General features: G+C 46.1%; 1 protein-coding gene across 1 annotated transcript; it reads left to right on the top strand.

Moving 5' to 3' along the window:
• The first annotated feature begins 47,634 nt into the window (after positions 1 to 47,634).
• LOC144259184 (ephrin type-B receptor 5) lies at positions 47,635 to 142,215 on the top strand. Its single transcript, XM_077807363.1, has 16 exons — positions 47,635 to 47,731; positions 67,402 to 67,466; positions 68,308 to 69,004; positions 110,670 to 110,825; positions 113,415 to 113,753; positions 129,575 to 129,699; positions 130,975 to 131,137; positions 132,081 to 132,195; positions 135,091 to 135,146; positions 135,261 to 135,380; positions 136,698 to 136,945; positions 137,993 to 138,208; positions 139,370 to 139,519; positions 139,665 to 139,858; positions 141,168 to 141,323; positions 142,107 to 142,215. Exons 1-16 carry the CDS (start codon positions 47,635 to 47,637, stop codon positions 142,213 to 142,215), a joined length of 3,006 nt encoding a protein of 1,001 aa, XP_077663489.1.
• The last annotated feature ends 1,964 nt before the right edge of the window (positions 142,216 to 144,179 follow it).

Raw genomic sequence — 144,179 nt, 5'->3', positions numbered from 1 at the left:
TAAATTGGCAACACTGCATGTAACTACTTCACAAAACTGGGGGGGGGGAGTTGTTGGGGAAATTTAGGGGGGTAAACACCCCCATAGGGAGGGTGTAGGGAAATCCCTGTATGTGGTGAGTGGGCAGCAGGGGCTCTAAGCACCTGGGCCATCCTGCATAGCTCTGTAACTTATCAGACTCTGGTCAGTATACGGCTGCTCAGAACACCACAGGCAGCAGTGAATGAAACTGGCCAGCGAGGTAGAGTTCTCTGCAGCTACTCCACTCTCCCAGGAGAAATAGGCTAGTGCATTTTTAATAACCTGACTCCCAGCGGTAGGTTGTGCTCCATGAACAACAAGCTTTCACAAGCCACCAACACTTGCCACTGTCCACAAACATCACATGACTCCTCCTTGGTTTATTCACCTTCTTCATCTTTTCAGAAAATAACCTCTGGCAATGATAGAAGCTCAACTGGTCTGTAACAGGGCTATGACTGATGCTGTGTCAGACCATGGGGAGAAGCACCAGGGGGTGCTCTATGTTAAAACAGTACTAAAAGTATTCCCAACCATTCCTCCAGTGTCTTTCATCCTGAAGGATCCCATAGCACTTTACATATAGAGATCATTTATCCACCACCGATATGTGACCACCTCTGGGGTGGAAGATAGCAGCCATTCTACACCAATGCCATTAAACAAAGGTGCTATAGGAAGGGAAATGTAATTAGAGACAGGTTGTAATTACTACATTGGAATTTAGCCAGCACCCAAGAATAACATCTCTACACTTGAGAATAATGTCAGTGGATCTTTAAAAGCCACAAGTGGTCAGGACCTTAGCTTTGGATCTCATTTGAAACAAAGCAATTTGAAGCAGCAGAACCATCCCATTCTGCATGACACTGGACCATGGAGTGACTCAGAGGAAAGAGTGTTCTTTGTAGTCACCCACATCACTGCCTACAGCACAGCATCCTCATCACCACACTGGAGCACCGGGCTCAGTACTGACTTTGAGCAGACAACACCCTCTACTGAATCATCCCCACATTCAATGTAGCACAGTGAACCCTGACATGACACTGGGGCACTAGTTAAAGACCATTTGCAATCAAATAAAACACCAGGGCATCCTTTGCAACATTAGAGACATGATGGCCAATTTCCAGTTCTTTTCTCCACAAGTCCAATTGGATAAGATATTTATTTCTTGCCTTCAACTGTTGTGAGGTATTATGCACTGTTAGATAGAGATCATTCAAATTGTCCAAAATTTGATTTTTCAGTGGAATTTTTGCAATTTTTGTGTGTGTGTGGCATTTTTCTGCCTATTCTTCTGTTAAACAGTTGGCATACTCCATCTAGAGGTGGCTGCATTTCAGTGGTGGGAATAACAATTCCTGTATATATAGATTTTTAAGTGCTTTTGCATCTTTGAATGCAAAGGCTATAATACTTGAAATAGCCTTCATCAACTACCAATAACAAATCTTCCACTGTTGTTTGTAGTGTTGATGTAGCCATGACAGTCCCAGGATATTAGAGAGACAAGTGGGGGTGAGATAATATCTTTTATTGGACCAACTGCTGTTGGTGAAAGAGACAAGCTTTTGAGCTACACAGAGCTGAACAGACCTGGAGATGAGCTTTGTGTAGCCAGTAAAAGATGTTACCTCACTCACCTTGTCTCTCTAATAACAAATCTGTCCACTGAGTGTCACTGCTGTGCTACAGAAATGCAAGGTGTTTTCTGGGCGGAACACATGTGGTTCTTGAAAGAAAAGATGTAATTCCATATTTTGTGCTACACTCACACACATACACATACACCTCAAATGAGAAGAATGTCACAATCCCCATGAAAGACCTGGAGAAGCACTAGAATCCCCATTAAATCAAACTTTTCCTCCATCATCTCCTCTCACCTAGGCCATTGCAGCTCCTTTCTCTCTTGTGTCCCTGAGTCTCAGCTCTCCAGACTCAGACAGATGCAGAAAGCTGCTGCCTGACTCTTCATACGTTCAAAAAAGGCAGGCTCAGCCCATTGCCAAATACCTGCACTGGCTCCCTGTCATTTAAGGATCCAGTTCAAAATTGCTGTCCCTCTCCCAACCCCTTACTTGACTTGTTCCAAGCTATTTCACAGATCCTCTCTTTCTTTATTCACCTCAGCTGTCTTCTCTGCTCTTCTGCTACTGGCCTCCTAGCTGTCTCTCCCTATCTTTGTTGGTAATAAATCCTTCTCCTCTACAGCTTTTGAACTATCTCTCGCAACTTTCTTATCCCTCAGTCTCGGTTCATATCTTCGCTGAAAATGTATCTTTCTATTCCTTGTCTCTGACTGTCTCTCCTCCTCTCCACTATTATCTATCTCCGTAAAGGGTTTTTGAATACAGTGTGCGTAAAAACTGTTCTACAGAATAAAATGTTCAGGAAGAGGGGGGCGTGCATATGTGTGTGCATGCTAACACATGCACGTGGACAGAGGAGTACCTTAGCACTCCCCACCTCTGGAGACCCAGGTTCAAATCACAACAAAGTGAGAAAGGGGTTAAACCACCACATCCACTTTGGAGGAGGATGGTTTCGTGGGAGCCCTGCCTATTCCATGGGAGTTTTCTATCTTCGCATATTGTGACCCCTGGTGTGTAATCAGCAGGCCTTCCATGACAGCTTAGGGTATGTCTACCCTGCAATCGGAGGTGTAACTGCAGCACTTGTAGACATGAGCTAACTTTGATCTAGATAGATCAAATAACAATAGCAGTGAAGCCTGGATGGTATGGGCAGCAGCATGGGCTACCTGCTGAATTGCACACCCAGACCCGTGCTTCCCTGGCTTCACTGATATTTTTATTCAAGACAGCTAGATCAAAGCTCACTATTTTTTATAGATTCCAAGGCCAAAAGGGACCCTTGTGATCATCTAGTCTGATGTCCTGTATAACACAGGTCAGAGAACTTCCCCAAAATAACAAGGAGTCCTTGTGGCCCCCTAGAGACTAACTAATTTATTTGGACATAAGCTTTCATGGGCTAAAACCCACTTCATCAGATGCATGGAGTGAAAAAGACAGTAAGCAGAATATATATTCTAGCACATGAAAAGATGGGAGTTGCCTTACCAAGTGGGGGGTCAGTGCTAACGAGCCAGTTTAATTAAGGTGGAAGTGGCCTATTCGCAACAGTTGACAAGAAGGGGTGAATACCAAGGGAGGGGAAATTACTTTTGTAGTGCTAATGAGGCCAATGCAATCAAGGTGGCCCATTTCCAATAGCTGACAAGAAGGTGTGAGTATCAGCAGAGAGAAAATTACTTTTTGTAGTGACCCATCCACTCCCAGTCTTTACTCAGGCCTAATTTGATGGTGTCCAGTATGCAAATTAATTTCAGTTCTGCAGTTTCTCATTGGAGTCTGTTTTTGAAAATTTTTTGTTGAAGAACTGCCACTTTTAAGTCTGTTATTGAGTGTCCAGGGAGACTGAAGTGTTCTCCTACTGGTTTTTGAATGTTACAATTCTTGATGTCTGATTTGTGTCCATTTATTCTTTTGCGCAAAGACTGTCCGGTTTGGCCAATGCACATGGTAGAGGGGCATTGCTGGCACATGATGGCATATATCTCATTCGTAGATATGCAGGTGAACAAGCCCCTGATGGTGTGGCTGATGTGGAATTAATTTGCAAACTTGACACCATCAAATTAGGCCTGAATAAAGACTGGGGGTGGATGGGTCACTACAAAAAGTAATTTTCCCTCTGCTGATACTCACACCTTCTTGTCAACTGTTAGAATGGGCCACCTTGATTGCATTGGCCTCATTAGCACTACAAAAGTAATTTTCCTTCCCTTGGTATTCACTCCTTCTTGTCAACTGATGCGAATAGGCCACTTCCACCTTAATTGAATTGGCTCGTTAGCACTGACCCCCCACTTGGTAAGGCAATGCTCATCTTTTCATGTGCTAGGACAGGGGTCGGCAACCTTTCAGAAGTGGTGTGCCAAGTCTTCATTTATTCACTTTAAGGTTTTGTGTGTCAGTAATACATTTTAATGTTTTCTAGAGGGTCTCTCTCTATAAGTCTATATATTATATAACTAAACTATTGTCGTATGTAAAGTAAACAAGGTTTTCAAAATGTTTAAGAAGCTTCATTTAAAATTAAATTAAAATGCTGACCTTACGCCGCCAGCCCGCTTAGCCCGCTGCCAGCCTGGGGTTCCATTCACCTAGGCCGGCAGTAGGCTGAGCAAGGCCTGCGGCCGGGACCCCGGCTGGCATGGGGCAGGCAGCCAGAACCCCAGACCGGCAGCAGGCTGAGCGGGGCCAGTGGCCGGGATGCCAGACCAGCAGTGAGCTGAGCGGGGCCGGTGGCCGGGACGCCAGTCTGGGATCCCGGCCCTGCCCACATAGAGTGGGTACCTACCTTCTCCCTGGTTCTAGCCCATTCTCTTTCTCTCTGAGTGCACTGACATAGGGCTGGGGGTGAAGGAGCAGGCTAGGGGTTGGGGTATCGGGTCTGGCCAGGAGCTAGAATGAGGGAGGGGGCTCAGGGTTGGGGCAGGAGGTTTGGGTGTGGAGTGCTTACCTGGGCAGCTCCCATTTGGTGCGAGGGGTGCAAGTGGGAATGTGTGGGGGATGCAGGAGCTCCCGTTTGGTGCTCAGGGTGGGGGTGGGAATGTGGGGGGTGCAAGAGTCAGGGCATGGGGTGTGGGGGGGGCTGGGTATGTGTGAGGGTGCAGGAGTCAGGGCAGAGGGCTGGGGGCACGTGAGGAGGGTGCAGAAGTCAGGGCATGGGGTGTGGGGGGTGCAGGAGTCAGGGAAGGGGGCTGGGGGAATGTGAGGGGGTGCAGGAGTCAGGGCTTGGGATGTGGGGGGGCTGGGTTTGGGGGGGGCTGGAGGCAGGGCTGGGGTCGTGGGGGGATGCAGGAGTCAGGGCAGGGGGCTGGGGGAATGTGAGGGGGTGCAGGAGTCAGGGCATGGGATGTGGGGGGGCTGGAGTCAGGCTGGGGTCATGGGGGATGCAGGGGTCAGGGCAGAGGGCTGTGTGGGGGGGTGCAGGGGTCAGGGCAGGGGGCTGGGAGCACCCCCGCGACCCTAGCCCACACCCCCAGCCCCCTGCCCAGAGCAGCTCACGGCAGAGGGCTGGAGGGGATATGCCCTGATTCCACTCCCCCGTCAGCAAGGCTCCGTCTCCGCCTCCTCCCCAGAGCAGCGAGCGCGCTGCAGCTCCGATTCTCCCCCTCCCTCACAAGGGCCATCAGCTGATGGGCGGCAGGGAGGGAAAGGAGGAGGGGCAGGAACCCAGCACGGTGGGGGAAGAGGCGGGGGATGGGGAACCTTGTCCGCCCTGCAGCAGCAGCCAGCAGGACCAAGCTTCTTCACCCTGCCCCCATGGGGGGGGGGGGGGGAAGAGAGGGCCAGGGCGGGCAGGATTTTTAATGGCACGCTGCTACCTGCCAGGGTCCCGGCCTGGGTTCAGCAGCAGGCTGAGCGGGGCTGGCAGCTGGGACCCGGCAGGCAGCAGCGTGCCATTAAAAATTGGCTTGTGTGCCATCTTTGGCACACGTGCCATAGGTTGCCGACCTCTGTGCTAAAATATATATTCTGTTTACTGTCTTTTTCACTCCATGCATCTGATGAAGTGGGTTGTAGCCCACGAAAGCTTATGCCCAAATAAATTTGTTAGTCTCTAAGGTGCCATAAAGACTCCTTGTTGTTTTTGCTGATACAGACTAACACGGCTAACCTGTCCCCGAAATAATTACTAGAGCAGATCTTTTAGAAAAACATCCAATCTTGATTTAAAAATTGTCAGTGATGGAGAATCCATCCATGACCCGTGGTAAATTGTTCCAATGATTACTTAGTCTCACCATTAAAAATGTATGCCTTGTTTCCGGTCTGAATTTGTCTAGCTTCAACTTCCAGCCATTGGATCATGTTATACCTTCTCTATTTGCTTGAGGAGCCCATTACTAATATTTATTCCCCATGTAGGCACTTACAGACTGTGATCAAATCACCCTTTAACCTTCTCTTTGTTAAACTAAATCGATTGAGCTCTGATTGCAGTGCAGATGTATCCTTAGCTAGAGAGACCCTGTGCTGTGAGATTAGGCAGCACAAGCTGCATTAGTCAGCCTAAGAGCCAAAGAGAACCATAGAATTTGTGTGTGTCCAGTAGCCTTAATAAAGAATCCCTTCATATTCATTGCCACAGTGTCCCAGCTCTTGTCTGCAGTGAGGGACATCACATGTGATTCCCTTCAGATGTATGCACCTCAACTACCCAGAAACATTGTGCTTGTTCCCTATAGAGCTTCCAAGGAGGAGCTGTGGTTTCCAGGCCTTTCTGAGAATTATTCACAAGTGGCAGAGGAAATCCACAGGGGCTGGGGGAAAGCAGCTTCTCCTCACCTCCAGGCAACTGCTGACTTGTTTGCTCATATACTAGTGTGTGAAAGAAAATGAAGCGCTTTGAAATACGAAGCAGTGGCCCGGAATCACCCTTCAGGTGAGTGACTGCACCAGGGTAGCTGGCAATGGTTACATGAGTCTAAGGCCAGCTTTATCCTAGTAGCTGTTTGCTGGTATAACTACACCAGTATACTATACCAGCAAAGGATTCCTTGTGTGGACACAGCTTAGATTGTTTTGCCAGCATAGTTTATTCCAGCCCCCCAAGCAAAATAAGATATATCGGCAAAGACTCAGCTTTCCTAAAACAGCTCTCGATCGGGTATCACCCCTCCTCATTCCCCTGACTGACACAGTTATGCTGGCAAAAGTCCATAGTATAGACCTGGCTTTAGTGGCTCCAGGTGTTCAGAGATCCAGCAGGACCAAGAGGTGCCAGATATGTAATCCTTAGGAGTGCAACATAATTTCATGGAGAGAACACTCAGGAGGTGAGTGAGATTAGAATGGGGATCTGAGTATTTGTCAGGGATAACAGGGCTGACTGACTGACAGATGGAGGGCGTTCTGGGCACTTGAAGGGGTTTGGCAGGTGGGATTGGATCGCCATATTTAATTTGCCATGAGGAGTGTTTGGAGGCAGGGCATTTTAAGGGGGAGGTTCACCAAATGATGTGGGGAGATGGCTGTTTGTTAGAGGGGACTCCATATTTCATAGACACTAGGAGGGTAAGTTCATTTGGAGGGAGGACTGGACAGTTTGATAGCTGGGAGGGGGAGGCTGGGTTGGGGAAATTTTGGGGATGTAGATGTGTTCATCAACAGGGAGGAGTTGGGGGCAAAGGGGGCTTGCAGATGGTTGAGCTACTGAGAGGGAATTTGGGGATCTTGAGGAATTTAGGAGGGTTAAGTAACAAGGAGGGGGCTTAGGCACTTGGGGGAGGGGACCACATGGATAAATGTATGTATCATCAAGTTTACTCTGTACAGGACACACATTCATCTCTCCACTTCTCAGGGCTGCATGTTTCTTCTGTTCCTGAGCTGAGCTAGGGAGCCAGATCTGTAGGACTCACAGAAGTTATTCCCTCTTTTCCCTCTGCAGCTGCAGCATCCCTGTGGTGTCTCATGTTCCTGGGAGCTTTGAATTAATCCACTACGTCTGGGCATTCAGGTAAAGAGCCAGCAGCTGTTATTGAACACGCCCAGACGGGCTGAAGGTCTGCACGGAATTGACTGAATACTTCCAAAAATGCCCCGTCCCAGCATGGAACCAGGCCTGCTGTAAAACCCGGCACGGATTCTACAGGCGGCAGCCTCTCTGCTTGGGTCTTCCTCAAATCCTGGTCCAGAGCTTAAATGACTGGTATTCCTCCTGGGCATTACTTATATGAGAAGTGGGGCTGGAATACTGTGCTGCTGAGTGTATTATAAATGCCTTGACTATATAGTTTGACCAATAGATAGATGGAACAATAGGACTGAATAAAACAGATAGGCAGACTGATGGAAAGTGGATAGCTATATAATATAGATGGACTTCAAGCTCCTATGGGCAGGGACCTGTCTAGCTAACCCTAGGGCTGTCCCCACACACCTTTGGGCATGGTACACATTATAAATAGCAATAATAAAGATAGACACATGCCTCTTTGCTGGGTGCTGATTTTTCCCTGTCTGGTTTGTGTTTGTTCCCTGCAGGATGGAGACCCATGTTGCAAAAGACACAACAGCAACCCTGGCACTCCGAGAAGAAGTTAATGAGTGCTGAGAGAGAACAAGGAGGTGAGTCAGTCCACAGCAGTGCTGAAGCAGGAACATCCCCCTCCCTACAGGGTTTGGCTAAAGCCCAGAAGAAGCCTCATTGCTGGTGGAAAATCTTGCAACTCAGGGTGCGATTAGAAAAGCAAAGCACATAACTGGACAGTATTGAGTGCCACCAGCTATAGATGCCGACTGGCCAGCGTAGAATGCTGCAGGCAAACTGCACAGTGCCTCTCTGGGAAGCAGGAACATTTCATCCTCCAGTACCATCACTGGCTTTGTATTCACCTTTTCATCCTCTCACTTCTTCTGTCTACCTACCGCCTTCCCAAGATATCATCTGTGATCTTCAATGGTTTTCATCCTCCCCAGGACTCCACTCTCTGTGCCAGGGGTCTCCCTTATGTATCAGAGAGAAAAAGAAGGCTTTGTCTACTTTAGCACTTTTGTCAGCAAAACTTTTGCCAGTCAGGGTGTGAAAAAAACACACACCCTGACCGACATAAGTTTCACTGATGAAAGTGCCGGTGTGGACAGAGCTGTGTCAGCGAAAGATGCTCTCCTGCTGATGTAGCTACTGCCGCTTGTTGGGGATGGTTTCATTATGCTGGTGGGAGAGCTCTCTCCCTTTGGCATAGAGCGGCTACACAGGAGACCTTACAGTGGTGCAGATGCAGCGGTACAGCTGTGCTGCTATAAGGTCTGTAGTGTAGATATAGCCTAACTAATCCCATGGGTATAATCAGTAGCAAAAATCAAGGCCAAAATATTTGAAATGCACTAGAAATATGTGATAACCAGTGTTGCTGACTCACAGCTATTTACCTGCTTTTGTGGGATTTTTCTCAGAACTGGATCAGGAAAATGTGCTAATTTAGATTTCTGGAGCCATGTTCTGAAAGGTGGTGAAGCACTGGAATGCGTTACCTAGGGAGGTGGTGGAATCTCCATCCTTAGAGATTTTTAAGGCCCGGCTTAACAAAGCCCTGGCTGGGATGATTTAGTTGGGGTTGGTCCTGCTTTGAGCAGGGGTTGGACTAAATGACCTCCTGTGGTCTCTTCCAACCCTAATCTTCTATGAGTCTACGATTCTGAAGCAGAACTCCCCACTGAAATCAATTAGGAATTCTGCTTTGAGACTGATGGCTAAATATGGCCCCCAGTGTGTAACAAATAGTTCCCTTCCTATTCTTTTCCCTACCTCCCACCCCATTCATTGGCTTCCTACCTACCCCCCTCTTCTACCTCTACACCCACATTCTTTTTTTCAGACTTGTTCTCTCTCTCTCTCATTCTTTCTCTCTCTTTCTCTGTGTGTGTCTTGTTCTCTCTGTCTCCCTCTCCCAACACACCTCCCCTTTCTCTTATGAAGCTCCATTCCCCTTGTCTGACTCACCCCTCCCTTCCTGGCCTCCTTTGCGTCTCTCTCATGGGTGGTTTTGTCTCTCTGGTTTGTGTGGTCTGCCCTGCACATTCCAGCTCTTTTCTCTTCAGGACCCAACATGTTCCACACAGAGAGGGGATTTATAAAATGGATTATGCTTTGCTATTCAGTCTTTTGTTTTCAGAACACACCTTTTTCTTTTGTTTTATGTATTAGGATGTCTGTGTGTCTCTGTACATATTTGTGTGTCTCTCTACTACGTGTGAGTCTGTGTGTCTATAGTATGAATGTGTATATGTAAATTGGTGTATCTGTTTCATTGTGCATGTTACACACAAATACATAGGGTCCGATCCTTCTGTTACATGTAAGACCTTTGCCACTGACCTCATTGTAAGCAGGATTAGGCCTATACACACTGGTCTGAGACTGAGTGTATTTGTGTATATGTTTCTGTCAGATACGTTTGTTTCTGTGTCATGGCTGTGAATGGGTGCAACACTCCATGTGCATGTCAGGGCTGTGCCTTGAGATGTGACAGTCTGACTTGGGGAAGAGGGGAGATTTCAGAAGGTGGAAAATATTTTAAAAGCCCCCTTGAACTGCACTCACAGCAGAATCCAGTGGAGGGAGAGAATTTAAACACCACCTTGAAATAAATCCCAACTAAGGGAGTCTCCACCCCCAGCCCACCAGCAAGAGAGATTTGAAACAGCAGGTCTGGATGTTGCATATGCGTGTATGTGTCTGTGACACAGGAACTTTGCCCAAACTTCTTCATTCAGAGCAGCCCCTCTTTCAGCCTTGGCTTTCACTGGAGGAGGAGGAGGATAGAGCGGGGAGGGGGACTGTTCCATTAGCTCAGCAGGGAGAAAGTATTCCCATACCCATCCAACAAAGCAGCTACTTCTTCTCTTCTCCACCCACAATGGAGTGGTAGAGTCTTGCTGCTCCTCTCTATGGGCCAGATGCTCCCCTTTGTAGTTAAAAGGGGCAGAAAAGGGAAAGACGTGAAAAAATTTACTACAGAACTGAGCTGAGTAAGGGCCTGGTGCTAAGAAGGGCTGAGTACCTAAAATTTCCACTGAAGTTAATAGCAGCTGCAAGAGCTCAGCAGGTGCTCTGCATCTCTCAGGATTAGGACCCTAATTAATATGTATCCATCTAGTCATAAGGAGGGGGGAAAAGGCTTGTAGTAATCAGGGGCTGTGGGGATTAAGAGGATCCCACTGAGGGGATTAAGAAACCGGCTATGCTTTTGGGAAAGGTGTAGACAACTGTGCACTGCTACACTTAAAGCATAATCTGCAGGAAGGGCCACTGTGTGTGGAAAAGTGCAGAAAACTTTTTAGAGTACCTTACAGTCAGACCTGTGGCCATGTCTGCAGATGGACCCTTTTTTAAATAGCCACTGAATCATATGTATTGTGGTGGGCTGGCTGAGTGTGTGTATGTTTATAGCAGTGCCTCGTTCTGGAGGGAATCATAACTGCTTAACTGTGTGTCATAGGCCTTACACTGCTAGCAGCAAAGGAAGATTCCCCTTCAATAGCTGTCACCTGGGCTTTAGGAGGAGGCACCTCCAAGTTCTACCCCTTTCCACTAACATAGGCCCAGTTTCTAATCTGCTGGGGGGTGCTCACCCTGGCTCCGCCCTGGCCCTGCCCCCACTCCACCCCTTTCCCCAGTGCCCCACCCCCGCCCTGCTCCTTCCCACTCCCGCTCTGCCCCGCCTCTTCCATGCCCAGTTCTGCCCCCTTCCCCTGGCACGCTGCGCCCTCACTTCTCCCCCTTCACCTCCCCTATGCCTCCTGATGCCACAAAACAGCTGTTTGTGGCAGGCGGGAGACGCTGGGAGGGTGGGGGAAATGCTGATTTGCAGGGCCCGCTGGCGGGCAGGAGGCCCTGGGGGAAGGGGAAGATTCTGATAGGGGGGCTGCCAGTGGGTGCCTCTGGAACTCATCATCTGGTCTCTGCCCCGCGAGCCTCCCTGGCTGCCCCGATGTGCAAATTAGGTCAGCTGAATGCCATCCAGCTTGTCTGCCTCTGAACAGCACCCAGGAACCATCTGTATGTGCTCATGCTTCATACCATCCAGTTCCTCACCCTTGTGCCACACCCCAACACCACGTGGTTGGACCTGTTGCCACTTAATGAGGGTGAAGAGCCCCACTGGGCCAGTCTGTATTACACTCTGGTCCCATGGTTCACAGGTGATATTAGCTGGTGGCTCCTTCATGAAGCCATAAGCACAGGTGTCTACCTGGCACAGTTTACAAACTCCCCAGACACCTGTCCTTTCTGCAGCAAGAGAGAGATCCTGGCACACATCTATATAGGTTGCATCAGGTTGCAGGCCCGATTCCAGCTCCTACAGAAGCTCTTATAGAAGTTCTGGCTGCACTTTTCTTGCACTTCCTGATCCTCACACTCCATCTGTGGCCTCACAAAGTTGCAGGATCTCCTCAACAGCCTCTTCCTGGCACTGGCCATGATGGCCATCCATCATGTTAGAAGGAGGAAGTTGGATGGGGTTGAAGGGGTTGCTCTGCAACTGTGAGGCCTATTTCTGCTCCTTCTTGTAGTCACATCTCCAGGCAGAGTTCATCTAGGTCATCTCCTCTGGCTCCCTGGGTGCCTTCGAGGAGCAGTGGGTGCTGTCTGGGGCTCCCTGCTTTTGAACCAATGATGCTCACTACCATCCCTGTTTTTTTCATTTGTTGTCCCCCAAATTTACTATACTTGAGCAGTGGGTTCAGTTGCTCCTCCTCTTTGGCTGGGGGAGGGATCTTTAGATGTAGCCTGGCTTGGGCCCTCCCTTTTCCCCAGGAACTCAATAGGTGTGGGGCCCATTTTTGTTCCCTGCAGTGTTCACTGGCTCCTTAGAAACCTTTGAGGAGCAGTGGGTGCTGTCCCCTTTTGGCTACTTGATTTTTGCCAAAGACCTTCACTGTCCCTGTTTTTCCATTTGTTGTCCCAAGTACTCAGTTGTGGCCTGGCTAAGGGGAGTGCCTTGCGCTGTGTCTTCCATTTTCCTGGTACCCACAACAGGCACCACAAAGTTTGGTGTGGCCATGGTGTAGAGCCCAAGGGGCTGGAAATTTCTTATCTCTCTCCCCCCCAGGGCAAATTCTGCTGGGAGCTGTGGGTCACTGCTGTCACTTTTCTGAACAACCTACTTTGCTTTGCCGGAGCAGCGTGTGCAGCTCTTGAGCTCCGCCCCCCTCTTGATCCCACACCTCTGCGGACTAGCCCCTGTCAGGGGAGGGGACAGTGTCCCGTGGAGGACCTCGCTTGCGCTGGGAGCCGGGCTCCCTCTGGGCGTTTCTGGGCAGGGCTGGGGCACCGAACTGGGTGGAGGTTTTGCAGTGAGCTGCAGCACTTCTCGGCGCCCAGCTCACGGGAGCACCTAGGCCTCGGTGACACGCGAGAGAGATGCTATGCCCAGGGCAGAGCTGTGCGGCAGGACCCAGCCTGCAGCAGCTCTGACTCCACCCCCCAGGCAGAGGGGAGCCCCAGCCCGGAGCGCTGAGTCCCGGGCACTGGAAGGACGAGGGGACCCCAGCCTGCCCTAGAGGCGCTGGGCGGAGCGTGAGTAGAAAGGAGACGGCCCCAGCGTAGAGCTCCGCCCCCGCCCCACCCCGCAGGGACAAGGGAGTCTGAGTGGGGGACTGGCCCCCGCGCGGAGCCCCGCCTCCGGCAGCTCGAGAAATGCTGCCGGTGGAGTGGAGAGGGAAGGAGCCGCGGCGGCTGCGATTGGGGATCTGGTGGGGGAAGCAGCGGCTGCAGCAGTAGCGGGAGCTGCTGCTCCGGGGCGGGGGGGTCCTGCAGCCATACAGAGCTCCCTGCGCATTGCACTGAACCTCGGGAGCTGAGCCGGGCCTCTGCAGGGGGAGAGGAGGAGCAGGGGGCTGAAGGGAGAGAGATCCCTTCTTGGGAGACAGGCAGCTCAAGGGAGAGCGATACTGGGAGAAATCCGAGCAAGGGAGACCTAGAGATCCCACCCTGGGGAAGAGCGAGAACAAGGGAGAGAAAGAGATCCCAAATCAAGGGAGAGCGAGAGATCGTAGTAAGTGGTAGAGCGAGAGAGATCCCAGCACGAGGGAAATTCCAAGAAGAGATTAGAAGAAGAAAGAGATCGGGAGAAAGGTCCCAGCAAGAGGGAGTGAGAGCCTAGCAAGAAAGAGACCCCCATGAGAGGAGTCTCCCAAGCAAGAGATCCTATGAAAAAATCAATCCCAGTAACAGAGAGAGGCAGGCAGAAAGCGATCAACAAGCCTGAGAAGACAAAGCACTAGTCAATGTACAGTAAGTAACAGTCCTGCACTGGCCCCAAGGAGATGGACTAGATGAAACCTACATTCTTTGTGTTTTAACTTTTCTGATGCTATGAGATTGGCATAATTCTAGCAGAAAAGATCCCTGAGAAAGCTTCCTGAATGACCCTAGAAAGATCAAAGTAAAGAGAAATATTATTAGGATCCCTGCAGAATCGACTGCAGAGAAAGAGAGAGGGAGAAAGAGATATCATCGTATACCAGCAGGAGAAGGGAGAACACAGGAGAGAGCGAGATCACAGAGTAAAGACTTTGTGATCCCATCAGAAGAGATCTGAGAGGGAGCCATCATCCAGGACATCCTCAGTTCTCTGTTGTGAGATCCTAGGGGAGAAACAGAAACAAACCAGGTACTTTTTCTGAGTGACATTCCAACTCCTTTTTTATGGGAAAGGGGTTTGTGCTGTTTAAAAACCTGTGTTAGTGGGGCTGGAAGCGGGTGTCCAGGCTTCCTTCTTCTGTCAGATGCTATATGGAAGCAGAGAGGGGAGAGATGAGCTGTATGAAATCAGGTCATGGTTTTGCTACTGCACAGCTGGGCTCATGGATATTACAAGCACGAGCAGATATTTCTCCCACATGCATGGCTTTCAGTTTGCTTGTTTCTGGCTATTTTTCCTCTCTGTAGCTCTTTCAAGAGCATCTGCTAAATGATGCCTTTTCTTTTCCTGAAACGGAGAAATATGTGGAGTAGGTTTACCCTTGGTGTAACTCTGCTGAGGTTGATGGAATTACAAAGGAATGCCTTTGGCCCTTGCGTGTAGGTTGTTTAATGTGCCTGCAGTGGGGCATGCAGGGTATATATGTGTTTGTGGGGGAAGGAGGGGCAGGGTAGGGGTTAAAATTAACCTACTTCCTGGGGATGGTGGAAATTAATATACTCAACTGACAAAATCTGTGTGAACGTGTGGGTTGTGACAGTTAACCTAACATTTACTCTATGGTCCCAGTGAGATGATCTAACTTCATTCAAAGTCTCACCTCCTATACCCCTGTCCCTTGGTTGAGGAGGAGCTCTCCTGCCCTCTCCCCCAGCTACGTGGACAGAAGATGAAAGATAGTGAGGGAAAGAGTGCCCCAAGAGGGGACTCCCTCAATAGCCCTATTACTCCTTAATTATTCTGCTGGGGGTGGGGAGGGAGAAACCAAATGCAAATAGCAAACTGGATTACTAAAGCAGAAGGCAGTGCTGATGGGGGAGTTGCCTCCAGCCATGTCTCCTGCTGCTGCTTAGCCTGGCACTGCCTCTTCTCCCCGTATCCAAGCAGGGTTGCCACCTCAGCTGGGAAGAAAGGGGGCGCTCCCTCCCTCCTACTGTAGTGGGGTCCTTATCAGAATCCTAGAAACTAGATCTGGAAAGCTCTGTTAGAACATAGCTAATCCATCTCCCTCTCCTCCCCCTCCCCCACTGCCACTGCAGGATTGTACCCTCCTATCTATTCTCCTGCTGAGGCTTCCCTTGGGGAAACTATTCCACAGTCTACTCAATCTTTGCTCTTACATGTTTCCTGAGCTCCCGCCTGAAAATATCACCCTGGCTTAAAATTCATCCCATAGTTTCAACCCCTTGCATCTCCCTAAACAATTCCTCTGTGTGTTGGCAGCCCTCAGATACCTGCAGGCAGTTATATCCCTGTCCCCGTTCCTCCACCACCCATACTCCTTTAGCCGGGTTAGATTTGTTAATCTCTCCTCACAAATCAATCCCTCTGTCCAGCCCCGTAATCATTTTGCTTACTGTTCTCTGAATTCCTTCCAGTTTGTCACCATCTTTCTGGCAATGGGGTGCCCAGGACTGTATGTGTGTGAGGTGCCTTAATACTGAGTAAAATATCATCTCCTCACTCTGAGCAGTGGAGCCTTATCAAGAGGGGCTGTTGCCTCTTTGCTCTGAGTGCTGGAGCAATGTAGGCCTGGTCTGCACCTAAAAGATAGGTTGAACTAGTTGTTCACTGAGAGACGTAGTTAAGCCAATTTAAGCCCCAGTATAGACCTGCTAAGTTGATGGAAGAATTTTTCCCTCAACCTAGCTACCACCTCCCGAGGGGGTGGATTAACTACAGTGATGGAAAAACTCCTTCTGTTGCTGTAGCAAGTGTCTATGCTGTGGCCCTACAGTGGCACAGCTGCAGCACCTCAGCTGTGCTGCTGTAGTGTAGAGAAGCCCAGAGAAAGGGACAGTAGTTTCCCTGCTGTATGCTGAGCTCCTCAGCTCTTCCAAACTGTTATTTTAGCGAGAACAGCTTGAGCTGGTGGAGGCTGTATTTGGCAAGGAGGGATCATTTCTCTCCTTTCTCCCAAGCCTGCTACAGTCTTCACCTCCCTGCCTTTTACTTGAACACATGCTGATGATAAGGTGTAAATATTTTGGGGGAAAGGCAGTTGGTGACCTCAAAGAGACACATGCTCACCCCCAGTGTGTGTCACTGTCCCGCAAGCTGCTGTATATGCCCATAACAAAGATACCTGCTCCTCAGGGCCGGATTAACCTTTTGTGGGCCTGACGCCAAACATATTTGTGGGCCCCCATGGAAGCAATGGAGCATGGTGATGGGGAGGTCAGTCCCCAGAGCGAGGGGCCAGCCAGAGGCAATGGGGCATGGCATGGCAGGGGCGGCCCTGCTCCGCCCAATGTGAGGGCACTATTTAGTTGCCAGACGCACAGTGGCCTGCCCGGCTGTGTGCTGCCAGCATGCCCCTTGCCCTCGGGGGCAGGCCCATGCCACACCACACAGCCTCCCCTGCCCAACACCCCCCCAACTCCCTTTGGCCAGAGCCCCCCTGGACCCACTATGCCCAGCTCTCCCCGCAGACCCTTCCACAAATGCACAGTGTCCTGCGCAACACCACCCCTGCCCACAGCCCCACCACAACTGCCCAGCACCCCCTACAGAACCCTCCCTAGTGCCCCAACACACAGCGATCATCCCCGCCCCTTCACAGCCCAGCACCCCCCCATACTCCCCATACTTCCCACAGCCCCACTCCCCTAAGCCCTGCCTCCTGGCTGCACTCAGTGGCCCTACTGGGAGGCAACTGTGTCTGCCGGGCTGAGCCGGCAGCACAGCCAGGGCTGGTCCCAGAGCGAGGAATCGCTCCGGCCCCTCGGGAGTGGCGCGATCAGCCAGGGGCCTGTTCTGGCCAGGGTCCCTCAAGATGCACTTGCCCAGCCAAGCTCTCCGCACTGTCTTCCCCTACCTGGCTGAGGCTGACCAGGCTTCTGCACCAGTCCCAGGCGCTCAGCTCCAGGGAGACAGGTGGGGCCCCACAGGTGGTGGGAAGCAGAGACTGCCCAGAGCCAGAGGTGCACTGGGATTGGGCCAGGGGACTGAGAGGAGCAGGGGATGGGGCCAGGGGGTGGAGAGGAGCCCTCGGCCAGCTGGCGGGCAGGTCAGGAGGAGCAAGTGGTGGGCGGGGGGAGCCAGCAGGGTCTTGGGGCGCAGTGCAAGTTGAGTAGGCCAGGGCCCCTCAGCATGGGCCCAGCTCCAGGGAGCCACTGTAAACCCATGAATGCTCATCTTCCTTATGCCCATCACGTATGTTCCCCTCCCCCCAAGACACACACATCTTCCCCTTCTCTGAGCAATGTGACTGACTCTTGCAGGTGCATCTCCTGCCCCTCTACATGTCTTCTCCCCTGAGATGCTCATCTTCATCATGCATGCTTCCATCTGCTCCTGTTGAGACATGCATCCCCTGTATATGCGCACTCCACCATTTTCCCTCTCCAACCCCTTGGGAGAGCAGGGGAATACACCCATAACACCCCTCCCTGCCCTTTTATTGTTTCAAAACAAAAACACTATTAATGACAGTTATGGTGGTGGAGTTAACTTTTGCTTCTCCTGACTGATTTTAAAGTTCCCCCAGCACAAATAGCTTGGCTATGTGCATATTTTATAATGAATATTTAACACAAACAATAACAAACACATGCAGAAGAAACAGAAATAAAATATATTACATATAATCAGTGTTGCAAAGTTAATGTTGCTTGAGGGAACCTTAACTTGTTTCATTGCTTGTCTTTTTGTGATTTTTAGCTGCTGCCTTACAGTGCAATTCTGCTTTGCAAAGCTTGTGTAGAAATGGCATCATGGGGCTCCATGTTTATCATCCATCAGCAATTCCAGAACAAATGGGCTCAGCTTACATGTAAACAGATTTTACAGAAAAACAAACAAAAAAAATATGCAAAGTGGAAAGCTCACCTAAAAGAAAACCTAGGAGGGAGTTGATGAATTTAACCTCTGTACTTTGTTCTTATTTATCTTTTCCTTGCCACTCACCCCATCTTTCTCTCTTTTTTCCTTCTCCTCCTGCTTAAATGTCATAGTACTATTGTATCTTACCATTATAAAAAAGAAAATCCTCTTGCTCTGTTTTGTCAGAAAGCTTTGTATCATCTTACAGCAATCACGTATTTTAAAGATTGGTTTGCTAACTGCCAGTCCCACAAACTCAGCTCATGTCTGAAAGTCAAGCCGGGCTTTTTCCAACTCTCACCTCATTACTACTAACAGAACTTTTGCACAGTTACATCTGTGTCACCCCAATGCCTTCATATTTGCTCTCATTAACACCTGTGCAATCTCGTGACCTTCAGTGACTGTGCACAGGTGTAACATTTTAGAGCTTAGTAAGCACATCATCTTTTCTTGTGCCTTATCCACAGAAGTCCAGCACCCTCTCTCTCTAGGGTGAACAGAAGTAAAAAACAGGAAAATCTCATTTTAATCACTAAAATCAGCCTCTCTGGCTCTGAATATGCATAAGGAACAGGTCTGCTGAGTCAGAGGCCATTTGCACAATATCACTTTTCAGAGTTGAAATGCACTATATGTTTATAATTTTTTTTAAAAAAATGCACCAGTGCTGTCTTCCCAGCTGCACACATACAGTGCTTACAACCAATGTTCCTGTGCCTTCACAAATTGTGTACTCTTTTAAATACACTCTTACTACATCTGCTCTTAAAGAAGCATGCACTTAATGGAGGCATTGGTGCTGTGTTTGCAGGAAATGCACCTATGCCTCTACGAAGTCAGCTGGGAGCCACTTGGAGACCTGGGGAAAAGACTCCTCTCTCCCAGATATACACCACCTGAGAGGTGCTTGAAGACAGAGGCGCCGACTTTCTAATGTACCGGGGGTTGCTCGACCCCCAGCTTTGTCCCAGGTCACACTCCCACTTCATCCCTGCCTCTTCCTGCCCCATTCCTCCCCCTCCCTGAGTGTGGCCCACCCTTACTCCTCCCCCTCAGCACCTCCTACATGCTGTGGAACAGCTGATCCACAGTAGGCGGGGGGGAGGGGCTGATCAGCGGGGATGCTGGAAGGTGGGTGACGCTGGGGGAGGGGGAGGAGCTGATGTGGGGGTTGCTGGTGGGTGCTCAGCACTCAACATTTTTTTCCTGTGGGAGCTCCAGCCCCAGAGCATCCATGGAATTGGCGCTTATGCTTGGAGACCAGCTCCTGAAACAAATAGCAGCTTGGTATCCAACCTCTTAGAATCTCCAGTTTCAAACTTCCAGGGCTCTAGGCTTTGGTGCATTCTGAGCTCAAAGCTCGACTGCAAAGGAAATTGGGATTGGATGTGACTGTGATCTAATGATTACTCATTCAGACACGCACAGCTCAGGGGGGAGAATAAGAGGGTTGGCCAGGGAGAAGGGGAAGATGCCTGATATTTTGGAAACAGTGCACTCTCTGAAAGCCATGTGCTTGTACATGGAACACTGACGGTTAAGTGGTGGGTTTACAATGGGCTGAAAATTCCAACTTGCTCAGACCTGTGTGTTCAAACAGACATAACCTGTGGAAACATGGACTAATTGCTAAGGAGGAGTACAAAAGAATAGCACAAGCGTGTAGAGACAAAATCAGAAAGGCTAAGGCAAAATATGAGTTACACCTAGCAGAGGACATAAAAGGCAAGAAGAAGAGGTTCTTTAAAGACATTAGGAGCAAAAGAAAGTGTATGTCTTCTTAGCAGGCAAGGAGAGCTAATAACTGATGACATCAAGAAGGCTGAAGTGTTTAATGCTTATTTTGCTTCAGTCTTCAATAAAAAAGTTAATAGTGACCAGATACTCAACACAATTAATTTTAACAACAAGGAAGAAGTAGTGCAAACCAAAATAGGGAAAGAACAGGTTAAAGAATATTTAGATAAGTTAGATGGCAGGGCCTGATGAAATTCATCCTAGGGCATTTATAGAATTAGCCAAAGCAATCTCAATCATTAGCAATTATCTTGGAGAATTCATGGTGGAAGGGTGAGGTCCCAGAGAACTGGGGAAGGACAAACATAGTACCTATTTTCAAAAAGGTGAACAAAGAGGACTTGGAGAATTATAGACCAGTCAGCCTAACTTGAATACCTGACAAGAAATGGAAGAAATTATTAAACAATTAGTTTGTAAACACCTAGATCAGAGGTGGGCAAACTACAGCCTGCGGTCCACATCCGGCCCATGGGACCATCCTGCCCGGACACTGAGCTCCCGGCCGGGGAGTCTAGCCCCTGGCCCCTCCCCTGCTACCCCCCCTCCTCTGTAGTGGTGCTGCCATGCGGGCAGCACAGCTTGCACCCGCCCACCTCCCAGGCTTTCCAAAAAACCTGTCCTGCTGCTCTGAGCTGCCTGGTAAGGGGGCGGGGTAGGGTAGGATAAGGGGCAGGAGGTCCTGGGGGGCAGTCAGGGGACAGGGGGCTGTTGGATGGGGCAGAGGTTTGGGGAGGGGGATGGTCAGGATACAGGGAGGGTTAGATAGGGGGTGGGGTCCCAGGGGGATGGGGGGTCCTGGGAGCGGGGGGTTGGATGGGGGGGTTCCTGGTGGGGCAGTTAGGGACGGGGGTCCTGGAAGGGGGGTGCTCAGAGGACAAGAAGTGGGGTGTGTTTGGATGGGTCGGGGGTCCCGGGAGCCCTGTCAGGGGGCGGGGGTGTGGGATAGGGGGCGGGGCAGTCATGGGACAGGGAGCAGAGAGATTGGATAGGGGGTGGGGTCTCGGGCAGATGGTTAGGGGCTGGGGGTCCCAGGTTGGGGCAGGCAGGGGACAAGGAGCAGGGGGGGTTGGATGGGTTGGGGGTCTGAGGGGGGCAGTCAGGGGGAAGGAAGTGTGAGGGGGCGGGGGCCAGGCTGTTTGGGGAGGCGCAGACTTCCCTACCCCGCCCTCCATACCGTTCCGCAACCCCGATGTGGCCCTTGGGCCAAAAAGTTTGCCCACCCCTGACCTAGATGATAATAGGGTTATAAGGAATAGCCAGGGTGGATTTGTCAAGAACAAATCATGCCAAACCAGCCTATTTTCCTTCTCTGACAGGGTTATTGGCCTAGTGCAGAGGTTCTCACACTGTGGTCCGTGGACCACTAGTAGTCCACGAACTCCACTCAGGTGGTCCGCAGATAGTTCTCTCTAAGGTGCGCGCCTGGGCGGTCAAACACGAGAGAATGAAGGGCCCCCTACCTAATTAGTGGAGCCGCGCAGGCTTGGCTTCAATTAAGTGCCTGGACCCTGGAGAAGATGCACCTGTAAGGTGAGGTAGTGGCCTTGGGGGGAATAGGTGGGAGGGGCAGTGGGGTGAGAAGAGGGGGTGGGGGGAATTTGGGACGTCTAGGGCTGCGATGGCCAGAGAAAGAGGTGACTTTCCCCAGCTCCAGGGCTGCGGCTGCCAGGGGGAGATGCCCCTTCTTCCCAGCCTCTGCTCTGTAGCTACTATGGTGGGGGAGAGACCCCCCGCTTCCCAGCCCAGCTCGGGGGGCTGCTGCGGTGGGGGAGAGAGGGAGAGACCCCGCCCCCCCTTCTCAGCCCCAGCTTGGGGGCTGCTGCGGCGGGGCAGAGAGGGTACATCCATCGCATTAGAAAGGTAAGACTAATGATATTAAAATATGAGTTGTGTGCTTTTATTTCTAGAACAAAAAAACATTAATTATTGTTAAGGTTTTTTTATATAGTGCTTTTATCCAAAGCACTTTACAATAGTTAGCTACCTGTACAATTAACATTTGGAAAGATCATTAAGTGGTCTGCTGAGACCCTCAGAAATTTTCAAGTGGTTTGCGAAAAAAAAAGTTTGAGAACCACTGGCCTAGTGTATGGGGGGAAGAAATAGATGTGAAATGTCTTGATTTTAGTTCTGACACAGTCCCACTTGACCAGGGGTCTCAAACTCAAATGACCACGAGGGCCACATGAGGATTAGTACATTGGCCCGAGGGCTGCATCACTGGCACCCTGCCCCCCCCCTGCCTCGGCCCCGCCCCACTCCACCCCTTCCATGAGGCCCCGCCTCTTCCCACCCCTTCCCTGCTCCCATTCCCAGGAGGGGTTTGGGGTGCGGCAGGTGGCTCAGGGCAGGAGTTTGGGGTGCAGGAGGGGTTTGGGGTGTGGTGGGGGTTGGGATGCAGGGTGTGGCGGGGGGCTCAGGGCAGGGAGATGGGCTGCAGGAGGGGTTTGGGGTGCGGCAGGGGGTTTGGCTGCAGGAGGGGGTCGGGGGGCAGGCTCTCGCCCGGCGCGCACCGGGGCAGGCAGGCTCCCTTGCGTGGGCAAGGTAGGCAGGCAGGGAGCCTGCCCTACCTCTGGTGTGTGCCGGGCCGGAGCCACTCTAGGTAAACGCAGGGGGCGAGGAGACCACAGGGAGCTGGCGGGCCGCAGGAAATAGCGGGCCGCGTGTTTGAGAGCCCTGCACTTGACAGTCTCCTAAGCAAACTAGGGAAATGTGGCCCAGATTAAATTACTGTAAGGTGGGTGCACAACTGGTTGAAAGATATACTCAAAAAGTAGTTATCGCTAGATATACCTTTCCAGTTTGACAGTGATCTAGTGGGGTTCCACAGGGGTCAGTCCTAGATGTGATACTAGTCAATATTTTCATTAATGACTTGGATAATGAAGTGGAGAGTATGCTTATAAAATTTGTGGATGACACCAAAATAGGGGTGGGTGGGGTGCGTTGCAAGCACTTTGGAGGACAGGATTAGAATTTAAATGACCTTGACAAATTGGAGAATTGGTATGTAATCAACAGGATGAAATTCAATAAAGACGAGTTCAAAGTGTACTTTGTGAGAAAAGAAAAACAAACGCAAAAGTACAAAATGGGGGAATAACTGTCTCGGTGGTATTACTGCCCCCTCCCACACTCAAACTCTGCTGCTGCTGGGCGGGGGGAGGCACGAAGCCCAGTAGGGAGCCTGCGGGCCCCGCCACCCCCAACCCCCCAGTACCAATGGGGGTCCCGGGCTGCGTGCTGCCGCCTGTGCCACCCCAGCACCAGCAGGGGTCCCAGGCGGCCCCACTCCCAACACCCGGGCTGCCCTCCCTCAGCCCCCGCCCCCAAGTTTTAGTCACGGGTATATAGTGAAAGTCAGGGACAAGTCACGGGCCGTGAATTTTTGGTTACTGCCCGTGACCTGTCCATGACTTTTACTAAAAATACTCGTGACTAAAACGTAGTCTTAAATATGAATCACCAATGTGATGTAGTTGTGAAAACTGCTATTATAATTCTGGGCTGTATTAACAGGAATGTTGTATGTATGACACAGGAGGTAATTGTCCCACTGTACTCGAGGTTGGTGAGGCCTCAACTAGAGCACTGTGACCATTTCTAGGTGTCACTCTTTAGGAAAGATGTGGATAAATTGGGGAGTCCAGAGGAGAGCTACAAAAACGATAAAAGGTTTAGAAAACCTGACCTATGAGGAAAGGTTAAAAAAATTGGGTATGTTTAGTCTTTTGAAAGGAAGACTGAGGGGGGACCTGATAACAGTTGTCAAATATGTTAATGACTGTTAAAAAGACGAGGGTGATCAGTTGTTCTCCAAGTCCACTAAAGGCAGGACAAGAAGTACTGGGCTTAATCTGCAGCAAGGGAGATTTAGGTTAGATATTAGGAAAAACTTCCTAACTATAAGGGCAGTTAAGATCTGGAACAGGCTTCCAAGGGAGGCTGTGGAATCCCTGTCCACAGCTGTCAGGGATGGTCTAAGTTCAGGGGGCTGGACTTGATGATTTCTTGAGGTCACTTCCAGCCCAACATTTCTATGGTTCTATGATTTTGCAGCTTGTCTTTTTTCCAAATTTGCCATGTATATGTGTCCTTTGCTGTGTCTGCAGTTTCCAGTTTTAGCCATTTTCTGCACTGACACCCTGAAAAGTAGTCAAAGTGGGTAAATTGCATAATTAAATCATGTGTGCTAGAGATGGGAAAAATCTTTAAATCTTTCCTCCTAACGCCTTGACTTTGAAGATGAGTTGTGGGACGCTGACCCTCCTCCCAGTTATTGTAACCTTTTCAAAGTCCCAATAGTGACCTGATCCTCTCTCCCAGATATCACCCTCCATCATGCCAAGCATGATCTACCTAGCTGCCCACCTCAGCTGCACCATGCAGGATACAGAAGGCTGCCTAGGGCCCTACATATCTGACTGTCTGCAGGGTTTGACAAACCCAAGACTGTCTAGAACTGGAAGCAAAGTTCCCCACAAGAAGGGCCTTTCTCACAGTATTTCTTTTGGGGTGGTGGAGGAAAGGCTTGCTGAAGGAGACCTGTTTTCATGAGATTCCTGGATATGTTTTGCAGACTCGATGTTCAGGAGAGCCTCCAAACTTTCGAATGGGTGTCAGAACCAACTTCCGAATGGTTAGGTTCACTTGCTACTCATGCTAAGGCTGATCCTGGGAACTGTAGAGTAAGACCCCTTCTTACCTCTTTCAGGGAAAAACAGTTAGGAAGAAATGATTCCTCTCTGGTGCAGTGGCACAGAGAAGGGCGGGTTTCTGGCTGTGACAAGGCAGGTCTGGGTTGGGACTCTTGCTGGAGTTGAATCCCAAAGGTCCCTCCACTCTTAGTTTGTGCTTCCTTTTCTGTAAGCTCTGCACTGTAGCACCTTAGGTGCTAGAAGTGATGGGGAATGTGAGCGTAGAACATGCACTAGCATTTTAATTGTCATGTCAACTATCCACCCTCCAAGCAGCTGTAGCTGGTAGAGTGGTCACAACACCAGCAGTTGAGCTGTGCCAGCCCTATCTGTGCCGTTGCTAGTATGAGTGCACCAGTGGGAAAATGGGCAGATGAATTCTAGCACGGACAAAGCCTCAGTGATCTTCTTTCCCCAACTGCTAGCTCTTAACTACTGCTTTAGATCAGAAACCAGCACAGGTGAGGCAGGCTGTGTTGGGGGTCAGGATGAGGAAGACGCTGCACGGGCTGCATTGCAAATCAACAGGCTGGTGGGAGCATCTAGTGGGTCAAGAGGTTGTGGCTCTCTCTCCCCCCTTGATGCAGGTGGTTTCAGTGGTCTCTGTGTGTGTTGGCTTGATTTGCATCTGGGGGTGGGAGAGTAAGGCAGATGCTAAAGATGCATGTGCAGTGAAGTACTAAAGATGGATGGCGCCTGTGGGTGAGGTGCTCCCTGGATGCTCAGGGCTAAGAGCTGCACTTCCAGACAGACTCTCAGTGTGGAAGGGCCCATTCTGTGCTGTGACAAGACTGAGGGATGGCTCAGGTTTAGTGACTCCGTTTCAAGCCTTCCTAATTTTTATTTTAAAAATCAGCTTGGCAAAGTGCTCATTCCTTAGTGAGAACAACCTCTGTGCTGGGTTTGGAGCTTTACACAAAAGCAAGTGGCCTCAGTTTTGGGAAAAAAATATCAGTTTGGGGCAAAGGTAGTGTGTTGCCCCACTTGCCAGGCTGAAGCTGGCTAGGCCCAAACTTTCAAAGGTGGCAACTGGTTTGGGATTATCTCTCTTTGTGGGTATCCCCCGTTGAGACTGAGGATCTGGCTTTTGAGAGGTGCTGAGCACCCACAAGTCCACTTGAAATCAATGAGAGCTACAGGTATTCAGAACTCAGAAAACCAGGCCTCTGTGTATCTTCAGCACCCAAAGATGGTGGCTACTCTTTTGGATGTTTTATCCTAACAGGATTTTGTTAATTTGTCCTCTTTTAATAAATAATCATAATAACAATAAAATGTTGGAGAGTGAAAAAGGCAAACCAACTTTTGGAAAGAGGCCAAGAATGGAAAATTATCAAAAATGGGCTTCTTGTCCTTTATTAAAGTGTTCACCATTGGGCAACCCTAACATATGTAATTAGCTGCTGAAAGGGTTAAAAAAAAATGGAGAGCTGCTCTTGTCCCTGACCTGCTTTGCCAACTGAGGATATAAACTAGTCCTTAAAAACGTTGTGCCTAAAAGTGATACAGGCAGCTTTTGGGAGGGAGGCAGTGGGGGAGTGCTGGGAGATTTAGGAATATCAGATGATTTCTGTTACCCTTTTTAAACTTTTTCCTTGGATACCCAGCTCCTGGGATTAGGGTAAATTTATCAGTCTCTTCTACTGTCTTCCTTCCCTCCCTGCTTCTGAGCCACCCTGATGGGATCAGATACTCTGTCTCTGTATGGCACTAGCAAGACTGCACCTAGAATAATTGTGTTTAATTGTGTGTGCCTCTGTGCCTGGAAGACATTGATGAATTGGGAGTTCAGAGAAGGGTAACAGAAGTGATTAAGGGGCTCTAGGGAATTCATAAGGCGCTATTCAAAGAACTACAGGTACTGGTGAAATGATGAGTAAAGAGGAGCTGCTCTGGAGTTGAAGGTTGTAAATGCTGGAGAGGGAGAGGAATTGTTTAGAGGACCCAAAGGGGTGTAGCCAAAATAAATAGAAACAGGATGAAATTGTCAAAGGTGGAGAATTTCAGCTGGGATATTGAGCATCTTTCCCGTGAGGGCCTGTGAGAATGTGGAATGGTCTCCCAAGGGAAGGGATGGAAGCCCCATTGCTTGGGCCATTTGAAAGTAGGACTAGATAAACCCCTAAAAAATATGCAGGGAACAATCCTGCATTTGGCTGGGAAGGGAAGATAAGCAAGATGTCAACGAACTAAAGAGGTCTTTTCCCCCCTTCCAGTTCCTTTCATTCTAATAAGAATCTCAGCAGCATCTGGGGTGAGGGGCTCCCATCCTTGTAGAAAACCCATCCTAATGTTATACCAATAAAATAAAAACCAGCAGGATCTTATTAAAGGGGAAAAGGCAAAATGCCACATTTATTGTGAATACAGAAAGAATCATAGTAAGCAGTTAGTTATAGCTATAACATTCCATTCAATCTCATATTTATTCACACATTCATTCATACACACACGCGCGCACACACACACACACACACACACAGGTTCTGCAAGGTTGTTATCATAGTTACCAGCCTTAGAGTTGCTCATGCCAAGCCACTGGCCAGGTGGCCTGGACGTGAGTAGGGAGCAGGGCCTTGTCAGATGCTCATCTGATGCTCCTGGAAGTTGGTTTGCAGAATCAGACCCCAAAGTTCTCACTTTCTAGAGTCCATTTTTATAGGAATTTCTTCCTATGTCAGTCTATGGGAATTACTTCATCATGCTGTTGCTGAATCAATCAGCAGATAGCACATTCCTGACAGCTCCGTGCTGCCAGATGTTATCTTGTTCTTTGGTTCTCCCATTCTTGAGGCTGTTGGGTGGATTCCAGTCTGCCCTCCGGGGGTCCTCTGGTTATTTCCACTTGACGCCTTCTTCAGCCGATGGACACTGGATTCTTAGGCTGGCACCTCCCTGATCATTCAGTTATTATCCACTCCAAGCATCCATCCACATACATCCTCTATCTCTATTTTAATCACAATTATTAACAAAGCGAGATGAATACAACAAAAGGGCAGGGAGTCTCTGGGTGCTGTTTCTGTTGTTACAGAGTATTGCTTTGAGTCTTTCTCTGTGTGAGTAGCTGTTGTTACAAAGAAATGCTTTGAGAACAGACTCTGTCTTAGAATGTACTAACACAATTAGCAGCTTGCAAGTTTCACACATAGAGGGAGAGAAACAGTACTAAAAACCAAGAGACCTCTTAATTAGTAATACCCTGGAATTTAAACTATGGGGAATCAAACTCATTTGTGATTTTAATACAGAACTTCTTTAATATGATCCAACACTGACAGGTTCAGGATCCACTGAGTAATAGCAGAGAGTGGTACATAGCGGGAGGTGGTGGGTGAGCTCTGTGCCCTGCTTTCATTTTAGGTGTAATCTCTTGTTGCCAAATGTGGCTGTGACAAGATGAACGGGTCCCCAACATCCATTGTGAAATATAGATGAGCCTATGAGACATGCAGGAGGAAGGATGGGCTTTGAGATTTATACATTATTACTTTCATCTCCGGCACAACAAATAATCCAAAAACATGTCAGAAAGAGATGTTACAATCCTGAAATATTTATTCAACACACATACATGCCACCCTCTGAGGCTAGCTATCCTCTCCCTAAATATTAATGGTACATAACATTGTCCTGATGTTGGACATAACGAGCTAGAAGTGCAGGACAGGGAGGAGGAAGAGGAGGAGGAGGAGGAAAGGATCAAAACCTGTCAGTGCTCTACTTGACTCCATAAGCTGTTGTGTGTAATATGTCCTTTGAATCCCTGCTCAGTGCTTCTCGAGGAAGGAGACCGCTTCCACAAGGTCTCTGCCAATGTTCCACTGGCAAATCTAGGTCATCCTCATACCCAATCACTCCTTCCCTATTCTATCCACCCGTCCTCTCTGCCTCCTTGCTCCACACCCCACTCCACCCTCCCCCTGATGCTGCCCTTCCAGGCTCATCTCGTGGTACTGGGATGAAGGCAAATTAATGTTACTGATTTGAATATTCTTCTGGAGCAGAGCAGGGGCCCAAGAAACCCCTGGTACTTGTTGCTCAGTTTAACCATTTGACACACCAAGGAAGAGAATATTGGTCCTGAGGTCCTCTTCCCTCCCTCTCCCACCACTGCAGCTCCATACAGATGTCCTGTGTCCCTTGCTGATCCTCTTTTTCTCTCCTTTCCTAATCTCAAGGTGCCTTTCACAAACCCTGATCACTGAAAGCATCCTCACTGAATCCTCTCCTGCTGCTGATTCTCCCCATCCAGTGGTGTCTTAGCTCTCTTTCCAGTCCTGATCCTTCCCCTGTCTCTTCCCTGATGTGACACAACCAACTCCCTGACCTACAGTTGTTATGATAATACCTCAGCCTAATGCACCCCTTGATCTTTGCCAGGTCTCTACCTGATATTTGCCACCACACAAATCTGCCTAAGCCCTTCCTAGTTCCCCTCCCCTGCATGCTCTGCCTCCTTAGTTTCTGTCTCCAATGTAATTCCTACCATGTGTTTTGGTTGGGAGGGTTGGGGAAAGAGACTACTTACAACCCAGCAGTCCCAGTATGGTTAAAATGGGGCTCACTCTTGCTGCACAGATTAGGTTGAACCATATTTTAAAAAAAATCCTGACCCATGTTACAGCCATGCACAGTTGATTTTAAGTGTAATGAGGATCTTTAGAAGTAGCCAGTTTCCAGGTCATAGCAGTTTGCGCTTGCTATTTTCTTCTGCAGATCCAAACACACAACATAAAGCTGGATGAGCAGTGTAATAATTTACATTTTACAGAAACGGAGGGAGGTAGAATTAATAGTAGAGGTGGAGCTAGAACCCTGGTTTATAAGCCAAGTTGCTATGCATGGTGCCACAGTGGCTTTTGCAGAGTAAGCTCGCATTAAGGTACTTCACAGAGCATATCGACAGGTACCAAAATTAGCTCTGCAGTGCAGGAGAGCAGCCACTCCTTCAGATGCTGCAAAATAACAGGGAGATTTTGACCAAGGACACTGGGCAAAGCCTCATGTACAGTGGTCCAGCTGTTCCAGCAACAGAAGAAAAGGCCCAGTGTGGTGTTCTCCCAGGCTTTCTTCTTGCACCTCAGCAGGCAGAGAATATAACACACAAAGCAAAGCAAAGTCTCTGCTTTGGCCATAGCCTGCTCCTCCAATGGCAGGAGCTGCTTCTCCAAGGACTCCTCCAACCTCTGACCACCAGAGGTTTTATGTTTTCCCAGAATGATGGCTTGGCCTTACAGTCCCCAGCCCTGGAATTTTACTCTGCCCAATGGGAGAGCTGCATGGGTAATCAGGTTATGCACTGTGCCGTACCCCCACTCGATTGCTATGGGATCTTTAGTGTTCACAGACAGTCCAGGAAATATTACCAACCTGCAGCTCCCCCGGGCCCCACCAGTGCTAGGAAGAGATTTACTGATCATGCTCTATCTAGCATCTGAGTGAGTGGGAGTGTGAGGAACTAGGAAACAGGAGCAGCAAACAGAAGTTTTGAGAGGGAATTTAGAGAGGGATTGTGAGATCCTGATACACCTAACATTCTCTAAACTTAGGCCAATAAACACCCCTCTTCCCAAACCCCTCCAAATACCAACCCCCCCCCCCAAAAAAAAAAAAAAAAGAATAACAACCCCTCCAAAGGCTGCAGGAGATAAAAGAATGCAGGCAGAAGTCCAGCAGCAGATTGGGGGTCTATCCAGTTTTATTGCACTGAATGCAGCATGTATGATTATCTACCCTGTAGCCACGGGGTGTATGTGTGGATTCGGTGCAAGGAGCACATGGTCCTCAGAGACTGAGTACAGGCTCTGGAGCCCAGAGTGGCTGAACTAGAGGAGGTAAGGAGATAGAGAGGGACATAGATGAGACTTTTGGGGGCACAGTAGAGTGGTCCCATCTCCAGTCTGACAGCCCCTGTGCTGTTGAGGAGGATGAAAGTCTCTGGGAAGGAGAATATCAAACTTCAGTGAAGGGAAACAGTCCTATAGTTGAGACTAAGGGTAGTCAATAGGTAGACCGTGGGCCAAATCTGGATCGCCAGATGCTTTTGAATCAACCCCAAAATTGTTTTATTTACTTATTATTATTGTTATTTTTTAATTATTATTTTCTCTGGAGTCTGGAACTTGACTATACCTTGACCAAGAAATTTGGACCTTGATAAAAAATAATTGACTACCTCTGAATGAGACCCTCCTTCCAGATGATGACCTGGTATTCTCTTGTACTGAGAATACCTCTCCCTGGGAGGGAATGTCAATTATTAGGAAGAGACAGGTAATAGTAATGGGGGAGTTGATCATTAGAATCATAGATAGTTGGGTTTGTGATGACCCAGAGAACAACCTGGTGAATTGCCTGCCAGGTGCAAAGGTTGCAGATCTCTTGAGTCATCAAGACAGATTTATGGGCAGTACTGGGGAGGAGCTGGTGGTTCTGGTACATGTAGGTACCAACAACATAGGGAAAGGTACAAGAGAGAGGTTCTAGAGGTCAGATTTAGGTTTGTAGGTAAGACATTAAAGCCCAGGACCGGCATGGTAGCATTCTCTGAAATCCTTCCAGTTCCATGTGCAGGGCCAGTTAGACAGGCAGAACTTCAGGGTCTCACTGCGTGGATGAGATGATGGTGTAGTGAAAAGGGCTTTAGGTTTATTAGGAATTAGGAAACCTTTTTGAGCAGGACGAGCTTATACCTGAAGAATAGGCTCCACCTAAATCAAAACAGAACCAGACTGCTGGTATGTCAAATTACAGAAGAATATAAGATGGCAATACTGGGTCAGATCAATAGTCCGTCTAGCCCAATATCTTGTCTCCAAACAGTGGCTCCTTTTCAGGCTCAGGTTAGCCACCCTGGGCTAGGGACACTCAGAGCATGGGGTTGCATCGCTTACCATCTTGGCTAATAGCCATTGATGGACTTATCCTCCAGGAATTTTTTCCACATCAGTCATGAATTTTGTAGACCTGTATCACATCCCCTCTTAGTTGACTCGTTTTCAAGCTGAAAAGTCCCAATTTTTAATCTCTCCTCATATGGAAGCAGCAATTAAAATGGTTGTAGAGGAGTTTTAAAGTAAGGGCTGGAAAAAGGGGTAAGCAGTAAGGTGGCAAAGTTTACAGATGATACAAAATTACTCCAGACAGTCAAGTCCAAATCAGACTGCGAAGATTTATAAAGGGATTTCACAGAACTGGGTGAGTGGGCAACAAAATGGCAGATGAAATTCGATGTTGATAAATGCAAAGTAATGCATACTGGAAAATATAATCCCAGCTGTACATAAAACATGATGGGGGTCTAAATTAGCTGCTGCCATTCAAGAAAGAGATCTTGGAGTCATTGTGGATAGTTTTCTGTCCACTCGAAGTGTAGTGGCAGTTAAAAAAACGAACAGAATGTTAGGAACCATTGAGGAAGGGATAGATAATAATATCATAATGCCACTACATAAATCCATGGCACATCCATACCTTGAATATTGCATGCAGTCTCAAAATAGATATATTAGAAATGGAAAAGGTACAGAGAAGAGCAACAAAAATGTTAAAGGGTATGGAACAGCCTCCATATGAGGAGAGATTTAAAAGACTGGGACTTTTCAGGTTGGAAAAGAGACAGCTAAGGGGGGATATGATAGAGGTCTATAAAATCATGAATGGTGTGAAGAAAGTTAATAAGGAAGTGTTATTTATCCCTTCATATCATAGGCACCAACACAGTGTGTACTCTGGGGCTGGAGCACCCTGGGGAAAAAATGGTGGGTGCTGAGCATCTACCGGAAGCCCCCTCTATCAGTTTCCCCCCCTGCCTGCTGGCGGATCCTGCAGATCAACACCTCCCCATCCTGCCCGCCGCAATCAACTGTTTTGCGGCATTCAAGAGGCTCTAGGGGGAGGGGGAAGTGGGGAGGAGCGAGGATACGGCGCGCTTGGGAGTGGGGGCAGAACTGGATGGGAAGAGGTGGGGTAGGGCCTTGGGGGAAGGGGTGGAGTGGGGGCGGGGTCTGGGGCAGAGGTGGGAGTTGAGCACCCCCCTGGCACTTTGGAAAGTCGGTGCCTATGCTTCACATAACACAAGATTCAGGGGTCACCCAATGAAATTAATAGGCAGCAGGTTTAAAATTAAAACCTTCACACAATGCACAGTCAACCCGTGGAACTCATTGCCAGGGGTGTTGTAAAGGCCAAAACTATAACTGTGTTAAAAAAAGAATTAGGTAAGTTCATGGAGGACAAGTCCATCCATGGCTATTAGCCGGGATAGTGAGGAATACAACCCCATGCTCTGTTACTGCCAGATGCTGGGATTGGACAACAGGGGATATGGATCACTTGATAATTGCCCTGTTCTGTCCTTTCCCTTTGAAGCATCTGGCATTGGCCACTGTTGGGAGACAGTATATTGGGCTAGATGGACCATTGGTCTGATCCCTATGTTTGTTCTCATGTTCTTAAGCTGCTGCTGATTGTAGAGAAGAGACAGGACCAAAATTCCCCACCAGCTGGAGCCCCTGCTAATAGGCATCAATCATAGCAGGGTGCTTGCTACACAGTAGAGCTGCATTCTGGACAAAAGGTTCCTCTCCCTCCCTGCTCCTCTCTCACTGGTTCATATTTTTGTGTATATATTCCCACACCAAATACTTCAACTTACAATTAACGGCTGCTCAGTGCATTGCCTGTCAATGGGATCCACAGCATAGAGGGAAATCAGCAAAGGTGATGTTCCTTGTTCTCAGTTCCTTATTCAAAGACTGGAGCAGGGCTGGGGGAAGGCCAGAGGAGCTGGGGAGCTTCAGCCTGGAAACCCCCCAGATTGCAGGCCTTGTTAAAGGCCAAAGAAAGGTACTGGGGTTGCAAAGGCAGCAGGTCCAAACCTCCCTTGCTGATGATGAGTGGCACTTACACTGCAGTCTGCCCCAGGGAATGGGGGCTAGTTGATGACTGGCAGTGGCCATAGACTGAGGTGAGGTGGGGATAGAGGGTGGGGGTTCCCCCGGTAGGGGAGACTCAGATCTGTGGGGGTACTGCCAGGGGGCAGCACCTCGGCCTGAAAGGGGCACTGGGGTCCAGGAGGGACTCGGGCCCAGCAGCAAGCGGGACACCGGCCTGCAGAGGGCACTCCAGAGGCTGGAAAAGCTAATTCCCTGGACGACCAGCAAGAGGCGCCGCAGGGGTGTGTCCCGCCCCATTACATGGGACATGAGCTTTTTACTTCTGACCTCCATTGCCTGAACATTGTATGGGGAAATAATTTATCTTTCTTCTATCTTTTATGCAAGAAGGTTATGTATTTTCTTTCCTTGATAAAAAAACATCTCCTTGGTATTTTCAAACTTGTTTATGTGATGGTTTTGGGGCACTGACTGCCACAGAAGTGACTGAAAATGACATTGTTAATCTAAATGTTGTTCTTGCTCCTGGTGCAGGAAAGGGAACCAATTTGCAAAGAATTCTAAACACCACAAAGGTGAATTGGTTTTTTTTCACCCAAAAGGAGATAATGTTCTATGGATTATGACTGTCAGGAATATTTAACACACAAATGCTCTTAAGGTTGTTTTGTACACTCAGTGAGCCACTTCAGGAAAGCTTTAGTGTTCTGTCCCTGAGGCAGTAAATTCACCACTTTTTCCTCCAAAATGTTAAACACCCTTCTCTGCAGATATATCCTTTCCTAATCACACACTCAAAGGTTGAAAGCATCAAGTTCATTTCCAAGTGGATAAAATTGCATTTCAAGGGCCTTTACATGGTTGTATCAAGGGAAGTTTCCCTAGACATAATAGATTGAAATTGATCAGGAGAATCAGTAGCTAGAGCTATTATCCACTCTTGCTAGCAAAGAAGATGAATGTGATGGGGTAGCCACAAAATTTTTCCTTTGGGCACTCTCCATTTTATTTCTCATGTGAGAATTCGAAAGATATAATTTCTCCAGCCTTTCTATTTTTAGGGCAGCTTTTACAAGACATCTGAAGGGGGACACGCAATGACAAAAAATGGGTTTGTTCTGGTTTTTGATTCTGTATGATGTATAAAAAAGGCCTAAACATCTTTTTTAGGAGTGTTTATTTTTGGCCTGTTTTAATATTGGAAATGTATGACTTGTTTTCCTTGGAATACTCTATGGAGTACTCATGAATTGACAGGATTATTGCTTCAAAAACTGTCAAGCAAGTGAAACCCAGTTGCGAGAGGAAGAGATTTTTATTCAGACTGTTTAGAAGATTGTGTGTGTTTGCACGTGCACTCTATACATATTTAACTCAAATGCCTAGTGAGCTCTTGGAAGAAAATGTCTGTTAAAAGATTAGCAACCATACCCCTTCTTATTTATTATTTATATTACTGTAGCACTTAGAGGCCAGGGCCCCATTGTACAAGGAACTGTACAAGCAAAAAGACAGTCCCTTCCCTGAAAAGCTTCCAGTCTAAGGACATTTACACTACAGCTGCTACAGAGACACTGCTATGGTGCTGTAACTGTGCCGCTGTAGCACTGTAGTGTAGACGCTTTCTACATCTATGGAAGGGGTTTTCCCATTGATGTAGTTAATCTATCTGTCAAAGAGGTGGTAGCTAGGTCAATGGAAGAATTCTTTCCTTGACCTGGCCACATCCACACCAGCGGTTAGATTGACCAAACTACAGTGTTCAGGGTGTGACATTTTTCACAGTCCTGAGCAAGGTAACTAGGCCAGTCTAATTTTTAAGTGTAGACCGGGCCTAAGTGTAAGTCTGTAGACAACAGATGGATGAAACAAACAGGGGGAGCACAAGGAAAGAATGAGATCATACTGGTCAGCATGATAAATGGGGGTCAAAGCCCTTTACAGCTTGAGTTTATCTTGTTGAGTTGAGATATCACAACAGAGAAGAGTTTGAGGACAGTGAGGTGTCCTTATGGATAGTTACAGGAATATCCTCTCATGCATGAGGGGCAGCATGGGAGAAAGCACAGAAGGGGGTTGGTTGATGGACATTTTTTTTTAAAAAGGGCATCCCTGGGTTCAGCCAAAGGAGGGAAGACAAGGTCAACGCTCCTAACGTTTCTGAGGTAAAAAATAAGCAGGAAATAAACCTCTTATTTTTTTCATATAAAGGAAAGAATTCAAACCAACCTTTCATGCTGCCATTGGATGTCATAAAGAAGCCCATAAGGGCACAAGTCCAACTGTTTTCCTTTCCTTTATTTTCCGTTAAGAAAGATAAACAATTAAAAAGACTGCAGGAAGCCTACTATAAATTACAGTGTGAAAAGAGAACTCCCTTTAAGTTCAGTGTAATTAAATCCCACATTAGGCACCTTAGAAATATTTAACAAAGATATAATCTCTCGAGATCAAATCGTTAAACAATTCATGAATCATTAAAACATCCACCAGCCCAGCACTTGCATAGTCCCAGTACTAGCTCCACACCTTCCTTGGAGTCAAGTATCAGGGGTAGCTGTGTTAGTCTGTATCCACAGAAACAACAAGGAGTCCAGTAGCAACTTAAAGACTAACAGATATATTTGAGCATAAGCTTTTGTGGGTAAAAACCTCACTTCTTCAGATGCATGGAGTGAAAGTTACAGATGCAGACATAAATATACTGACACATGAAGAGAAGGGAGTTACCTCACAAGTGGAGAACCAGTGCTGACAGGGCCATTTCGATCAGGGTGGATGTAGTCCACTCCCAACAATAGATGAGGAGGTGTCAATTCCAGGAGAGGCAAAGCTGCTTCTGTAATGAGCCAGCCGCTCCCAGGCCCTGTTCAAGCCCAAATTAATGGTGTTAAATTTGCAAATGAATTTTAGTTCTGTTGTTTCTCTTTGAAGTCTGTTTCTGAAGTTTTTTTTTTGTTCAAGTACAGTTACTTTCAAATCTGTTATAGAATGTCCAGGAAGATTGAAGTGTTCTCCCACTGGCTTTGGTGTGTTACCATTCCTGATGTCTGATTTGTGTTCATTTATTCTTTTATGTAGGGACTGTCCAGTTTGGCCAATGTACATGGCAAAGGGGCATTGCTGGCACATAATGGCATATATAACATTAGTAGACGTGCTGGTGAATGAGCCTCTGATGGTGTGGCTGATGTGATTGGGTCCTCTGGTGTCACTGGAGTAGATATGGGCACGTAGTAGGCAACGAGGTTTGCTACAGGGATTGGTTCCTGGGTTAGTGTTTCTGTGGTGTGGTGTGTAATTGCTGGTGAGTATTTGCTTCAGATTGGGGGGCTGACTGTAGGCGAGGACTGGCCTGTCTCCCAAGGTGTGTGAGAATGAGGGATCGTTTTCCAGGATAGGTTGTAGATTGTTGATTATGTGCTGGAGAGGTTTTAGCTGGGGGCTGTACGTGATGGCCAGTGGTGTTCTGTTATTTTCCTTGTTGGGCCTGTCCTGTAATAGGTGATTTCTGGGTGCCCGTCTCGCTCTGTCCATCTGTTTCCTCACTTCCCCAGGTGGGTATTGTAGCTTTAAGAATGCTTGATAAAGATCTTGTAGGTTTTTGTCTCTGTCTGAGGGATTGGAGCAAATTCGGTTGCATCTTAGGGCTTGGCTGTAGACAATGGATCGTGTGATGTGTCCTGGATGGAAGCTGGAGGTATGTAAGTAAGTATAAGCGGTCAGTAGGTTTCCGGTATAGGGTGGTGTTTATGAGACCATCACTTATTTGCACTGTAGTGTCCAGGAAGTGGATCTCTCTTGTGGACAGGTCCAGGCTGAGGTTGATGGTGGGGTGGAAATTGTTGAAATCCAGGTGGAATTCTTCAAGAGCCTCCAGCCTGTGGGTCCATCTGGTGAAGATGTCATCAATGTAGCGCAAGTAGAGGGAGGGGCGCTAGAGGACGAGAACTGAGGAAACGTTGCTCTAATTCAACCATAAAGATTTTGGCATACTGGGGGGCCGTGCGGGTACCCATAGCAGTACTACTGACTTGAAGGTATAAGTTTTCCCCAAATCTGAAATGGTTGTGGGTTAGGACAAAGTCACAAAGCTCAGCCACTAGGTGTGCCGTGGCCTCATCAGGGATACTGTTCTTGACAGCTTGTAGTCCATCCTCATGTGGAATAGTAGTATAAAGAGCTTCTGCATCCATGGTGGCCAGGATGGTGTTTTTGGGAAGATCACCAATGCACTGTAGTTTCCTCAGAAAGTCGGTGGTGTCTTGAAGATAGCTAGGAGTGCTGGTAGTGTAGGGTCTGAGAAGAGAGTCCAAATAGCCATATAATCCTGCTGTAAGAGTGCCGATGCCTGAGATGATGGGGCGTCCAGGCTTTCCAGGTTTATGGATCTTGGGTAGCAGATAGAATATCCCTGTTCGGGGCTCTGGGGGTGTGTCTGTATAGATTTGTTCCTGTGCTGTAGCAGGGAGTTTCTTGAGCAGATGGTATAGTTTCTTACGGTACTCCTCAGTGGGGTCAGAGGAGAGTGGCCTGTAGAATGTGGTGTTGGAGAGTTGCCTGGCAGCCTCCTGTTCATAATCCGACCTGTTCATTTCGACTACAGCACCTCCTTTGTCAGCCCCTTTGATTATAATGTCAGAGTTGTTTCTGAGGCTGTGGATGGCATTGTGTTCTGTACAGCTGAGGTTCTGGGGCAAGTGATGCTGTTTGTTCACAATTTCAGCCTGTGCACACCTGCAGAAGCACTCTATGTAGAGGTGTAGTCTGTCATTTCGACTGTCAGGAGGAGTCCACGTTGAATTCTTCTTCTTGTAATGTTCGTAGGAGGGTTCCTGTGGGTCAGTGCACTGTTCAGTGATGTGTTGAAAATATTCCTTAAGTTGGAGGTGACGAAAGTAGGCTTCCAGATCAACACAGAATTGTATCATGTTCGTGGGGGTGGTGGGGCAGAAAGAGTCCCCAAGATAGGACAGACTCTTCCTCCGGGCTAAGTGTGTGGTTGGATAGATTAACAATATCATTAAGTGAGTTGAGGGTACCACGGTTGTAGCCCCCTGTGGCATGTAGGAGTTTAGATAGTTTACTGTCCTTTTTCCTCTGTAGAAAAGTGAAGTGTGTGTTGTAAATGGCTTGTCTCGTTTTTGTAAAGTCCAGCCACGTGGAAGTTTGTGTGGAAGCTTGGTTTGTATGAGAGTCTCCAGTTTTGAGAGCTCATTGTTGATCTTCTCCTGTATGCTGTACAGGATGCTAATCATGTGGTTCCTCAGTTTCTTTGAGAGTGTGTGGGTGTTACCTTCCTTGGAGTCATTCAAAATAGCTCTAAGTAGTAATAGAGGGTAAAATACCATCAACACAACAAAGTTATTTCATTGAATTAAATGCTCCCTCCCATACATTGCTATAGACACCTGAATGATGTATCAGGGAAAATCACATTAAGTAATATTAAGACCATGCCCAATTCAATGGACTGTAATTCTCCTGCCATTCACCACCTGCTCTAGGTACACAGTGATAAAATTAGTCCTCATATGGATCTTTATGATCTGTGCATGAAAAGCACTATATAACCGTATTAGTACGGTAGGTAGAATTTGTTATTCGTATTGATAGGCAGAGTAGGTAGCATTAGGTTTTATTATTATGTATGTGTTCAGAGAACTGTACAGACGTTGGTTAATTAATCCTCATAAGATCTCTGGGAGGCAAATGGATATTATCTTACTGAGACACAGAGGTATAGTGACTGGCCAAAGGCCATACAGTATGTCAGTGGCAGCGACAGGTACTACAATACAGGAAGTTGGAAAAGCACTGTCCTTCATCTGACTTATGACATCAGCATGAGTCCCAGTTTAGCATCAGAGGGGTGAGATACTCACTCCCATGTTCACTCCTCTGTGACTTAAACCTGATGTATCAATGAACAGAACAGAGGTACTGGTACAAGAGCGTGTTGAATCTCCTGCAGTCAGGCTCCCACCTACCTCTTTGGATGCACCTTACTGATAAATAATATTAGGTTGTTAACGCTCACAGTACAGAATGGGGAAGAAGAGGAAGGAGAATTCCAAAAGAAATTTTTAAAGGGCTCCTTCCACCCTGAAGAGTGTTTGAGGAAACAAGGGCAGCCAAGTCAACTGGGTTTTAATGATTGGTGGTAGGGGAGGAGAAAATGTAACACAAGCTTGGCCTTGTACTGATGGATTGAGTGCTGCATAGGGAAGCTGGGAACAGCATTGTTTCCACTGCAGGCCAGGAGCAGAGTGGGCAGGTAAAGCTGGCTGGGGGAGAGTAGGGCAGCTCTGTGAAGGACTGAGGTGACTTGGGGAAGATCCCTTGGGGGTAACAAGGAGACTGGGGAGAGTAGAGGATTTGGTCCATGCCCTTCCTACTGTCAGCGTCTGAGATCCCTCTGCAATGTAGTCTGCTCTAGAGTCCCTTCTTGGAGCTGTGGGGATTGTTACCTTTACAGCCCCTTAGCACTTGAGGTCAGATTCTTCAGGTACTAGCTGTCCCAGAACCTAGTCAATGCTGTTCCTTGTTGACTGTTCCTCCGGGGGGTGTGGGGGGAGGGATAGCTCAGTGGTTTGAGCATTGGCCTGCTAAACCCACAGTTGTGAGTTCAATCCTTGAGGGGGCCATTTAGGGATCTGGGGCAAAAATTGGGGATTGGTCCTGCTTTGAGCAGGGGTTTGGACTAGATGACCTCTTGAGGTCCCTTCCAACCCTGATATTCTATGTTCTATGATCTATGACTGACAGGTGGAGTTTTCCCCAACAGCGCTCCCCAGACCCTCAGCCCTTCCCACCTCCTCTGCCCCCCAGGGAGTGACTGGAGAGACCCAGACTGGTACTTGATATTGGGCCTTCTACTTTGAAATCCAGGGCTGTGGTGCCACCTTCTGTGACCCAGCCCCTGTCAGGCTAGGGGGAGTGAGAGAGGGGGACTGGGGAATCAAACTCAAGTCTCCTGGAGGACACTACTCAGTGGGGGCACCAGGCTCAGCTGCCACAATGCAAGGGGCACCAGGGACTGGTAATCCCTCCTCCCCTCTCTACCCTGCTCAGTTAAATCCTCAGAAAACCCAGAACTTAAAGGAATGGCCACATAGACACCTGGTAAAGGTAATCCTGTCTGACCCCCAGCTCCTCTCCAAGATGCTTTTACGGTAGCTGAACAGGCTGTGTACCTTCTCCCCTCCTTATGCCCCCCTAGTCCCTTCCTGCTCCCCTTACGGAGTCCCTGTGCACAGAAGGGATATACAGAGTGACCCAAATGCAGGGTAGGTATTATGTGGCTTTGGTTTTTGAATGGAAATTTTTGAGTTTTCCTTTCCCTCCTCACATTGCGGATGAGCTGCTCAAGCACAGGTCACATTGGGGTCGAATGGTAGTACTGTGCCCAAATTCCTCCTCCAATCCCCAGTTTTGTCCACACTCCCCAAATAGCTTAATGTTTCTGGTCAGCACTGAAAGAGTTAATGCATATATTTTAAATTGACATCATGAGGCTTCTGAGTTAATGTCCCACTGAGGTGAATGGAGCAGTTTGCATTTTTCTGTGAATTATGGCTTCAGGCTGTCTACAGACTACACTGCAGCAAGGATGCATCTGGAAATTTATCTTTTAAATCAAAAGGCTTTATTTTAATAAAAGCTTAGATTCAGGGGAAACTGATGAGGCTGGCAGAGAAGTGCTAGTGTACATTTCCCTGTCACTATCCTTATCAATCCACCTCTTAGCCACAAGCACACACAACAGACCACACCTGGTCTGGAGAAGTCCCACACAGATTTGGCATGTGCATAGCTACATATACGTGGCCTCAAATAAGCCATGCAACAATGAGTGCGATGCAGGTGGGCAGAATTCAGATGAATAACTGGCACACACCTGAGCGCTTATTCCAGCTCCGGTAGAAACACTAGTGCCACTGATAGTGGGGCGGGGGGTGGAGGGGCTCTGGAATCAATGTGAGCTTGCTCAGCACTGCTTGTGCTCCCCACCTACTAGCATGTGGTGGTGTTGGGAATGCTTGAACTCGTCTGTGCACTGAGTGGAGAAGCTGCTGCAATGACATTGACTGCATGAAGTGGTGTGTTGCACTGCTTGCCACTGAGATGATGTAAAACCAGGGTGGGCAAACTTTTGGGCCCAAGGGCCACATCTGGGTGGGGAAATTGCATGCAGGGCCATGAATATAGGGCTGGGGCAGAGGGTTGGGGTGCAGGAGGGAGTGTGGGGTATGGGAAGGGCTGCAGTGTTCAGGAAGGGGCTCAGGGCAAGGGGTTGGGGCAGAGGAGGGGTGTGTGGTGTATGAGGGGGCTCAGCACGGGGTTGGGGTGCAGAGTGTGAGAGGGGGCTCAGGGCAGAGGTGCGGGGAGGCTCAGGGCAGGGGGTTGGGGTGCAGGAGGAGTGTGGCAGGGGTCTCAGGGCAGAGGTTTGGGTGCAGGAGGAGTGCAGGGTGCAGGAGGAGGCTCAGGGCAGGGGGTTGGGGTGCAGGGTGCAGCAGGGGGCTCAGGGCAGGGTTTTGGGGTGCAGGAGTGGTGCAGCAGTTTCTGTGGCCCTGGAGGAGTGGGCGCAGAGGACTCCGCGTGCAGCCCTCACCTCTGGGTATCTCCCCTGCAGCTCCCATTGGCCAAGGCTCCACGTTCCCTTCGGTGCACGGAGGCCTCTTCCTCTCCCCACCCCCACCCCCCCACCAACGAGGCTGCAGGGATGTGGTGCCAGCCGCTCCCGAGAGCAATGCGGCACCTGCGGTGCCACGGGGGTGGCAATCCCGCGGGCTGGATCCAAAGCCATGACGGGCCAGATTCGGCCCACGGGCTATAGTTTGCCCACCCCTAATGTACAATATTCACACACCAAGCTGCTTTGTGACAGAATTCACAGTAACAGCTGTGTTAGTCTGTATTTGCAAAAAGAAAAGGAGTACTTGTGGCACCTTGTGTATGCATCCGATGAAGTGAGCTGTAGCTCACAAAAGATTAAATAAATTGGTTAGTCTCTAAGGTGCCACAAGTACTCCTTTTCTTTTTGTGACAGAACTATTTTAGCATAACCATGCACAATGCCTGCTATATCTCACTACAGAAACATGACTAAACATCACCCAGGCATCTTTAAGAAAGAGCTTGCCTTCCCAGCTGATTGGAAGCTTGTTTCTGAATAGATCAATAAAGTTGCAGGAAACCATCATGATATTTGGTCTCTTTTATTGAGATCTTGAATATCTGAGTGTAAGCCTGGTGAGGCATCCAGATTTCACATTGATGATACCAAAATAAATACTTGCAATGGTAATACTAATAATAAATAACAGAGATGTTGCAGGCTCTGGGTGATCCCAGCAATAGTTTCTTTCAGTGCTTAGTTGCTTAGCATAGGCAATATCTGAGTCGTTTGAGCATCCTTTATGGGTTTCGCAAAAAGAAAAGGAGTACTTGTGGCACCTTAGAGACTAACCAATTTATTTGAGCATAAGCTTTCATGAGCTACAGCTCACTTCATCGGATGCATACTGTGGAAACTGCAGAAGACATTATATGCACAGAGACCATGAAACAATACCTCCTCCCACGCCACTCTCCTGCTGGTAATAGCTTATCTAAAGTGATCACTCTCCTTACAATGTGTATGATAATCAAGTTGGGCCATTTCCAGCCCAAATCCAGGTTATCATACACAGTGTAAGGAGAGTGATCACTTTAGATAAGCTATTACCAGCAGGAGAGTGGGGTGGGAGGAGGTATTGTTTCATGGTCTCTGTGTATATAATGTCTTCTGCAGTTTCCACAGTATGCATCTGATGAAGTGAGCTGTAGCTCACGAAAGCTTATGCTCAAATAAATTGGTTAGTCTCTAAGGTGCCACAAGTACTCCTTTTCTTTTTGCGAATACAGACTAACACGGCTGTTACTCTGAAACCTGTCTTTATGGGTTTGCACTGGACTCCTTTCTGGTTGCTCTACTGGACAGAATCATTAAAGCAACTCTTCCCTACAGAAGTTTGAGGAGACTGAAGAGCCATTTCTCTTTTTGGACACTGTCTAATTCCCAGCACCATCTGGGAACTAGAGGTCATTCAGGAGTTAGGGAGCTATGAGCATTGGGGCAATACAAGAAGCTTGTTAGAGGAGTTAATGCAAGAGTGATTGACAGTGGGAACAGCCCATTATGAGTGGTTGGGAGAGAGGGAAGCGGAGCAGGGAGGCACTGAGGGATTCCACATTGGGAGGTTCTCATTTGGGCTGGCAGAGTGGGAAGGATAGGTGAATTAGAGAATTAGATCTGAACTGAATATCCTTGTGGGAGTGGTAAGAAGGAGCTGCATGGGTGACCAGGACGGGTGTCTGTCTGTAGTAGCGAAGGGGTGGGTGAGAAGCTGGGCTAGATTGAGGTTGCTGAGAAGTAACAGGTAGGGTGACCAGATGTCCCAATTTTATGGGGACAGTTCTGATATTTGGGGCTTTGTCTTATTTAGGTACCTATTATCCCCCACCTCCTGTCCTTATTTTTCACACTTGCTGTCTGGTCACCCTAGTAACAGGAGGGTTCAGTACTGGAAGAGGTGTGTGCAGGACACTTAGGATGGAAGAACCAGGAGATGGTCAGGTCTGAGTTTCCAGCAGGAGTGGGAGGAAAGGGCAGGAGACTAAATTTGGGATTAGGGCCTCAGTACTCCTCAATTTCTGAAGGAAATGCTTCCTCCTGCCATCCCATATATATACATGGCCCCCAGCCATAACATCTTCCATTGTCCTTATTTTTGGGCCAGCATGTTGGCTGGGGGAAGAGATAGCATCTGAAATGTGCAGATATTTACATTTTTGCTGCTGTCTAAATCAAAACCAGCTTTTGGGATTAGCCACAATTTATTTAAGGGGGGAAAAAGAATTTTCCAACCTAATCCAGACTGACAAAGGGATGTGTGCTGCCAAGTAAAGAGCAATGCAAACTCACTGGGGCTAGGAATACTGAGGAAAGCAGTATAAACTAGGCAGATAATGTACCCCACAGATGGGTGGGGAAGGAGAGTGGCCATTTCCCCAGGCCAACAGTGGGTCTACTTCTATCAGTTTGTTTCAAATTCTGCCTTATTCCTGATAAGAATCTTCAGTCACATTTTGTCAATTTTCCCACTATTGCCTGTCTGACCCAACACTGAGACTGAGATCTGGTGGTTGGAACAAGGTCAGGATTCCTGGGTTATGTTCCCAGCTCTGCCACTGACTTGCTGCATGACACTGGGCAATTCACTTCACCCGTGGGCCAAAGTCAGGCCTGAGAGAAGTGGATAAAATTCCATTGGTTTCAGTGGATAGTTCTGCACTTAACGCCTGGGTTGAATTTGTCTTTGTTCCTCTGTTTACCTCCTTGTAAAACAGTGGTCATAATACTTACAATATCTTCCTTTCAGGGGTCTGCTAATATAGTAAAGTGCTTTTAGATCTTGGTATTAAAGACTGCATAGGAGAACAGAAGGTTATTATTTACAGCTCTCTACAGCGTATTCTCCCAGGCATTGCCAGTCAAGTTTTAAATGGCTCAAGCAATTGATCTTTTACCACTTCCCTTGGGGAGACTATTTCACCACAGTTTAATAGTTCTCACTGTTATGAAATATTTCCTGATTAGCCAGCCTGAAATATTCCCCTTTGCTCTGTTTCATCCCCTTGCTCTCTGGGACCCCTGCAATCAGCTTCTCTCCTTTCTCAGTGTTTACACCTTTATAAGACTTGGAGCCAATTACTGTATTCTCCTCACCCCCACTTCCCAACGCACACATTTTAGTCATTTGTCCCAGTTATATTTAATTAGTTCTGTTTATCTCTCCTCACAAATCAGTCCCCCTGAATCATGCTTCTTGTTTTTCTCTGAGCTCCCTTCAGTTTTCCTACATCTTCTTGATGTTTGGGGTGGCTCTAATCCAGGGGTGGGCAAACTATGGTCCACAGGCTGGATCTGGCCCGCGAGCCACACCACATGGCTCAGTCCTGCTCCAGCGCTCTGGCTGGGGTGCTGGGTTGGGGGCTGGACCACACAGCTTGGCCTCGCTCTGGTCAGGGCGCTGGGTTGGGGGCTGGACCACGCGGCTCGGCCCCGCTCCGGTGCTCTGGCCGGGGTGCTGGGTCAGGGCCGGAACATGTGTTTCGGCCCCACTCCGGCTGGGGTGCAGGGTCGGGGGCTGCACCACGTGGCTCCTGGAAGCTACGGCATGGCCCTGCTCTAGCTACTACGCGCAGGGGCGGTGCCTGCAGATGGGGCAGTGTGCAGAGCTGCCTGGCTGCGCCTCTGCATAGGAGCCGGAGAAGGGACATGCCACTGCTTCTGGGAGCCACTTGGAGTCTGCATCCCCTGAGCCTCTCCCCTGCCCCAGCCCTCGATTCCAGCCTGGAGCACCCTCCTGCACCCCAAACCTCTCATTCCCACCCCCACCCCAGAGCCCCAGCTGGAACCTGCACCCTTCCTGAACCCCTGCCCCAGCCCTGATCCCCCTCCCACCCTCCAAAACCCTCGGTCCCAGCCTAGAGCCCGCACTCCGTCCTGCACTCCAACCCCAATTCTGAGAGCAGTTATGGCCCACCATACAATTTCTATTCCCCGATGTGGCCCTCGGGCCAAAAAATTTGCCCACCCCGCTCTAATCCCTCTGGATGCAGCATTCTAGTGCAGTCTCACTAGGGCTGTACGGGAAGGGACACTCTCCTCTTTGTCTGGTGATGCCTCTTTCTCTCACACAAATAAAGCAACTCAAATTCCACTCTACTACCCGACCCCAAATTTTCCACCCTCTGCTCCCCCAGACTTTCCCCCCTGCTTTTCTTTCCTCACTGCTGGATCTGGAGATGATCCCTGCATGCCTGGCTCTTCTAATTGCAACTCTGCCCTCCCCCCTCTAGCCCAGCCATTTCCCCTCTTTCTGTGTTCCCTGAGAACCTTGTCTTTCTACTTAGCTTACGCTTGACTGTCTCCCTGAAGTGCCTTTTGGAATGCTACATGAATGGTGCCCTAAAGAAACAAAATGTAGGTTACTCATAGGAAACAATACATGTGTCCATGACATTTATGTGGAGGGATGGGGACTGAGCAGTGTTTGCTGATGGTTGGGCCCAGAAGGACCTGGTGTTACAAAGCTGTTGCACTGTGGTAGGCTGAGTGAATCCTCTTTGTGATGCCACTTTCTCAGTATGGCTGCTGCAGGTGTGTATGGTGCCTGACGAAGGATGGGCTTTACAGACTATATACAGAGAGGCAGCACAAAGTTTTGGTTAAAGGCATTAGACTGGGACTTGGGTTCTTTCCTTGGCTGTTCCACACTTCCTGTTTGACCGAGAGTCAGTCACTTTCTTTGCCTATTTCCCCATCTCGGAAATGGGAATAATGCTTCCTTAGGTGCCAGAGGTGTTGTGGGGCTAAAACCATAAATGTTTGCAGGGATAACTGTCCTGAAGCTGAAATGCATCTATCTCTGGGATGAAATGTGTCAGCAGTCTTACACAACAGTGTTACAGGATCTGAAAAATAATCTTTCTCGTTGAAACTGCCCCTGGAAATTCTAAGGAGGCAAAATGCAATTACGTGGGCTGGTATTTGGAAAGGGCGCAAGGTTTAACCGCTCCACTCTTTTTGAAAAAGTGCCATGGGATGTTTCCAGTGATTGCAAATGGACAGGGCTTTGGCCATGCAGCAACAGTGCCCCCTAGCACCATGCTGTGGGCCTGGGTCAATACTGACTCAGTGAAGCACTCCCTGCTGAGACAGCAGCATCTGCAGGAGTCTGGAGGCCTCCTAAACCACTGCTGAGGCATGGGGGATGAGGAGGGGGGAGGGGCAGTGCTGTCACTGCATGCATTCAGTCTGATATAACTCTGCAACTATGGGTCAGGCACAGCATGTGCTGGGGTAGGGTTGTGTTTGGTACTTATGAAGCTGCCATGTTATAGCTTGAAATCGTGGCTACCTGATTTCCTTTCTTCACCTTCTGTCTCTCCAGAGTCACCCCTGTTGTGTGGAGACACTTGTGCTTTGGCTTGGAGAGTCCCTGACCCATCTAACACCACCTTGGAACTCTTGAAGGGAGTGGGGGGTGTTGTTTGGAGATGGTGGAGTCCCTGGAGAAGCTACATGGATCTTAACGCTGCCTTAAGGGCAAGGAGAAGAGCAGTGGGAATGGGTTGGCTGTGGCTGGTCTGTCTGTTTCACCTAGCCGCCTCACTGGAAGGTAAGAGCAGGTTTTAGTTAAGGTAACCTCTTTCTAAAGCCTGAGGAGACTGAATGGCTCAGGGGGTGCTGGGGAGCAGGCTATGGAGCTTCCAGCATGCTAATCTGTTCTGCTTCTGCTCCAGATCAGTAATGACCAAAATGCGTCCCTCTCTGATGGGTGTTCAGTGTTTTATGAGTCGTGGAGGGTCTTAGTCCAGTTCTTAGTGGGACAGGCATCCACATTGCAATAAGCACCAATAGCATAATTCAGCATCCCTATTGGCTGTCTTGGCAGAGAGGCCAAGGACTGCATTGAGACAAAACTCCCCTTTTGTTCCCAGGGGTAAGGCAGTTGAGGGGGGGGATTGGTTAGAATGTGTGGGATGCTTGTATTGCTATTGCCCATTGTGATGTTGCACTCCATATGTTTTATTGAAACATGTTTATGAGTATGTATCTGACATAACTGGAATATGCTTTAGGCAAAAGGTCTCTTGTAAGGTATCATTACAAAACTTATAATCTAGTGAGTGTGTTCATCCTATTTGTATGCATGTATCATTCTTGTATCTGAAGCTAGAAATATGAAGTATAACTCTGAGGTCCTATTGTGATTATGCAAAGTGTGGGCCATTAATGGTGGTTTGGAATCTTGATGGCTCCCATCAACTAGGACAATTGGTTGTAAATGGCTCTGTTTACTTGCAAGTCTTCCTGTGAGTCAGGCCAGGAAGAATAAAGGCTTGGGGTCTCACAGGACATGTGACCATGTCACCTGGTACTGGATTCCATCTTAAACCTGGTGCTTTTTCCATTTAGAAGGAGGGGTGGGGACCCAGAGAGACAAAAGATTCCCGCCTTGTGCCAAAGCTATATAAGGGGGTGGAACAGAACAAAGGTGGTTCCAGTCATGAGAAATCCCCTAGTTACCACCTGAGCTGGAGCTAACAGGAACTGTACCAGGAGAAAGGATTGGGCCCAGACTAGGAAGGAGTCCAGTCTGTGAAAGAAGCTTATTAGAACATCTCTGAGGGTGAGATTTTATCTGTTATCAGTTTCTTAATGTATTTGGCTTAGACTAGCATGTTTTTGCTTTATTTTGCTTGGTGACTTACTTTGTTCTGTCTGTTGTAACTTGAAACCACTTAAATCCTACTTTTTGTACTTAATAAGATCACTTTTGTTTATTGATAAACCCAGAGTAAGTGATTAATACCTGGGGGAGCAAACAGCTGTGCATATCTCTCTATCAGTGTTCTAGAGAGTGGATAATTTATGAATTTACCCTATATAAGCTTTATACAAAGTAAAATGGATTTATTTGGGGTTTGAATGCCATTGGGGTCTGGGTGCTGGAGATAGGTGACCTGCTGAGCAGTTTTTGGTTAAAGTCTGCAGCTTTGGGGGCATGAACCAGACCTGGGTCTGTGTTGCAGCAGGCTACTGTGTCTGGCTCAACAAGGCAGGGTTCTGGAAGTTCCAAGCTATCAGGGAAAATAGGCTCAGAGGTAACTTCAGCACGTCAGGTGACCGTCCCAAGGGGATCTCTGTGACTGAACCCGTCACACCCATGTCATGCCTGTTTTGTGGAATTCAGTCTCCAAAGAGCTGATACTCTTCTATGAGACTGGTTTCAGAGTAACAGCCGTGTTAGTCTGTATTCGCAAAAAGAAAAGGAGTACTTGTGGCACCTTAGAGACTAACCAGTTTATTTGAGCATGAGCTTTCGTGAGCTACAGCTGCATCCGATGAAGTGAGCTGTAGCTCACGAAAGCTCATGCTCAAATAAATTGGTTAGTCTCTAAGGTGCCACAAGTACTCCTTTTCTTTCTATGAGACTGTGTCCATCGGGCTGCAATCAGCAGCTCTTGCCCATACGCTTTTAACACCATCCCCAAAATTGCAGACATGAGGGGAATGTTCTACACTGTCACCAGGGGGCAGTTTATGCTGAGCCACTGAAGGAGAGGGGGAGGATGGAACAGGGAGAACAGGAAAAAGCAGGGAGGAGAAGAGTGCTGGCAGAAGGAAGGGCAGAAGAGAGTATAGGTGAAAGGGGGGAGGAAGAGAGAGACAGAATTAGAGAAGAGGGGTAGAGATGTTGTAAACAACCCCCTTGTTTGTGCCAAGGAAAATCCCTGTGGCCACATATGTTCGCTGACCCGAACTGGTTTGTGATGAATGCTCATCTCTCACTCACACGTGAAAGCCTCTGGGGAAAAAAAAGGGAGTTGGAAAGCAGGAGAGAGATGGTGAAAGAAAGATGTAGAGGGAGAGGGGGAGGGGGGAATGGAGGGTGGGGAGATAGGGAAGGGGAAAGGAGGACAGAGACTGGGGGACAAATGAAAGGGAAAATGAAACCCATATTTAAAGCATTGTCACTAAGATCAAGGGCAGGAAGAGACATGTCTTTATATGAAAGGGATGGGGAGAGGAGAGATGGGCCGAGATTTATAATATAAACTGATTTGGTGTGCTGACATGATTTCCTCTGATATAATAATGGAAGCCCCAAGCCCGGAGAGGAAGGTCTGTCTCTGCACTGAGCTCATAGGCTGTCCATGTGTCTGAGCCACCAGACCCTCCACACCCTGACTGAGGGGGTGGACGGGGTTTCCTACATACAGTACTAGCCCTTTAGATTTCACCAGAACTTGGGAACCTGCTGGAAATGGACACTTAACACCCCTGTAGTCATAGGACAAAAAAAAAAAAAGGGGGGGGGGGGAAGGGTTTGCTATAATAAGCCATAAATCCAGTGTTTTTATTAAGACCATGATTTTTAGTATCTAGCAAAGTTATGAATTTAAGCTCCCAGGCTCATCTTTTGAAAGTGTTGTGTAGGTTTCCTTTGAGGATGAGACTGATAGGTCAGATATATTGATTGCTTTGTGAAAAGTGTTCACCCACAGGGGACCTGGTGTTCATGCCTTTTATCATTTTCCTGTATGTGTTCATTTGAGAGCACAGCGATTGTCTAGCTTCACTCACATAGTTGTTGTTGGAGCATTTAGTGAACTGAATGAGGTATACCACATGTTGTATACCTGGGGGACTTCTGCGCAAAAAATTAAAAATTCTGCACACAATATTTTAAAATTCTGCAGATTTTATTTGTCAAAATAACACTACATAATCACCCCAGTTTTAATTATTTTGGTAATTTTATTTTAAAATACCTGCCAGCAAGTATGTCTGTATCAATACAGACACACACACAAAATTCCCCAGGAGTAGAGAGTTAAAGAAACCCCTATGACAACCCAATTTCTGTTTCTCTGCCTCCTGCCCCCCCCCCCCCCGAGCCCAGTCATGGGGCCAGACACCCACAACCCCTCCCCCGCAGAGCCCAGCCGTGCCCCCCCACCGATACACCCAAACCTCCTACCCCCCAAGCTCAACCACAGGGCACCCCAGCCCAGACTGCCCCCCCCAGGTCCCCAGAACCCAGTCACGCCCTTCCCCCTAGCCCAGACACCTGCCCCCTACCCCTCAGAGCCCAGGGATCAAGAGGAAGAAACAGTCTCATGCTGAGTCCCCAGCTTGTGTGGAGTTTCCTGCATGCCACCGTCTCTTTCCCTCAGGGCGTGCTGGAAACTGCAGCTCTTGGGAACCCTCTAGCTTCCTCCCCCTCCTCCCAGCAGTGTCTTCTATGAGCGAGCTGGGCTCTGCTGGGTCCAGCCGCCCCAAGTGGCGGCCAGCAGCACTTCAGCCCATTTCTGTGGGGGAGGAAATTCTGCGCACACATTAATTTCTGCAAAATTCTGCATTGCGCAGTGTAACGTGGCTGGTTCTGGCGGGGCCCAACTGAGAGTGCCAATTCAGGATAAATTGCTTAAAGCAGGGCAGTTACAGCCCAAGGCTGGGGTTTCTAGGCACACCAAGGCAAACCAAACCAGCCAAACAGAGAAGACTTTGGTTTTACCCCACTGGCTAACCACAAGTCACACAAGCAATTCCCTTAGACACTCCAGTTTCCCAGTATCCCCAGCAGTGCCACTCGTTATGGGGACAAATTGTTATGATAACCAGTACCCCAGTAAAAGAAAAAAGGTTCTCTCAATCCCAAAGGACCAAGCCCCAGACCCAGGTCAATATACAAATCCGATCTTACCCACAAATCACGCTGTTGCCAATCCTTTAGAATCTAAAATCTAAAGGTTTATTCATAAAAGGAAAAAGATATAGATGAGAGCTAGAATTGGTTAAATGGAATCAATTACATACAGTAATGGCAAAGTTCTTGGTTCAGGCTTGGAGCAGTGATAGAATAAACGGCAGGTTCAAATCAAGTCTCTGGAGAACATCCACAGCTGGGATGGGTCATTCAGTCCTTTGTTCAATGCTTCAGCATAGCAAAGTTCCTCCAGAGGTATGAAGCAGGATTGAAGACAAGATGGAGGAGCTGCAGCAGCTTTTTATATTCTCTTGCCATGTGATCTTTCTTTGTTCCAGAGACAAGCTGTCCATCACATGGCATGGGAAAACCTCAGAGTTCTCTCCATAGGCAGGTCCCTTCATACCTTGCTGAGTCGCAAGGCGTGTCTGCCTTCTCTCAGTGGGTCAATTGTACAGCTGATGGTCCTTAATGGGCCATCAAGCAGGCTAGGCAGAGCTGACACCAACTTGTCTGGGGTGTCACCCAGAAGCATAGCATAAGTTTGAAATATAGACAGTATATAGCCAATACTTATATCTTTAAATACAAAAATGATACATGCAAACAGATAGCATAATCATAACCAGCAAACCATAATCTCGTCTTAGACACCTTATCTGACCCCCTTTATACAAGATTTGGTGCCACTACAGGACCTTGGTTGCAACAATATTCTATATGGTCCCAGTTCTATATGGTCCCTGCGGAAAAGGACCTAGGGGTAACAGTGGATGAGAAGCTGGATATGAGTCAGCAGTGTGCCCTTGTTGCCAAGAAGGCCAATGGCATTTTGGGATGTATAAGTAGGGGCATAGCGAGCAGATCGAGGGACATGATCGTTCCCCTCTATTCGACATTGGTGAGGCCTCATCTGGAGTACTGTGTCCAGTTTTGGGCCCCACACTACAAGAAGGATGTGGATAAATTGGAGAGAGTCAAGCGAAGGGCAACAAAAATGATTAGGGGTCTAGAACACATGACTTATGAGGAGAGGCTGAGGGAGCTGGGATTGTTTACCCTGCAGAAGAGAAGAATGAGGGGGGATTTGATAGCTGCTTTCAACTACCTGAAAGGGGGTTCCAAAGAGGATGGCTCTAGACTGTTCTCAATGGTAGCAGATGACAGAACGAGGAGTAATGGTCTCAAGTTGCAGTGGGGGAGGTTTAGATTGGATATTAGGAAAAACTTTTTCACTAGGAGGGTGGTGAAACACTGGAATGTGTTACCTAGGGAGGTGGTAGAATCTCCTTCCTTAGAGGTTTTTAAGGTCAGGCTTGACAAAGCCCTGGCTGGGATGATTTAACTGGGAATTGGTCCTGCTTCGAGCACGGGGTTGGACTAGATGACCTTCTGGGGTCCCTTCCAACCCTGATATTCTATGATTCTATGATTCAGTTCAAGTCAATAACATCACACGCAGTGGCACAGAATTCCCCCAGGAGTAACAGTGTTGTTAGAGGCATGTGTAGAACCCCTGGATCTTGGAAGTATATTGTGGGTGGTGTTGATCGTTGAAGGTGTTTCTGGTAAAGTTTGAAAATATAAGGAATATATAATATAAAGAATCTCAAGTCTAATCTTTGTTGGTTTTAGAATGAATACTTGGAAGCCTCAGATGCTGACTATTCTTTCTCATCTCTTAATTCGGTGGTTCTCAACCAGGGGTACGCAGAAGTCTTCCAGGGGTACATCAATCAATCTAGATAATTGCCTAGTTTAACAACAGGCTACATAAAAAGCACTAGCAAAGCCAGTACAAACTAAAATTTCATACAGACAAAATGAGAAAGTAAGCAATTTTCAGTAATAGTGTGTTTTGTATTTTCATGTCTGATTTTGTAAGCAAGTAGTTTTTAAGTGAGGTGAAGCTTGCGGGTATGCAAGACAAATCAGACTCTTGATGGGGTAGAGTAATCTGGAAAGATTGAGAGCCACTGCCTTAACTAAAGGTGTAGGGCTATGTATATCAATCTTCAGTGAAGAGACTTTTTTGTTGTTGAATGTTTTTCAGGCATTTGAGTTAGATTTAAACAGCCTGAATATGAATCACTTTCCTTCTCAAACCAGGTTTTGCTTGAATGGTCATAATCCTAGTATTTTACAATCATGGTAAAAGCAGGGCAGACAAGACCTTAATGTATACTGAATAAAAAATAAAGGAAAAAATAGGAAAATAAGTGTTATGGCTTTTGGAGGGAGGAAAAAAATAATAAAATGTTCAGGCCTTTCCTTTATACATCATAAAGAAGTAAAAAAGAGCAAAGAATAAAAACCCAATATATATTTTCCTTTGAGAGTGCACTTCTCTGGGTAGAACTGGCCAGGGACTTGCCAAGAACGGGGTGAGCAGCCCCCCCCCCCACCCCCCCCGGCAATTCAGAATGAATCCTGGGTTCCTTCAGCATAAGAGGGGGACACTAGACTGAAGACACTTGACACAGATTTGACACCCTGACACGTCAGCTTCACTGCAATGGAACCCAAACCCCTTGAAATTTCACAGGTGTAGTCTTAAATAGACTAGGTAGACTAGAATAGATAGAACATCTGTAGAAAATGTGGGCAAGGTGTTTTGGAGATGGATATTTTTTGTAGCCTCTTCACTGCTTGAACATTATAACAGGGTTCTGGAGACAACCCACCAGAATTAAGGTTGCATAAATTTCCATGATGATTCCGTTTCCAGACATTTACAGCTTTGAGAAGCTATTACATTTGTGGGCTGAGATTTCCTGATTTGGTTTCAAGGTGAACATTTTGTTTCCTTGAAACGTTTCAAGGGGAGAATTTTTTTTTTTCTTTCAGTGAAGGGAAATGGGAGGGAAATGTCTCTATTTGCAGCCTTTCCCCTAAGGTGTGGCTCAAGCCCCACCTTTTTCCTCCCTCTCACTCTCAGTGGTATTGCTTCTGGGTTCTTTATCTTGGCATCTGGTGCCTCCACCCACGGGGGACCCTGCTAGTGCCTGGAACACAAGAGCTCTGTCCCTTGGGAAAATGTTTTCTGTCAAATAATATAGTAGGAGTGTAGTCCAGTACACAGGGAATAAAATAATTATCACAATCCCAAAAGTAACAATACAGCAACAGGGGGTACTTTATTAGGTAAATGATATCCCACAAAGGATAGGGGATTATGAATTAATGGGAGTAACTAGAATAATAAAATATCAACAATATCTTAAACCCTCCCCCTCCCCAGATTTAGATGGGCCCAGCTCCCTCCTAGCACCTGCCTAGGCAGATGGTGGATAGGGAGTCAGTTCTTTACAGAAGAAGGCAGAAGGAGACTCCGCTGGTTGGAAGGCATGAGATGCGATGTCCTGAGGTTGGGGGTTCCACGACCACCACTCCCGAGAGGAGAAGGCGGGTGGTGGTGGTCGGGGACTCTCTCCTCCGGGGGACTGAGTCATCTATCTGCCGCCCTGACCGGGAAAACCGAGAAGTCTGTTGCTTGCCAGGGGCTAAGATTCGCGATGTGACGGAGAGACTGCTGAGACTCATCAAGCCCTCGGATCGCTACCCCTTCCTGCTTCTCCACGTGGGCACCAATGATACTGCCAAGAATGACCTTGAGTGGATCACTGCGGACTACGTGGCTCTGGGAAGAAGGATAAAGGAGTTGGAGGCGCAAGTGGTGTTCTCGTCCATCCTCCCCGTGGAAGGAAAAGGCCTGGGTAGGGACCGTCGAATCGTGGAAGTCAACGAATGGCTACGCAGGTGGTGTCGGAGAGAAGGCTTTGGATTCTTTGACCATGGGATGGTGTTCCATGAAGGAGGAGTGCTGGGCAGAGACGGGCTCCATCTTACGAAGAGAGGGAAGAGCATCTTTGCCAGCAGGCTGGCTAACCTAGTGAGGAGGGCTTTAAACTAGGTTCACCGGGGGAAGGAGACCAAAGCCCTGAGGTAAGTGGGAAAGCGGGATACCGGGAGGAAGCACAGGCAGGAATGTCTGTGAGGGGAGGGCTCCTGCCTCATACTGGGAATGAGGGGCAATCAACAGGTTATCTCAAGTGCTTATATATGAATGCACAAAGCCTTGGAAACAAGCAGGGAGAACTGGAGGTCCTGGTGATGTCAAGGAACTATGACGTGATCGGAATAACAGAGACTTGGTGGGATAACTCACATGACTGGAGTACTGTCATGGATGGTTATAAACTGTTCAGGAAGGACAGGCAGGGCAGAAAAGGTGGGGGAGTAGCACTGTATGTACGGGAGCATATGACTGCTCAGAGCTCCGGTACAAAACTGTAGAAAAACCTGAGTGTCTCTGGATTAAGTTTAGAAGTGTGTGCAACAAGAGTGATGTAGTGGTGGGAGTCTGCTGTAGACCACCGGACCAGGGGGATGAGGTAGATGAAGCTTTCTTCCAGCAGCTCACGGAAGCTACTAGATCGCATGCCCTGATTCTCATGGGTGACTTTAATTTTCCTGATATCTGCTGGGAGAGAAATACAGCAGTGCATAGACAATCCAGGAAGTTTTTGGAAAGCGTAGGGGACAATTTCCTGGTGCAAGTGCTAGAGGAGCCAACTAGGGGGGGCGCTTTTCTTGACCTGCTGCTCACAAACTGGGTAGAATTAGTGGGGGAAGCAAAAGTGGATGGGAATCTGGGAGGCAGTGACCATGAGTTGGTTGAGTTCAGGATCCTGACGCAGGGAAGAAAGGTAAGCAGCAGGATACGGACCCTGGACTTCAGGAAAGCAGACTTCGACTCCCTCAGGGAACGGATGGCCAGGATCCCCTGGGGGACTAACTTGAAGGGGAAAGGAGTCCAAGAGAGCTGGCTGTTTTTCAAGGAATCCCTGTTGAGGTTACAGGGACAAACCATCCCAATGAGTCGAAAGAATAGTAAATATGGCAGGCGACCAGCTTGGCTTAATGGTGAAATCCTAGCGGATCTTAAACATAAAAAAGAAGCTTACAAGAAGTGGAAGGTTGGACATATGACCAGGGAAGAGTATAAAAATATTGCTCGGGCATGTAGGAATGATATCAGGAGGGCCAAATCGCACCTGGAGCTGCAGCTAGCAAGAGATGTTAAGAGTAACAAGAAGGGTTTCTTCAGGTATGTTGGCAACAAGAAGAAAGCCAAGGAAAGTGTGGGCCCCTTACTGAATGAGGGAGGCAACCTAGTGACAGAGGATGTGGAAAAAGCTAATGTACTCAATGCTTTTTTTGCCTCTGTCTTCACTAACAAGGTCAGCTCCCAGACTGCTGCGCTGGGCATCACAAAATGGGGAAGAGATGGCCAGCCCTCTGTGGAGATAGAGGTGGTTAGGGACTATTTAGAAAAGCTGGACGTGCACAAGTCCATGGGGCCGGATGAGTTGCATCCGAGAGTGCTGAAGGAATTGGCAGCTGTGATTGCAGAGCCATTGGCCATTATCTTTGAAAACTCGTGGCGAACGGGGGAAGTCCCGGATGACTGGAAAAAGGCTAATGTAGTGCCAATCTTTAAAAAAGGGAAGAAGGAGGATCCTGGGAACTACAGGCCAGTCAGCCTCACCTCAGTCCCTGGAAAAATCATGGAGCAGGTCCTCAAAGAATCAATCCTGATGCACTTGCATGAGAGGAAAGTGATCAGGAACAGCCAGCATGGATTCACCAAGGGAAGGTCATGCCTGACTAATCTAATCGCCTTTTATGATGAGATTACTGGTTCTGTGGATGAAGGGAAACCAGTGGATGTATTGTTTCTTGACTTTAGCAAAGCTTTTGACACGGTCTCCCACAGTATTCTTGTCAGCAAGTTAAGGAAGTATGGGCTGGATGAATGCACTATAAGGTGGGTAGAAAGCTGGCTAGATTGTCGGGCTCAACGGGTAGTGATCAATGGCTCCATGTCTAGTTGGCAGCCGGTATCAAGTGGAGTGCCCCAAGGGTCGGTCCTGGGGCCGGTTTTGTTCAATATCTTCATAAATGATCTGGAGGATGGTGTGGATTGCACTCTCAGCAAATTTGCGGATGATACTAAACTGGGAGGAGTGGTAGATACCCTGGAGGGGAGGGATAGGATACAGAAGGACCTAGACAAATTGGAGGATTGGGCCAAAAGAAATCTGATGAGGTTCAATAAGGATAAGTGCAGGGTCCTGCACTTAGGACGGAGGAACCCAATGCACAGCTACAGACTAGGGACCGAATGGCTAGGCAGCAGTTCTGTGGAAAAGGACCTAGGGGTGATAGTGGACGAGAAGCTGGATATGAGTCAGCGGTGTGCCCTTGTTGCCAAGAAGGCCAATGGCATTTTGGGATGTATAAGTAGGGGCATAGCGAGCAGATCGAGGGACGTGATCGTTCCCCTCTATTCGACATTGGTGAGGCCTCATCTGGAGTACTGTGTCCAGTTTTGGGCCCCACACTACAAGAAGGATGTGGATAAATTGGAGAGAGTCCAGCGAAGGGCAACAAAAATGATTAGGGGTCTAGAACACATGACTTATGAGGAGAGGCTGAGGGAGCTGGGATTGTTTAGCCTGCAGAAGAGGAGAATGAGGGGGGATTTGATAGCTGCTTTCAACTACCTGAAAGGGGGTTCCAAAGAGGATGGCTCTAGACTGTTCTCAATGGTAGCAAATGACAAAACAAGGAGTAATGGTCTCAAGTTGCAGTGGGGGAGGTTTAGATTGGATATTAGGAAAAACTTTTTCACTAAGAGGGTGGTGAAACACTGGAATGTGTTACCTAGGGAGGTGGTAGAATCTCCTTCCTTAGAGGTTTTTAAGGTCAGGCTTGACAAAGCCCTGGCTGGGATGATTTAACTGGGAAGTGGTCCTGTGTTGAGCAGGGGGTTGGACTAGATGACCTCCTGAGGTCCCTTCCAACCCTGATATTCTATGATTCTACTGGGTGATACAGCACCGTAATCATTGGTCAACTTAAAACTCACAAGCAAAATAAATAACATGGATTTCTTACATGATCTCCACCCCCAGAAGGGTAGGATTGTGCTGAGGCTCCCTGGTCTGGAGTCCATTGGAAGGTGAAGCTGGCTCTCGGCAGCCTAACTCAGGGTATCTCTTCACTACCAACGTGAATGCGCTGCTGCAGCAGCGCTGCCATGGTAGTGCTTTCACGTTGCTGTGTAGTTGTGGCATCAGCGCTGGGAGAGTTTTATCTCCCAAGCGCTGTAAAAAAACCACCCCCACGAGGGGAGTAGCTCCCAGCGCAGAGAGTGCGGCTCCCAGTGCTGGGGCACTGTCTACACTGCCACCTTACAGCGCTGAAACTTGCATCGCTCAGGGGGTGTTTTTTCACACCCCTGAGCAAGACAGGTTCAGCGCTGTAAAGTGGCAATGTAGACAAGGCCTTAGAATCACTCCTGAACCTCCTTGCTTGCTAGTCTCTGCTGGGCTGATGCCGTTTAATGACCCAGTAACCTCCCACTGAGTTCAAATTTCCCTTTGGGTAGGAATGGGAAGTTGAATGGCGACCTGCCAGGCTGAGATGCTTCTTTCTCCGCCCCAACAGACAACACCAAAAGTAAAACCAAACCCTTTGTCTTTGAGTTCTTGTTTATGATTAGTTCTTGATGTAACTTCCAGCTTGTTCTAACTCCGTCCTGGACTCTAGACAATCTGGAAAACAAACTCCTGAACCGTTGTAGCCATTGCTGATGTAGTGCAGGGGTAAGTCCTCTAGATCACTGGTTTTCAGTCTTTTTTCATTTGTGGACCCCTAAAAAATTTTGAACGGAGGTGGGAATCCTTTGGAAATCTTAGACATAGTCTGTGGACCCCCAGGTGTCTGTGGACCACAGGTTGAAAACTACTGCACTAAAGGCTCACTGTAATATGCCAGGAACAACCAACTCCGGGGTGGGGGGGGGGGTGTTACATTTTATGAACCATGCGTAAGAAAAACTTGCAGCTTTATAGAATAGAGGCCAAATGATTGAGATTAGAGTTGTTTTGTCAGTGCAATAGCCCTCCCCAAGGAACAGTGTGCAGTCTTGTCATATAGGAAATTGGCTTTGATTTGACTGAGTTATAAATGTTTGAAAATCATGTACTGTTCGTGCAGTTGTGTGTTTGGTTTTTTTGGTTAAACTTGGTAAGTGCACACCTAAGGAAAAATGTGTTCTGTATGGGTGAGTGGCTAATTTTGCTTTACAGTGAACTGTCAAGACTACAGAATGGCTCCATACCACACTGGATCTTTCCAAATGTTTTGGGCAAATTCAAGATATGGTAAAAAGGATAATTCTGCTGCTTCAGTAGCATATCTTCCTACCAAAAATGCCTCACTGGCACAAGAGAATATATATCGGGCTGTGAGCCCAGGCAGTCCTACATTCTACCCCTAACTCTTACAGACTGAGCTTAATATAGTGAAAATCATCTTAAGTGCCCAACAGTAATCAATTGCTTGCTGGAGGAGGTCTTGTAATAACCTTGAGAAGAAATTATCTTTGAAGCAGTCTTTTAAATGGCATCTGCAAAGTCAAAAAAAAAAAAAAAAAAAGAGGGCTCATTCTTTATTCTGTATCAAGAAAGCCTGAAAGGTTTTATTTTTAAAGAACATTTTCGCTGTTTCATTCTCCTGCTTATGTTTCATATTAGAAATTTGGGTCCTGTCTAAGCTGGAAGACTCAATAAAGAACTAGTAAAATGATGACATCACAAGAGGCAAGAGTGTGGAGGCTGAACAGTTGAAAGGGGAACAGATTTTAGTGGGGCTGTTTAAAACTTTAGGAGCCTTTTTGTTTTTGTAAACATCTATTTAACTTCATTGACTAATGAACATTTTGGAGAAGAGAAGCTTGTATTAAAAGTTCAACACCCCTGACCGATCAAATGAAGAGTGAGTGCTTACATTATGCACTGTTTACACTCCCTAACAGATGCTCCAGCAAAACCAAGGAAAACCAGATACTCCTGATATTTTGAAGGCAAAAAACAGGCAGGAAAAAAATGTCAGGCCACTTTTATATGCCCTAAAGGGCAGCCTGACTGTAGTAGGACTATGCAGAAGAGGAGGTGCTTGACTCAGTAGCAAATGTTGCCAGGATCAGCCTTTCAGTTGTAGAAGAAAATATTTAACACTGTATTACTAGAGGAATAATAGGTGATCATATGATTAGATTATCATAATGCATATGTGGAGTAAAGTTGGGCATTTAGTCTTAACTTTCTTGACTTTCCTTTTCTGACTCATTAACTGTGTACAACCTGACACTAACATAGGGATTATTTTTTTTTTCACTGAAATTCCCCAATTTGAAAGCTTTTAAAAAACCAAAACAACCGCAACAACAAAGAAAGGAAAAAAGCAGGTGGATTGATTTAAATCCAAATGATTTAAATTACTCACTTTAATCATGATTTAAATCAGCAAGCAGGAAATCTTGGTTTGCATAATCTATTTTAATCTTGTTTGCATTTGTACTTTTTAGCTATTTTCCTAAAAAAGGTTGATTCTCATTTGTCAACTATTAAAGGATGTTGATTTGCAACTAAACGTACCCTTTACACTTGCTAAATTTGGTACTTTTTTTTTGCTAATCCGAGGGTTCACTATTCAGTATACATTCATTGAAGCAGTTACATAGTTTAACATATTCAGATTTTTAATATTTATATTTTTGTATTATATTAGAAAATGGTTAATGATGTATGGTTTTCTAGTTGACTGATTTTTTTTTTGCTAATGTTTAATGTTAAGCTGTATTTGGATGGAACTGGAATTTAATTAAAAATGAACAAAAAAAGAATTTTAGTTTTACATAACTAATAGAAAAAAATCTTAAATGTGGTGGATACATAAGAAAAAGGGAAGGGTATTTAAAAAAAAAAGTTTTATCTGTAGTTAGTGAATTGAACTGATTGTTACTGGTCACCATGTCCAACAAGATTTTAGAACTAGTAGATCTCATCCTGTCACATGTTGCTTCAATTCATAGCATCGAAGGGGAAAATAGGCTGTCCTGCTTTTTCAACTCCCAATTGGTTTCTCAACTTTGAATGAAATAGTCATTTGAACTGAACTAGTTGGAAATGAAATGAGGAAACTATTCTCTCTGCACCTGCAAAAGAGACAACTACTATCAAAAGCTGGTTTATCAATTCAACAAACTTTGGTTCCTGGTGCTTAGCCAGTGACTTCCACTTGTTCAGTGGTATGGCTTTCTTTAAAATTTCAGCAACAAACATGTAGTGCTTGAATGTTATTTTTATTGAATGTAAATGATTTGAATAGATTACAGTAAAATTAGACCTTAATATAGGTTGTGATAATTTCAAATTTAATTTTAATTGGATTTATTTAAAAAAAATAAAAATGTATTTAATTTAAATAACAAAATAGTATTTAAGTTAAAAAAATATATTTTGTGTGTTTTTAAATTATCTATTTTTATCCACCCTAGAAAAAAAGGATTATCACTGTCCAAAGCTCCAGGTCTCTGCTGATTTACAGTTTGTGCAAATTTCTTAATCTCAGGCCATTTGGCGATCCTGACATCCTTGACAGAAGCTAGCAGAACCCTTGAATGGAGGCCTCATGTTCTGAGAAAAGAATACTCCTTAAAATTAGCAATTTCTGTATTAAAAGATCAGCATTTAGAATTTCACATCGGTATAACCTCTGCTTAATTACCTTAACTGCTTGGAATTAGCTAAATATATGTTAAATCTGTCCCAGTAACTTTCATATCAGTAACATAAGTAGAATATGGGTACAGAGATTCTCACTCATTAAAGAAAAAATTTGCAGCATTTTAAGGAAGGCATGTCCAACAAGAAATCCAACCTCCCAAGTCTCATTTGGGTCAATTTAGAACCCCCTCTCTTATATGATATGGTCTCTTCTATAACATTGCCCTATACTTTGTTATTTTGGGACTGCAGACTGTAAAGAAGTCATTTTTATTAAGAGTAAAGACTGCTGCTGTATTTGATACTGAACTTATATGAAAATTGCTATTGGTGGGTACGTTTTTGAACTGTGCTCATAAGAGCTGCCATACTGGGTCAGACCATGGTCCATCTTGCCCATAATCCTGTCTCTGATAGTGGCCGGTACCAGAGCTTCAGGGGTAGTGTATAAAACAGGGCAATTATGGAGTGATTCATCCCATCTTCCATGCCCAGTGTGGCAGTCAGCGGTTTAGGGCTGCTCCGAGCATGGGGTTGCATCCCTGACCATCTTGGCTAATAACCATTGTTTGGCTTTTCTTATTTGTTTTGCTTGTTTTATTTAGTCATTCTTTTAAAAAATAGCTACTACTATTAGGACGACACTCCAATCTGTCTTATTTCACTGCACCACCCTATTTTCCAGAACTGGACATATTTCTAAACTGGTTAAAGCTGGACTGTGGTATCTGTGTATTTTTTACCATAATATTTCTTATTGCCACCTAAATAAAAAAAATATGTAAAAAAAAGAGACAGCCAATAGCCAGAAAAAGCAATATTTTAACTTTATTATGACAGTTTGAATATAGGTCACCTGAAAAATACAAATTAGTTCCCCTGTTATGAGACGTTGTAAACAAGAAATCATAAAATTGCACAGTCTTAATGCTGTTCTATAAACTTATTTCTGTGAAGCAACAGATTGCAAGATCCTACAGTAATAAATTACTGCTCAGAGGTGTATCTGTCTGTATGAGGGGAACTAAAAAATCCTGTTGAATGTGTAATATATTCCTGCTGAGAGAATTATTAAAATTGCTATCCTGAAGAGAAGAGAGCTCAACATGTAAAATGTGTAAGTGTTGAATCCTGAGGGCTGTGGGTTTCCAGAAGGCAATGGGAGTTTTAGCTACTCAGCAGCTCTCAAAAGATATGCTGGATAATGAAGAGAATGAAATTAAATGTAGCATTTCATAATGAAAATAATATTAAAAGATGCAACACAGGTGTATCAAAGGCTGCTGAAACAACTCTATGATATGTAGATTACTTGAGAATGTTTTGAGAGAGGCAGTTTTAAGGTGGCACATGTTTCACACTGTTATATCCTGAATTCTGATCCATTTGCTGGGTGACCATAATGTGGTGTGAATGTAGTTTCTTACATTTTAGTTTCCTTATTTGGCTTGTCATGACTCCAAAGTGACTAGGTCTAGGAACTCCCCATTTGTTTTAATATGTTGGCTTTGGCAAGGATTGGTGCCTTTGACCTGAATTTTGGGGTTTGTGGGTATAATTATTTTCTAATTTGGGGTTTTGTGGGAGGGGTCTACAGGAAGCCATGATGGGCAAGGGATGGGGCTAGTTTTGGGAGAGTGAGAGGGGGAAAGATCGAGGTGGGGGGGCAGGGAACTGTGTAGGAGGGAGTAAAAACCAATGAGGAGTCCTTGTGGCACCTTAGAGACTAACAGATTTATTTGGGCATAAGCTTTCGTGGGCTATAACCCACTTCATCAGATGCATGGAGTGGAAAATACAGTAGGCAGGTATAAATACACAGCACATGAAAAGGTGGGAGTTGCCTTACCGAGTGGGGGGGGGTCAGTGCTAACGAGACTAGTTCAATTAGGGTGGATGTGGCCCATTTCCAACAGTAGACAAGAAGGGGTGAATATCAACAGAGGAAAATTATTTTTGTAGTGACCCAGCCATTCCCAGGCCTAATTTGATGGTGTCAAGTTTGCAAACTAATTCCAGTTCTGCAGTTTCTCACTGAAGTCTGTGTTTTTGAAATTTTTTTTGTTGAATTGCCAGTTTTAAGGCTGTTATTAAGTGTCCAGGGAGATTGAAGTGCTCTCCTACAGGTTTTTGAATGTTACAATTTTTGATGTCTGATTTGTGTCCATTATTCGTTTGCGTAGAGACTGTCTGATTTGTCCCATGTATATGGCAGAGGGGCATTGCTGGAGGGACTGTGCAAAGAGCAGAGACAAGAGGAGAGTATAGGAGGGAATGAGCAACATGAGGTATTGAGAGGAAATAAGGTCCACCTAGCAGCATTTTTACTGTTTCCCAAATAAATCTACTAAATCCACTTTACATGCCCCTCCCTACCTGATGATGGGAGAATCAGGGACCCTAATGAAAGGGGGGAGGCGATGGAAGCTCCTATCTGGGAGACATAGGAAGCCATATGGTGAGGGGGTGAAACAGATTGATGAGCAACATGGACCGTTCCTGTGAGCTCCGCAGGGAATCCTGTCACTAAGCAATTCTTAAATGTTTTGTAAAAATGTAAGGAAATTCCTGGCCAAAATCTTTGGTAAATTTGAAGTAATCCCTTAAAAATCTTCCCAATCTGAACAGTTCTTAGTTTGAGTCAATATATTCAGAATAGAGAAGGAGAGAATGGAAATTCCTCTTTATCCCCTTTCCTTTTTATCTTGCCCCATAATTTGAGAACAAGGGGTGACTATGAAATGAATGAGTAGTCAAGTTAGAATGAACGAATAGTCAAGGGAATGCATTTTAGGCAGAGTATCATTAACCAGTAGAATTCACTGCTATGGAAAGTCATGGAGATCGATACTGTAGCTGGATTTGGGGGGAGGAGGAAGGGAGAGTGGACAGTTTTATGATCAATAATTTTTTGTGTGAGAGCACTAAAATAACAGTAAGGATAACAAGATTGTCAAATCTTATAAGACTTAAGATTGCTTCATGGATCAAGGAGGGATGTTAACGCAGTATAGAATGTTGCTCAGTTGACTGGAATGTTGTATGAGGAACTTTTGTCTTCTGCTAAAATATTCGGTGGTGTCCCCTGCCAGAGATGGGGTACAGGACTAAAAGGATCAAGTGATGTGATCTGGTATGGATACTACATTAGGTAGGATATTGCACTAGATAGATTGTTGGTCTGATCTAACATGGCGGGAGGCTGGATTCCTAACAGGATCTACTTTCCCTCCATGATGGGGTACTGGACTAAACAGAGCAGTGGTGTGATCTGTGTTGGTGGAAGGCAGGATCCTGGATGAGGTAGGCCACTAGTCTGACTAAATGTGGCAGGGACGCAGGATTAGATGGGACCATTGATCTGATCCAGGACATGCAGCCATTGAGAGTGGGGAAGAGGAGGGGAAACAGTGCTGTGCTTGTAAATGTCCTGCACTCTTGTTGCATACCTTTGCACTGGAGTTATGTCATTGGAGGGCCGTGTTCCCCACATGTGCCGTGCATGCACAGTCTTGTCTGTTTCTAATGCATCTTGTCTTTTTTAAATATTCACCATTGGAGGGAGAGCCCTGTCAGCTCCAGGCTGCATGTATCCGTTAGTCCGTGAAATATCCATGCGCTCGATAAAGATTACCTGGGTCGCTGGAGAGAAGCCATCTGGGGAATATACTGCCTGCCAGCAGCCCGGGGCCCAGGCTTTCTTTCTTCTCAGATTTTCATGCTCTGCGTTTGGGTACACTTAAGCAGAGGGAATGACTCAAACCTGATTTAGAAAATGTTCTTTGTTCATCAAAAAATAAACCCATTGGTTATTCCATCAGAATGAAGCCATGCCCCAGGAACATGCTGGTGAAGCAAAGAGATGTCAAAGTGCCACCCCAGTGCCAGATTGTGCCATTCAGGCATTGATGACTATGGTGTGGTGCAGAGTTGCAGCACCTCAGAGGTGGCTTAGGGAAGGATTGTGCCTCATGGAGGAGAGATGTGGCCCTGCTTCCTCCCTGCCTCCTTTGGTGTGATGTGCATCCCTAAAAGCATACAAAGGGAGAAATCCCTGCACTCACTTGATACTGCTGTTGTGTCCTCCTTGGGCTCCCCCCCTCTATAAAGCCTTGGGACATGCTCACCTTTAATATTCTTTTCACAAAGTTGTTTTAAACGGTATTTCCTAATCTTTATAGAAAACAAAATGAAAGAGAAACAGTAACAAACAAGCAAACGGAATTTTAAATTCCAGGCCTTCAGAGTGCTGTTGACTCGCAAAAAATACCAGCATGTGTAAATACCATACAATGACCTTCCACCCTTCTCCTTTCTTACTGGCCTCAGAAATGAGGTGCATTGATGTGGGATATTTGTGTGTGTAGCTTGTGCTACTGTAGCCAGTGCTGTACTGCTTTGGACCTAAATAGAGGACTTTAATCTCCAAGGGTAATGAAGTTTGGCATCTTCCACCAGGGCTAAAATTTCTTAGGAAAGAAATGTAGAATGGTTGCTTGGATAGGGCTTGATCCTTGGAGGTGCCAAGTATACTGGACTCCTGGGAAAGTCAATAGATTGTAAGAGACTTGGCCAAAATCATTTAACAGTGATAATTGGTGGAGCTGGGATTAAAACACAGCCTTTGCATCTGGTGCCTTAACCACTGGATCAGGCTGAATCCCAGAGATCATCCACTGAGTCACTGAATTGTAGACCTTTCCCTAGATCATAGGGGAAAGCTGGGAACCGAATTCTGACTCCTGGATGAGGCCAGGCATTATCTCAGAACACAGATCTCTCTGCGAGTGGGGTATGTGGGGCTGGGAACACAGTATATTCCCTCCAGGGGATGAGATGCAGGAAGGAGTCTTGTAGGGAACATATCGAGTTTGAGCAGCTGATGCTTGGAAAAGCACAAAAGACTATATATATATTTTTTTTAAAAAACAGAAATACTTCTGGATACAACAGGAGAGACCTCGGAAATCGGCTGGACCACCCACCCTCCTGATGGGGTAAGTGCTCCCTGACCCTCTTTCTTCCTCCACCAACTGTGGGAGGGCTTACACAGCCATCGGGGAAGGTAGGGTTGGAGCAGAATAGGTTTCTTTTCCAGTTTTCTTGCATATGGAGTATCCAAAGTGCTTTACATTGTGCTGACTCAGATACTGGACCACACAGGCAAAGGCATTAGAAGCATGTAACTGAGAGAGTGGGATACTAGAGCTACAATCTTAGGTTCATTTCCAGTTCTCTTGGTGTTTTTCCCTGTTCAGAAGTACTTATGAAATCTTCAGCTTCCACGGGGACAGCCCAGCTGAGTCAGAGCTGGGTGCAAGGGGGCTGTGTTTAACTCCTTCTCCAACGGATGCTCTGTCTCTGTTTTGCGCTGACTCTGTCTCTCTTTTGTGTGTGTCTTCTCTGTCTTAAGATGGGAAAGGCGAGGGCAAACAGAGTTGTCACCATGGCATTTAGAATGCTAACATTGCACAGCAGTATCCCATTTCCCCCTAGTATTCTCCAGCAGTGCCGGCCTGGGGTACTCCCTGCCCAACAGAGGGTTGAACTGAACTTTGTTTAACACCTCCACTGCAGGGAAGCCCCTCTAACAGTGCAGCAGTCCTTGCTCTGAGTGCTTTTAGCATCAGGCATCAGCCCAAGTCCCAGTGTGGGGCCCCAGCACTGTTTGCCCAAGAGGCAAGAAGAAAGCTCAGATAGAAGGAGCCTCTTGTAGAGCTATTGAGTCCTGGTCCCTGTGATCCAGAGACCAGTGATCATTATATCCCAGATTTGCCGCAAGTTTGAAACCCCTCTAACAACTTCTCCACCTCTCTCTCTGCTGCCCATTCGTTACAGTGGGACGAGGTGAGTGTCCTGGACGACAAGAAGCTCCTGATCCGAACCTTTGAGGTCTGCAATGTGGCTGAGCCAGGCCAAAATAACTGGCTGCGCACTCACTTCATAGAGCGGTGTGGGGCCCACCGAGTCCACGTCCGTCTCCGCTTCTCAGTGCGTGACTGTGCCAGCATGCGGACTGTGGCTTCTTCCTGCAAGGAGACCTTCACCCTCTATTACTACCAGGCAGAAACCGACATGGCTACGCAGGATCTGCCTGAATGGCGCGAGGGGCCCTGGACCAAGGTGGATACCATTGCAGCTGACGAAAGCTTCTCACAGGTGGACAGCACTGGGAAGGTGGTGAAGATGAATGTCAAGGTGCGCAGCTTTGGGCCGCTCACCCAGCGTGGCTTCTACCTGGCTTTCCAGGACTCAGGGGCCTGCATGTCACTGGTGGCTGTACAAGTCTTCTTCTACAAGTGCCCAGCTGTGGTGAGGGGGTTTGCCTCCTTCCCTGAGACCTTTGCTGGTGGGGAGAGGACCTCGCTGGTGGAGGCAGTGGGGACCTGTGTGGCAGACGCAGAGGAGGCAAGTACGGCAGGGTCCTCTGGTGTCAGGCTGCACTGCAATGGGGAAGGCGAGTGGATGGTGGCCATTGGGAGTTGCACCTGCAGGCCTGGCTACCAACCTGCTAACGACGAAGGAGCCTGCAAAGGTGAGAGACTACCTCCTTCCCCCACACTACCTATACCTTTTCCTGTTGGGTTTATAAGCCACAGAGAGCAGTTGTTGAAAGGTGCCAGAATGAGACCCCTGGAGAGCAAATCCTCTCCCCACCCCAGAGCAGACATAACAGCAACCTCTTCACAATCAGTGAGTCTCAGCCCTGACTTAGGCTGACCTGACCTGGCACTTCTAGGGCCAAAGAGGGGGGGTTTGAGCCTCCATGGCCCATTCAGGGCTCAGCTTCTCTGCTGAGGCTGCCAGCATATAGTGCCAGCAATGATGATGATTGGTGTGAAAAGATCAGCCGCCCACTAGGAATTGGACTCAACCCCTACTTCATCCTCAGTTCACACAAGACTCAGATTGGGCCTAAACCTGGGCAGTCCTGAGCATCCACATTCCACACTGAGTTTAAGATTTCCTGACTCTTAACCCTGTGCTCAGTCCCTTAGACTAAACTGCTTCTTAAGTGGTTTATATACAATGTAGATTCCTACTATGCTCCATCCAGCACTGACGTGCAGCCACCTCAGCACATAGCAACACAACACAGCAGTTTAGGTCAATGCGAGAAATAAGAGTAATGTATTATTTAGTTTCAACTGCAGGGGCAATTGTACACAGTCAGAATGTAATCTACCCAAATAAGAAATTGGCCAGGACATGGGGATTAAGATTCCTGTGGTCAATGCCCAGTGAAAAACGGCATGCGGTTTTTAAAGAACCTTATTTATATCACCTTGTACATGCATTATGTGAATTGATCGAGGGTGCAGTTAAGATTTTAGATGCATATCAATTAAGTCACAACCTTATCAAAATATTGTCATAAATGTAATAAAGTTAAATTGAAAAATCAAAAACAAAGTTTGACAGTTGGGAAATTCATAGTGCAGGTGATCTGCAAAGGAAAAAAAATTGCTCTGTGACTTTTTATTTGTTTCATATTGTTTTAAAATGGATTGAAAAGTGGAGGCCTATTTCTCCTACTTGTTTTTCACCTTAGAAACAAGTGCCAAGTCCCATCTTTCCTGTTTTTGCTGGAAGGCTTTCTGGCTGACTCAGGGCTTGTCTCGACTTGGAAAACTGGTGCTTTTTGCAACGCAGTTAACTCAGTCAAGCTAGCTAAACTCTATTGAAATCTCCACTTAACACCAATGTAGACAAAGTTTAACACATTCAGCTTGATTAGACCTGCTAACTTCAAGCTAAAGTATTAAAATGTCTGTCTTTTTCACCGTCAGTAATAACTGAAGTGCAGGAAGGTCTGGCCTGGTTCCTCCAGTCCCTCTGTCCCCAGTTGAGCAGTAAGAATAACTGTCCAATCTCAAAAGTCCATCTACCTGACAGCGCACTCCAGTGTGTTGCTATCATTGGCATCTTTTGCCTTGTGGCATGCACCTTTCAGGTTTTTGATTCTTCACCTGTACTGAATTCCCATCCAGTAAATCCTCTCCTCTGCCAGGTTCTTGGAGATGTTCTTGTAGACATGTTGATTTTGGGTACATCTCCTCAAATCATGCTGTTTAGTGACCTCACACCAGATATCCACCAGAACCTTAGTGTCAGCCTCTGGCCAGCTGGCAACAGGCTGAGAGAAGGAACTCCCAGATGGCATTGCTGTTCAAATGCTGTGTAGAAATGGAGCAGGCTGCCTGGATTATGGGGTTTAAACATCTCAGTGTATATAAACTGGTAGGTGACTTCTGGTACAGAAGAAAGGAGTAGGTTCTTAGCAAGCTTCTGGAGACAGGGACTATCTTTTTTTGTTCTGAGTTTCTACAGTGTCTCGCTCCCAGAATAGGGTATTGGGGGGGGAAAGCATTGGAGGACTGTCAGGATCTGAGTTAGGTAGCCTCCATCTACACTGCAAAGTGGGTGGGTTAGCTTGAGTTAAAGCAGAACTCGGGCTCTAATCTATACCCACAGCCAGGCCAGCTAACTCTGATTCAAAGCACCTCCAAACCCGGCTCAGAGGTTTTTGTGTGTGGATGGTTTTGTGAGTTGGACTAAAATCCATGTGAGAGCCTGGGTTAACTCTGCAGTGAAGACATAAGCAGTGATGTGAAGCTGGCTTCTAGATCTGTACTGTATATACACCATAATGGGTGATACATTTCTAGGTGATATGGTACTTCCAATATGAATCAGAATTAAAATCAAGTTACTCCAGTACTGAGGGTATCCCACTAGCTCTTCTTCAATATCTTTTTCTGTTTTTACATCATGGTAGCTGAAAAGGCAATACTGGAAGTGTGTATGAGGTATGGTTGTTAAGTGTAAGGCAATTATTAGGGATTAGCTAAAAGATGAGACCTATTACATAGTCAGAGCTAAGATTTTGTGGAGCCCTCACTTTGAATTTCTAGGCTTCCAAGTATTTTGTGGTTTTCAAGTAATTACAATGTTCTGATAAAAACAACAAGGAGTCTGGTGGCACCTTAAAGACTAACAGATTTATTTGGACATAAGCTTTTGTGGGTAAAAAAACCACTTCTTCAGATGAATCAATGTTCTAAGTTCACTAATTAAACTGGAATTTATTTACAACATTAAATGTATCTTAAAGGTCAGCCCCCCATCCTGGGAATTTTTTACCTTTTTAAAAAAAATGTGAAAACATGCTTTAGATAGACAACATTTTATGTAAAGGCTATACGATGGTTTTCAAAAATGGGTGACCAAAGTTTGACTCCTAAAACCATATTTAGGTAACTAGCAAGGGTCCTGATTTTCAAAAGTAGTCAGCACCCAACAGTCTCATTGAAACTGTTGGGTGCTCTCCCTTTTTGAACATCAAACCACTTATTTAGGTAGACTATGGACTTAGAAGCCCAATTTTAGGCACCCACTTTTGAATATCTTGACCCATATATTCAAATGAGACATGCATTTCTTAAGCCAGAGTGCTTGGACTTAATAGGGAGTTCAAATGCTACCAGCTTTGCTGGAAAAGCATGTGATTTTCTTGAAATGGAATGATTTGGCTGATGTAGTTTATCGAACAAATTATTTGTATTTATCTAGAAAAACTACATGCAAAGGATTAAGGGTTTCCTAAATTATGCACTACCCCTTTAGGTTTTACTTCCAGCTTCCTTTTTTAAGAGCTTTCCTCCTCCATTCCTACATGCTTTATCTTAAGCAATTATGAAGTCTCCTAAGATTTCCCAAATTATTCCCCTCCACAGGTCTTTGTTAACAATCACTTCCATTTAAGTTCAAGTAAATCTGGCTTTAATTCTCGTTGCTTAAACACCTGAAGTGACAGGTCCTGTGAAAGCTCCGCTGCCCTGTCTATTGCAGTTCAATTTGAATGTGTATACTAATGATGTACCAAACCAGTCCTGAAGGAGTACATTAAATAAAACACGCATACCTTCATTTAGCTTTCAATTAAACATTTCCCTGGGCGATAGCATCAAGACAAATAGGTACCTTGTACAATACTCTTAAAACATGCTCATACACATTTCTGAAGGCTAATAGTGACAGTAATAGTGTTAATGATAGCTTCACAGTTTGAACTCATTTCAAAATTAACAGAGTTTCTAATAAGCAAGTATGTGCTTTCTTTAAAGATAAGGTAGAGTTAAAATATTTTCTGTTTTTAATCTCCTTGAAGCATATTGAAAGCAGAAGACTTGCTTATTTTGTCTGCACTTTTGCCCTTTTCCCTAGTTTATGGTTACGCATTTTCTCTTCCCTTGCTTTCCTTTGAAGACAACCAGACTACTTCCATAATCTCATTTAGGAAAGTTGTCTAAGACATAGTGTCTGCATTTTGGCCATACTTTTCTACACTGGTGGAGGTTTCTATCACTGTCATCCTTTGTCATATTTCTGATTGGATTTTTGAATTTCATATAGTTTTCTTGATGCTGTATTGTTTTCTTCAAGTTTTCCTGCACTTTTGGTATGCACTTTGCCCCAAAGTGAGTCCTATTTCTCCTCTTAAATAGAAAAGATAAACTTGTCTACTTGATGGCTGCCCTAGAAAAGACCAACTGACTTTTACTTCCTTTTATTCCTTCAGAGATTGAACCTGCCCCATTGAAAGCAACAGAAGCTTTGCCATTGACTTCAGTGGGTGCAGGGTCTGGCAAATATAGAGGGAAAAAATAGAGCCGCCCTGAGTGGATGTTTCAGAGATGGAGAGAATGAGTTTCCTGAGGGGAAGTCTTCAGTTGTATTATTTATAGTATTTATACATCTATAGTATTTCTCAAAGATCAAGGATAATGGAAGAACTTTGTACCACAAAAACTTGTGGGCTCTAAGCTGAGACTGTTTTTACTCTATTATTGGTGTGGCCTGACCTAGTTCTGTGTCTTTGTATTTGTGTCTTCCTAAATGGAAATAGTTTTCCTCCCAAACCTTGTCCTACCCACTTTTGCAGTTATACATTAACCAGTTAGCCCTTGCTGGAACAAATACTTGGCTCAAGTCCATCACTGTACTCTGAACCTGGGTCCACACAAGTCAGGAAAAAAGTGGCTTTAAAGTGACTGGTCACTTGTTTACAACTGCATGTGGTAACATTAATATTGTAAAAAAGAAGCTAGAAGAATATTTTTACAAATATATGTGTAATTTGTATTCAATTCTGCTGAATCAGGTGTAATGCTTCATTGGGATGGACTAGATTTAAAAAATGAATAAAGTATCTCCTAGTATTAGCAACAATTTGTTATCAATCTAATAATCTCTTTTAATAAAGATGCATTAGCTTTATATATTGCATTCTCTTTGATTAAAAATGATTTATAACTGCAAGGGATATAATGATGCATGCAATGAGTATTGAGATTTGTTTGTTATTTATCAGACAAAAAACTTAGTTAAGGTAGCATTTCTGAAAGCCAGGTTACACTTAACCTACTCCCCCCCACACTCCAAAACAACAAATGAACCAGAACAGTTATTGCCTCCACATGGCTATGTGATCACTCCATGTAAAGCTAACATATGTGTAAAGAGTATCTCGGCTAACGTGACGTGATAGAGACTTTACATGAAATGGGGGTGGGGATTTCTATCATTATGGAGCGTAAGAGGCCGTGTGCTGGTGATACTCTTTGAATAGGTTGCTCATATGTTGTGAGTGGGCAGGTGCATACAGTCATAGTGTGAACAGGTAGATTCCCCATCCTGTTCCAGGCAGGAGGTACTCAGTTTGAATATGGTCCAAACCTGCCCCCTTCCTGGAGTTTGCCTTTATTGTTCACTTAAATAGCAAAACAAAATACAAATCACAATCTAAGCTTCCTTCTCAATTTAATTGGTCTTAAGGCTTTCCCCGTGAGATCCTTTTATCCCTGCTCTTAGTTCCCTTCCCAGTGAGACCATCAACCCCTTTTACATCCTGGGTTAGAGATCAATCAGACCCACTGGTCTGGCTGTGATGAGTCAGCAAAATATCTCTGCATTAATATGCAGGGTCTTAGAACCTGCCACTCCAATTATTAAAATACATGACAATGTTAGTGGTAAAGATGCATGGTGTGCAGACATTGTTTTCACAGGGTCTCTCTCTCTCCGTCCCCCATTCAAAGGTTTCCTACTTGTACAATGAGGATAACTATCTCACAGGAAAGGATGTTATGGAGAAGCTATAAGGGAAATGTATTATTACGGTCACATGGTGTGACAAAAACTGGGAATTAGAAAGGGTCAGGATCTGAACTTTGAGTGTTAAAAATCTGAACCCATATCTGGATGTCAGAAATGGCCCCTTTCTTTCAAATAGGCTGAATGAAAACCCTAGATCTGAAGAGCCTGAATGTAGGTTCAGAATCTGGACCTGAATTTTATGGCTTGAGCCCATCCAACTATGCAAGAATATAACTCAGGTGTGCATGGTGCTCAGTACACTAGGCTGCACTGTATGTAGGTCTATTATTGTATTGCTGGTCCAGCAAGGTCTAATGTACTTTTTAGGTATGTCTGGACTGCAAAGAAAAACCCACAGTGCTGAGTCTCAGAACCTAGGTTAATTGACTTGGGTTTGTGGGGCTGAAAATAAGTTTAGATGGCCCTGCTCAAGTTGGAGCCCAGGCTCTGAGACCCACTCCCCACTCCAGGTTTCAGATCCTAAGCCCCAGTCTAGTGGGAACATCTACACTACTATTTTTAGCCCTGCAGCCTGAATCCAGTAGGCCCAAGTCAGTTGTCCTGGGCCCTCAGACTTGGTGCCACAGGTTTTCCTTTGCAGTGTAGACATATACATAAAGTCTGTCAGACCCTTGGCATGCTTCATAAGGGTGGTGGTAGGGGGACTCTGGGAAGTTCATTGGGATCGGGCATTCCTAAATCTCTTTATTTCAAGTTGTTTAATTTCGAGAATATGTGCCCCAGTTCTTCGAAAATAGACTTATGTGACAGTTATGATCAAGAACTTTTGCATAAACCATACTTGAAGTTTCTAGGCCAACCAGCTTTGGAAAGATGATGTGGCAAAAAAGCATTCTAAGAATTTACTCAACCTGATGTTCAGCATCTCTGAAAGAGTTTGTGTAGTTTACCCCAAATTTGGTCTCCAATTTTTTCTCTGGCCAAACATCACCTGTCCAATACCTGCAGTGGAAAAGAACTTTTTTGAGGATTTTACGGAGGTCCAAAAATTGAGCTAATAATGGACAGTTGGTTCCAATGTCAACCACAGGGAGGCTATCACCCCTTGCATAATAACAGTGGTAATAAAGAGCCCAATTCTGCTGAATTTACATGGAGTAGTACCTTACTCCATGAGTAATCTCATTGATTGTAGTTCATAACTGACATCCTGATAATCTGCTTCCAACATTTCATGACAGATCTAGAAATGCCTGGCTCTGACAGATGGTGCAGAGCTGGCCTTTCAATGCCACTGTAGAAATTGTGGACTGAAATTTCGTTACAACTAGGGCTGTCAATTAATCACAGTTAATGCACGTGATTAACTCAAAAAATGAATCACGATTAATTGCACTTATAACAATAGAATACCAATTGAAATTTATTAAATATTTTGGATGTTTTTCTACATTTTCAATATTGATTTCAATTACAACACAACACAAAGTGCACAGAGCTCACTTCATATATTTGAAATAAAAAATATACACTGTAAAAGTGATAAAAGAAATAGTATTTTTCAGTTCACCTCATACAAGTACTGTAGTGCAATCTCTTTATCGTAAAAGTGTAACTTACAAATGCAGATTTTTTTGGTTACATAACTGCACTCAAAAACAAAACAGTGTAAAAACTTTAGAGCCTACAAGTTTGTGCAGTCCTACTTTTTTTCTGCCAATCGCTAAGACAAACCAGTTTGTTTACAATGACGGGAGATACTGCTGCTTACTTCTTTACAATGTCACCTGAAAATGAGAATAGGCGTTCTCATGGCACGTTTGTAGCCGGCGTTGCAAGGTATTTACATGCCAGATATGCTAAACATTTGTATGCCCCTTCATGCTTCAGCCACCATTCCAGAGGACATGCATCCATGCTGATGATGCTTGTTAAAAAACTAATGCATCAATTAAATTTGTGACTGTACTCCTTGTGGGGAGAATTGTATGTCTCCTGCTCTGTTTTACCCGCATTTTGCATATATTTCATGTTATGGCAGTCTTGGATGATGACCCAGCACATGTTCATTTTAAGAACACTTTCACAACAGATTTGACAAAACGCAAAGAAGGAGAATTTAAAAATAGCTACAGCACTCGACCCAAGGTTTAAGAATCTGATGTGCCGTCCAAAATCTGAGAGGGACGAGGTGTGGAGCATGCTTTTAGAAGTCTTAAAAGAGCAACACTCTGATGCGGAAACTACAGAACCCAAACCACCAAAAAAGAAAATCAACCTTCTGCTGGTGGCATCTGACTCAATGATGAAAATGAATATGCATCAGTCCACTCTGCTTTGGATCGTTATCAAACAGAACCCATCATCAGCATGGAAGCATATCCTCTGGAATGGCGGTTGAAGCATGAAGGGACATATGAATCTTTAGTACATCTGGCATGCTACTATCTTGCAATGCCAACTACAACAGTGCCATCCAAACACCTGTTCTCACTTTCAGGTGACATTGTAAACAAGAAGAAGGCAGTATTATCTCCTGCAAATTGTAACCAACCTTGTTTGTCTGAGTGATTGGCTGACCAAGAAGTAGAACTGAGTGGACTTGTAGGCTCTAAAGTTTTACATTGTTTTATTTTTGAATGCAGGTTTTTTTGTACATAATTCTACATTTGTAAGTTCAACTTTAATGGTAAAGAGATTGCACTACAGTACTTGTATGAGGGAAATTGAAAAATACAATTGTTTTGTTTTTTACAGTGCAAATATTTGTAATAAAAAATATAAAATGAGCACTGTACACTTTGTATTCTGTGTTGTAATTGAAATTAATATATTTGAAAATGTAGTAAACATCAAAAAATATTTAAAATAAATGGTATTCTATTGTTTATCGCAATTATTATTATTTTTTTTTTTAGTTGCTTGACAGCCCTAATTACAACATTTACCCTGGAACATGATAGTGTTGGGCTGTTCTTGACTGGGTTTTGGGGAAAGGAAAGGAAAGGAAAGCTCTGTTCTTCTTCGAGTGATTGTTCATGTCGATTCCAATCAGGTGTGCACATGCAGTGTGCCCGGTTGTCAGAAACTTTTTCCCTTAGCAGCACCCGTTGGGTCGGCCAGGGAGCCCCTGGAGTGGCGCCCAATATATGACCATACCAACCTGACCCTCCTTCAGTTCCTTCTTACCGGCCGTGGCGGTGTTGGAACTGCGTGAGCTTGATTGCCTGCAAGTCTTCCCTTAGCCATTTTTAGTTCTTCTTCACAGCTTTTCTGTTTTATTTTTTGGTTTATTGTTTAGTACTATAGCTTTGGTGAGTGGGTTGTTCTCCCCTCACCCCTCCTTGGGCTCCAAGGCATGTCATCAACTCTGGCGACCTAGTCAGCACCATTGAGTCCAGAACCCAGCGCCTCTCCGGCGGGGCACTGCTTGGTGGAGGAGTTGGAACCCCCCTCCGCTTCAGATACTTTCAAGGCTTCAAGGTAGCTGATAGAAAGTACTGCGCCTCACCCCCTTACTGTTAGAGAGAAGCCTCTGGCACCGCTTAGACGGGTGCCATCTACAGGCAAGCTGGCAGTGATGAGATCCTCTTTCTCATCCGACCAGCACCATTCACTGCACTGTTCCCAGTCTACTTCACATGCTTGGGGTCTCCGGCACTGAGGAGTCGGCAATGGTCTCGATCACCCTCTATCACCAGGCACCGGGATACGGTACCGGACCACAGGAGCTGTTCCCTGGCACTGGACTTGCAGCACCGATCTAAGTCATGGGAAAGCAGACACTGATCATCTACATGGTTGTCGCGGTACCAATCCCGGACTTCCTCTTCTTGGCACCGACCACTGGCGCAGGGATCCTTGGCACCGCTGTGGTCATCGCCCTCAGGATCCTCGGACTCTGGGACCGGCTCCTACTATTCACGGCACAGTAGGCACAGGCCGGACAAGTGCAGGAGGCACGCTCCTTCGTCCTGGCAACCACAGTGGCCACCCGCTGCACAATGGCCCTTCTGGACCCCCTAGGCTTACCATCAGGCCCAGGGTACTCCTCCAGGGTTTCTAGGCTCGTTATGTCGAGGCATCACCAGGCAGGGTCACCTACAGACAGAACCGCCCCTCGTAAGACAGAGGCGGCTCTATCCAGACCACCCCCACATACTACAGAGGGCCCAGGTCCACCCACATCCCAGGTCCCATTGGACCACGTTGCACCACTTGACACCAATGCTACCCAGGACCAACCTGAGCACATGGTGGGCCATGACAACCCTGTGCCACCACTGGCCTCCTCTTTGTCTTTGCCTGATGAGGCAATGATAGGAGTGTCCGCTTCAGGTCCTCCACCCATCAACCACAGGGTTCACCAGAACCTACTCCGATGCATCGCCCGTAATATGGGCCTACAGTTGGAGGAAGTCATTGAGTCAAAAGACCCGGTAGTGGACATTCTTACTCCGGAGGGTCCTTCCAGGGTGGCGTTGCTAGTGATTAAGACTATTAGCAACAATTATAATACTCTAGGGCAGACTCCAGGCTCCATTCCACCCACCGCCAGAGGTGTGGAAAGAAAATATTGTATCCCCTCTAATGGTTATGAATTCTTCTTCTCCTACCCACACTCTTGCTCCCTGGTAGTCTCTGTGGTGACTGAGAAGGAGCCTCAGGGACAACAGGCACTGGCTCCCAAGGCCAAAGAGGCCAAACAGATGGGCCCCTTCGGCAGGAAAATTTATGCTGCAGGGGATCTACAGCTGAGGATAGCTAACCAGTTTTAACTCGTGGATCTCCATGTCAAAATATAAGGAGTTACTCACCCCTGAGTCAAAGGCTGAGTTCTCCGCTCTGTTTGAGGAGGGCAAGGCAGTTGCCAGGACATCCCTCACTCCACTCGGCCGACTCCACAGCATGTACTATCGCCTCAGGGGTGGTCATGAGGAGAACAGCTTGGCTCTAAGCATCCGGGTTTCCCCCGGAATCATAGAATATCAGGGTTGGAAGGGCCCTCAGGAGGTCATCTAGTCCAACCCACTGCTCAAAGCAGGACCAATCCCCAATTTTTACCCTGATCCCTAAATGGCCCACTCGAGGATTGAACTCACAACACTGGGTTTAGCAGGCCAATACTCAAACCACTGAGCTATCCCTCCCACCTATAGAGGGGCTAACAACTGTTTTTTTTTTAAAAAAAGAGCAGCAGTCACCAGCAGTCATTGGATCTCTAGGGGAGTCTAGTCCAACCCACTGCTCAAAGCAGGACCAATCCCCAATTTTTGCCTCAGATCCCTAAATAGACCCCTCAAGGATTGAACTCACAACCCTGGGTTTAGCAGGTCAATGCTCAAACCACTGAGCTATCCCTTCCCCCGAAGTTCATCAGACCCTTTCCTTTGAGGGTGCGGGGCTGTTTTCAGATCAGATAGATTCAAGGCTTCACGGCCTTAAGAATTCCAGGGCAATGATGAAATCTCTGGGGATTCACACACCTGCTACACACCTTTCAAGCCTCAGCCGGTACAGCAGCAGAGGCAATACGAATACTGTAGGGGCAGGAATTCCAGGCATAGGCCTTCCAACCCTCCGTCAGGCCACGGGCAGGGCCTGACCAAGCCATCGTTGGGACCCAAACAAGGATTTTTGAAGAGACGCCCAAGGACGGCGTACCAGCCATGATCATGGATCCTTCCCCCCATTTTTTGAACCATCTATCCCACTTCTACCGTGCATGATCCCATATAACATCAGACCACTGGGTTCTTCGCATGATAGAAGTGGGATATTCTCTTCACTGCTCCTTGTACTGTCATCTGCCACCACTGAGAACAGCCTAGCTCCATCCTTTTTGGAACCCCCCTTCAGGTAGTTGAAGGTTGCTATCAAATCCCCCCTCACTCTTCTCTTCTGCAAACTAAATAACCCAAGTTCCCTCAGCCTCTCCTCATAAGTCATGTGCCCCAGCCCCCTAATCATTTTCATTGCCCTCCACTGGACTCTCTGCAATTTGTCCACATCCCTTCTGTAGTGGGGGACCCAAAACTGGAAGCAATATCCAATGTGGCTGCCTCAATGCCAAATAGAGGGGAATAATCACTTCCCTCAATCTGCTGGTAATGCTCCTACTAATACAGCCCAATATGCCATTGGCCTTCTTGTCAACGAGAGCATACTGCTGGCTCATATCCAGCTTCTTGTCCACTGTAATCCCCAGGTCCTTTTCTGCAGAACTGCTGCTTAGCCATTCGGTCCCCAGCCTGCAGCGGTGCATGGGATTCTTCTGTTCTAAGTGCAGGACTCTGCACTTGTCCTTCTTGAATCTCATCAGATTTCCTGTGGCCCAATCCTCCAATTTGTCCAGGTCACTCTGGACCCGATCCCTACCCTCCAGCATATCTACCTCCCCCCAGTTTAGTGTCATCTGTGAACTTGCTGAGGGTGCAATTAATCCCATCATCCAGTTCATTGATAAAGATGTTGAACAACAGCGGCCCCAGGACCGACCCCTGGGGCACTCTGCTTGATACCGGCTGCCAACTAGACATCGAGCTGTTGATCCCTACCCGTTTAGCCTGACAATCTAGCCAGCTTTCTATCCAATTTATAGTCCATTCATCCAATCCATACCTTTTTAACTTGCTGGCAAGAATACTGTGGGAGACTGTATCAAAAGCTTTGCTAAAGTCAAGATATATGACGTCCACTGCTTTCCCCATTTCCACAGAGCCAGTTATCTCATCATAGAAGGCAATCAGGTTGGTCAGGCATGACTTGCCCTTGATGAATCCGTGTGGACTGTTCCTGATCACCTTCCTCTCCTCCAAGTGCTTCAAAATGGATTCCTTGAGGACCTGCTCCATGATTTTGCCAGGGACTGAAGTGAGGCTGACTGATCTGTAGTTCCCCCGGTTCTCTTTCTTCCCTTTTTTAAAGATGGGCACTATATTTGCCTTTTTCCAGTTGTCTGGGACCTCCCCGGATCATGACAAATTTTCAAAGATAATAGCCAATGGCTCTGCAATCACATCCGCCAACTCCTTTAGCACTCTCAGATGCAGCACATCCGGCCCCATGGACTTGTGCTCATCGAGCTTTTCTAAATAGTCCCGAACCACTTCTTTCTCCACAGAGGGCTGGTCAGCTCCTCCCCATACTGTGTTGCCCAGTGCAGCAGTCTGGGAGCTAACCTTGTCTGAGGATGATTTAGTTGGGGATTGGTCCTGCTTTGAGCAGGGGGTTGGACTAGATGCCTCCTGAGGTCCCTTCCAACCCTGATATTCTTTGATTCTAAGATGGAGGCAAAAAAAGCATTGAGTACATCAGCTTTTTCCACATCATATGTCACTATGTTGCCTCCCTCATTCAATAAGGGTCTCACACTTTCCCTGATCATCTTCTTGTTGCTGACATACCTGTAGAAAGCCTTCACATCCCTTGCTAGCTGCAACTCCAGTTGTGCCTTGGCCTTCCTGATTACACCCCTGCATGCTCAAGCAATATTTTTATACTCCTCCCCAGTCATCTGTCCAAATTTCCACTTCGTGTAAGCTTCCATTTTTAGGTTTAAGCTCACCGAAGATGTTAAGCCAAGTTGGTCGCCTGCCATATTTGCTATTCTTTCTGCACTTTGGGATGGTTTGTTCCTGCGCCCTCAATATGGCTTCTTTACAATACAGCCAGCAGAAGAATGGAAATATAGGCTTGATCAATACTGATATGTAGGGAACCCCCTGGCACAAAAAGTATTGTTGCTGTCGTCTCAGCTACGTTCCATTGGGAGGAGGAGAATGAGTTTGAAATCAACTATCAAAACAGGCATTGAGCCTGCTCATTTACAGTGAAGCATTTTACCATATGTTATGTGGAAATAGGATTGTCTCCACCAGTCAAAGTGCTGGGATGCTGTGTACTTACTGAAGCAGAACTGTACACTTTCCCCCAGTTAAGGAATTCCCTGCACTCGGGTTGTGGGAGTCTGATTTGCATGATGGCTGTGCAGCTATTTCTTAACTGTAGAGTGACTATGCAAATCCCTCTACTCCGGACTGGCTACTATAATCCATCTGCTGAGACACTCTCTCCTTCGCTCAGAATCTTCAAGCTGTTTCACAGAAACGATGATGCCATCTCCGCTTCTTGCTCCCTTCAGCTGAAGCAGTAAAACACTAAAACCTACAAGAAACTCACTGCACAAAAAGTAATGAAAATGAGGCTGAAGCTGCAGAAAGGAAAATTCTTTTTAAAATGTCCCTTTTCCCTTCTCCCTCCTGCCTCTTTCCTATAGGTCAGTAAGGCTCTTGTGCCTAAACTAACTAGCATATATTCACTGCTAGTTGACACCAGGAGAATTCCAGCTCCTCCCTGTCATTTCAGTTTTGAAACACAATGTAAACGATGTATTGGAGATGTTCTGGGGACATGAGCTTTACTGGCCTGCAGACAGGGGGGAAAGGGTGGGTTTCAGAAAGGAGCCAATATAGAAGAGGTGGAAGGTATGGTGGGCCAGTGGCCAGCCCGAGATGCTTCCAATGAATGTGCAAGACTCATCACCACCGAATACCTGGCCCGTAGTTTCTTTCTGACAACATTAGTTAATGATTAACTTACACTGTGAATCATGAGGGCTCTATTGAAATCTATTGTAAAATTCCCACTGGCTTTAATGGAGCCAGGACTTCGCTTTCTGTCTCTTACATATTTTTTATTTTATCCAGTATAACTGTGGATATTAATATTTTCCATGAACTGTCTACTCCTTTTTTGAATCTAAGTTCTTTCTTTCAGTGAGATCTTGTAGCAAGGAGTTTCACAGGTTAATTATGCATCCTGTAAAAGTATTTCTTTTCTTGTTTTCAGTTTTAAATGTGTTACTTTTCAATTTCATTGAACTTCCCCTTGTTCTTATATTAGGAGACAGTAAATAGAATTGCCCAGTTCACCTTTGCTGTCCCATTCATTATTTTGTATTCCTTTGTCAGGTCCCATCTTATTTGCCTCCTCTCAATACTACATGGATCTAATATTTTCAATTTCCCCATACAGAAACCTATCTAATAGGCATCTAATAATTTTTGCCAACTGTGTCTGGACCCTTTTGCAGTTACGATATCTTTCGGGGGATGGGATGACCAGAATGGTACACAGTATTTATTCCAGATGAGAGCAAGACATTGATTTATAAAGGGCCAAAAGTGTTTTTCCTCTTTCCCTTTGAGCAGTATGACAGCCTTATTGGTAGTGTTTTGTAGTTTTTCTTCTTTTGTTTAAAATTTGACTATTTAAAATGCTCAGTATAGTCTGCGGGTGCTGTGTTCTTGGTGAGCCAGGAATAATCATATTCTGGGTTAATACACTCAGCCCTCTCGTTTCATTCAGTTCCAGATATTATGACTGATTTATAAAGAGGAAGCAAACTCCCCCCATTACCATTTTAGATACAGTGTGACTTGTTTAGTCTTGTGGCACTATCTCAAACTAGTTGAATTATAGGCTGGGCCATTTTCTTGTGGCTGCTGTGAAAGTTGGAGGCAGTAGTGAAATAATGCTTAAAATGGTCAGCCAGCCTCCAGCATCTGGGGATCTTTTTGCCTATGACTGGTTGCTTTAACAAAGCATCATTAATGCACAGCTTGAGGGGGTATGCAAAACCAGCCCAAACCATACACACTGCAATCATTGAAAGCTTTTCTAATGTTTCAAACATTATCATAGGGGACAACATGGCTATTATCATTGGCAAACTACCATTTCTTGAGCATTTTTAGAAAAGTAACGGAAATGGCAGCATCTACCTGTGTGTTTGCGATCTCTGCGTGTGTGCTAAGCAATTGGGGGAAACACCCTGCCCCCTCACCACTAACTAACAGCATGCAAATATTTAAAGGGTCTAAACACAAAGCAGGAAGAAGAATATTTAGTATGGTGCATGGGCAGTAACTACCAATAATGGGATAAAATAAAGAAAGGGAAAAACATAATCTGAATATCAGGAAAAGATTCCTGACAGTGAGATGTAGGCAGCTGTGGAACTGTCTTCCAAGGAAAGGGGTGGAAGCCCTTTGCTAGAGGCTTTTAAAACTAGACTGGACAAAACCTAGACAAAGAGTTGTAGGGAACAATTTTGTCCTGGGAAAATCCATTTTTCACAGGGAAATGGATTGGATGATCTAATAGGCATTTTCTGTTTCTAACGTCTGTAATTCACGGAACACTAAATGGCTGTCTTATTTGTACTCTGACCCTCCAGCCACTATGCTAGGACTAACATCACAGAACATGTTATTAATATAGCATCATTGCCCTAAGTCAGGAATCATCTAAATATTATGTCATTCATTGCATTATTATATAAAATATTTATTTTGTGGATAAATATTCACATTCCTTTTAAAAACTCTGTCTGTGTATCTATCACACATCGATGTCATATCCTTAAAGAGAATGTTGGAGATTTCATTTACAGTTCCCTAATCTGACCACTAGACAACACCACCATCATATTAACTTAATTTTTTATTAGTTATTTTGGTATAATCAATAATTCTTATTCCTGGAATGTATACACAAGTTAAAATACACAAAAATGATTTTAGAATTAATCAAACACAAATATGTAAATATTCTTTTATGTTAGACTACTCAGATAAAGCACCATACTACTGTACTTGCCAACAAAAACAACATCTACCCAATCACTATACCACTTCTTACTACCCTCTTCTTTCTATTTCTCAAATCACTACCTGAATGACTGAAAAATAGAGAAAATTTTGCACAATGCTCTAGATCCGTTAACACACCTGGGCCCTTGTAGACCAAAGAGAGGACTGTTTCAGAGCTGTAGAAGAGGGGGAGTTCTCAGTGAAGTGCCTTTTGTGACTACGGGTACATCCTATGGTGAGAGAGAAAGTGTGATAACCTTTCAGGTTCTGGGACACAAATACAGAACTATTCTGCTGACTCACCTGCCAGGCAGAATAGACGGGTCCTTTTAGCTCCAAGCTAGGAGGAAAAAAGTGTATAAGTTTCTCTCTGAGGGTTGAGGCAAATAAAGGTAGGGGCAAAGGAGACCAGAATAGGGAAATTGAAGGAGTAGCCAAGCACAGGAGCACAGTGGGATGGTATGTAGTGGGATGGTGAGATGAGTACAGTAGAATGGTGTTCTGTAAAGGTGGATTGCCGGACATGGATGGGGTCTGCCTGAGGAAGATGAGAAAGAGCATCTTAGGATACTAATTTGCCAACCTAACAAGAACGGTTTTAAACTAGGTGGGACAAATAGATCCCAGAAGATTTTAGGAAGGCGTTGACACAGTTCCATATGACATTCTCATGAGCAAACGAGATAAATCTGGTCTAGATTAAACCACTACAAAATAGGTGCACAACTGGTGGAAAAATCATACTCAAAAATCAATGGTTTGATGTCAAAATGGAATGATGTATCTAGTGGGTTTCCACTGGGGTCTGTCCTGGTTCCGGTACTATTCCAATTTTTCATTAAGGATTTGATGGAGTAGAGAGTACACTTATTAAATTTATAGATGACACAAAGCTATGAAGGGTTGCAGGTACTTTGGAGGAGAGGATTAGAATTCAAAATGACTGACAAATTGGATAATTGGTCTGAACTCAACAAGATGAATTTCAATAAAGACAAGTGCAAAGTACTACCCTTGGGAGGGAAAAATCAGATGAATATGAGTAGGCATAGAAGGATTAAATTTTTATTGGTAAGTGTTGATAAACATCGATTTCATTGTGCATACACAAACCAATGAATACAATACTACATGGATAATAATAAAAATTTATAGACAGGCGAAGTAAGAAAAATGATGCTTGAGAACTTGTTAGAGTTCCACCTTAATGTGTATAAAACATATTGTAATGCAGGGATATCATTTAGTGGGGGATTTGTATTTTAATGGTTAAAAAACCTTAACTTTTTGAATGTCAGTGTCTAATGTCATTGAATAGTTATTGTCTGGCACACTCACGCATAATTTCCTGAAGCTGTGAAAATTTAAATTGATAAAAATAGAAAAAATGCTTAAAATAAACATTGATATTATCCATAGAAATTATACAAAAATAAAAATTTGAATTCTGCCAAGCCTAAATATGAGTCAACAGTGTGATGCTGCTGCAAAAAAGGCAAATGTAGTTCCGGGGTGTATTAACAGGACTGTCGTATGTAAGACATGGGAGATAATTATTCCGCTGTACTTGGCACTGGTGAGACCTCAGGTGGGGTATTGTGTTCAGTTTTGGGCATCACATTATAGGAAAGGTGTAGGTAAATTGGAGAGGGTCCACAGGAGAACCAAAAAATGATACAAGGTTTAGAAAACCTGATTTGTGAGGAAATGCAGAAAAAATCGGGCATAATTTAGTTTAGAGAAGAGAAGGCTGAAGAAGGCCAGAATATTTTTCAAATATGTAAAAGGTTGCTATATATAGGTAGGTGAGCAAGTGTTCTCCATATGTACCCAAGGTAGTTTGCAGCAAGGGAGATTCAGGTTAGATATTAGGAAAAAAACGTCTAACAATAATGAGAGTTACGACACTGGAACAGATTGTTTGGGGAGATAGTGGAATCCCTTTCATTGGAGGTTTTTAAGGGCAGGTTAGACAAACTCCTGTCAGGGCTGGTCTAGGTATCCTTAATCTTGTCTCAGTCTGGGGGGATGGACTAGATGACCTCTTGAGGTTCCTTCCAGTCTCACATTTCTGTTATTCTAGTTGGGGAGGAAACCAGTATTGCCACCCCCATGCATTCAGAAATCACGAGTCAGGTCTCAAAAAACATGAGTTTTTAAAAAAATGTATTTGGGGTCTATTTTATCTGTCTTCTGGTTTCTGAGTCTTAACTCTTGAGGTGCATCTTGAGTCACATTTTTCAAACTTTTATCTACAACTATGATGGCTAAAAATATACATGAAAGCTGAGACTCTCGTGTGGCTGGGGCATTAAGAAAAACACCAAATGTCAGAAGGCTTTTGATAAAATAGGGAGAGTTTACCAGTGTGAAATGCTCTTTCCCATAGCTTCAACCCAAGCATCTATGAGCAGCTAGGATCTACAAAGACATCCAAATAGTGAATCTGGATGCCAAACAGAAGACCTTCCCATCACACCTTCCCAAATCCCTTCTTCTGCTTGATCTCCTCCCCAGTCATCACCCACCCTCCCCATCTTACCAACATAAGAACATGAGGATAGCCATACTGGGTCAGACCAATGGTACATCTAGCCCAGTATCCTGTCTCTAATAGTGGCCAGTACCAGAGCTTCAGGGGGAGTGTACAGAACAGGGAAGTTGGAGAGATCCATCCCGTCTACCCTTCCCAGCTTCTGCCAGAGGTTTACAGAGGTCACCCCGAGCATGGGGTTATGTCCCTGATCATGTTGACTAACAGCAATTGATGGACCTATCCTCATGAAGTTATCTAGTTCCATTTTAAACCCAGTTATACTTTTGTCCATCACAGCATCCCCTGGCAACAAGTTCCACAGGTTAATTGTGCATTGTGTGAAAAAGTATTTCCTCTTGTTTGTATTAAACCTCCTATGTATTAATTTCGTTGGATGACATCTGGTTTTTGAATTGTGGGAAAGAGTAAATAACACTCCTCTATTCACTTTCTCCACACCATTCATGATTTTATACACCTCTGTCATATCCCCCCTTAATTGTCTCTTTTCTAAGCTGAACAGCTCTAAACTTTTTAGTGTCTCCTCGTATGGAAGCTATTCCATACTCTGGATCATTTTTGTTGCCTTTCTCTGAACCTTTTCTAGCTCCTCTATATCCTTTTTGAGATGGAGCGACCAAAACTGGACCAACTGACTATGGATTTATATAGAGGCATTATGATATTTTTCTGTCTTATTTTCTATCCATTTTCTAATAGTTCCTAACATTCTGTTACCTTTTTGACCTCTGTTGCACATTGAACTGAAGTTTTCAGAGAACTGTCCACAGTGACTCCAAGATCTCTTTCATGAGTGGTAACAGATAATTTAGAACCGATCCTTATATACATGTGTAGGTGGGATTATTTTTTCCAATGTGTATTACTTTGCACTTATCAATGTTGCATTTCATCTCCTATTATGTTGGCCAGTCACTCATTTTAGTGAGATCCCTTTGTAACTCTTTGATTAAAATCAGTTATTTATATCAAGCCACGCTGTTGCCAACTAGCACTAGTTGGCCCTTTTGTTGGCAGTATCAGCAGAGGGCCCATCCACTGAATGGAGCGTGAGAACTCAGCTCCCTTCTCAAGCCTTGAGTATTATTATGCATAGTAGTACTGTAGCACCTAGAAGCCCCAATCATGGACCAGGATCCCATTGTGCTAGGTACTGTACAAACACAGAACCAAAAATACTTTTTCTGTCCCAAGAAGCTTACAGAGTGCAATACAAAAAACAACAGATGGGTACAGGCAGACTGGGAGTAATTGGAAACCAGGAGTATGTCTACACTGGAGCTAGAGGTGTAATTTTCAGCGGCTACACCTACCTGTACTAGCTCTGATTGAGCTAGTGGGCTAAAAATAGAAGTGTAGCTAGGGCAGTGCAAGCAGGTAGCTGATCTGAGTATGATCCCATCCTAGACTTTTGTTGTGTTCTGGGAGCAGCCAGCCCATGCTGTATTTCTATTTTTAGTGTACTAGCTCGATTAGAGCTAGCACAGGTATGTCTACATGAGCTGGAAATTATACCTCCAGCTCCAGTGTTGACATTCCCAAAGAGACAAGATGGTCAGCATGGGAGACTATGATCTCAGCACATCAGCAGTAGGGTGTTCCATCCAGGAGGATAGAGAGACACTAGGGGTAGAGTGTGTTTGGATTGGTGGGTTGGTTTGATTTGCTGCAGTCTTGTTATTTTCTCATAGGTCATTCTTTAGGCAGCATTAGCAGAAAGGACCGAATGGGCCATGAGACTGTCTCTAGAGGCAGTTCCTCTAGCACTGATATGAAGCATATATTGGAGTAAACACAAGAGGTGGAAATGTGCACCACTATTCTGGTGCCCAGGGTGCCTGTTCTAAACAAGCTGCCTTCTCCAGGGCTGGAAATCTGGCACATTCATCCCTTTATGTGGTCTCATTTGCTACAGGTAAATCAGTCCAAGTGCTGCTCTTTCCCCAATTTTGGCCTCTGGCTTGAAGTGATATTAAAAAGACTCCATTTCCCACACTTCTGGACTATGGCTCCAGCAGTTGGTCTGAGCATATTATCAGAAAGGAGAAGTCATCCAAAATATACCAATTTCTATGAACTGAGGAAATCTGCTTATGAACCATTGGCATCTTCCCAGGGGCTGAGCAGAGTAGTAGTGCAGGGATACACCAGTATTTAAATGAGTCGCTCGGCAAAGGGATGATTAAGGGGGAATCTGATAACTATCTGCAAATTCTTTAATGGGGGTAAATACTAAGGAGGGAGGGGGCGTTGTTTAGAGTAGTCTGGATCAAGGTACATCTGGGACTACATGGAATCTAGTAAAGCCATAGCACTGGTTGAAAAGGCCTTTTGTTCTAGTTCTGTGGCTCTTTTATCTTCCACTCCCTAATAATTATTTGAGAGGCTAAAATGTCTCCTGCTTTCTCTCTTCCCAAAGGTGAATTGCTTTTGTGGGACATACATAGAACTCCATCTGCCCATTGTGGGGAAATGCCAGACTGTAAGAAAGCAATAATACCATGCCTTAACAAACTTTTTTTAATGCATTTTTGGGGGCTTTTTGATATGATTGAAGGGATTTGTTTAGAAATCTGATAGTTAGCATTTAAAACATTTTTTTCTTTCTACCGTGAAGGCAGAGTGAGATCTGTACTGACTCACCAGGACGATTATTCTGGGAGGTGGGTGGAAGTATCACAAATACAAAGTTATACAAACATTTGCAGAGGATCTAACGGAAGCTGCAGTTTCACTGGATGACCTTTCAATCATTTATCAAAGCGGCTGCATGCCTCATTTCATGACAGAAGAAACAGATATAAATATGGAGTGAAGACAGGGAATCTGTGTCCAGAACATTTTAATAAAACATGTAAAACATTCACTGCAGATCTAGTGATTCTTGCCAATGCACTCTTTCCTTTATTTTTCTTTCCTTTGTTTCTGCCTGTTTCACATAGCCTGGAGCCATAGCACATTGTGCTGTGGTCTCATCAGCTCACACAAGCGTGGTTTGGGTTGAGTCAGTACTTGAATGGGAGGCCACTGAGCAACAAGTAGGAAATGGTGTTGAGGATTCAGTGTGTGGTGTTCTTACTTTGTGAGACACTGCAAACAACAGCCTCCTCCCCAAAACAAGAAGAACATCAAAGCAACCATATTAGTGTATATTATCAGACTCATAGACTTTAAGGCAAGAAGGGACCATAATGATCACCTAGTCCAGCAGTTCTCAAACTGTGGGTTGGGACTCCAAAGTGGGTCGCAACCCCGTTTTAATGGGGTTACTGGGGCTGACTTAGACTTGCTAGGACCCAGGGCCAAAGCCTGAGCCCCACCGCCTGGGGCCAAAGTAGAAGCCTCAGGGCTTCAGCCCTGGGCAGCGGGGCTCAGGTTACAGGCCCCCTGCCTGGGGTTGAAGCCCTTGGGCTTTGGCCCCTCTGCCCTGGGTGGAGAGGCTCGGGCAGGCTCAGACTTCGATCCCCCTTTCTGGGATTGTGTAGTAATTTTTGTTGTCAGAAGGGGGTTGTGGTACAATGAAGTTTGAGAACCCTTGATCTAGTCTGACCTCCTGCACGTCACAGACCACAGAACCTCACCCACCCACTCCTGTAATAGACTCCTAACCTCTGGCTGAGTTACTGAAGTCCTCAAATTGTGGATTAAAGTTACAGAGAATCCACCATTTACATTAATGTAAAGCTGCAAGTTACCCCATGCCCCATGCTACAGAAGATGGTGACACCCCCCCGCCCCCACAGGGTCTCTCCTAATCTGCCCCAAAGGAAAAATCCTTTCTGACCCTAAATATGGTGATCAGTTGGACCCTGAGCATTTTGGCAAGACCCAACAGCCAGACACCTGGGAAAGAATTCTCTTTCGGAGCCCAGAGCCCTCCCCGTCTAGTGTCCCATCACCTGTCATTGGGGATATCTGCTACTAGCAATCACAGATTGGCTACATGCCACTGTAGGGAGTGCTGTCATACCCTCCCCTCCATAAACTTATCAAGCTCAGTCTTGAAGCTAGTTAGGTTTTTTGCCCCCACTTCTCCCCTTGGAAGACTGTTCCAGAACTTCAGTCCTCTGATGGTTAGAAACCTTCATCTAATTTCAAGCCTAAACTTGTTGATGGCTAGTTTATATCCATTTGTTCTTGTGTCAACGCTGGTGCGTAACTTAAATAACTCCTCTCGCTCCCTGGTATTTATCCCTCTGATGTATTTATAAAGAGCAATCATATCTCCCCTCAGCCTTCATTTTGTTAGGATAAATAAGTCAAGCTCCTTTAGTCTCCTCTTGCAAATAAAATTTTCCGTTTCTGGGATCATCCTAGTAGCCCTTCTCTGCACCTCTTCCAGTTTGAGTTCATCTTTCTTAAACATGGGAATCCAGAATTGCACACAATATTCCAGATGAGGTCTCCCCAGTGTCTTGTACTAACACTTGCCTGTCTCTACTGGAAATACGTTGCCTGATGCATCCTCAGATTGCATTAGCCTTTTTCACAGCTGTGTCACATTGGTGACACATAGTCATCTTGTGATCAACCAATATACCCAGATCTTTCTCCACCTCTGTCAATTCTAACTGATACCTCCCCAGTTTACAGCAAAAATTCTTCTTGTTAGTCCCTAAATACAAAGTATTTTGCACTATTACATTTAGTCCCATTTCTATTGTTCCGGTTTGCAAGGTTGTCCGGATCTTCTTGTATGATATTCCTCCTCCATATTGGTGATACCTCCCAACTTTGTGTTATCCACAGATTTTATTAGTGCATACTCACTTTTTGTGCCAAGGTCAGTAATAAAAATGGTAAATAAGATTGATCCAAAGACTAATTCCTGAGGAACTCCACTAGTAACCTTTCTCCAGCCTGACAGTTCACCTTTCAGTATGACCCATTGTAGTCTCCACTTTAACCAGTTCCTTATCCACCTTTCAATTCTCATATTAATCCCCATCTTCAATTTAACTAATAATTTCCCATGTGGAACTGTATCAAATGCCTTCCTGAAATGCAGGTAGATTAGTTCTACTGCATTTCCTTTGTCTAAAAAATCAGTTATCTTCTCAAACAAAGAGATCAGGTTGCTCTGGCAGGATCTACCTTTAGTAAAACCTGTTGTATTTTATCCAAATTTTCATATACCTCTGTGTCCTTAGTTACTTTCTCTTTCAAAATTTGTTCAAAGACCTTGCATACAATTGAGGTCAAACTACCAGGCCCATAGTTTCCCAGATGATTTTCCCTCCCTTTCTTAAAAATAGGTACTATTTAGGCAATTCTGTCATGGGTGTGACCCCCACGTTTATGATTCATTAAAAATCCTTGCTATTGGGCGTGCAATTTTATGTGCCAATTCCTTTAATATTCTTGGATGGAGATTATCTGACCCCCCCCAATTTGGTCCCATTAAGCTGTTTGAGATTGACTTCTACCTTGCATGTGGTAATTTCTATTTCCATATACTCATTTATATGAGCCATGCTGCCACTACCCTTAAACTCCTCATTACCCTTATTAAAAACTGAGGCAAAGTATTTGTTTAGATGTTGGGCCATGCCTAGATTATCTTTAATCTCCACCCCATCCTTAGTGTTTAGTGGTCCCACTTCTTCTTTCCTTGTTTTCTTTTTTCTAATATTGCTATAGAACTTTTTACTGTTGGTTTTAATTCCCTTTGCAGGTCCAACTCTGCTTGGCTTTGGACAGTTTTCATTTTTTCCCTATACTTTCTGACCTCCAAGAGGTAGCTTTCCTTGCTGATCCATTCCATCTTCCACTCCTTGTAGGCTTTCTGTCTCTCAATAAACTGTTTGAGATGCTTGCTAATCCAGCTTGGTCTGCAACTCTTCCCTATAAATATTTTCCTTGCTTGGGATTCAGGCTTCAGATACTTTCTGCAACTTTCACTTAAAATAAGTCCAAGGTTTCTTCACATCCAGATCCTTGAGTTCTTAAGTCCAGTCGACTTCCCTAATTAACTCCTTTAATTTTTAAAGTTTGCCCTTATGAAATCAGGGACCGTAGTTGCAGACCTACAGGGAGTCCTCAGATTTATGACACAGTTCATTCCTTAGAATTGCATTGTAAGTCGAAATGTTGTAAGTCGAAACCGCTTTTCCCATAGGAATCAATGGTATGAAGGAGGGATTGGTTCCTGAACCAAGGCTTGATACACTATTTTCACCACAATAACCCAGATTTTGTACTAAATGAATTATAGATGACTAATGTTGCGACATCAGTGTATTTACTGTACACTGTATTTTGTAAAAAGCATTCAAATAGACATATAAACTCACATATGCATCTCAGAATGTCGGCAACACAGGCTCAGAAAGCCAGGGAGAACAGCACACATGCTAAGCCTCAGCCAATCACTGTTCAAGCTTTGTGATCGTCTGAGCCCGGGGCAAGGAGCCAATCAAAAACAAGCAGCAACCCTACCCGGCAACAAGCTACCCTACTGCCTCAAAGCCAATCAGAAGAGAACCCTTCCAGCTCCATACCAATATAACACAACCAGGAAGTGATTTCAAGTGACCTTTATGCAAATCGAGAGTTGTAAGTGTGAAACAAGCATTGTAGGGGCAAAACGGGCAATCAATTGAAAAGCGTCGTAAGTGGCATCCAACGTAAGTTGGGCGTCATAAATCTGAGGACTCCCTGTATTTTTGTTTGCCCTTTCAGTTAGTTTAAACAGAATTAGCTCATGATCACTCAAACCAAGGTTTTCCCCTACAACCAGTTCTTCTATGAGGTCCTCAGTACTCACCAATACCAAGTCTAAAATGGCATCCCCTCTTGTAGGTTCAGCAACTATTTGGTGAAGAAGTCTATGAGTAAGGCTAAGATTTTGTCATGGATATTTTTAGTAAAAGTCAGGGACAGGTCACGGGCAATAAAGAAAAATTCATAGAAGCCTGTGATCTGTCCCTGACTTTTACTAAAAATATCCATGATAAAATGGGAAGGAGCTGGGCAGATGCCTGGTGGCTGGGATCTCCAGCCCCCCGCGCCCCCCCCCCCCACCACCTGTGGCTGGGAGCTGCAGGGTCCCCCTGCCTGCCACTACGGAAATCCCCCTGCGACCATGGCAGCGGCCAGCTAGCTGAGGGTTCTCCCATGCTCCCACCAGCGGCTGTGTTGCTGTGGGGATCCCCCTGCCACCGGCAGCTGTGGGGAGCTGCTGGGGTCCCCCATGCTGTACATGGCAGCCGGGGAGCTGCGGGGTGCCCCCCTGTCCATGGTGGTTGGGAGCTTGGGGGCACTGCTGCCTCAGGCGGCGGGGTACCTCACAGCTCCCTGCTACTGTGGGAGGCTGTGGGACCCTGCAGTTTCAAGCCGCCAGGGGGCTTTGGAAGTCACGGATTCTATAGCCTTATCTATGAGCTATCACATCCAGGAAAATCTGGGCCCTACTATTATTAGTAGCACTTATCCTCTAATCTATATTTGGGAAGTCAAATCTTCCATAGTCACACAGTTCCCAGTAGTATTTATTTCATTAAAAACATTAATCCAAATTGGATCCTGGGGGTCTTTAGCACACCCCAGTCACTATCCCAATGGAACCTCTGGTAGCTTCCTTCCCCAAAGGATATTGTCAAACAGACTCTGTCTTATCCATTGTTCTCCTTGTTCTCCTGTGCTTCACTTTAATTTGTAACCACCTTGTGGCAGGGACTATAGCCTGGATCCACAAAAGTATTTAGACTCCTAATCTCCAGATTTAGGGACCTAAATCCTGTTTTTACGGACCACTGCAATCCATAAAACTTCTGCTTGGCTGCCTCTAACCCTGTAAATGCCTAAACTCACTCAGCACCTTAGTTTTCATTGTAAATGTTCCCTAGAAGCCTATGTCTCTGCCTCTGAGAATGCATACACCTGCCTTTCTATAGGTCTCCAGCTGCCTCTCTCCACCTAATCCTCAGAGCGATCCATGAAGAGGGGAGAGAGAGGTATTACTTCACCTAACTCACACACAGGGCCCAATCTGGTAGGTGTGTTTATAGGCCTCCTAATTCCATACACTGGTCCCAGGGGGAGAAAGAGCCGCCCTCACTTATAACCTTTAGGCCTGTAATTAGGGTACTCACCCAGGATGTGGGAAATCCCTGGTTCAGGTCCCCTCCTACTTGATGAGAAGGGATTTGAAGGAATGCTCTAACCATTGGACTCTTGGATATTCTCCTATGGGCTACCTCAATCTCTCCTGTTGAAGTTGTTCCACTTTAATTAAATATTAATTGGGCTAGAGAAAAAGTAAGAGTGACTCTATAATCCAGTGGTTAGAGCACTCACCTGAGAGATGGTTAGGGTGACCAGATGTCCCAATTTTAGAGGGACAGTCCCAATTTTGGGGTCTTTTTCTTATATAGGCTCCTATTACCACCAACCCCCTGTCCCGATTTTTCACATTTGCTGTCTGGTCACCCTAGAGATGGTAGATCCCTGTTCAAACCCCTTTTTATCAGTCAGGTGGGGACTTGAACTGGTGAATGCTCTAATCCCTTGACTAGCCTTTATACATGAGGGAGGGGTGGAAGGAAAAGGCCCAGGTAGAGAACGTCAAATCGTGGAAGTCAACGAACGGTTACGCAGGTGGTGTCGGAGAGAAGGCTTTGGATTCTTTGACTGTGGGATGGTGTTCCAAGAATGAGGAGTACACAGGTGGAGATGGGCTCCACCTAACAAAGAGAAGGAAGAGCATCTTCGCAAGCAGACTGGCTAACCTAGTGAGGAGGCCTTTAAACTAGGTTTACCGGGGGAAGGAGACCAGAGCCCTTAGGTAAGTGGGAAAGTGGGATACCGGGAGGAAGCATGAGCAGGAGAGTGTGAGAGGGGAGGGCTTCTGCCCCATACTGAGAAAGAGGGACGATCCACGAGTTATCTCAAGTGCCTATACACAAATGCAAGAAGCCTGGGAAACAAGCAGGGAGAACTGGAAGTCCTGTCACAGTCAAGGAATTATGATGTGATTGGAATAACAGAGTCTTGGTGGGATAACTCACATGACTGGAGTGCTGTCACGGATGGATTTAAACTGTTCAGGAAGGACAGGCAGGGCAGAAAAAGTGGGGGAGTTGCACTGTATGTAAGAGAGCAGTATGACTGCTCAGAGCTCCGGTATGAAACTGCAGAAAAACCTGAGAGTCTCTGGATTAAGTTTCAGAGTAACAGCCATGTTAGTCTGTCTTCGCAAAAAGAAAAGGAGTACTTGTGGCACCTTAGAGACTAACCAATTTATTTGAGCATAAGCTTTCGTGAGCTACAGCTCACTTCATCGGATGTCTTAGTCTTAGTCTCTAAGGTGCCACAAGTACTCCTTTTCTTTTTGGATTAAGTTTAGAAGTGTGAGCAACAAGGGTGATATCGTGGTGGGAGTCTGCTATAAACCACCAGACCAGGGGGATGAGGTGGACGAGGCTTTCTTCTGGCAACTAAAGGAAGCTACTAGATCACAGGCCGTGGTTCTCATGGGAGACTTCAATCACCCGGATATCTGCTGGGAGAGCAATACAGCAGTGCACAGACAATCCAGGAAGTTTTTGGAAAGTGTAGGGGACAATTTCCTGGTGCAAGTGCTGGAGGAACCAACTAGGGGCAGAGCTCTTCTTGACCTGCTGCTCACAAACCGGGAAGAATTAGTAGGGGAAGCAAAAGTGGAGGGGAACCTGGGAGGCAGTGACCATGAGATGGTCGAGTTCAGGATCCTGACACAAGGAAGAAAGGAGAGCAGCAGAATACGGACCCTGGACTTCAGAAAAGCAGACTTTGACTCCCTCAGGGAACTGATGGGCAGGATCCCCTGGGAGAATAACATGAAGGGGAAAGGAGTCCAGGAGAGCTGGCTGTATTTTAAAGAATCCTTATTGAGGTTAGAGGGACAAACCATCCCGATTTGTAGAAAGAATAGTAAATATGGCAGGAGACCAGCTTGGCTTAACGGTGAAATCTTTGCTGATCTTAAACACAAAAAAGAAGCTTACAAGAAGTGGAAGATTGGACAAATGAGCGGGGGGGGGGGTATAAAAATATGGCTCAGGCATGGCTCAGGCAAAATCAGGAAGGCCAAATCACACTTGGAGCTGCAGCTAGCAAGGGATGTTAAGAGTAACAAGAAGGGTTTCTTCAGGTATGTTAGCAACAAGAAGAAAATCAAGGAAGGTGTGGGCCCCTTACTGAATGAGGGAGGCAACCTAGTGAAGGGGGTTGTGGAGAAAGCTAATGTACTCATTGCTTTTTTTGCCTCTGTCTTCACAAACAAGGTCAGCTCCCAGACTACTGCATTGGGCAACACAGCATGGGGAGAAGGTGACCAGCCCTCTGTGGAGAAAGAAGTGGTTCGGGACTATTTAGAAAAGCTGGACCAGCACAAGTCCATGGGGCCGGATGTGCTGCATCCGAGAGTGCTAAAGGGCTTGGCGGATGTGATTGCAGAGCCATTGTCCATTATCTTTGAAAACTCATGGCGACTGGGGAAGGTCCTGGATGACTGGAAAAAGGCTAATGTAGTGCCCATCTTTTAAAAAGGGAAGAAGGAGGATCCGGGGAACTACAAGCCAGACAGCCTCACCTCAGTCCCTGGAAAAATCATAGAGCAGGTCCTCAAGGAATCAATTCTGAAGCACTTAGAGGAGAGGAAAGTGATCAGGAACAGTCAGCATGAACCAAAGACAAGTCATGCCTGACTAATCTAATAGCCTTCTATGATGAGATAACTGGCTCTGTGGATGAGGGGAAAGCAGTGGACGTGTTATTCCTGGACTTTAGCAAAGCTTTTGATACTGTCTCCCACAGTATTCTTGCCAGCAAGTTAAAGAAATATGGGCTGGAGGAATGGACTATAAGGTGGATAGAAAGCTGGCTAAATCATCAGGCTCAACGGGGAGTGATCAACGGCTCCATGTCTAGCTGGTAGCCGGTATCAAGCGGAGTGCCCCAAGGGGCGGTGCTCGGGCTGGTTTTGTTCAATATCTTCATTAATGATCTGGAGGATGGCGTGGATTGCACCCTCAGCAAGTTCGCAGATGATACTAAACTGGGAGGAGAGGTAGATACGCTGGAAGGTAGGGATAGGATACAGAGGGCCTTAGACAAATTGGAGGATTAGGCCAAAAGAAATCTGATGAGGTTCAACAAGGACAAGTGCAGAGTCCTGAACTTAGGATGGAAGAACCCAATGCACCGCTACAGACTAGGGACCGAATGACTAAGCAGCAGTTCTGCAGAGAAGGACCTAGGGGTTACAGTGGATGAGAAGCTGGATATGAGTCAACAGTGTGCCCTTGTTGCCAAGAAGGCCAATGGCATTTTGGGATCTATAAGTAGGGGCATTGCCAGCAGGTGGAGGGACGTGATCATTCCCCTCTATTCGACATTGGTGAGGCCTCATCTGGAGTACTGTGTCCAGTTTTGGGCCCCACACTACAAGAAGGATGTGAAAACATTGTAAAGAGTCCAGCGGAGGACAACAAAAATGATTAGGGGACTGGAACACATGACTTATGAGGAGAGGCTGAGGGAACTGGGCTTGTTTAGTCTGCGGAAGAGAAGAATGAGGTGGGATTTGATAGCTGCTTTCAACTACCTGAAAGGGGGTTCCAAAGAGGATGGATCTAGATGTTCTTAGTGGTAGCAAATGACAGAACAAGGAGTAATGGTCTCAAGTTGCAGTGTGGGAGGTTTTGGTTGGATATTAGGAAAAACTTTTTCAGTAGGAGGATGGTGACACACTGGAATGCGTTACCTAGGGAGCTGGTGGAATCTCCTTCCTTAGAAGTTTTTAAGATCAGGCTTGACAAAGCCCTGGCTGGGATGATTTAGTTGGGGATTGGTCCTGCTTTGAGCAGGGGTTGAACTAGATGACTTCCTGAGGTCCCTTCCAACCCTGATATTCTATGATTCTATGATTCTCCTCCCACAGCTATTAGGCAATACCTGAGCATACCTACTGGATTGTGTCCTGCACATAAGCTAGGCAGAGGAGCACCTATCTTCCCTTGATTTGTGGTTTGCTAGCAGAGCTAGGCACCTCCCTGCAGCCTGTGACTTAGGTACCTATCTCCCTGAGAGGGGCAGGGCTTAGGACACCCCCCACTGGTCAGCATCCCCCATTGACTAATTTAGGCAGCTCCTGCCCAGTGTGCTGGCTCTTGTGGATAGCATTCTAAGGCACTTGCCTCTCCCCATTCATTGTATAGGTACTGAGGTGCCTAACTCAGGCTTTGCAGATCCCAGTGTTGTTCCTCTGACTTTCCAGTGCTGTTCCTATTAGCCAGGATGGGCAGGGATGGTGTCCCTAGCATCTGTTTGCCAGAAGCTGGGAATGGTTGACAGGGGATGGATCACTTGATGATTGCCTATTCTGTTCATTTCCTCTGGGGCACCTGACATTGGCCACTGACGGAAGACAGGGTACTGGGATAGATGGACCTTTGGTCTGACCCAGTATGGCCACTCATGTTCTAGATGCCTAAAAGTTGGGTGCTGCAACACCTAAGTCCCTTTGTGGATCTGGGCCTGTATCTTCTGACTGTACAGTACCGTGCACACAGTTAGTATTTAATAAATAATACAGAATTGGTGTCCCACCATGGGATTAGCTAAGGTAGCAAAACTATTGTGGAACATTTCTGTGTGCTATTAAATAACTGGTGCCTTTCACCCCAAAAGTGGCTGCTTTTCAGCAGTGGCCAAAGTCATCCCAGTATATCACAGAAGTGTTGACCGTCAGTTTGATCTCACACTTGATTATTGCAACTTCCTTTTCTGACATCTTCCCTATACTCAAATCCCTTTCTGCTACATTTTATTCAAAATGCTGCTGCTAATCATAGAATCATAGAATATCAGGGTTGGAAGGGACCTCAGGAGGTCATCTAGTCCAATCTCCCACTCAAAGCAGGACCAATCCCCAACTAAATTATCCCAGCCAGGGCTTTGTCAAGCCTGATCTTAAAAACTTCTAAGGAAGGAGATTCCACCAGCTCCCTAGGTAATGCATTCCAGTGCTTCACCACCCTCCTTGTGAAAAAGTTTTTCTTAATATCCAACCTAAACCTCCCCCATTGCAACTTGAGACCATTACTCCTTGTTCTGTCATCTGCTACCACTGAGAACAGTCTAGATCCATCCTCTTTGGAATTCCCTTTCAGGTAGTTGAAAGCAGCTATCAAATCCCCCCTCATTCTTCTCTTCTGCAGATTAAAAATCCCAGTTCCCTCAGCCTCTCCCCATAAATCATGTGCTCCAGCCCCCTAATCATTTTTGTTGCCTTTCGCTGGACTGTTTCCAATTTTTCCACATCCTTCTTGTAGGGTGGGGCCCAAAACTGGACACAGTACTCCAGATGAGGCCTCACCAATGTCGAATAGAGGGGAACGATCACATCCGTCATTCTGCTGGCAATGCCCCTACTTATACATCCCAAAATGCCATTAGCCTTATTGGCAAAAAGGGCACACTGTTGACTCTATCCAGCTTCTCGTCCACTGTAACCCCTAGGTCCTTTTCTGCAGAACTGCTGCCTAGCCACTCGGTCCCTAGTCTGTAGCGATGCATGGGATTCTTCTGTCCTAAGTTCAGGACTCTGCAGTTGTCCTTGTTGAACCTCATCAGATTTCTTTTGGCCCAATCCTCCAATTTGTCTAGGTCCCTCTGTATCCTATCCCTATCTTCCAGCGTATCTACCATTCCTCCCAGTTTAGTGTCATCTGCAGACTTGCTGAGGGTGCAATCCACGCCATCCTCCAGATCATTAATGAAGATATAGAACAAAACCAGCCCCAGGACCGATCCTTGGAGCCCTCCGCTTGACACCTGCTACTAACTAGACATGGAGCCATTGATCACTCCCCGTTGAGCCTGATGATCTAGCCAGCTTTCTATCCACCTTATAGTCCATTCATCCAGCCCATACTTCAACTTGTTGGCAAGAATACTGTGGGAGACCGTGTCAAAAGGTTTGCTAAAGTCCAGGAATAACACGTCCACTGCTTTCCCCTCATCCACAGACCACTCATTCACTTCTTTCTCCACAGAGGGCTGGTCACTTCCTCCCCATACAGTGTTGCCCAGTGCAATAGTCTGGGAGCTGACCTTGTTTGTGAAGACAAAAAGGCAAAAAGAGCATTGAGTACATTAGCTTTTTCCACAACCCCCTTCACTAGGTTGCCTCCTCATTCAATAAGGGCCCACACTTTCCTTGACCACCTTCTTGTTGCTAACATACCTGAAGAAACCCTTCTTGTTACTCTTTCATCCCTTGCTCGCTGCGTCTCCAAGTGCGATTTGACCTTCCTGATTTAGCTCCTGCATGCCTGAGCAATATTGTTATACTCCTCCCTGCTCATTTGTCCAATCTTCCACTTCTTGTAAGCTTCACATTCATTGCCTTTCAGTTTCATTGACTGTCCCCTTATTTTTCCTTCCCCCTGTTCATCAATTATCAGGCCCTTCCCACCATCTTCTCTACATACCGACCCCTTTATATTTCCCCCGTTAATCAGTTTAATTATGACCTCACCATATCTCTGCACAGAAGGCATTTAGGGGTGTGTAGTGCTTCCTACCACATCTCTATAGCAGTGGGGCTGGTGGTTCAGACGATATTATCCCCCTCATTGAATCAACCCACCATTCCCAGAGTATCTAGTTTAAATGTCCTGTTCTCTCATTGAAGGTCGTGCTCAGTAGTGTGCAGCTAGTGCTTCCCAGACCTTGCCTTCTACACTGCTCATCCCATTCCTTCCACTACACCACCAATGCGAACCTTGACACTAGACATCCTTCGGCCCCACCTGTGTCCCAGTGTTGGGAACACCCTCCCAAAAACTTTTTGCCAAGCCACCACCCTCTCTCTTGTCATGCAAATAAATCCTTTCTAAAGTCCACTTCTTCCACAGCACCCCCCAAGAACAGAGTAACCTTGTTAACTGTGTATGTTTAAACTGAAAGGAGCCATCAGGATAGGGTGACCGTATTTCCCTAAACTGAAAATGGGATGTGTGGGGCTGACCCAAGTTGCCTGGTGACACCGCTCATCCCTTATGCCCCCGCAAACACTCCTCCATGCCCCCAGTAGAGCCAAGTAACAGAAATGGGGGAAAGAGGGAGGAGGAATGAGTATGAGCTAGGATCTGGGCAGCAAAGCAGGGTGTGAGTGTGTGGGTGTGAGTACTTTTGGACTTGTAGCCAGGAGGTAAAGTTATTGGACTATGATCCATTCTGGCAGCGTGAAGTCCCTTTGGGGACTGGGATAGCAGAGGTGCAGGAAGGAAGTTCCAGGTAGTGGGAGGGACCAAGGAGACTCCAGAGAGCAGCCCTAGGGAAGTGGGGTAAGGCCGTGATTCAGGACCGCCATTTCAGATTTGGGGAGGGGGGAAAGGAGGAAGTGACGGAGGACCTGGGAGCGGGGGAGTTGGTCCCAGCCAGTGGTACAAAACTTGAGAGGGGAGATGCCCTCCCTAAATGGTGTCCCTGCTGGGATGTGGCAGAAGCAAGCTACTGGAGGCAGACTGGGGAAGGAAAGAAGCCTGTTGGGGCGGGGCTGTAGAGGGTTTTGGGGACCGGCTCTGAAGGACAGTGGATGGGGAGGACACGAGGTCGGGGTGGGGGCTGCAGGGACCGCTCGGGGGAGGGGGGGCCTGCAGGGAGGCAGTGCTACGCTTGGTGCCCTGGCACAAGCAAATGCTGCGGGACCTGGCTGGTCACTTACCAGTTGGGTTGTCCAGTAGGGCCCAGGGCCCACAAGTCACACGGCTCCATGGCCCAACTGGAGAAGAGTTTGAATTAGGGTCCTGACTGCGCTGCCCACTGATTGGGCTGCAGAGTGAGCACATGACACCACATTGCTTCCTGATTAGAGGGGCAGGGCATAGCGGAGACACATCATCCAGGCTCCTATCCCCCATGTCCAAAAATCACCGCTCATCCCCTCCCAAATGTTCATCTGCGCCCTCCCCCCAGGGAGGGTGCACCCCACTTTTTTGGCAAAACAGGACAAATGCCCAGTTTTGCCAAAAAAAGTCAGGACATCAGGGACAGGGCTTAAAAAGGGGACTGTCCTGGCCAAAACAGGATGTATGGTCACCCTACATCAGGATGCACCATAACCTATTACTGTAACCTTAGCTCTTGCCCACTCCATCCCCTTCCTGTTATAGTCTGTTACTCTCACTGTGTCTAAGCTGATTTATAAGTTCTTTGACACAGCACTGTATCTTCTCTTTTGTTTGTGTTGTAAAGGGGCTGGGGCATTTTTGGTGCTTTATTAATAATGCTAATTAATAAGATTCTAATGTGTACTTAATGTCATATATTGCTTTCAGTCCCTCAGAAGGGAAGTGCTGTTGACATAGTAGGTTCTTATTAGAACCAGCTGAACTTTTTCTGACTTTTTTATTTTTGAGAGGAAAAAAACCCCAAACCTTTCAAAAATGTATTGAAACGTTCACAATTGTTGGCAGTTTTTGTTTTGTTTGCTTTTTCACATTTTTGACTAGCACTAGATGGTCAAAGTTTTTTGATTTTTGAAAATACTGGTAAGATTTTGAACTATCAACAAATAGAAACATTTAATAAAGTGATCATATCTTTATCTCATTTTATTATCAGTTTTGGGCAGCTTCTAAGTATTAATAATAGTTATAGTTCTTTTATTACTGTTTATTATTAATAAGTATCATTTTTCCTGATGGGTACTGAGCACTGAAGTTGTGGGTATTATCTATCTTCTGGCTTGATACAACCCTAAGATGTATTTTTTAAAACTAATTATATGTATTGCTATTGTTGATAATTGTATGTATTTATCGTTCCTCCGAGTGTCTCTTTGAAGTTCCACTAAACTGTGTCTGTGCACCTGAGATATTAGGAGGATTGAGTGAGGCTGGGGCTGGTCTATATCTTTGCTTCCCTGCTGTATATTCTCATTCACAGAGGAGCTTGTGTTTGTTTTTTTTTGTCCCGTGAATATTGTACAATCTGATTCCCTCTTCCATGCTCTCTGGGCTCCCCTCACCCACATGCAATCTTGGGGGTCTCCCTCTAATCTCGCCGTGCTCTTCCTCTATAATATCATAGTGGGCAGGAAGCAGATTGGAGGATGGAGAGAAAGTTCTGATTAAAACCATTAAATCCCATCCAGTAATCTCCCCTCCCTTCCCCGTTCCATGCTCTGTCGTCCAAACCTCCTGTGCTATTTGTGATGTTGAAAGGATGGCGGGGGAAGTGTGTGCATGTGCGCGAGAGACTTGAGCCACCCTCCCCATCCATCTGGCATCCTGGAGTGGCAGCGATTTCCCAGATGTGCTACTCTCATTCCTTTCTCCCTGTTTTCTCCACTGGCATCCCATCTAATTCACACCCCAAGTACCACTGGAGGCTTGGCACCTTGCCCACTCTCCATCCCAGCCTGTAGTGGATGCTCACGGTCTCACCTAGGCCCGTCTGTTGCATTGGACCTGGGTACCAGCCCAAGACACCCGCTTTCAAAGGGGAAGAAGCATGTGGATTTTCCCCAAGCAGATGCAGAGTTCCCCTTCCCTGGGAAAGCCTGGGGAAACATTCCCTGTTCTTGCAGCACACACACCACCCAACTCCCAGGGCAGCCGACATCCAAGCTGCATCTGAGCAAAGAGTGCTATATGTATCCTCTTGTCTGAGAATCACCACTGCTGGTGCCCAAAGCCTGGCTCTGCCTTTGTTGGTCTGTCTCTCCCTGCACTCTCTCCCCCTTGCTCTGTTTGTCTTGCTTTGTATCATTGGCTTTCTCTCTGTTCCTGTCTTCCTGTATTTCGTTTTTTTCTCTCTCATTCCCTCCCCTGAGCCTGTCTCCTTTTGTTCTGGTTCTGTCCCTTCCCTGCTCTCTGCAGACTCTCTCCCACCGGACTCACCATTCTCCAAACTTGTCACTGATACAAGTCAGTGGCGGGGTGCTCCAGCCTCCCCATCGGAACTCGTTCCGAAAGATAAGCAGGCACAAGGGGGGAAGGGAGGAGGACCCGGGAAAATGGGTCAGTGTCTCCAAGCCTGAGCAGTGCCCAGCTGAGCCGTACTGGCATTCTGACACCATGCCAAGAGACATGAGCAGACCGAGGCCGACAGAAAGGGAATCAGTTGTGCCTTTCCTGACTGTGCCTTCTTCTCTAGTGCTGCCCTTGACTTAATGGGAAGAGGCAGCACTCTGTGCCACCCCGAGGCACTGCGGCTCCAGCCCTCTGTGCTGGCATTGAGTACCAGGAATTGACAAGGGCCCCACGCATGCTTTCTTCCAGGGTGTTGGGACCATGCAGCTGATCAGGCTGGTACAGGTAGGTATTTTCTATGGCTGGTTGAACTTGCACTGGAGTCAGACTAAATGCACGTGTGCAGGTATGGGTGGGGCAGGGGGGCGGAATCAGACTGGGATTTCCTCCATGACTGTCCCAGGTGAGTAGTGTTCACTAACAGAAAGGGTCACAACGCAGGGGAAGAGAGCATGGACCCTTGGTTATTCCTCCATGGGGAAAAGAGAATTAATCTTATTCTTAGGGTAGCATGAGACATGTAAGATCTGATCAAGCTGTGAAGGGGGGAGATGTGGGATCCTGCAGTGGGCCATTGAAACAGGCAGGGCTGGGCTGTGTGTGTGTGTGGAATGGCAGCCCCTGGGCTCGCTGTGATTGCTGGAGCAGAAGGAGATGGCTTTTAAATATTCAGATGCCAGTCGAATTTGTCTTCTAGCTCTCTCAAAGTTAACCCTTGCCATCCTCTTTACAGAGAGATGGGGGAGGGGAAATGCTTGTGAAAACCCATTTAGGTGGGCAGTGATTAAACATTGTTCCCATCTGAGGGCTTCTGTGTGAAATGAGTTGGTAGTTCTCAGTCAGTGTCATAGAGAGATAGATGTCCATATCACAAATAACCATCTCCATGACCAGCTTTACTGGAGCATGGACTCCCTCCCTTCCCTCCTGAAGGGAGACTCTCCAAGAGCAGGTGGGCAGGGGTTGTGGGCAGTGTGGGCGGGGAGGCAGGGATTGGCCTGCTGCTCCCCCTGCCCACGGTGAACCTGCTCTTTGGATACAAAGAGGCCATTTGTCTCTAGTGCTGTCAATCCAGCCCCTTTGACTAAGGTTGAAAATGAAAAATGTAAGTACCTAGAAATTTTAGGTCATGGTGATTTTTCTCCAATTATCTTTTCATTAGGAAGGTGGGGGAGGTTTGAACATCTGTGAATCACATTTAATCTCCACAAATCGGCTTTGCCTGCAGTATGATTTCATGTTGCTATTTTTCCTCTTGACTGGCAATAGGAGAGTAGGAATCCCAGAGGGATAGAAATGGAGGTATCCAGCCAGTGTGATCCCCTTCCAGCTGGCTCTGCCCCCATACCTCCTGGAAATCCCAGCATGAGCCCCTAGTTTCATGCAGGACAATGTAATGATTATTTTGTCCCACTGAATAATTAAAAAATAAGTTAGAGCCCTGTCCCGGTGGTGCTCAGGATTCCTTTCTCTGTCAGCTCCATAGCTCTTGAATTGCTGCCTCTGTCCTTGGGGCTGAAATGAATGGTTGGGTCTCTGTCCACACAGATTCTTTTTTTTTTTTTTTTTTTGTGGCCTTCACTATTTCTGCTTCAAACCTGTTTCCCAGCTGCCTCACCCAGAGGGGACAGTGTCCCTCATCATTTCACCTCCGCTTCACTGATCAGTTCTGAAATCAGACGCTGCCTAGAGGCAAAGACCCCTCCCTTCTAGCTTCCCTCCTGCACCTGGCAGACAGAGTGGTTGTCACTGCCAAGGGGAGTTTGCCTGTGACTTGACATTTTAGTTTGCCCCTGGTTTGAGAAGAGATTGCAGGTGGGGAGGGGGCCTGCATGTGTGTAATGTATTCAGTGACCAAGGCCACGGCAGATTGCATCAGCCATCACCCTGCTCATATGTTAAGCAAGACAATACAAAAGAAGGATGTAACAAACCTGTTTCATGTGAAAATGTTCCCTTTTCCCTGGGATTTGGCTTAATAGTGAAGGGCACAAGTAACCAATATTGTCAGGATCTCTGAGTAGTGTACCCTTGAATTTATTATCTACAAAGTAGGTACAAAATCTTCAAAATGACACACAAACACACTCCCCAGAGTCTGTGTTTGCAAGGCAAGAACCTATATTGCTTGTCGATAGGACACAGCTTAGTTCAGTGGGTAGAGCACCGGCCTAGGAGTCAGGAGCTCAGACACTAATCTGCTGTGTGACATTAGTCAAGTCACTTACCTTTGGTGCTTCACTTCCCACATTTGTAAAGCAGGAATGATTGTACTTAGCTCACCTTTCTAAAGCGTTTTGAGCTCCAAGGGTAAAAATTGCTAAGTTCGGTCATTGCTGGGAAGCGCTTATATTCTGTGGCCACGAGTGCTATAGTAAATCCTAGGGTAGATGATCTCGCCCCCAGGAATTCCAGGAGACCAAACAGAGCTTTCCACCTAGGCTAAAAAAGGGGCTCTTTCCATTTCACTTCACCTGCTGCTCCTCATAGCATTCCCCTTCAGTCTCTTTTAAACTCTGTTTGTTGCTGTACAAACATGGTCTGGAGAGAGGATTCTGGACCTTCTCTGGCCCCTTCCAAACACACCTGAGAGCAAACAGTAGTTACTGATTACACACAAATCAGGGGCCTCTTTTCCAAGTGGCAAACTGAGGTGGTTTAGTAAGAGGGTCCTTTTCCCTGGAGTGGCTGCCATATTGTGTGCCAGAATCTGTAAGCTTTCATTTAAAAAAAAAAGTCTAGCCTTTACGGTTGTGAAGATAACGTTGCAAGCATAAATCATGTGTAACCAATGCAGTGATGTCAATCAGAGCCTGCTGGCATCCTGAAGAAATGGTTCTGAGAGGTATGGACTGCCCTTTTTCATTATAAAGGGATATTAATGTCTGCAGCCTGCACACACACACATTTAAATGCAGCCTTGTTAACTAGTGGACTGCTGCTCAAAGTGCACACAAAGGAGAGTGACAATCATAGTCTGAAGATCTGCACAATGTATTGTGAGTGGCATCTGATTTTGTATCATGAGTAAGTGGAGCTTTGGGTAGGGTTGCCAACTTTCTATTTGCACAAAACTGAACACCCCCTGCCCTGCCCCTCTTCCAAGGCCCCGCCCATGCCCTGGCCCTTCTCCTAGTGCCCCCCCTCCCCACTCCATCCCCCAACCCCTCTGTCGCTCGCTGTCCCCAACCTCACTCACTCACTCATTTTCACCTGCCTGGCTCAGGGGGCTGGGGTACAGGAGGGGTTGAGGGCTCTGTCTGGGGGTGCGGGGCTGAGGATGGGGGTTTTGGGGTGCAGGAGGATGCTCTGAGCTGGGATCGAGAAGTTTGGAGGGCGATCAGGGCTAGGGCAGGGGGGTGGGGCGTGGGGGGGAAGAGGTCCAGGGGTGCAGGCTCCGGGTGGTGCTTACCTCAAGCAGCTCCTGGCCAATGGGAGCTGCAGGGCAGGGGCAGCTAGTGGAGCCTCCCTGGCTGCCCCTACGCATAGGAGCTGGAGAGGGGACATGCCAGCTGCTTCCCGGGAGCCGCGCGGCGTGGAGGCTAGCAGGGAGCCTCCAGCCCTGCTGTGCGGCGCTGCCAACTGGACAGTGAATGGCCCGCCAGGATCCCCTTTCGACCACGTGTTCTGGTCGAAAACTGGACACCTGGTCACCCTAACTCTGGGAGAGTATCACAATGTACTCTTTTCCTAGTCTGCCTCCAGCCCATCCTTTCTGCCCATTCCTGGCCCCCATGTCTCTAACTGTGGCTGACGATGCGGCTGCTGAATCAAGAGTCTGTAACAAATACTTGCCCTTGGTGAATCCATGCTGACTGTTCCTGATCTTCCTTCCAGTGCATGTTTTACACTTTTTGATAGGTACAGCTGTGTGTATACTCTCCTCCTCCCCCCCCCCCCCCAACTCCCCCTCCATCTATCACATTTTATTTCTCCTGGTCCTGCTTTCCTCCCCCTTTGAGTTGTTTTGCTCATGCAACTCATCGGGGATATTCTTTATTATAGTGGAATAAGACAGCATTCTCACTCTGCTCCTAACATAAGGTACATGCGTTATGTCTGGTCCAAGCTTACCTCCTTCCTGGGAATTTACTTGATTGTGAACTTAAATAACAACAACCAAACAGAAACCTCAGACTAAGCTTTCTCCTGAGCTCAGCTGTTCATTGGATGTTCCTTTGCCTCAGAGGGAAACTTGAACCCGTTTTATTCTGAACTGGACCTAGAAAGACCCACCTGCTAGCATGAGTCAGCAGAAATAGGGCTGTAGCATCTGACATGTGGGTGACTCGCCACATGAGACATGCATTGCCAGGTGGTATCCCAGAGCCTGCTGTCATATTAGGGAGTTGGTTTTGCTGTATTGCACTCTTCAGTCAGCTTGTGTTCCTATGTGGTAGACTTCCATGCTAGTTTCAGTTTTACTCTCTTAGCCATCTCCATTGCTAATGCTCCTTGGCCAGTAATAGAAGTCAAATCTATTTAGATAATAAAACCCTTTCTCTGAACCATCCACAAATGAATCCTCCTTGAATCTCCTAGTCCTTTCCAGATTGGAGATTTCAAGAGAGGGTTAAGAAATCACATTGAGATGGGAGGCCTGCTACCTCCACTTCAACTTTAATGGCAGTCTCAGTCACTAGTGGGGATGAGAAATGGCACATATCCCAGCTCAAAGGAGGCAATGCCTGTCCAGCGGTGTGGTGACTGAAACTGCACAGCCAGTCAATACAGGATTCTCCCAGCAACAGTGTGGTCTCAGCCTGAAGGAGAATGTGTTCCTTCTGGGATCTGAAGTAATTGGTTCCCCTTTCTCATCTGTCACTGTTTTCTTTCCCCTAGCCTGTCCCACTGGTTCCTTTAAAGCATATGTGGGAGATGCCCCCTGCAGACTCTGCCCCACCCACAGCCACGCTCCAGTGCCAGGCTCCAGTGAATGTGCCTGCCAAAGCCGATACTACCGCTCTGCTTCGGACACATCTGACACCCCCTGCACTGGTAAGTGTTTGGGTAGAGTATGTGAGGGGAGGAAGAGGGATGGCCAATGATTCCGGGGAGTCTCTGAGTCATCGCCTCTAAGAGCCCCTGAGAAAGACAGAATAATTTCTCTTCACTCTTTTCCCCTGCAGGAATCTGGGGGGCACCACTTCTAATCCACTACAGCGTATGTCTACCCACCAAATGTATTGAAGACATTTCATTAATCCCATATATTATATACAATTCTCAATATAGTAGATACAAAAACCTGCATTAAAAGAACATTTATGTTGCAAAATCAGGCTCTCAGAAATTAGGAAATGTCAGAATTCAGTTTGCCCAGGCAACCTTAATTCGGCCTCCTTGTGTGTATGCATTATGATACAGTCTTTAATTACATGATCACATAGTATTTTTCTGTAAGGACCCCTGCCTCATTAATTGCACAGGATGATAGTGCTCACTGAATGAGCAGTTACTTCATATGTTGTTTTATCCTCGTTGTACAATGAGTAGCACCAGACTACACACTACTGAAACCCTCCTTGGAAGAAAGAAATATTAATTTCCTCATGGGCTTTCTATGGTGCTTATCTCTATAGTCCAAGTGCTTCACAAACATTCATGAATTTGTCTTCATAACACCCCTGTGAGGAGAGGGAGTATTATCCCCATTTTACAGATAAGGGGCGGAGGCACAGAGAGATTAAGGTCAAAAGTGTCCATTAAATTTGGTTTCCCAATTTGAGATATCTAGGACCTGATTTTTCAGAGTACTTAGTATGATATAGCACTTTATATGTTGAAGCACAACTCCCATTGTCTTCAGTTCATAGATTCCAAGGCCAGTGGGGTCCATTGTGATCATCTAGTCTGACTTCCTGTATAACTCAGGACATAGAACTTCCCCCAAAAATAATTCCTAGGGCATATCATTTAGAAAAACATCCAACATTGATTTTTAAATGGTCAGTGATGGAGAATCCACCATGATCTTTGGTAAATTGTACCAATGGTTAATTACTCTTGCTGTTAAAAATTCATGCATTCTTTCCAGTATTTATGCATTCCGTTCCTTCCTTTGCATTCTGAATTTGTCTAGCTTCAACTTCCAGCTATTGGATGTGTTATACCTTTCTCTGCTAGACTGAACATCTCATTATTAAATATTTGTTCCCCATATGGGTACTTATAGCCTGAAATCAAGTCACCCCTTAACCTTCTCTGTGTTAATCTAAATAGATTGAGCTCCTTGAGTCTATCACTATAATAAATGTTTTCTAATCCTTTAATCGTTCTCGTGGCTTTTCTTTGAACCCTCTCCAATTTATCAACATCCTTCGTGAATTGTGGACACCAGAACTGGACTCAGTATTCCAGTAGTGGTCACACAAGTGCCAAATACAGAGGTAATATAACCTCTCTGCTCCTACTTGAGATTGGCCTGTTTATGCATGCCAAGTTTGCATTAGCCCTCTTGGCAACAGCATTACTCTGAGAGCTCGTGTTCAGCTGATTATCCACCATGACCCCCAAATCTCAGAATTACTACTTCCCAGGAGAGAGTCCCCCATCCTGTAAGTATAACCTATTTTCTTTGTACTTAGGGCAGCTGTGAGCGCTCAGCACTTCTCCAAATCAGATCCCTGGGTCTCAAGTTGGGCACCCAAAAAATTAGGAACACACAATTAGTGACCACCTGTGAAAAATTTGGCTTAAGTGACTTGCCCAGCATCACACAGGAACTCTGTGGCAGAGGCAGGGTTAGAATTCAGATTTCCAGGGAAGCATTCACCTGTTTTAAACATGAGATGATCCTTTCTCTTCTTGCAGTCCCTTGCATCATTCATTGCACACCTTTCAGCTTTTGCAACAAATGAGGCAACAGTCCTACAGACAACAGATTCCTTCAATTCACCACCCGGATTCATATCCAGTGGATGTCCATCCTGTGCACTGAATGAGATAGGGGTCCTTTGGAAAAAATAGTATATGAACATTGGCCAGTTTATGAAGGCCTACACTCATCTTGCAGGCATTTCTCTGTTTGTCTGTTCATCTGTAAAGTGATAACTTGTGAATGCCAAGTAGGAGCAATTTCAAAATTTCAGGGAATGTTCTAGGCATCAGTGTCCAGAACCCTATTGATATTTGGGGAAAACAGAAAAACAAAAGGGGACACATGGAGCCCTTGCAGCACTTTGCTATAGCATGCTTAATGCAGACAGAATGTTCAGAGAATTTAGCTACCAGACTGTAACAAGTCTCTACTGAACATGTGCATACTGAGATTTTAAAAAGGCTCATAAATTGGATGGCTTTCTATGAGAACAACACAAGGCTCATCCCTGACAAAAAGCCACCACCTTGCTAAATTTCAAGTCCTTGCTCCAAAGCATGGGGGTGCTAGAGCTCTTATAAGAAAAGAAAATTTGAATAGGGACAAAACAATGTATTTGTCCCTAGCCTCCTTCTAGGAAACAGCTGAAACATTTTTTGCAGAGGAATGAGAAATAAGGAACTTGTCCTCTTTTTCTCTTTCCTTTTCTTTCTTTCTCTCTGTCATTCTTTTGTAGGTTTTTAATATCTCATTTTCCTCTCTTGTAGGCACTCCCTCCGCCCCCCGGGATGTTAGCTACGAGATCATTGGCTCCAATGTGCTCCTGACCTGGCGCTTACCCAAGGACCTGGGTGGCCGCAAGGATGTCTTCTTTAATATCATCTGCAAGGTGTGCCCGACGGGGTCTCCAGGGCCCTGCGTGCGCTGTGGGGACAGCATTCAGTTTGAGCCACGCCAGGTGGGGCTAACAGAGAGTCGTGTGCAGATCTCCAACCTGCTGGCCCGTGTGCAGTACACATTCGAGATCCAGGCCGTCAACCTGGTGACCGAGCTGAGCCCAGAGGCACCCCAATATGCAGCCATCAACGTCAGCACCAGTCAGTCAGGTGAGGAGGCCTGTTCATCTGACTCTTATCCCTCCTACTGCTTTCTCTCATTCCTTCCTTTACATTCCGTGCCTTGTAGCAGTCATGGCTTTGACTTGTTTGGCTGTGTGCTGTACTTCATCTTGACCTGCCACTTCTGAATGGTTCCTGTGTGCCCCTCTCTCTGCTGCTCCCTTTTTTCCCTTCCCCTCTTGGTGGAGAAGCTGAGTTTAGCTGCCAGTGTGAATGGGCAAGAAGAAACAAGGAAGTGTCAGAGGCAGGAGATGGCCCAGAGGGAACAGCAGTGAGCGAAGTATCTCCACTGGTCAGAGGAGCAGCTGCTTCATTGTGTGATGCAGGAGCCACTGTCATCGTTTGTCAGGGGCCCTGCGAGTTTTAAGCTGCTGCAGAAGATTTAGCATTTCTTCGCCTTTTCATCATCCCCTCTATCTCCTGCTCTTCTTCGTTTTCCCTTCGACCCCCCCTTCCTCTCTCTAGTTCATCTTTCTTCCCTTAAGTCACTCTTCAGTTTCCTTCTTAAAAAGAGTGAATCTCCTGTTTGTCTTTACTTCTCCTCCTGCATCTCTTCAGCTCCTCTCCTGTCCCCTTCCCTCTCTCTGGATTCCATTTCAGTTCATATTTCATGACTCCTTAACAAACATCACTGGGAATTCACCAACTGTGCCCGTCTGTGTCTTAGTGTCTGTCTCGAAAGAGAAAAAGATGACAGCTGGGCACAGCATGATAAAATATAGTATATATGAATGGCTGTATCCACCACTGAAGTGCATCTACCTCTAGGATGCACAACTGTTCAGGTCAGTAGACAAAAAGGAAAAACACATCAATGCCAACTGCTGTGGGAATGCCAGGGTGAAAGAATGCAATGACCCAAGCTGAAATTTAGTCAAGACTCAGAAAAAGAGGTTAACACCCCATTTTACAAAAACTGTCATGGATTCTTCTACTGGCCAAAGTTTCCTTTTTTCTAACCTTCAGTGCCATGGTGCTAAAGAATGATCCTGGGATGTTATTTCCCTGTGGATGGGAAATGGTATTTGCCCAGATATTACACTGATGACTGCCATCTAAATGTCTGTTATAATAATAATGAAAGGGGTGTGATCCTGGAAGCATCATGACTAGAACTAATTGCCCAAGTCCTGCTGAGACTTGGATCCAAAGAATGTCATATTGCAATGTGGATGCAGTCAAGCCTTAGACATGAGTGAGAAGGTCTGTGTAGTGCAGTATGGACATATTAGTATGGCTGTGCAACCCAGCTCCAGCAGTTGAAAACCCAGGTTTACACTGTAATTCAGACTCTCAAGCATGGGCTTGGGAAACACCAAGTTCACAAACTGGGTCCCACCGACTCAGGTTTACAATGCAGTTTAGAAGTACCCTGAGAGACCAGTTGGTTGTCTGGGCAGCCCTGGAGGTGGTGAGTGAAGGGTTGCAAAGCCTATCAGAGTGATGGACAGAATAGAGGAAGCTAGTATATGGAGGGGAGATGGCAATAAAATCAGGAGAATCCTGGATTGTTGCAGAAGGGCTGTACTTGGCTGAGAGTGGAGGGACTCTGAAACCTGACTTACAAAGGTAGCCTGAGAGAACTGAATGCACATATTTGGCTCTGCTAAGTGACAGCTAGAATTGGGTGGGGACATGGCAACTCTCTACAAGGGTGTACATAGCTAGAGAGAGAGGAATTGTTCTCGGGTGGGCTGGGGGTGGGGTATAATCAGGAGTAATGGGATGAAATGGAGCAAAAGGGGGAACAATTTAAATTGAATATCAGGAGCTGTTTGCTACCATTGAGCTCTATTAAACTCCTAATTAGACTCTACTAATTAGACTCCCCAGAGAAGTGGTGGAAGCCCTATTGCCTAAATCATGTAAAATTAGGCCTGGACAAAGCCCAAGAGAACATACTATAGGGAACTATTCTGCCCTGGCTGGGGACCAGACGTGAACTGTGCTAATAGGTCTATTCCTGCTTTAATGTATGGGTTCTGCAGAGCGTCTTGCTGTGAGGACAGGGAGAGGTGGATAATGCTCCCCGCGAGCAGAGAGGAGGCTGCAGGTGAGCTCTGGCTGGATCATGAACATGTGGCCGGGTCACTTATATGACTTGGGGGGATTCCAGGTTTTTGAAAGGAAAAAATCTAGGGCACAAATTGCTTTCTGAGGTGCTGGAGGGTGTTAGGCATCTGGTGGGGGATTTTCTGCCCCATCGCTCCCGTTAGCAGGGAAGCAGCGATTGGCAGAGGTTATGTGGGATACCTGGCCCCTCCAAGAGTGGCGCCACAAGTGGCTGCTTGGGTATTTTGTGCCTCTGGCCCCAGACACAGGGAGAGCTGACTCCTGTGGGAGGGTGGTTCCAGGTGGTATCTCTGAACTCTGCTGGGGGGAGGGCAGGTGGCATATTAACCTCCCAAATGATTTCCCCTGCTCTCCGCCATTTCCCATCCCTGCCTCATTTGTGTGAGTCAGCAGTGGTGGAATCTAGTGTAACCTCTTCCCTCTGGCTCTGCCTGTGAATCACCAAGTCTCCTCTTTTCCTTTGCTCATGCCTGACTTGTTTGTCCTGTTCTGCAGCCCCCCTTTTCCTCTTGGCTTGTGGGGGCTGGTCTCTCATGCTCCAGAATGGTCTCAGGGGAGCAGCTGTCCTGACAGGCTCCTCTCCAGAGCTGCAGTGTGCACTGGATGGTTATTGTGGTTGGGTCCTTTTTTACCTCTACTCTTCCCCAAGATCATTAGCAATGAGCTTGAGATGAGCTGCCCTCAATTCATAGTGACAGCTCACGCTAACGAGGCCTCTGTTCCTCTGTCACGTGGCCTGTCTCACTCCTGACCCCTCCCTTCAGCCCCCTTGGCAGCTTTTCACTTTAGCTTAGATTTTCTTTTTTTATTGTTACACACAGATGGACTCTCAGCTCTTCCACTCCAAGAGAGACAGGGAAGCGGGTTGGATGGAATGGATGAGAGGACATGGAGAGATGAGGAGCGAGAAGTTGGGGGACAGAATTTCTGAATGAAAGGGTGTAACACTCATCTCCTCTCCATTGAATTAAGGGTAGCCAGACAAAGAATCTTCAGCCCCAGCAGCCTTTATATCTCCCCTTTGGCCCTGCACTAACCACAGGTTCTCTCACTCCCCTCTATGGCTGGGTGCATATATTCTTCGCATCCACTCTTCCCTCTTCCACATGCCCAAGAAAACCTGAGGACAATATTCTGTTCTTGGAACAATTTCTCTCCTTTACTCTCCTCCATTTAGCCGTATTTCCCATTCCCTTGTTCTCTGTTTCCAAGATGACTGCCGCTTTAAGAGTTTGGCTACACCTAGTGGCTCACTGTCTCCTGCTCCACAGTTAGAGATGGGATCTGATGATCGCTACATCAGTCATTTCCATGGCATCCAATGATGATGTCCCATCTCTGGAAGGGGTTTCATTTAAGGTAGGGCACAAGGGACTGACACAGGAAAACTCTTCACACTTACATCCTTGCAGTATAATTTGACTTGATCTTTTCCAGCAAGCTGCTATCCCAAAACAGTTTGGAGAGTAAAATGGCATGCTTGCTGGGATAACTAGGAGAGGGAGGAAAATATTCAAAGATAAGGCAAGATAGAAAAGTCATGTTCAGCTGAGGTTTGAGGTTTTAAGATGGATAGATAAAGAGGTGGAGGCCATTCCAGAAAACAGAAGCTGCAGAGGAGAAGGATTTTCTATGAATAGTGTTGCGGTTGTGTAGTGGGAAGGATGGGAGGCTGCCACATGGCAAGCAAAAAACCTGTGGAACCTACTGCCATAATATGTTATTGAGGCCAAGAGCTTCATAGGATTTAAAAAAGGATTATTTATTTATATAGATTACACCATTTGAAGTTACAATATCTATCCTTATGCTTCAGGGCATAACTATCTCCATGTGAAAGCGGTCAGAAAGAAACTTCCCCATGGTTATTCCAAAATTGTCCATTAGGGGGTTTCCTGCCCCTTCCTCTGAAGCCTCTGCTACTGGTCATTGTCAGAGACAGGATTCTGGACTAGATGGACCACTGCGCTGATCTAGACTGGCATTTCCTGTGTTGCTAGAAAGTGGGGAAAGGGATAAAGAGATTGGCTGGAGCAAGTCCATGGAGTGTTTTAAAAGCAAGGAGAGTGTTTTGGGGTATTTTTAAACTGAATCCTGAAACAAAAGAGAGCTAATGAAGCAGTCTGAAGACGGAGGTGATGTGGTCAGGCTTCCTCGTAGCTGTGAGAAAATAGTCAGCAGCATTCTGTCCATGCTGGAGTCAGAGCAATGGGACTTGGGGATGCCAGCCAGAGACAAGGGAGCTGCAGTAATCATAGCAAGAGAATCTGAAGGGCTGGGTGAGGGTTTCAGCAGAGGCTGAGCGGAGGCAGTGACATTCAAGGGCAATGCTGCAGGGGGTCATTCAGCAGATTTTCAGGCTGATGGGCTGTATGAGGAGGAGGAGAAGACTTTAGAGTAAAGAATGATGCCAAAGTTACTGACTGTGAAATCAAATGGAAGTTCTGGGTTTAGCCGGGAAATGTACTAGAGGATGTTCTTCTTGCCCAGGAGAAGCACATCTGACTTAGCTGGTAGAAGGTGAGACAAAAACTACAAATTTTCTTAGTCAAAACAGAAAGGGAACATGGAGACAGAGAGTGTATTACAGGCTGTCAGAAGACTACATTTACAGATTAGTATAATCAGCATATAGCTGACAGATGAAGTGCAGTTCTGCTATGAAAATTGACTGGACACATGAATCGCAGGGCTCCATATTCATTGTCTCTCATTGATTGCAGATCAAAAGAGCTCATTTTGGAAGTAAATTTTTTTTCCTAATTGTTAACTCTGAAAGCTCAGCCTGGGCTCTGAGAATCAAGCTGGGTTGTTTTCTTCTCACACATCATCACCAGTAATAAAGATTCTGCAAGGCAAATTTTTCCCTCAGTGAGAGTTGTCTCAGCTTAGGGTACATCTACACTACAGCACGAACAGCACAGCTACAGTGCTACCGCAGCACTGTAGTGTACGCTTCCTACATCAACAGAAGGCGTTTTTCTGTTGGTGTAGTAACAAGCTACTGCCTTGAGAGGTGGTAGCTAGGCCAATAGAAGATTTCTCCCTTGGACTTAACTGTGTCTACCATGGGGATTAGCTCAACCTCACTACATTGCACAGGTGCAAAATTTTTCACAGCCCTGAGAATATTGCTAGATAGACCTAAATTTTTGGTATAGACCAGGTCTCAGTTGTCTTCAGAGGGTTTAAAGAGGTATAACTGACTGGAACTTAGTAAAAGATTCCGTGGATGACGCACAAGATGGAATATGCTCCAGTTCCCTCTCTCTGAGCTGTGTTGTCTCTGCAGGCTGAACAGAAAAAGAATGTGCCATATTTCACATTTCAGATTACAGAGCACTTTGGATAAGGGCAAAGATACATTGCTCAGGAGGGTAGAAGTAGATGGAAAATAGCAGAGAATGGAACCTAGTGGTACCCAAGGAGAAGTTTCTGCACAAAAGTGGAATGACAGCTAGGGACAAAAAGGGGTGTTATTTGATATGCAGACACAGAACAGTAGAGTAGTAATAATAAATAAATATTTTGCCTTTCTAAATTGCTGTCCATCCAAAGAACTTAAAGTGCAACATCCTGACAGGATCTGAGACCCCTGAATAGCTAGGGAAGTGACTCAGGGAGATGGACAGAACAATGTTGAAGCCTGCAGTGAAGGCCTGCAGGCCAACAAACAGAGGAACTGGTTAAGTGCACAGAGGAAAGTCATTTCTGTGCTGTGTCCAGGCTGAAATCTGTTCAGGATAAGGATGTGTGAAAGGTACTTGGAGAAAAAACAGGTTCCTCATGCATTTTGCTGGGAGAGGGAAATTTAGTGATGGGATTGCTGGGAATGTAAGTCAAGGATAAAAGAGAGTTTGACAGTGATAGATTTGTGGAAAGTACTAGAGGAAAAAGACTTGTCGACAATGGCAATAATATAAGGAATTCATTTGGGGAGATAGGACCAAAATATAGAAGAGGGAAGAGAGTCAAGAAAGAAGTGGTTTTCTCAAGGCACTTGGTGCTGCTGGAAGCTGCTGTGGAGAGAAGAAGGAGAGCATCAATGTAGAGGCCTGCACAGGGTGCATAGTCCCTATAACTGAAGGAGTCAGAGATGGAGAGGACTTCAAAGGAAAGAAGTTCAAAGGTGGCTTCAACATGCATGTCATATCTCCAGTGACATTATATCAGAGGAGAAGAAACTGCTGAGTGTGGGAAAGTCATAGATCTGGGAGGGGAGGGAGTTATCAGATGTGATAGACCACAGAGAATTTGAGAGGGCTGAAGAAAGAGAAGAGTTTGAAGGAGAGAATGAATTTGAATCCACCTGAGTTTTGGTGTGACAGCAATAACAGCTCCTCATTGGAGGGCTGAGTCTGACCGAAGAGGGAAGTGAGAGGGGTGGACTGGGTGGGAGTGGGAGGAGCAGAAAGAAGTCCAGGAAGGTGTCCTAGTTCTACATGTTCATAGCCTTGTCTGGTTCTTTCATTTTCATGAAATTCAAAACTTAACTTATAGGCAAATCATCAATACATGCTAGATTTACCGCTCACCTGTGAGAGAGTTTAGTATCCTGAGAACCTAACAAATAGTTAACATTACTAACCAATTAAACAGCGTCTTAATTGATTTAATAATGTCTGTTCATCTCATCACTTACCAATTTATGTGAATACTTTGACCTTCATGTCATTTCCCAGTCACAACAAGAGAAACTCTAATGGTAACTAGATTTATTAACTGCCAATAAATGTGATTACTAGTACAGAATATTTCAGCTCAGTGTATCAATTTTCAACATCTGTGTTACTCAGAATGCAGTTTTCCTAACACTACCATACTCAGTTTCAGTAAATCTTATCTGTGGGTCTTGGGAAACTACATTCATGGGTGGACAGTAAACAGATGAAAGCCAACATTTTCAAAAGTGTTAGGTTTTAGACACCTCCATTTTTGGTTGCCCAATTTGAGGCACTTTGGGCTTGGCCTTCTGGCATGCTAACCACTGACAACTCTGAGAACCGAGAGGGGTCAGCAAAAAAATCTAAAAATCAGGGCTAAGTTGGCAAAAGTTGGGCACACAAAATCAGAGGCATCTCTTGGAAAATGTGGCTATTTTACTCTTAATTTATGTGAGTCCTTATGCTTGTTACAAGGGAATCCCCTTTTTTGTGGATTGGTGTTAACAAAATACTGATGAACAGCAAAGGAATTACTTACCAATCAAATCCATAGAGCTAGTCCACAATCTTCAAAAGTGACTAGAAAACTTGGATGCCTCAATTTTTGTGTGCCCACCTTGAGACACTTTCAAAGGTCCTGATTTTCCAGAGGATGGATGTGCAGCGCTTCCTGAAAATCAGGACACCATTTAAGGTGTCTCAAGTTGGGCACCAAAAAGTCAAAGTACCCAGAGTCACTAACAGAACTGGAAAATCTTGGCCTCTCTCCTATGGCAGCTCTTTTTCAGGCCCAACAAACTTCCCTGGGGAATTGATTTATGTCTAGAGCAATTATTAATTATAGTTCATATTATTAATTGTCTCCACCAAATTAGAATACTGGCTCCAAATACAGATACTAATGTAAGGATAAAGACGTGCTATCCCTAAATGATGCTGTTTGCATGTTGATCTGGCCCCCACAAACACATCTCAGTGTCTTGGCTGTTCCAGCTGTTGTGCGCTGTTTCTTCAGGAAAACACTGTTGTTCATCCTTTGCAGATGGCCTATCAGGAAGAGCTTGTTAATTGAAGAGTCTTCTTTGCTTCTTGGAGATTTTTTGTTGATGTTAGTTGAAGTTCATTGTACATAGGCACGAGTCTTTGTTGCTTCCGTCTTTCCTGGTTGCTATGAAAACTCTAGGCCAGGCCTCTTTTGGGTAGAGTTATTTGAGCAATGTGTCAGGTTAGTGGTTCCACACTTTCTTGGAGTGTCTCATGTGCAAAATAAAGTGGACAAGATTTTGACCATGACTAACTGCCTTTCTATTGTGGTGGAGGTGTCTTTATCAAGCTTGTTGGTGGGCAACATTGGCACACAAACAATACTGGTAATTGAGAAATCTCTTTTCTTAAAACTTTTTTTCATATCTTCAGTTTAACTTGGTAAAATTTAATGCTGCATGAGATCCCATCAGTGTCAGTAGTTCATTTATATGAATGCCTTGAAAGTCCATTTACAAATGACCTCCCCCGCACCCCGTACTTCTTGTGTATCTCCCACCAAAAGTCCACTCTCTTTTTATGCCCCTGCAGCCCTGCTTCCTCACATACCATTCCCAAGCCACAAGCATAAGGCCCATGTGTGCAGTGAGGTGTGGTGAGGTAGAGGGACCCCGACAAGGGTCATAAAGTCTGTAGGGATGGTGTGACTCCTGACTAGTCTCATGAGTATCACCTGGAAAGTCACGTGTTGATCCAGGTGGAGTGTATTACAGTGCACTTCCTAAGGTCTGTAGGTTCTCTTCCTAAGGCTCTTGGGAGCATTAGTGATTCTCCACTGCTGCAGACCTCAGGGAGTCTCACCATCTTTGTCCCCAGCTTCTTTCATTCCCCAATTCCTTGCTTTAACTATCTTTAAAACTAAGGACATTCTCATCCACAAAAAACATAGCAAAAACAAGGTAAGGTTGGAGGCACATGTCAGTGGTTTGAGTGGGTATTACTGTTCAGGAATAGGAGAGTTAAAAATAAAACAAAACACAAATCTGTCCATTATAGGAAAGCCAGGGAATGTTGTTTTTTCTCAGACAAGGCATCCAAGCTACCTTAACTCTGATCCATTGTGATGCCATAAAAACATTAAAAAAAACTTATTATCTTCTCCATCCATAACAAAGAGCTTCACTTACCAATGACCACAAAAAACAGAATGCCTCAGTCTTTCATATGTAGTGGTTGTGCTGTCTCATGGCTTCCTTTACTGCCAGATATGGTACATGTACAAGAATTTTCCATATACCTGATTAGACAAGTAGCATACTGAAGGCAATCATTTCCCACTCTTCATAAAGGGCCTGATCTCATGATATGTTATAGGCACCTGTGATTTCAGGTGGCAGCCAATTAAGCAAGTGTTATTAGACACAGAGATATCATGTCTCCATATATAAACCTCATGTGAAAAGAGCAAAAGTTAGATCAGTGACAAACCATCACACTTAGTTTTGGAGACATGTATGCATGAAATAAATTATAAAACCAATGTTCTGGGGTGCACATTTTTGATAGTCCAGAAACAAAAAAGGGAAGATGGTAGACTGGCTTTCCTGTGGAGGCAGAATTAGTGTGGTGTGGAGTAGGGTCCTTATTTAAAAAGAGCAGCCTTAAACTCTGCAGTCCCTGGTTTTCTAACATTGGGGGGTTATTTAACTAAATAATTCCTGATGGGAGCTCTGCACTCATTCTACTGATACATACCTGTGACCTTAACTTCACCTTAAGAAGTGGAGAGAACAGAAAGCTAAATACTTTTACTTGAATTTCCATCTTTGACAGGGTTACTGGTCTAGTGGCAAAGGGGAAGCAGTAAATGTGATATATCGTGATTTTATTAAGGCTTTTGACACTGTCCCTCATGACAGGTTTCAGAGTAGCAGCTGTGTTAGTCTGTATTTGCAAAAAGAAAAGGAGTACTTGTGGCACCTTAGAGACTTACAAATGTATTTGAGCATAAGCTTTCGTGAGCTACAGCTCACTTCATTGGACATCCGATGAAGTGGAGCTGTAGCTCACAAAAGCTTATGCTCAAATAAATTGGTTAGTCTCTAAGGTGCCACAAGTACTCCTTTTCTTTTTGTCCCTCATGACATTCTCATAAGCATTCTCATAAGCAAATGTGGTCTAGATGAAAATACTATAAGGTGGGAGAGCAACTATTTGAAAGACTGTACTCAAAGTGTAGTTATCAATTGTTCGCTCTCAAACTGGGAGGGCGTATCTAGTGGGGTTCCGCAGGGGTATGATCTGGGTCCAGTACTTTTCAATATTTTCATTAATGATTTGGATAATGGAATGGAGAGTATGCTTATAGAATCTGCGGATGAAACCAAGCTGGGAACAGTTGCTATCACTTTGGAGGGCAGGATGAGAATTCAAAATGACTTTGACAAATTAGAAAATTAATCTGAAGCCAACAAGATGAAATTCAATAAAGACATGGAAAATACCACATTTAGAAAGAAAAATCAAATGCACAGCTACAAAATAGGGAATAATTGGCTAGGTGGTAGTACTGCTGTCAAGGGTCTAGGGTTTATAGTGGATTACAACTGAATATGAGTCAACAATGTGATGCGGCTGCAAAAAAGGCAAATATAATTCTGGAGTCTATTAACAGAAGTGTACTTTGTGAGACATGGGAGGTAATTTTCCTGCTCTATTTAGCACTGGCCAGGCCTCAGCTGGAGTACTATGTCTAGTTCTGAACACCATACTTTAAGAAAGATTTGCACAAATAGGTGAAAGTCCAGAGAAGAGCAACAAAAATGATAAAAGGTTTAGAAAACCTGACCCTTGAGGAAAGGTTAAAAAAACTGGGCATCCTGAGAAAAGAAGACTGAGGGGGGACCTGATGACAATCTTCATATATGTTAAGGGCTGTTATAAAGAGGACAGCGATCAATTGTTCTCCATGTCCTCGGAAGGTAGGACAAGAAGTAATGGGCTTAATCTGCAACAAAAGAGATTTAAGATAAAAATTAGGAAAAACTTTCTAACTATAAGGGTAGCTAAGATCTGAAATAGGTTTCTAAGAGAGGTTGTGTTGTGGAATCCCCATCACTGGAAGGTTTTAAGAACAAGTTGGACAAACACCTGTCAAGTATGGCCTAGGGTTTGCCTCAGCCCAGGGGGCTGGACTAGATGACCTGTTGAGGTCCCTTCCAGTCCTGTATACCTATGATTCTTTTATGTCTCCTTTGCAGGTATTTTACAAGCTTTGTCCCTGAAATTTTGTTTATTAAATTTGGAATTCACTGGTGAAAGTCATGCTAATTTGAGTTACTTTATTGTTATTTTCATTAAAACTATTTTACTCTTTCATACTTCTTTGCCTTAAAATGTAGCTGCTCAGCTTCATTATGAAACATAATGGAAATGGGCATATAAAATACACTGGTGTATGTAAATGTTAAAATGTATGTACATTCAATCTAAAATGCTGGTAAATATTGTTTATTTTGGGAGGCCTATGGTGTCCTCTTTGAGGTGAGCTGGGTATATCGGGGGATTATAGTCTGATGGTGATTGGGGGTTAGGAATGGAAAGCATATGGAGGTCCAGGATGGAAAGGTGAAGATCCATATCTAGTACCATGATTATTTCAGGACACTTATACAAAATTAGTAATAAAAAACAAAGGAATGGGCCTGAAACCTGGCCCTTAGAGGCAGTGGGGGGTGGGGGGGTGGAGAGTGCACTTTTGGCTGCCCATGCAGTATGTGCCATCATAGGGCCAGTTATCAACCCTGCTGCTTTTCACAAGCATTAACAGAAACATTACAAATAGTTTTAAAAGTCCTATCGCACTTTTTGCAGCAGTGGGGTGTTCTTGGTCAAATTCCAACCAAAGTAATTACGTTCTACCTCCCTAAAATTCTCCTTGCAGCCATGTCTGGGTACAATGTTCTCAGTTGTGTCCTGAAGTCTTGCATGGTGGTGGTGTGCACTGTTAAACAGTTGTTTAGTTCTTTCCCAGATACCCGCATTTCACTGCAGATGAAGCAACTCCTTTGTGTACAAACCTGTGTTTAAAAGGAAAGTGCTATCATTCTGAGAATGAAAGGAACAGGAGAGATGTAAAATATTTTATTGTAACGCTTGGCTCACATTCTGCTTTCACTTACATTATTTGAACTGGTTCCTACTTGCCTGAGCTGGTTAAACTCCTTTGATTTGCTTCTTCCTGACTAATTTTATCTCGTTGGATATGAAAAACAATTCTTTTATCTTTCTTGCAGGTGGGAAGGAAGAAGAGCCATTCTGTGGCTTTGCTTCTTTGCCAAATGTCCCTGCTTTTCTCTCCACCCATCCCAGGTGTTCACACATTCGGGGGCTGGCTGATCAGAAGTGTTTGTTGGGAATTTTCTGTCAGAATCACCTGCCAACAGAAAATGGCATTTTTGCAAAAACAAAATTTTCCATGAGGAAATTTCAGTTTTGCCAGAAAATTTGAATTTTCTGTTGAGAAATTCAAAATGATGTTGCCTTGCCTGCCCGGGGAACTCTTGTCAATTTCACTTTCCACCCCCAGGGAGAAAGTAAAATTGACAGGAGCCTTCCAGGCAGGCAGCTGGCACCTCAGCACATCCCATTTTGGTTCTCCTGAAATGGATGTTTCCTGGAAATTCCTTCTCATAAAAAAGCTGTTTATTAATTATTATTATTATTATTGTTCATCTAGTTCAGGATGAAAAAAGGTTCAAAAAAGCATAATTTTTATGGGAATAAATTTTCATTTCAAGCCAGCTCTATGAATCAGTGCCTACTCACCTCCATGCTCTTGCTTCTCTGCTTAGAGAGGTAATTTCTAGAGGAGCTATTTAGTACGTCCTCAGTTCAGCAGCATGCTTAAGTGTGTGCCTGGTGTTCAGCACGTCAGTACACATGTTCACTTGGTGTATTTGAACGGGCCTATATCTCGGTGATGCAGTTAAAAGCAAGGGAATATGATGGTCAGACAAATCAGTCTAATTTTTTTGGTGTATTATTTTTGAAATAGCTTTTTCCACATCCTCTGTCACTAGGTTGCCTCCCTCATTCAGTAAGGGGCCCACACTTTCCTTGACCACCTTCTTGTTGCTAACATACCTGTAGACACCCTTCTTGTTCCTCTTAACATCCCTTGCTAGCTGCAACTCCAAGTGTGATCTGGCCTTCCTAATTTCACTCCTGCATGCCTGAGCAATATTTTTTATACTCCTCCCTGGTTATTTGTCCAATCTTCCACTTCTTGTAAGCTTCTTTTTTGTGTTTAAGATTAGAAGGATTTCACTGTTAAGCCAAGCTGGTCGCCTGCCATATTTACTATTCTTTCGACACATCGGGATGGTTTGTCCCTGTAATCTCAATAAGAATTCTTTAAAATACAGCCAGCTCTCCTGGACTCCTTTCCCCCTCATGTTATTCTCCCAGGGGATCCTGCCCATCAGTTCCCTGAGGGAGTCAAAGTCTGCTTTTCTGAAGTCCAGGGTCCATATTCTGCTGCTCTCCTTTCTTCCTAGTGTCAGGATCCTGAACTTGACCATCTCATGGTCACTGCCTCCCAGGTTCCCATCCACTTTTTCTTCCCCTACTAATTCTTCCCGGTTTGTGAGCAGCGGGTCAAGAAGAGCTCTGCCCCTATTTGGTTCCTCCAGCACTTGCACCAGGAAATTGTCCCCTACAGTTTCCAAAAACTTCCTGGATTGTCTGTGCACCGCTGTATTGCTCTCCCAGCAGATATCAGGGTGATTAAAGTCTCCCATGAAAACCAGGGCCTTAATAAATCTTAATAAATCATGAGATTTTTTAAAAATAATGAAAATGGGGTTTCTCTTATTTGCCTTCTGGCTTGTGAGCTTTTAGGGGTCATGTTTTCAAGCATGTCTCTCCAACCCTGAGAAGTGATCACTTGCTGTTTAAAGTAAATGAATGCTGAGATTCTCACATCATCACGTCACCTCCCAGAGCTGAGGATTTAAGAGAAGACTCACGATCAGATAACGAGAGTTGGTGACACAGAGTAAGTAATGTACCAGACTGTCCCACCCCAAAGAGACAGAGGCTCTGTATTTATCCCCAGAGTGAGTGCAGTGCTGGGATCACCCCTGACAGCATGCCTCCTGCCCTGAGCTGGAGGGGCCAAAGCAGAGTTCATGTTGAAAGGTCCATTCAGTCCTGGGCCTCTGCGCCAGGATTGCCAACAAAGGGCCTGATTAGTTTCAGGGATAGCAGAGGTTTTGCCATTTGGGCACCTGTCCCAGAAGACACTGGACTGAGACCCAAATGAGAGCAACTTTCATTCTTTACTGACCTAGGGCGGCATTGGAACCAGTGACCTAGGAACGGCTCCAACCCTGTCCCCAAGCCCCCAGACTCATCAAACTCCCTCAGCTCCTGGCTTGCAACTGGTGACCTAGAGGTGAAAGGCCCCATATCTTCTTTCCAGTTGCTCCAACTATCCAAGCCTGTTCTCCATGCCACCTAGCTCTGATTTATGTGCATATGCAGTTGCAGAAATCTTTCAAATTTACCTCCAAGGAGCTTGTGATGTCACACAGGCTCCAGGGAAGCCGTGCTCCTGGGGAAAGCAATAGGCCTAGCATCATCCCCACTTTATAATTGTGGTGGCAGAGGCACAGAGATGCTAATTGACTTGCCCAAGGCAACATACTGCACCAACAGCAGAGCAAAGGTCTCCTGACTCCAAGTCTTGTTTCTTATTCACTGCACTACTCTTCCTTCCCCCTGCTCACTGAATAATCCATGTTGCACTTTATCACTCCCTCATGACTGACTGAGATTTCCTGGCTTCATTCACTGGCTCTAGTGGCAGGGGATGTGACTTTCCTCACCTCCATCCTGACACATACAGCCTGCTGCTTTCTAGAGAAGGTTAGAAAAGAGCTGGGCCAGGTGTTCTTTGGGTCACATCCTTCATCTCCAGTGATTCATCTGATATGACTGTTGTTAAGGGAGTGTAATCTAGAGGCACTTCTGCTTCTGGCTTAGTTACTCTCACTCTTTGCCTTGGGCAAGTCATTCAATCCCTTGCCTCAGTTGCCCCATCAGTGCAGTACAGCAAATAAAACTGACCTACACCATAGGAGAGTAGGAGGAGGCTTAATTAATTTTTTTGAAAACCCCTTTGCAATCTACTGATGAAAGGTATTGTAGGAGTCTAAATTACTACTCTGGCATTGTGGTGGGGCTCAGAGCTGTGGAGAAGGTACCATCAGTGGCACTGAACACTTTGATCATTGAAGAGCCTATATCCTCTTATATAAAAGTTGGGGTTTTAACCCCAGTGTCCTGGCCAAAGTCCATTTTGGGGCATTTCGTTCTGCTGACCTAAATTCCCTGGGATAAGGGATTCTTCTTCACTTCTTGTCTTAATGTGTTGCACATGGTTGCTGTGCGCTTTTAACAGACTGCCATATTTCTGTAGTAGGTTGGTGGTGGTCCCCCCTCTGGGTCTGTGGGAAGCCACTTCGCCTCATGACGTCCCTGTGTGTCGCACACTCTTGGGGAATTAGCAGGGCCACATACAGCCTGGGGCTCTGGCCTGCCGTCAGGGCAGAGTCGCAAACACAGTTAGGATAGCCCAAGCCCTTAGTCATGGCAGGACAACAAGAGTCAGCTCTGGCCAGTCCTCAGCTCTGCAGGGGCCCACAGCAGTCTCCCTGCTCGGGAGCAGGCTGGAGGCGTCTGGTTCCTTCGGCGGCTGCAGCCCAACTGAGCTCCCAGACCCTCCTTTTATACTTCCTGGCTCCATCCACCAGGGCTCAGTGAGTGGTCCCTCCTCCTCTGGGTCCATGGGAGACCACTCTGCCTCACTACACTACCCAAGAGGTGACTAATTTCAGTGAAATTAAATTGCCCCTGGATGTCTTTCGGTATATTTGTAAGGCACTGTGGGATCCTTCGTGATGAGACTCCAGAGAAAAGTAAGGAGAGGCTGAAGCCCACACTGTCACCTCAAATTAAATTATATCTTCTGAACAAGCTTTTCCCCTTACAACCTCTTCCTCCTCCTTTCTGTCTTGTTTCTAGTCCCCTCTGCAGTTCCTATGATGCATCAGGTGAGTCGCACCGCCAACAGCATCACATTGTCCTGGCCACAGCCAGACCAGCCCAATGGAGTCATCCTGGACTACCTGTTACGCTATTTCGACAAGGTGAGTGGAGGGCAATGGAAAAGAAACTGCCCTACTGTGTGCATTAGTGGGGGAACATGGAGAAGGGAAAGGGAAATCTCTCTAGATTGGGAATACAGCTGAGAACTGAGGTGAGCAAGGGGAAGAAGGGTACTTCTAGTGCGAAGAAAGGGGAATCTGTGGCAAAAACTGGGATTGCAAATGTATTTTTCATCCAATATTTTCTCTTTTGTATTTCCCAGACTGATAGAACCAAATGGTGTGGACCAGTAGAGGGGAGAACTCTAGCTGAGTTCATCCCTGGGATTAGATTAGATCTTTCGGAAGAGTTTAGGGATGCCAGATGCAAAGATGATAAAAGGAACTGGAGTTCCAGAAATGATACATCTTTGAGGGGATGGGCTCATTTTCAGCAGGAACACTCCCATTATGCCCTCACAGAGGGAAATCTCATGGGACTGGCATCTCCAGCCAAGGGTGGATAGAAATCTCTCTGTACCTGTAAAAAACCCTTTGCAGATTAATGCTAGGAACTGTCCATTGCCACTCAGACTCGGTTGGCACTGGGTCCTGTTCTGCTTGGGTGTGTGCTACAGGAGTTTGGAATATGGGATGGTGTGAACTCACACCTGCCATTCATTAGGCAGCATGTCGATCCATTATAGGCTGGCAGATGGGACACAATAGTTGTTTTCCACCCACATCAGTCATGACTCCTAACTGGAGGTTGATGGTTGCAGGGCAAGATGTCTGGAGGAGAGTTCAAGCCTCATCTCTGCTCTTCCACTGGAACACATTGCACAGTTGTTCAGTACAGGTCCTTCCTCTGGTTGTAAGGGTGTCTTGTAAATGGTAGTGCCAATTCCAGCAGGTTGTCCTATGGAGCACTATATCTGCTGTTGCAGTGGATTCTGGAAAGGGAGTGGCTGAGTTTGGTGGGCATAGGAGGTAATGTTCCAGGACAAGTTGGGAGATTATTGAGATGAATAGCATCGCACCAGGGCCCCATCGGAAGATACACCACCCGTCCATGTCCTAGCTCCTTACACTCATCTTCCTCACTCTTGACCAAATCACACTTTTCCTTTTCCCTTACTACTCACTTCCTTTAAGGTCAGGAATGAGGGGCATTGGCAGAGCTGGGTGGGGAGCCTAGGACTGGACTACTGGGGGGGAGGGGCTGCAGGGCAGGATCGAGGGGCATTGTACAGGGAACCTAGGATTATTTGCTGAAGAGTTTCATCTGTAGCTGGGGTCTCACATTTGTCATCTCCTCTGATTGGCATTGGCTTGCAGGCAGAAGATGAGGATAACTCATTCACCATAACCAGTGAGACCAACATGGCCACCATCTCAAACCTGAGCCCAGGCAAGATCTATGCCTTCCAGGTGCGAGCCAGGACAGCTGTGGGTTACGGGCCATATAGTGGCAAGATGTATTTCCAGACCCTGGTGGGAGGTGAGTGATGCACTTGCATGTACTCTCGAACTGGTACCTGCATGCACACACCCACACCTCTCATGCTCACACATGCCTGTATACATGCCCACTAGCTCATGCTCCCAAACCCCCTCGCCCTTGCACTCCTATTCACATAATACACTTGTGATAATACACTTATATCCAACTCTTTTTCATGCTTGAAGACCCACACAGGCCTTCACAGGTGCATGTTTGCAAAAGATCACAAACCCATATGATCACTCACACAAACTTAATGCGCCTGTGTGCAATCTCGAGCATACCTGTTACTCAGGCTTTTGGGACATCTACATCCTCAGTCCCTTGCACTCTTGTGCAAATGCCCATCAGGACTGGAGTGTGTTAGCAGCTGTAGGGGAGCCCAGTACCGCATTGCACAGGGGATCGCAGTTCAGACCGGTCACAGTTCAGTGCTCTGCAATGGTCTGGTGGAAATCAGGCCCCAGAGCATCCAGACAAAACCTGCTTTTTGGCAGGTTCAGCCTCCATTCATGGAGGGAGCTGTGTATCACCTGTGACAGCTCTGGGCGTGGATCAAAAGGGCTGGGTCAGGGCGACCTCTTCATACATCTCTCCTGTGAGCTGAAGGAAGGGGAGAGGTTGGCCCCGGGAACCAAGGTGCCAGATGGATTACACTCAGGTGGCTGCTCAGGAGTCAGTGGATCCAGGCAAGCAGGGAGCAGGGGAGGCAGAAGGGGATAGGAAGGGCTGTGGGATTTCCAGGGGGAGGAAGGGAGACATTGGAGACAGAGAGATTGAAGGGGGTAATGGAAGAGTTAATTGGAGGGTGTTGCGGTATCAGGGTTTGACTGCGGGATCTAGGGGAGGCTGGAATAGTTCTCTGGGTGGAGTCTGGCTGAACTGGTAGGAGACTATGACAGCCCTTGTCCTCTGTATGTGTGTGTCTCTCCCTTGCCAGGCGAACGCTCGGAAGTGGTTCAGGACCGGCTGCCACTTATCGTGGGCTCAGCACTCGGTGGTCTGGCCTTCTTGGTAATTGCTGCCATTGCCATCCTTGCCATCATCTTCAAGAGGTGAATTCCTTCCCCTCCTCATGCCCAGCACCTGCATCCCAGCCAGTGGAGCCCCCCCTACCTAAACTCATCCCTCTGGAAACCCAGTTCCACTGTACATTCATCCAAACCCCCATGAGCTCCCATCTTGCTCTGCATCTCCCTAAGGGGGATCCTACCCCACTGCTCCTAATTGAGGACCAAATCCATTGGAAATACTCCCATTGATGTCACTGGGAATTGGATGGGCCTCAAGTGAAAACAAAAGGGAAGCTTAAAACTAGTGACCACAAGGTGTTTGCCTGCAGCACAGTAAAGAATGGACTTGTAGATTAAAATTTTAGGCCAACAAACTCTAGGGAATGAAGAAATCTAGTGAATAAAAACTGATGGGAGGAAGTATTAAAATCTGCTGATGTAGAAGGTGCCTGGGGAGTCTGAAAATACCCTCTAATTAAGATCCTAGGAATTATAGCTCGTCTGAAAAACAAGAATACAAGGAGTGCAGCCCACGTGGCTCCAGGAAGGACTGATTCAAAGATAATAAGGTAGGTTTAAAGAAAGCACTGTAGAAAAAGAGAAGTCAAATAAACAATTTGCAGGGAAAAGAGAAGAGTAGCATAAACCAAAGCACAACAGAAAAACAAGAACACCCCTGGGGTCTGACAATGAATGATGGGGTCCTTTTGAAAGATAAAAACAAGAACCGATCAACATCCCCATCCCCAAACTCACCCCATCTCTGAACCCTTAGACCATCTATATGTGTTCTCTGTGTCTCTGCTCCACCCTACCCCCCCTGCATTCTGCAAAAAGGAACCTTTTAGCCTTTCCTGTCATGTATATGGAGCAAAATCTAGGGTTTGTTTTTTGTTCTCCTCTTTCCCTTTTTAATATTTGTTTTCCTTTTTCATGTACATTTTTTTCTTTTGTTATTTTTTTCTGGGGAGGAAAGAATGAAAAAATACAAATGTTGTTATATTTCTGTTACAGTCTCCTGTTGTAACTTTGGACTGTTAAAACTATAATTTCCTGTTACGGTTGGAAATATGTGATGATATGTGCACAACTCAATAAAGCATATATTTTTTTTTTACAAAAAGCAGAATGAATTAATACTAGCCAAAGCTGGGGATGAGGAGGGGACTAAAAGGATTCTGTAAATACGTCTGTGGGAGAAGAAATACCATAGACAAAGAACGCCCACTTACCAATGAGAGAATGGATGAAATTAATGATGACACCGAAATGGCTGAGATATCCTACTCCTTTTTATTTTAAATCTGCTTTCAATAAGAAAAATAAGTTTGGACATTTAGTAAATAAGGAAAACCTTACAAAATAGCTATTAAAATGATTAGGTTTATATTTAGAAAATTTAAATACATTATAAATATATATTACACTTGGAAACATTAACACATATTGTCTTGTCAATATGCAATGCAGGGTTTAAAGGGAATTCTGCAGATAAACTTATTTTTGAAAATTATGGGAACCAGGAGAGGTATCAGAGGACTTGGGGGAGAATGCAAATGTAGTGCTGACCTTCAAAACAATAAACATTGGGGAATGATGCTGGCAATCATTACCCTGTAATGCCAGTTTCTGTCCATGATAAAATAACTGAGCAGATCTTGAGAGAAAAATCGCTCACTAAAGTTGTGAAGGTTTAACAGAGTCCTGAGAAAAAAGCATTGTTTATGAATAATGCAGGGTGCCGCACGAGCCTGATGGTTGTTATTTTTTAGAATTACAGAATTAGTGGATGGTAGTTGTAGATATGTTGAACTCTGGACACTAATAAAGCAATTAAACCCTGTGTTTTGTGAAATCGTATCTCAAATTCCAGTTGGATTGGATAGAAACAGTCATATGGATTGAAAACTGGCTGAAAAACTGTAACCAGAGGATGATGATAAGCAGAAAAGCATTGAGTTGTTGGGTATCTGTGTGTTGAGATGCCACAGGGCTTGGTTTGGGGCCTCGTCTTATTTAATCTGATCAAGAAGAAGTTGGTCATATAAATGAAATACACAGATGATACTAAATTAGAAGGAGCTGTGAATACCTGTGAGTACAGAGAAGTATTATAAAGTCATATAAAAATAAAGAGAGATTAGAAATATGGGCAGAAAAATAAGAAAACAAGATTCAACTTGGAAAGTTTATCTAGAATGGCTGGAGAATGACCTGAGACATACATAATGAATGGGAGGAAGAAGCTTGCAAAGAGACAACGGAGGCTGGAAATTAGATACGTCTTTGCAATATGATATGACAGAAATACAGACTATTGCGATTTTGAGCTGTATGCACAAAGGCATCATATCGTGGAACAGGGAGGCCCTGTCTGTATGATCTCTGTGTTCAGTTTGGGGTATCACACTACCAGAAAGATGTGTCAAGGTGGTCACAGTTTAGACAAGAGCAACAGAAATGATACGGAGGGGCTGACTTATGGGGAGAATTGAAAAGAACTAAATCTGTGTGGCTGTGGTAAGAACAACATAAGGGGAGAACAACATAGTTGATGAGTATAAAAAACACAGAAGGAAAGGAATTATTTAGGGTGGTACTAAGAAGAATAACCTGTAGTGATGGAATGAAATTTAAAAAGTTTAGCCAAGCATATTGGGAAAACCTTCCCAGATAATTGTATTCGGCTATGGAATAGTTTCCCAGAGGGACTGGTGGAGGTCCCAACCTTTTGCATGTTTGAAACTTGACTGGATACAGCAAGGGTAGATATGCTGTAGGGATCAACCCTGCATTGACCACCAGCAGATGGTGGGGACCTTAATAAGTCTATTCCATCCTTGACTTCTGTGCTTCTTTGATTCTGACCTCACACTGGGAAGCCTGGGAGACCCTTTCCTGCCTGCTTTGATTTCCCCTTTTCTTTGTGTCCCACAGTAAGAGGCGAGAGACCCCATATACAGACCGTCTGCAGCAGTACATCAGCACGCGGGGTAAGTGTTCACCAGGGATAGGTGGTAGGGAGAGTCTCTTCAGGGCTCACTCATGTCTCTTCCTCCCTGGGGCTTGGCTGTGATCATGGTTGGGCTATCTCTTCTTCCTCGTAGGGCTTGGGGTGAAGTATTACATTGACCCTTCGACCTACGAGGACCCCAATGAGGCTATTCGGGAATTTGCCAAGGAGATTGATGTGTCTTTTGTCAAGATTGAGGAGGTCATTGGATCAGGTAATGCAGGGAGAATGGCAAACCCCTCTTTATGGCCGATAGCTTTGCAACTCCTGGTGTGACTCAATCCTGACCCACATCACTGCTAGCCTCCATTGAGAATTAACCCCTGCCCTACTTCCTGGAACAATATCAGTGCAGCTAGCCTGCATCCTGACCAGAATGCACCTTAACTTTAATCCCTAGCTTGGTCCAAAGCTGCGTCTAAAGCAGCATTGAAAAGGCCACCCCCAAATCCTTGGTTGACCCCCTGTTCTGTTTCAAACCTTAAAACACATCCTCGTTCAAATTGGAGCTTTGACCATGAATTTTATGCTAACCCGAACCCTAACACTAAACTGGGAGGAGTGATAGGGATAGGATACAGAGGGACCTAGACAAATTAGAGGGTTCAGCCAAAAGAAATCTGATGCAGTTCAACAAGGACAAGTGCAGAGTCCTGCACTTAGGACGGAAGAATCCCATGCACTGCTACAGACTAGGGACCGAGTGGCTAGGCAGCAGTTCTGCAGAAAAGGACCTAGGGGTTACAGTGGACGAGAAGCTGGATATGGTCAACAATGTGCCCTTGTTGCCAAGAAGGCTAATGACATTTTGGGCTTTATAAGTAGGAACATTGCCATCAGATCAAGGGACATGATTATTTCCCTCTATTGGGCATTGGTGAGGCCTCATCTGGAGTACTGTGTCCAGTTTTGGGCCCCACACTACAAGAAGGATGTGGAAAAATTGGAAAGAGTCCAGCGGATGGCGACAAAAATGATTAGGGGGCTGGAGCACATGACTTATGAGGAGAGGCTGAGGGAACTGGGATTATTTAGTTTGCAGAAGAGAAGAATAAGGTGGGATTTGATAGCTGCTTTCAACTACCTGACAGAGGGTTCCAAAGAAGATAGATCTAGACTGTGCTCAGTGGTAGCAGATAATAGAACAAGGAGTAATGGTCTCAAGTTGCAGTGGGGGAGGTTTAGGTTGAATAGTAGGCAAAAACTTTTTCACTAGGAGGGTGGTGAAGCACTGGAATAGGTTACCTTGGGAGGTGGTATAATCTCCTTCCTTAGAGGTTTTTAAGGTCAGGCTTGAGAAAGCCCTGGCTGGGATGATTTAGTTGGGGATTAGGTACTGCTTTGAGTAGGGGATTGGACTAGATGACCTCCTGAGGTCCCTTCCAACCCTGATATGCTATGATTCTAACCACTACCCTGGTCCTTGTTGGTCCCTGGGATCTTAACAGTAGACTGTTTTCCAGTCTATCCCTCACTAGGATCTCATGTTTCCCCATCTCATGCTAGCTGTGTTTTCTTCCTCCCTTGGCAGGAGAGTTTGGAGAGGTGTGTTTTGGGCGCCTGAAACCCCCGGGGAAGCGGGAGTACACAGTGGCCATCAAGACTCTGAAGTCAGGTTACACAGATGAGCAGCGGCGGGAATTTCTGAGTGAGGCCAGCATCATGGGGCAGTTTGAGCATCCCAATGTCATCCGCCTGGAGGGTGTGGTCACCAAGAGCCGACCCGTCATGATCGTCACAGAGTTCATGGAGAACGGCTCACTGGATTCCTTCCTCAGGGTATCCCAAGCTGGACTCTGCTCCATGCACCCGCACCTCTTTGTCACTGTCAGCTCCATCATTTAATCTCTCCATCCTCTTCTTCTCTATATCTGTCATATCTCAAGGCCAATTCCCTGGAGGTGTGATGGAGCTAATGATGAGACACTGAATGGATCTCTCTGGGCCCAATGTGTCGAGAATCTTCCATCACTGGCCAGGTCACCCAGTGGGAGATGGGTAGACTGTTCCACCGTCCAATACAAACTCACTGATGAGAAATATTTCCTGATATCCAGGCTAAAATGCCCCACTCTGCTTCCTGTCCTGCAGTTACTATTAATCCTATCCCCCGAGGCCTCCTTAGGGATGTGGTTTTCAAGCTGTGCATTATAGGGCATTTTTAGGTGGTCCATGGAGCTTCCTGTTGACCAAATAGTGGCTCTTCTGCCTTCAAGAAGTAAAGCTTCGTGCTAATTATAGCCTCTTAGAGTTTTCAGAGGTTTTTTGATCAACTAAATTAAAATAGAACTGAAGATGGATTTCTCTGCTCCTTGTGAGCTGCTTCACCTCTTTCTTTACCAGGTGTTTGATGATAATTTAACCACAGACAGATTTGCAGGTGACACTACAATTGGAAGCTTATACAGCACATAGAACCGAATTAGAGACCTGAAAGATCAGAGCAGAGAGGGCTGCAGGTCGCTCTTTTTTCCTGTAGCCTGGTCATCTAGCTGCTACAGAGATGATGGAGGATCAGGAGTTGGAGGCTAGAAGAGAAAGTGTCCCCAAGATTAGATGTATCTTCAGAAGTGGGTCTCCAGTATGAAGCTGTTTGCGATCTATTGCCTTAAAACTCCCCTCTCCTTCCTTGGTGTTTACACTTGTATGGTGCCTGTAGGTGGTTCTGTCTTTCCCAAATTTGGCTGAACATAGACATATTTAGTTCTTTTAACTAACTTCATAATCCCTCCTGCTCCAATACCTCATTGTTGCTTTTCTCTGCTGGCTGTAATGCCTGTGTCCACTGAGGCCTGAATCTTCTGGGTGTGTCTCTTCTGTCTGCAGCAACGAGAAGGACAGTTTAGCATGCTGCAGCTGGTGGGGATGCAGCGGGGGATCGCAGCTGGCATGCGTTACCTCTCGGACATGAACTATGTCCACCGTGACTTGGCTGCCCGTAACATCCTGGTCAACAGCAACCTGGTGTGCAAGGTGTCTGACTTTGGTTTGTCCCGCTTCCTGGAAGATGATGCCTCAAACCCCACCTATACTGGGGCCCTGGTGAGTTACTGGTGGGGAAACTGGGCTTATGCTGTGACTGCCCTGCACAGGCCTGTCCTCCATTCACTGTTAATTCTTTATACAAATCTTGTGTGTGCTCCTCTTACCTATAGAACAGGCAGTATCTCGGGGACAAGATACCAGGAATGGGGTACAGCATCTTCCACCCCAAGTGCACCACTTCCAGCTCAGCCTCAGATTGAAAAGACTGGAGGGATTGGGAATGGGGTGTAGAACCTTTCACCTTGAGGTCATCAGTTTTAACCTAGCCCCAGTCAGATAGTGACTGACAACTGCAGCCATGTAATCAGCTGTACAAAATGAGCTGGTGAGCTCAGAACATTGCCGTGTGGGGTAAGGGTGCACATTCCAAACCCGATCAGCTGCAGTGTGCTGGCCAGCTCAGCAGAGAGGCTGAGCACTGAGGCGCCACAGAGACTGAACTCCTCTCCTGCCTCTGGGGTGCATGGGGTGAGTGCTATACCCAAAACACCTGCCAAAAAACCTTGTACAGCACCTATGAGCAATACCTAAACCAGCCATTATATATGTAGAGCTCAGACCCCCCCCCGGGCTCCCTGCAAGAGAGAGGGACTGGAGCCATCATCCTCTGTGCAGGGCTCAGAGGAGGATCCACTAGTTGGGTGGTGAGATGGGGGGGATCAGATTAGTGTGCTTTGAGCAAGAGCCAGCAGCTGAGTGGCTTTGAATATTTTGTCAGTTGGGGAGAGTCAGGCCAGAAGAGAAAGGGATGAAAAGCTGATCAAGTACATTTGTCTCTGGTGTTGGACGCTGGGATTTTCAAAGGAATCTAAGGACTTCAAGTGCCTGACTCCTGTTGATGTTCAATAGGATTTGGGCACCTTCGACGCCAGTGAAAAATCCAACCATAAGGGTTAAACTTCATTAGACAATTGGATTTTCAGCAATCACAGGTTGGATTCTGCTCTCATCCATACCATGGGACAAGGTGGGGATCTGAGCATGACTAATTTAACCCCAAAACAACCAACAAAATATCATTGTTCTGTACTGGCGCCAGATTCTCTGGGCTGGGCTGGGTGCTGGGATCTGGGCTCAGCCATTCAATGAAGTCTGTTCCTTGGATTCTCCAGGCCTCACAAGCGCTCTGCTTTCTCCTCCTCTCCCTCTGCTCTTCAGGGTGGCAAGATCCCCATCCGCTGGACTGCTCCCGAAGCCATCCAGTACCGCAAGTTCACATCCTCCAGCGATGTCTGGAGCTATGGCATCGTCATGTGGGAGGTGATGTCGTATGGCGAGAGGCCTTACTGGGACATGTCTAATCAGGATGTAAGTTCTGGTTGGGCAGGAATGTATGTGTCTCTCTGCTCTCACTGATGTCCCTCCTGAAGGTGGAACAGGCCCAGATACATCTCAGTGGCTGAAGCCAGTGTTTCCCAGGTCTTATCGTGGCATGTTTCTTCCTTTGCTGCAGGTAATTAATGCTATTGACCAGGACTATCGCCTGCCACCACCCCCAGACTGCCCCACTGTCTTGCACCTTCTCATGCTTGACTGCTGGCAGAAGGAGCGGGTTCAGAGGCCCAAATTCGAGCAGATAGTCAGTGCTCTAGACAAGATGATCCGCAAGCCATCCGTGCTTAAAGCCACCGGCACAGGGAGCAGCAGGTGAGATGGGCCATGGGCAGAAAGCAGGTGAGGTGTGGCTGGGGTGCTAGGCTAGGACCATGAGCAGAAGAAGCGGGGGAGATCTGAGACTGGGATCAATTATGAATTAAAAAGGGCATGTATGTGTGTGTGTGAAGATGGAACCAGTGCCTAGTGCACTTTACAAATGGGATTAGGGGTGATCTTGGTGATGGGAGTGTGGGGGCTAAGTATAAGGGGAGAGGAATCTCTGCAGCAGGGCAGCCAGTGTTAGGGGTGAGCATGAAATGGGGGACCTTGCAGATGAAGGGAGGGGAATACCTGTGGTGGGTACATCGGGGATTAGGGGTGAGCAGAGGAAGGAGGACCCAGACTGTGGAGAAAAGGAAATCTTTACTTAAATCTGGAATTAGAAATGTGTCTCGCATACGATATTTTCCCATCTGCATTTCCCAGCCTGTTGGAACCAGATGCAGGAGGTCAGCAGAGGGGATGTCTCTGGGGATAGATGCAGCCAGGATTAGATGGCTCCAGAGTGGATGACGGAAACACGTCCTGCTGGCCTGGAGGGATTTTCCCGTGGGTTTTAAACCTCGGCCCAGCACAGCACAGTGCAAGGCTGGGGGAGGGGAGGAGTGCGTGCTTGTGCTCAGTTTATTAAACACCAATATAGAAAGAGACTTTTAGCCTTGGGACAGATTCAAAAGGCAGGAAAAGCAGAAAATCTCATTTATATACCGTGGTTTCTTTAGCCTTTGGCTGCTGCTTACTCCTGTTCCCTTTGATGAAGGAAAGTGTTGGAGCCTAAAAGAGCCACTCTATATGCGTGAGATAACTGCTAAAGGGCTGTTCTAAGGGGAGTAGCTCAGAGAGGGAGAGCTCGTCCACAACTGGGGAGACATAGGGAGTGACTTCACCAGCCCCATCTCCCCAGTTTTGGAAAGCCACCCCAGCTCCAAGGGGTCTTCACCCAAACAGTGAGGCAAGATCCAGCAAGTGCCGGAGAGTCTGGGACAACTGGGGATGCTTGTCCAGAGGGATTCATGATGGAGCGCGATTAGGGCGGGACTGTCACCTGTTTAGCAGGGTGAGTTGGGTTGGGTGCTTTTAAGGGAAATGGAAGATGCTTATAAGAGAGAGCCTGGGCACCAGGCAGGAACTTGTGGAGATGCTGGGGCATGGTGAAGGGATATCAGTGTCTATCCTTATTCCTTGCTGCTCTGGTGTTGTCCCCCTTCCTTTCTGCTCTCCTCTGGACTGAGTATTGTAATTGGCTGGTAAGCATTGGTCATGTGAACTTTTAGCACTTAAGTTCCCTCTTCTTTTGCAGACCATCCCAGCCCCTGCTGAGCAACTCACCCCCAGACTTCCCCTCACTCACCAGTGCCCATGAATGGCTGGATGCCATCAAGATGGGCCGCTACAAGGAGAATTTTGACCAGGCCGGACTGACCACCTTCGATGTCATCTCACGTATGACACTGGAGTAAGTAAAGTTGGGATGGAGCAGAGGATGCTGGGTGCTGAGGGCTTCCGCCTAAGGAGAAACTTCCAGAGTGGAAGAGGAGCTAGGAGATAAGGAGTAGGGACTCTTCAAAGGATACACACAGAGGTAATGGAGGGGCAGTTCACAGCAGGGCAACTGCCATCTAACATCCTTTTAGGCCCTTTCTACCCTCGAAGTACAACTGCGTATTTGTAACCAGCTCTGACACTCATCTGACCCGAGTAAAACATACACAAGGGAGTTGTGCCCACACAGCCACTTTTTCCACACCAGGATTATGTGTGGGACATGTTTGTGCATCAGCCGCCACACCACTGCACAACTGAATTTGCATCAGTGCATTCTGGGAAAACCTGGGCTGCTGCTGTCCCATAGTACCCCAGCAGGAGGGCAGGAACACAGAGCGACACCAGCAGCTCATGGGACAGTGCACTCTGGGATCTCCATCCACACTGAGAGCTGGGAAGGAGGCCAGACCAGGCACACGGCACAGTCAGAGGGTGTCTATCTACAAAGCAGAAATACTGTGCTGTTTGGGAGACAACTACCTGCCAGGCTAGACCTGTGGCAGCACCATCGGTACTAACCATGCTGGCTGTGACATAAACCATGTTTAGTGCCAACCATGCCACAAATTGGGTTAAAAGTGGGTAACAGTGAAGACAAAGACAGAGCCAGAGAAAGGGAAGTGACACTGAGGAAGTGGGTTGGGACAGTTCAGAACAGGAGTCCCATCTTTACCATGCACCCTTTCTCTCACAGAGATATCCAGCGCATTGGGATCACCCTGGTTGGTCACCAGAAGAAGATTCTCAACAGCATCCAGCTCATGAGAGTTCACTTGAACCAGCTCGAACCAGTGGAGGTCTGAGGTTTAGACCATTCTCCCACCTCCAAACTCCAGGAAGGGAATTCAGAGGGATTTTCACTATCAATGGGAGCAAGCGAGGAGCTCCCTGGAGACTTTGTGCAGAGAGAGAGTGGGCATTAAATGTCCCATGCCACCAAACCAAACCCTTGCAGTGATTTGACTGCAATGCTACAGAACTTGTGCCATTCAGATGTGGGTGATCTTGTACATTGGGGAAGGACTGGGGGAAGAGGGAGCTACTGTAATGTGGGGAGGAGCTGGAAGATAATTTGGACAGATCAGACACACCTGCTGCCTCTTCTCTGCCAGCAGATGGGATCAAAAACATTACAAAGCTGTCATTGGACTGTGTCTGCAGCTGGGAGCCCATCAAAGCCACACAGACATTTTTCACCCTGAACCAGGCAAAATAAAGGCAGAGGAAAGTTACATTTTTTTTCTAAAAGAAAATAGTCCAGGTGTGTGAGGTTCTTTCTCAGGTACTATGGGGATTGGGCAGGCCAGCCACCTGCCATCCTCAGCTTGATGGGGAGCTGGAGCACCAAGTGGGGATACATTATGTAACAGAAGATGGGGTGAGTGACCTGGTTACTGCTGTGCTTTCCTGTTCCAGGGAAGGGCTGGGAAAGCAACAGTGAGGTCAGAGCTCCACACCGCTTCGTGGCAGGCAACAGTGGGGCCTTGAGTCTGCACCATGGTCCCAGCGGATGGGAGGGGAACATATTCACTGGTGCCTGGGGTGGGGAAGGGAATCAGGTGGTCCCTGGATCCACACTGCTCCATTTCCCGAGTTGGGAAGGGTGGCTGAGCAGAGATTCCTGGATCCCCCCTGCTGGGCTCTGGCCATTCGAGGGGGAGCAGAGGATTCTGGTTCTAGGGATCACAGAGGAAGGGAGGAGAGCAGAGCCTTTAGACTCCCGCTGATAGATGGTTCTGGTTCCATTCCAGTCCCTGTTGGGAAGGAGAGACCTAGGTTCTGATTCCACACCACTTTGCACCCAAGAGGCGCAGGGGCTTCTGATTCGCTTCCCACGCCATTATGGACATTGGGGAAGGTGACAGAGTGACCTCTTGGAGCAGAAGGTTCTTTCTTCGCCGACTCCAGTTGGCCCCCCAGAGCAGAGGCGAAAATGAAATAAACACAGACCAGAGAAGGGAAGTGTGTGGAGGATTTTAGTGGGAGGAAATTGAACTCCATGCAGGCCATTTGATCACCATGGATCGACATACACATTTAGCACCTTTCATAATCCCCCATCAAGAAGGGACCAACCAAGATCAATCAGCCATGGCCTACAACCAGAGGAAGTAACCAGTCCCAACCAATCATATCTCTGATCTTTAAACAGCAGGGAGAGCTCCCAGGGAATGCATACTCTGGAACTCACCATAAAATCCATTATCTGGCAGTAAAACAAAGTCACTCTAGCATGACGAAGTCTACAGGAGGCAAGTTGTGTGTCCCCTTCTGATAGGCTAGTACTTGCCTGCTGACACATCTTCACCCTGGGTAAGGGGCAGGGCCTTTGGGAGCCAAGAGAAGACATGTGGGTGCCTCTGTACAGATCTATATTAAAGGGTGAAGCTGAGCCCAGATTTCAGGGCTTTATAGAACCACTGAGGCATGGGTGAGCAGAACACCTCAGGGGCCTTGTACCAACAAGTCTTCTCTGGTGCCTCTGCAGGATGAGATGTCCTGACCCATCCATACCCCTCTGCTAGCCCCCTGGAGTACAGCCTACCATTCTATAGCAAACCACTTCCCAACACCCAGGCCTGGGGGTGGAGTTTGAAAGGCAGGGCTGTTGCAGACATTAACCCTGCGTGGGCTGAAGTCCTGTGGTCAGCTAAGCAGCTGAGAGGAGGGCAGGAATCCATTTCTTTAAAGGTAATAGACTGACAGCTGGACTCAGAAAGGGACTGGAGGAGATTTCTTTTAAAGGAGGAGGTCTACATTACTCCAA

This window comes from Eretmochelys imbricata, chromosome 1, assembly GCF_965152235.1.
Source record: "Eretmochelys imbricata isolate rEreImb1 chromosome 1, rEreImb1.hap1, whole genome shotgun sequence".
Taxonomy (NCBI): Eukaryota; Metazoa; Chordata; order Testudines; family Cheloniidae; genus Eretmochelys; species Eretmochelys imbricata.
The sequence above is the reverse complement of the archived record's forward strand: the minus strand, read 5'-3'. Positions and strand labels throughout refer to the sequence as shown.

Bases quoted from the DNA above. Each gene is read 5' to 3' on its own strand.
- LOC144259184 (XM_077807363.1), top strand. From the start codon at position 47,635: ATGGATCTTAACGCTGCCTTAAGGGCAAGGAGAAGAGCAGTGGGAATG. The intron at 69,005-110,669 runs GTGAGAGACTAC...TCTTTCCCCTAG, and splicing joins CGACGAAGGAGCCTGCAAAG to CCTGTCCCACTGGTTCCTTT. The intron at 129,700-130,974 runs GTGAGTGGAGGG...ATTGGCTTGCAG, and splicing joins TGTTACGCTATTTCGACAAG to GCAGAAGATGAGGATAACTC.